The sequence below is a fragment of the Strongylocentrotus purpuratus genome, unplaced genomic scaffold (genome assembly GCF_000002235.5).
Source record: "Strongylocentrotus purpuratus isolate Spur 01 unplaced genomic scaffold, Spur_5.0 spur5_scaffold_20, whole genome shotgun sequence".
NCBI lineage: Eukaryota > Metazoa > Echinodermata > Echinoidea > Camarodonta > Strongylocentrotidae > Strongylocentrotus > Strongylocentrotus purpuratus.
The window spans coordinates 4,702,753-4,817,274 of NW_022145606.1; the positions used below are offsets into that span (position 1 = coordinate 4,702,753).

Here is a 114,522-nt window from a genome sequence, read left to right on the forward strand (position 1 = left end):
TGAAATATGTGTATTTCCCATCTACGTAATACACATGACTCACTCATTGAAATGAGATGTATGGTTCAGCCATTGCGTTGCCATGGTTGCATTAATGCGTTCCTACGTATATAACCACCATCCATGGACATGAATTGCTGTTAGGCGAACGACTCTCATTACATCATCTTTATAAATGATATAGCATTTTAATTTACAAAAGTGGCTTAGGTATCATGTCAGTATTTGCTCCTCGGTCAAAGCACGCAGTGGAATGTCATACGAACGGGTTTCCCACCTTTACATTCAAGGGATATGCACACATGCAGACAACCTATCAACGGGATAATACATCGTGTATATGTGTACAGTAATATAAATAGTGTTCGCTGCCCATACATCACCATGGATTACAGTTGGGGTTCCATAAGCTTAAAGTCATATAATTCAGTTTATTAGTGTAGTTTTGCTAATGTTGATTCGATATTTTCTGGAGTTGAGTGGTGAAAAAACAGCTAATTAGTTTGCATGGTTGAATAATAAGGTAGGCGGTGGGGGGCATATGGAAACGTTTGCTTGGTTTTGTCTCATAAAAGAAGTTGACCACAACACACCGTGTTGAGTGCAGGGGTCACGGGTACAGAACTGTAAAATACGTAGAACGCCCAGGGGCGTACGCAGGGGGGGGGGGGGGGGTTGGGTATTTGGTATTTTTATGTGTGTAAACCCCCCTCCCCCCCCCCCCAAACAAAACTAAAACCCCTCCTTTGTTTTTGTTTTTTTTTTTTTATTATAAAAATAAAAATAAAAAAAAAATTGTACCTTACCCCCCCCCCCCACAAAGAAAAATGTCAAATTTCAATTTCGAGACCAAAAAAAAAAAAGTGTCCGCTTACCCCCCCCCCCCCCCCCCCCCCCCCCCCCCCCCCCCCCTCCCCCCCACTGAGCGACTTTTCGGCCGGCGCGATTTTCAAATTTTTCGGGAGCAAAATATTTTGGGCCCGATTTTAAACCCCCCCCCCCCCCCTTGAAAAAATCCTGCGTACGCCCCTGGCTCATCCCCATTCACATTGCAGAGATCAACGTGTGGCCGTTGAATGTGCACACGCCGCCATTTTGCTTAGTCCTCGATCTTTTCAGCTCACAAATTTAAAGAATTCAAGCCTGGCCTGTCGTTGAGAACAAAGCGGCGAACACAACAGATGACTAACGAAGATGGCGGATATCACCTAATCACGTACGAGCGCTGGCCACATATTTCGAACCACTAGGGACTTTTCGATTTGCACGTCGTAGCAGTCCACTCGACGTGCAAATCGAAAGTCCCTATTATGAGCCTTCTACGTATATTTACAGTTCTATGGTCACGGGCCACTGGTTTCATCGGGCAGGTAGTTCCATTATGTGAATGAGTAAATTCCCCCAAAATATAAAGCCAACCAAAACAAGTTTAATGCCAGAATTTGTGTACAGGAGACTCGTAGCACCAAGGATATAGAGGATGATTGAAGGTTATCATAGGAGGATAATATACGCTTTAGTCATGGGACATATTACAGTAGGGTGCTACGATTTTCATTGATTTAAAATAAGACATTCATTTTCTAAACATACGCATTGATAATGAGAGAAGTATATTATAAGGAATGTAATATACAAGGGTTGCTCAGCTCACGGTAGCTGAAGCATAATTCCCTGTTAGGGGAAAACGTCTACAGATATTTTGTTCTGACTTTGATAGAGCCCTTAAATTAGAAAAAACGTCAAAGATTATCCATTTATTATGGAGGAGCTTTCAATATGAATCGAAATATTGATTTACATTAAAAAAACAAAATAAATTACAGGTTCAGTCTTCTCTTCTCATGCACTTTTGAAAATGTATAGACATTTTATACTTGAATGTTAGTGTGATGTAGTGCAGAAACTATCCTATTTGTTCCAGCACACAAAATTATTAGTGTCACTAATAAATAAAGTATGACTCGGTATATTTTTTTTTCACTTTAGAGGACCTTTAAAGATATATTACTACTCATTGCATGTTTTATGTATTATCCGAACGGAGAAGGCACATTCGATAAAAAACAGAAAATTGTGATATTTTTGTACACGGCGAACGGTGCAGTTATCCATGAATGCTTCAAAATTAATTCACTAAATTGCCCATTTTTATTTCGCATAGCTATAGGGATTTCATAATGTGAATATGCATATATCTCATATTATTGTGCCGATTTGTCTCAACTTTCACCATTCTGTTTCTCTCAATTTATACGTGTTAACAAAATGACCTTTGGAAGGATTGAATTGCCGTTATTAAGGGCAAACATAATTGCTTTGTGGGGTGACCATTACCAAATTCTCGCAAGTGCACAGAACGTGTACAAACTTGGAACCCTTTTTCTAGGCTCGTATTAGCGATATCATTTTGATTTAGTAGCTCGATCAGTGCCCATTTGGACCGATGTTGAAACAGGAATCTTAAAACACCACGCTCTCCATCAACCGTGCAGTCTTTTATAGCTTACCAAACCGAAATCTATTTTGATGATTGCATCCAAGAAAAAAAGAAAGAGGTAACTTTAATTCTCAATAATGCTTGACCGCATTGGAAGGGCAACCGACGAGACTTTTATTTTCTAGCAAAATAGACTAATCTATATGCATAGTTAAAGATGGCGCGCTTCCAATCACTCTCTAGCGCTGGGATAAAGTACATGTAGCTCACTAGCAGACGCTTTCCCTATGCTTGTAACGAAATCGCAGGGCTCCCTTCTGCTTCAATTTCAAACTGAAAATAACATTATGTATTCTTGGCACTTTGGCATCGGTACGTACCTTCTAAGCTCGAATCCCCTGGCCTTGTCGGCCTTGTCGGCCTTGTCGGGTAAGTGTAGTTGCTTTAGGTTTACCCTCCACTTTGCAGACGGAATGAGTAGGGAAGCCTATGAATTTACTTGTGTACTATCAAGAAGTAAATATAATCACTGTCGTGTAGAAAAGGGGCTTATATCAGAATCCACATTTTGCCCATATAAAGAGCAGATAAAGTGATTATCAATTTCAAATAGACTAAAAGGAAGCCCTCCACTATTACGTTAAATTAAGGCCTCGGGAGGTCGTCTGCCGGTGAGCTACAGAACTTTGCCCTAGCATTCGAGAGTGAAGCGCACAATCTCCAACGCACTGTTACTATTTGCATACATTAATAAACCTATCTTTTCGACAACATAGTAGAGCGTCACCTCTTGGCGAGACATTTTTAACCATTCTCCTGATTATATCTTTTAAATCTATTCCAACTTCAATTAATGCTATTTTTTCTTTCTTTTTGTGACAAATACTTTTCCTAATTTTACAATTCATACTACAAGAGTGACCAATAAATAGGGCCTACTGATAAGTGGTCTTATTTCATTCTTCAATTTAATTGATTGAGCTGATGAAATAAAAAGCCGGGCTGGCATAATGTTTTTGAAAATGTAACATAACAAATTAAACATGTCTATAAAACTACTTTTCAGATACCAGAATGAGAATGAACAAATTATACATTTCCTTGAAGGTAAAGACCAGAATTGGAAACGCCCCAATTTCAAAAATGAAATGGAAGCTCTCATTACCAATCATGTGAAAGAATATGTTTTGACTAATACATGATGATAACAAAATTGCCGGGAAACCGCCTACTAATTCATATATTTGGTAAATTTGTTTCTCTCATGGACTGTGAGAGATATAAGGTAGTCCCATATACATCTTTCTGTGTATAGTGCTTGTAAATTTACGAAGAATGGGCCAAATTTCTTATCATTTTGATGATTCCAGAACCTTGCAGATGCTAGATGCTAGATGATCAACCTTTTCTGATCGATTCCAAAACGTTTCTTTCACAATGCAATCGCATGACCATAACTGGTCTTTACCTTTAAAACTACTCTTCAGATAAAAGAATGAAAATGAACAAAATAAACATTACTACAAAATACTCTACTTTAAATTTTTGACAGGGTTATGTTTTGGACTAAATAAACACAATAATATTTAGATAATATAAAACATTATTCTTTATCTGACAGAGTAAACAAAAATAATTATACATAAAGGCATATCAGTAAAACATGTTATTTATGCAGTCTCCTTTTTATCATCATAATGTATAGCAAATGTTTGTTGTATTTTAAGCCCAATGTTTTTTTTAGTTTTTGTTTTAATTTCATTATGAAGGTGGCCTAGGAATGGAACATAGAACTAAGTAAACACACTTGTATAAAAGCTTACTGTTCAGAATGTCGTAGTATCATTGTTTCATATCCCACGGAATCAGATTCTATTTTTCTATTTAAATGGTGTTTATCTAAAGAAATCATGCATTGCAACATAATGTTGAAATGATGTTATAACATGGACAATCATAATAAAATGACAACGAATACAACAAGGTTATACATTATAAAGAATAATTTACAGAAATGATAGTTCTTGTATAAATCGTATAAAGAATACCATACGTAGAAATGAGGAAAACAAGTTATTGCGAACAACTATGACATATGGTAATGACATAAAAAGACAAGTTTACTTATACATATATATATATATATATATATATATATATTTTTTATTTTTTTTAGGGGGGAGAGAAGACAGAGAGAAGCGGATCAAGAAACAAAGAGAGACAAAGACATGTACATGGTGTGGAGGAAATTAAGTAGGAAAGAAGAAACATAATTATAGAATATCAAATATTTCATTAAATCTTTTCTTTATTAGTCTGTCCTCTACTCCTATTGCTCGTCAGTGCATTATGACCAATACATTCATACTTGTTCAGGCGAATAATGTCACCATGATGTATTATACACTTTGATGATGACGTTGACATTCGTAGTACAGCGCGTCCAGGGGCGTCGCCAAAGGGGGGGGGGGTGTGGGGGGTGCGACACACCCCCCCCCCCACCTGTCAGGATTTTGTCGGTAAAATTGCGCTGCCGTCGGGAAAAAGAAAAGGGGGGGAAGAGGGAAAAAGAGAGGGGAAAAAAAGGGAGGGAAAAAAGAGAGGGAAAAAAAGAGAGGGAAAAAAGAGAGGGAAAGGGAAAGAAAAGAAAAAGAAAAGGAAAAGAAAAGAAAAAAAGAAAAGGAAAAGAAAGAAAGAAAGGAAAAGAAAGGAAAGAAAGGAAAAGAAAGGAAAGAAAAGAGAAGAAAGAAAGAGAAAAAGAAAAAGAGGGAGGAGAGGAAAGAAAGGAAAAGAAAGAAAAGAAAAAAAGGAAAAGAAGAAAAAAGAGTGAAAGGGAAACAAAAAATACGGGGGATGAAAGAGAGGAGAGAGAGGGGAGATAAGAGTCTGAGAGAGGAGGAGTGGGAGTAAAAGAGAGAAGGGGTTGTTGGGTGGAGTCGTCTCGTCGAGGGAGCAAGCAAGACACGGGTAAATATGTTGCTGTGTCGTGTCAGCTGTGTCGGTATTCTTGCTCGATCCTCGTGTACTATATCAATGCAGAAGTTTAAAGTCGGTGAGATGTATATTGTTGGTCGGCCGACAAGTTTTTTTCCCTACGAACTGTGATTTCTAATCCGTTGTGACCATTTCGAGAGTGACTACAACTACAATACTTGTATTTTCTCGAAGTTTCACTTTCCTATAAGTTCAGCTAAAGAAATCAGAGGTTTAACATTTTCGGGGAAACTCAATTCAAACAAGGTTTAAGAATCAAAAACGGTACGACGAATCCTCTTCCTTTCTTTATACTGTGATGGAAGGCAAAAAATTCCGCGCTTCGCGCGGAAGGTGAAACTTCATTTAGACGAGTCGAGAACGGTACAACGAAATCGTCTTCTATCTCTAATAATTTAAGGAAACGTCAAAGCTTCCGCGCTTCGCGCGAAAGTGGGAAACTGAATTCAGACAAATAGGGCTTATTAAAAGTCGAAAACGGTACAACGAATCGTGTTCTTTCTCTAATAATTTGAGGAAACGTCAAGGCTTTCGAGCTTCGCGCGAGAGGGGGAAACTGAATTCAGATGAAAAGGGCTTAATAAGATTCGAAAACGGTACGAGGAATCGTCTTCCTTTCTATATATTGTGATGAAACGCCAAAAATTCCGCGCTTCGCGCGGAAGGGGAAAAACTTCATTTAGACGATTCGAGAACGGAACGACGAATCGTGTTCTTTCTCTTGTAAATTGAGGAAACGTCAAAGCTTTCGCGCTTCGCGCGAAAGGGGGAAACTGAATTCAGATGAATAGGGCTTAATAAGATTAGAAAACGGTACGAGGAATCGTCTTTCTATCTCTATATTGTGATGAAACGCCAAAAATTCCGCGCTTCGCGCGGAAGGGGAAAACTTCATTTAGACGAGTCGAGAACGGTACAACGAATCGCCTTCTTTCTCTAATAATTTAAGGAAACGTCAAAGCGAGAGGGAGAAACTGAATTCAGACAAAATTAATAGGGCTTATTTAGAGTCGAAAACGGTACAACGTATCGTGTTTTTTTCTCTAATAATTTGAGGAAACGTCAAAGTTTTCGCGCTTTGCGCGAGAGGGGGAAACTGAATTGAGATGAATAGGGCTTAATAAGAGTCGAAAACAGTACGATGAATCGTCTTCCTTTCTCTATATTGTGATGAAACGCAAAAATTCCGCGCTTAGCGCGGAAGGGGAAAACTTCATTTAGACAAGTCGAGAACGGTACAACGAATCGTCTTCTTTCTCTAATAATTTAAGGAAACATCAAAGCTTCCGCGCTTCGCGCGAGAGGGGTAAACTGAATTCAGACAAAATTAATAGGGCTTATTCAGAGTCGAAAACGGTACAACGAATCGTGTTCTTTCTCTAATAATTTAAGGAAACGTCAAAGCTTCCGCACTTCGCGCGAGAGGGGAAACTGAATTCAGATGAATAGGCCTTATTAAGAGTCGAAAACGGTATGACGAATCGTCTTCTTTCTCTAATAATTTAATGAAACGTTTAAACTTCCGCGCTTCGCGCGGGAGGGGGAAGCTTCATTCAGATAAGGATTAAGAGTCGAGAACAGTACACCGAATCGTCTGCTTTTTCTCATAATTTAATGAAAGGTCAAAGCTTCCGCGCTTTGCACGGGAGGGGGGGGGGGGGAAACTGAATTCAGAAAAGGATAAACAGTCGAGAACGGTAGAGCAAATCGTCTTCTTTTTTATAATAATTCAATGAAACGCCAAAGCTTTCGCGCGGGAGGGGGGGGGGGAACTTCATTGAGCCAAGGATTATCAGTCGAAAACGGTATTATATTAATCGTCTTCTTTTCCTAATAATTTAAGGAAACGTCTAAGCTTCCGCGCTTCGCGCGGGAGGCCCATCACCCACACCCCCTTAATGAGCGCGCTTTTAAGTGATTCTCTTGCTCACTACTACCCCCCCTCCCTAAAATAAGATCCAGCTCCGCGCCTGCATTAAAATGTCTAGCTATGATGCTGACTAAATTGAAGAAATAATTCGTATATTTATGTCGTCGAGGAAAATGACCATATTGCGCATATGCAAGTACAGAGATAGTCCATAGGAAAAACAATTTAGCCTTCGGCCCCAGGTTTATAGGGTTGAATTTTTCGATATTGGACATTTAATTTTGTCGGTAATTGGTGGCTAGTTTTGTCGGTAATCGTAAGCCTCTACCCCCCCCCCCCCCCCCCCCCCCCCCCCCCCCCCCCCCCCCCCCCACTGAAAAAGGTCTAGCGACGCACCTGAGCGCGTCCTTATCATTGAGTGTCTTGTTTGGAATGCAACCAACAGAGAAGACACCCATTAATTATCTAACGTTCTATGGCTGTGCCTCAAATTTTGTGTACAAATGTTACAAATGAAATATATTACTTACGAGCACTTTGCTGTATTATCCCGTTGGGATGAGGACTTATCCACTATGAGACAACAATGTACTACAGTTTGCATGTACGCAATTGATTGTAAGCGCAGTGTGTGTATATACATGTACAGTGTATGTACTGTGAAACATCGAGTATTTCCAAGAGCAGCTACACGGTACATGATCCACTCATTGGAAACGTACAGTCCAAAGTCCAAAGTCCAAAGTTCAAAGCGTCGTGTTCTCAATTACAGTGGTACGTGTGTACAATATTACAATCTACGTGACATAAAGCGCTCTTAGCCGAGTCACTCTCAGGTTGCATTTGTCAAGTACATTGTCATTTTTAATAGTTTTATAATAACAGGAAATATTGGAACATTAGGATCCTCGATAGAACAGAGTAATATCTCCAAGGTATACACATATTATGGAGCATTTCGAAAGAATGCATGACAGTCTGTATAAATTAAATACTTCAACTTTACGGGTAAGAGAACAAAGAAAGTTTGTATGGAAAAGCGTGTATATTAAATCCAATAAAAGGATATAAACGAAAAGAAAGATGTAAAATATATTTTATTTATTCACGGTTAAAAACAAAAATACAATTGTGCCCGCATTCAGCAAAAGCTGTTTTACAGTGAGGCCGTGGTTACAAAAAATTAGAACATAATATAAAACAATAAAAATATAATTTACAAACAAATATGCAAATTATAATAACTGAACATATTTACAGAAATATAAGTACAAACTATAATCATAGTGCCAAAGTGAGGGGAAAAAGCGATGCATGCTACCACCCACTTAGACAATATGAGTGCACAAATAGAAAGGAAAACAAATAAAATAATAGTTAAGTTACGTGCATGAGAGATTAGTACATTTTTTCTCTATGTTTGGAAAAAAAAGTACTGCAGTATTACCGCAGTAATACGGCAGTGTACAATACAATTCAAACTTCCTATCTGTCACAATACATTCCCGTTTACCGTATCAACCACTGCCAATATCACAACTACCGAGGACCACAAAAAAACCTAACCATACCTCATACATTCATAACTTATCCAAGTACAACATACTGACAAAGTATGTAATCATGTCATGTCTTATGATATGGAGATCAAATTATAGTGATATTCTTTTCATCTACTCAATATGATACAGACCAGCACTATTCACGTTTAGTGTAGGCTCGCAATGGAAATACATATATAAACGGGATTCATACCTCCACATTTCAAGCGATGCATGCTACCACCCATTTAGACAATATGAGTGTACAAATAAAAAAAACTACTACACGGGAACAAATTTTGCCTGCGCCTCTGAAACTGTTTACATAGTAATGAAAGAGAAGTCAAGACTTTGTAAAAGATTAGCTAATGCGAAGAATTGTGTGATGTATATTACATCTCTGCGCTCTTCGAAATCTTTTTGCTTGCATCATACTATAACAAAATTATCTGATGCATTATGAGGAAGACATGTATTCTCAACAAATAATTCAGGTGTATGCTTATAGGCACTATATTATATCCTAGAAGAGAGAGAGAGAGAGAGAGAGAGCTTGAGCGTGGATAGAGCCGGTTGTATTCCACGACAAATTAATTTCTGGAATTTGTATATAATATTGTAAAAAGTTCATCAACCTCGACGATAAAGCGGGGAAAGAGCCTTATATATCTTATTCTTGTTCCTTTTCTATTTCATTCATCTGTGTCATAGGTCAGAACATAATCATAATTGTTAACTTGCTCATTCTCACCTTTGTACTGTTTCTTTTTTATTACTCGCCTCACATCTTATCATCTCTCTCTCTCTCTCTCTCTCTCTCTGTATTCTCTTCTCTGTCCGCCTCTCCAATCACTGTCGCTTAATCTAAATCTACTTCTGCTTTATAACTCTACTTCATAGCCGATTAAAGTTCAGCAGATAATTACTATCGCCCCCTTCCATTGTTTTCCAATGTTATCGAGTGAGTCCTAACGCTACAATATGACAACCACATAGTTTCACACATCACACAATATGAATGAAGCCTGTTATGACCCCAAGAAGTTCTGGTGGTTCGATCCGCTCGCCTCCTCTTGTAATTTCAAGCAAAACAAAATATTTTGTTTTGATTTTGATTGTGACTTTGATTTCAGATTTTGATTTTGACAAACGTAGGCCTATGTCTGTTATGACGAGTAGGCCTACAGTGTAATATATCATTCAGAAGTCTTGAGAAACATGGTTTATGAACTTTGACGGTGCCTTTCAGTTCTACGTTTCCTTTCCCTGCAGCGTACGCTGTTGCGTAGACGGTGTTGTTCAACTTGTTTTGGGGGTGTACCGTAGTGGGCATCTCGTACGAGTAGAAGTGTCTATGAATTGACTTTACTTGTATAGTATCGTGAAATATAACCACTGCTGCGTGGTAAAGGCAGGGGCTTGAATCAGAATCCATTTTGCCCATTTAAAGGGAAATAATGGGCGATTATCAATTTCAAATTTAACCAAAACGAAGTCATGCGATTACGTTACAAACGTTGGGATATCGTCTGCTAGTGAGCTACTTTGTCCGAGCATTCAAGAGTGAAGCGCGCCATCTCCAACTCACTGTTTCTATGCATACATTAGTCAACCTATCTTTTCGACAACACAGCAGAGCGTCATCTCTTGGCGAGACTTTTTGAATCATTTCATAATGGTTGGTATGGGCCGAAAGGGGAATCCCCATTTCGGGAATTTTTCATATGCACGCTGTTCTTACCTCAGTTCGTCTTTTTTAATTATGTTGTCTTTCCTGTATAGATCGACCACAGTAATAACCATTTCGTCTTCACCATGAGGACACAATGTGTTGTTTATAATATAAGGAGTATGCTAACATTACATATCAAGCATTGCAGAAGGATAGAATCAAAGCTTATCATTGCCCATGTCCTTTATGATTTGTACACATGGAAAATGGATGATTATGCATATTATAACTAGCCTCATTTGCTATCTCAAAAGCTTTTGACTTGTCAGTTTCTAATGCAGGTTTACTAAAGTTTTGTTCCCCGTAAACGAAAAGTCCTGTTGTTTTGATCACTACCTGAGCTACTTATAACAATCAACAGGGTTATGATGAATAATCAAGATAATCATGTCTCATTGATGCATTATCTCATGAACAATATTCTTGAACCAACCGTTGTGTTTTGTATAGCTAGCATGTTTTCAGGTCCGGTTCTCGTTTTGGTTCCTTTTTCTAATAATTACTGGTGTCACCCTACTCCTTTACGCCCTTCTCTATCTCTCTCTCTCTCTCTCTCTCTCTTTCTCTTTCTCTCTTTATATCTATCTCTTTCTCACTCTCTCTCTCCTTCCCCCTCTCTCCCTCTTATTCTCTAACTACATTATCCTATTTCTCTCGCTTATATCATTTTATTCCTAAAACGATTCATGCTTGTTTATTTTCTATTTGTAACAAATATTATTTTAATCAATCAATTTTAAAGATCACACCGAAAGAATGGCCCATACTGTTTAAGTATTCTTGTTGAAGTTTCTTTTTTATTTAATCGGGCGGATACAAGGAAAACCCAGATTGCCATGATTTTCTTTGCAAAGGTCACAGTTGATAGAATAATAATACATGTAGATACCAAATTGAAAATGAAAAAAATATACATCACTACCAAACTACTTTGTATATAAGGATTATTTCTTCAAAGCTTAGGAACTACTCTTTTCACTTTGGACAAGATATATTTTGAAATAATTAAAGATATATTTGAATAATAATAAGATGAAGCAATTCCTTTCAATGAAAAAGCATTTAAATTGACATATTCTTTACATTCTAATTTGATATGTTGCCTCTTTGGTAGCTAGAATGTTTAACAAATGTTTGCTATTAAACTGCATTTACAAGCCCAATTTTGTGTTTACATTCTAAAGCCCGTTTAGCCTCATTATGTTAAACTGCTTATATGACTAGGAATAAAACCTAAACAAAGTGAATATAAATGCATACATGATTACTGTAAATAATGTAACATATTTATATCCCACAAAATATAATTCTATTTAACTTAAAATGTTATATATTTCAACGAAATCACGAGTTTTCAAATACATGTAATGTCAGATTGTACGTAATTTCCAATCATAGTAAAAAAAAAAATAGCAACATATTAATGTTGTACATTAAAAAGAATAATTTACAAGGTCACAGGTAATAAAATAACAATAGATTCCAGAATGAAAATGAACAATTTAAACATGACTACCAAACTACTCTTCATAGTAAGGAGTGTTTCGTCAATGCTTAGGAACTACTCTTTGCACTTTTGACAAGTGATACTTTCGACTAAATACATTTGAATAAGATGAAACAATTACTTTGAATGACAAAGCATTACAATTAAAATATTTTTAAAAACCGATTTCCATAACCAGCTCCCTCTTCGCAAGCTACAATATTTAGCAAATGTTTGCACACAGTATTTACAAGCCAGATGCTCTTTGTTGTTATTACATTCTAAAGCCCGTCTAACCTCATATGTTACACTTCTTATATGACTAGAAATGAAATTCTATTATATCAAAACGAAATCATGAGTTTTCAGGTACATGTAATATTGGATTGTGCGTAATTGACAATCATAAGAAAATAACGAGGAAAATATGAAGTTGTACATTAAAAGAAATAGTCAAAATACATGAATATAATTGAATATAACGTTAAATAGCATATCGTATGTAGAAATGAAAGCAAATAAGATATTACGAACAATTATGTAGATACTTCTCACATTAATGATTGCTTGATTTTTCTTTACAATATACATGGCTAGGGACATTGCTAATGTGTGCATAATGATACAAAAGAGGAAGTTTCACTCGTATGTTCAAGTAATTTAGGGAAAATTTAGAAGAGAAAAGTTCAAACCGAAGTGGAGATACCGAAACAATATGTCTTCAGTGTTTTCAGTTTGACGGATTTGGAGATATGTGTATAGCAGTTTGAAACGATGTTTGAACGCGGTATGAAAAGAAATAACGTAACAAAGTTCTAATCTGAGATTCGATATAGATGCAAGAAACTATAAGGTTCACTGAATCGCATGTACATTTATCTGTGTTTAGTACATACATGAACATCAATATATCATGGATTCGCATGCATTCACAATCATTTTGCAATACAAAGTATAAATCAATAATATAAGACAAAGTCAATAGATATGATGTCGACACAACTTTTAACGATTAGGTCATAACCCTCCATGTTCTAGCTACCTTTAAACATCACTGACATTATATTGATAAAAACATGCTTTGAACATGAAACGATTGGGGCAAAGAATGCCCCTCCGAAACCCCAATAGAAATCCCCTGATAACTTTGGACATAGAAGAAATTTCGTCAAATCTTATTCTTATTCTTCACAGAGTGAACCATATAAATGAAATCACTCTTTATCTAACCAAATTCATTAGCTTATAATGAAACAGAATTGAATTTTTCTCATTTCGGTGTTTGCGGCAAGATGATGCCCGTTTTTATCTGACATGAGTTGTTTCGTATCGACAATGTTCGAACTGCTTGACATTTGGCAACCGATCATCCACAGTGGCTGCCCTACATCTAATATGCCACTGATCGTCCACTGTAAATATTATCAATGTCTGTTTTTCTCCTTAAAAGCACCTTATCATTTGGGCGTACTACTGAAAATGTATAATTTAATTAGAATTTGTATTCATATAATTTAAAGCAAATCATTATAGGTCCTCTAAAAAAAAGATCCTCCTGAGTCATACACTTGGACACATATGCGTGTCGTGGGTGTAACTTGAAAGAAGAAAACATGCCGATAATATAGTTTTCAGAATACCGATTTGGAGATATGTAAAGTGTATATGTTAACTTTGGGACTTAAACGAGTAGTTAACATAGAAGTTAATACAGTTTAAGAATACCGTCCCTGAAACTACGAATATATGCAGAATATGTTTCGTTCATATCCGTCGTTAATCCAAGCCTAGATCTACTGATCTAATAATGATCATCAGCACCGTAATGATTACACCATCACACACCGGCACTTACGGCAATGAATACATGTGGTAGGATTTCTCTCTTCCCCTACCTTCCCCCAAAACCCTCCGAACGCTTAGCGCGATAGAATTATCGGGTATTTCTCAACTAACATAATTCATAGTTTGGATTAATCCTCTGTAATTGAAAACTTCTTATTTCTATCCACACCACAGTTATTACAACAAGGGCAACTGAAAAAAAATAATTCAAAATGAAAGGAAAACTTACTTTTGAATTTGTATTATTTTAACACAAGCGAAGCAATATCCACTCCCAATACAGTCACTAAATCCGTAGTAGACAAAAAGGCACTGAATTCAGATGATTGTAAAAACCCAGAGAACGAACCAGTGACTTCTTAGATTGAAAATGAAAGATGTTTTACTTCGCATGAGAAGTAAAAGAGCTAAGTCATAACTCCTGTTGTGTGCTTTAGATAGGTTATCATTTTTTACTTATCGGCATGAGATATTGCGTGATGTATAAATAGTCTTAATATCACTTTATCAATTATTATCATTTTGGTTCGTAACAATAGTGATACTTTGGACACATCAGTTTTAAAGGAAACCGAACCCCAAGTAATAACTTTACTTATTCTGAGAGATTTATTATAATATTGCCCATAAATCTACAAGATTCCACAACAAAGTGTAAGAGAGAGGTACAAAGCAAAAGTATAAAGTACAGTTTCTCAGCACGACATGGGCATCGCCATTTTCTTGATAATAGGGGCTTTTCGTTTGTGTGGACGAGGACGGCGTTCACGTCCTCTAACGATGCAAATTGACGTCAGACACCCGTCCTGTTCACTACCTTATAACCCTTTTCGTTTTAAGTTGACACACGTTCTCTACACGATGACGTAATGGCCCCGCACGCGCTTATTCATTTTCTCCTTCTTTCACTTCTTATTTTGTTCTTCGTTTATTATTTTATTATACTCTCTCTATTTTTCTTATGATATTCTTTGTTTTTCCTTCTTCCATCTTCTCTTCTATCTTTCCATTGTCTATTCTTTATCATTTTCTCTTCCTGTCTTTCCTAATGTTATTGTTGTTGTTATCATTCTATCATTTTTCTTTCTATCTTTCCTCATATTATTCTTTGTTTCTTCCTTCTATCATCTTCTCTTAAGTTATTCTTTGTTTTTATCATTCTATCACTTTCTCTTTTTGTATTTCCTTACGTTATTCTTTGATTTTTCCTTCTTTCACCTTCTCTTTCTGTCTTTCCTTATGTTATTCTTTGTTTTTTCCTTCTTTCACTTTCCCTTCAGTCTTTCCTTATGTTATTCTTTATTTTTTTCCTTCTTTCACCTTCTCTCTCTGTCTTTCCTTATGTTATTCTTTGTTTTTTCCTTCTTTCACCTTCTCTTTCTGTCTTTCCTTATGTTATTCTTTGTTTTTTTCCTTCTTTCACTTTCTCTTCAGTCTTTCCTTATGTTATTCTTTGTTTTTTCCTTCTTTCACTTTCTCTTCAGTCTTTCCTTATGTTATTCTTTGTTTTTTCCCTTCTTTCACCTTCTCTTTCTGTCTTTCCTTATGTTATTCTTTGTTTTTTTCCTTCTTTCACCTTCTCTTTCTGTCTTTCCTTATGTTATTCTTTGTTTTTTACTTCTTTCACCTTCTCTTTCTGTCTTTCCTTATGTTATTCTTTGTTTTTCCTTCTTTCATCTTCTCTTTCTGTCTTTCCTTATGTTATTTTTCGTTTCTTCCTTCTTTCATCTTCTCTAATGTTATTCTTTGTTTTTTCCTTCTGTCACCTTCTCTTTCTGTCTTTCCTTATGTTATTCTTTGTTTTTTCCTTCTTTCACCTTTTCTTTCTGTCTTTCCTTATGTTATTCTTTGTTTTTTTCCTTCCTTCACTTTCTCTTTCTGTCTTTCCTTATGTTATTCTTTGTTTTTCACTTCTTTCACCTTCTCTTTCTGTCTTTCCTTATGTTATTCTTTTTTTTTTTCCTTCTTTCACCTTCTCTTTCTGTCTTTCCTTATGTTATTCTTTGTTTTTTTCCTTTTACCTTCTCTTTCTGTCTTTCCTTATGTTATTCTTTGTTTTTTTCCTTCTTTCACCTTCTCTTTCTGCCTTTCCTTATGTTATTCTTTGTTTTTTCCTTCTTACACTCTCTCTTCAGTCTTTCCTTATGTTATTCTTTGTTCTTTCCCTTCTTTCACCTTCTCTTTCTGTCTTCCCTTATGTTAGCCTTTGTTTTTTCCTTCTATCCCCAATAAACAAAATCACGTGAAAATCACGTCAATATCAAGGTATCGACTTGAGGAGAGTTACGTTCTTCAAACACCGGACATTTACGTAAATGTGTTAATACGTTTATTGCATTAGGTAACTTGAAACACACGTACACTAAATCACGCAATTGTCACTGCAATATCACCATTATAATAACGTGATTATCCCTACCTTGGAGACCATGGTTTGTAAACCTAATACTCCTGTGTTTGTTTGGTTATGAAATTACATCTTTATACACGAAATTATCGCGTCACAGAAACACGTGAAGCGTTAGTGATAGTTTTAGTCAAAATATCTGCGTGAAATTCACGTGAATATTACGAGGCTGACTTGAGATGAATCATGTTCTTCATTCACGTGAAATTTACGTCGAAGAGGAAGTATGTTACTGTAACCCGCGTTCAACCCAATAATTACGCAAATGTTACACAATAAATAAACCAAAATAATGACGTTCTCATCCCGTTTCTGAACATCGTGTCTTGGATCCAGGCGCGCCGGAAGCAGTTTGGGATTAGAGGGGGTTGGGTGGGGGGGGGGGGGGGTGCAAACATCCCAGAAGAGAAAGCTAGTTGCAACTGGTCCAGTTGATGAACTATTTAATGCCAACTGGTAACCCTGGAAATTGAAATGGGCTAAATGATCCAGTTGATCCAGGCCAGTTATAATTCAACTGGTCTAGCTGAGCCATTAGAACCATTTGGTAAAACTTTCAACCAGTTGAACAGCAGCAATACTTCAATACTGGTACGTCTGTATTTCCAATGTAAGGGCATTGGTAATAAGTAGACTTACATAATTGAATTAATCGAAACAATTTCGTATACTTGTACTTTATTGAAATTATTTTAGTTCACAGTTAATGTTTCCCTTATTCATGTTTAACTATTTATACGAAGTAGCGAAATGTCCTAATAACTGGTAATTTATATTTGTAGTATTTTCGAAATGAATTGCATATAACTAAATCATCAGTAATTAAGAAATATGCTGTAAATTCAGATAAATTGTTTAAAAAACATAGATTTGCACGCACCCCATATTCAATATGCAAATGAATTGGTGTCAGCTGGGTCAACTCGAAATATGCCAACGCTCAGTCATCAACTGGTGCAACTGGAAATATGCACACTCCAGTTATCAACTGGTGCAATGAAAATATGCCAACAGTCAGTTATCAACTGGTGAAAATAGAAATATGCCAACAGTCACGGGATTATCACCACGGAACTTAAATGGTAACTGTGAAACCATCAAGACACCCAAGAATAACTCATGTTCACACATGGAAAACACGGAATACCCAGCTTATATTAATAATCCGTTTGAGTCACGCGATCATCACCGCGGAACTGCTGGCAACTTTGACTACGATTTAAATAGGTGTTTTAAGACACCTAGTCATGACTAATTTTTCACACCTAAAAGTCACGTATGACCAGCTTAGATCAATAATCCGTTTGAGTCACGAGATCATCACCGCGGAACTTATGGCAACTTTGACTACCATTTAAAAAGGTGTTTTAAAACACTTAATAATGACTAATTTTCACACCTACATATCACGTTTTCACAGCTTAGATTAGTAATCAGCTTGAGCCACGTGATCATAACCAAGAAATTTATGGTAACTTTGAAACCTTTTAAAGAGGTGTGTAGAATTACTAGTTGAATATAACCAGAGATTCACGGACAGAACAATAAGACGATTAGCCGGTGTAAGTATCGTGATTATTACCATCAACCTTGGATAACCTGTGAAACCAATCAATAAAGGTGCTTACAAGACCAAATAATTACGTATTTATCGCCACCATCGGTTAACTGACAAAAAACTCGTTGCTTGGTCAAGTGGTTATTTGGTGATAAACACTTGATTTACAGAGGTAAGTGGAATCACGTTACTCCAGTCGCGTGATAAACTGGTGGTTTTTAGGTTAGATGAAAACGTGAACAGGAGTACCTTTTTTGTTTAAATGAAGGCACGTGTCGATAACGTTTAAATCTAGTCCAAAAGGCACTATACTTTAAAATCACTTAAAATACACTCCCAAAAGAGGTTACTTTTTGGTGTTCTGTTTATTGGGTCATCTTCTCTTATGTTATTCTTTGTTTTTATCATTCTATCACACTTTTTTCTGTCTTTCCTTATGTTATTCTTTGTTTTTTAATCATTCTATCAATTTCTCTTTCTGTTTTTACTTTCTGATTTACGCTGCGATGTAGCAAGATGACGTCATTCTGACGACGGGTCACTAGTTTTCTGACGAACCTCAAATCATCGATGAACGGGTTCGCAAATGTGGCCTGACGACGCCAGACGACCCGACGCATGCGCAGATCGCGGAAATGACGTCACATATTAGACGTCGACTATGTCAACGTGACAAACGAAAACCCCCTAGTGTGACGTACTATGCGAAGTCGTTTATCAAGTAAAATGTATTCAAATTTATGGATGCTTCTTTCCCAGACGTGTGTGGTGATGAAGCATTTCATTCACCTGCTATTATCCTTTGTACTATAATTGCCAGAACGCAAATTGCATAAATAAGTTAGTCAGGCGCGGATCCAGGATTTCTTAGGGGGGGGGGGGGCCCAAATTTGAAATTATGCGAGAAAAATATTGGTACGTAATGGTGACCAACAGTGACGTAATGCGGGGGGGGGGGGTCGGTGCAGGGAGGGGCGAGTTCCCCCCCCCCCCCCCTCCTCCGCGAACGCGGAAGTTTTGACGTTTCATTAAATTATTAGAGAAAGGAGACGATTCGTTGTACCGTTCTCAAAAATAATTCTCGTCTGAATTTAGTTTTTCCCCTCCTGCGCGAAACGCGGAAAATTTTACGATTTATTAAATTATTACGATTCTTTGGAGAGCTCTCGACACTTAATCCACGTCTGAATTCAGGTTCCCCCCCGCGCTTCGCGCGGAAGCTTTTAAGTTTCCTTTAATCATTAGAGAAAATGTTGTAAACGATTCGTTGTACCGTTTTCGACACTAATCCTCGTCTGAAATCAGTTTCCCCCCTTCCGCGTGAAGCGTGGAAGTTTTTACGATTCATTAAATCATTAGAGAAAGAAGACGATTCGTTATACCGTTCTCGAAAATAATCCTCGTCGGAATTTAGTTCCCCCTACATCCCGCGCGAAGCGCGGAAGGTAACATTAAATCATTAAATATTCGTATTACCGTTCTCGCCTCTGAATCCTCGTCTGAATTCAGGTCCCCTCCCCCCCATCCCGCGCTTCGCGCGGAAGCTTTGACGTTTCACAAGAAAATGTGACGATTTATTAAATTATTACGATTCTTTGGAGAGCTCTCGACTCTTAATCCTCGTCTTAAAATTTAGGTTCCCCCCCCCCCCCCCCCTCTCGCGCGAAGCGCGGAAGCTTTTACGTTTCATTAAATCATTAGAGAAATACACGATTCGTTGTACCGTTCTCGACTCTTAATCCTCGTCTGAATTCAGTCCCCCCCCCCCCCCCCCGCCTCCCGCGCGAAGCGCGGAATCTTTTACGTTTCATTAAATCATTCGAAAGAAGACGATTCGTTGTACAGTTCTCGACTCTTAATCCTCGTCCGAATTCAGGTCCACCCCCCCCCCCTTCCCGCGCGAAGCGCGGAAGCTTTTAAGTTTCATAAGATTATGAGAGAAAGAAGACGATTGGCTGTACAGTTCTCGACTCTTAATCCTGGTCTGAATTCAGTTTCCCCCCTCCCGCGCTAAGCGCGGAAGCTTTTACGTTTCAATAAATCATTCGAAAGAAGACGATTCGTTGTACAGTTCTCGAATCTTAATCCTCGTCCGAATTCAGGTCCCCCCCCCCCCCCCTTCTGCGCGAAGCGCGGAAGCTTTTAAGTTTCATAAGATTATGAGAGAAAGAAGACGATTGGCTGTACAGTTCTCGACTCTTAATCCTCGTCTGAATTCAGTTCCCCCCCCCCCCTCCCGCGCTAAGCGCGGAAGCTTTTACGTTTCAATAAATCATTCGAAAGAAGACGATTCGTTGTACAGTTCTCGAATCTTAATCCTCGTCCGAATTCAGGTCCCCCCCCCCCCTTCCCGCGCGAAGCGCGGAAGCTTTTAAGTTTCATAAGATTATGAGAGAAAGAAGACGGTTGGCTGTACAGTTCTCGACTCTTAATCCTCGTCTGAATTCAGTTCCCCCCCTCCCGCGCTAAGCGCGGAAGCTTTTACGTTTCAATAAATCATTCGAAAGAAGACGATTAGCTGTACAGTTCTCGACTCTTAATCCTCGTCTGAATTCAGGTTCCCCCCTGCCGCGCGAAGCGCTGAAGTTTTTACTTTTCATTAAGTCATTAGAGAAAGAAGACGATTTGTTGTACCGTTCTCGAAAATAATCCTCGTCGGAATTTAGTTTCCCCTCCATCCCGCGCGAAGCTTTTACGTTTCATTAAATCATTAAAGATTCGTATTACCGTTCTCGCCTCTGAATCCTCGTCTGAATTCAGGTTCCCCACTCACGCGCTTCGCGCGGAAGCTTTGACGTTTCACAAGATTATGAGAGAAAGAAGACGATTCGCTGTACCGTTCTCTATACTCTTAATCCTTTTTTCAAAGGTGTTCTTTGTTTGCTCTTTTTTCTTCCTACGTCCTCTTCCGATTTGGGGGACCCCCCCCCCCCTGGCTACGCGCCTGCGGTCAGATAAACACATTTTGATACCTTGTCCGACCCCGCAAGCTAGGGGGTTTAAGGCAATAAATTGCGGTCAGATAAGCATTCAGGGGCCCGCCTTAGGGCCCCTGGTGGGTCGAGGCGGCTGAGCCGGCCCCGGAAGCTCAGGGGTTTTAGGCTTTAATTAAGGTCAGATGAGCATTTTTTTGTATACCTTTTTTATTTTATGACACTGGCAGGTCACTATTTTGCGTGGGTTCCAGGGGGCGGAGCCCCGAAAAATCAGGGGTTTTAGGCATTAAATTACCGTCAGATGAGCATCTAAGGGCCCGCCGTAGGGTCCTAGGTGAAATCCAGGGGCAAAACCCCCGGGAGCTTAGGGGTTTAGGCATTTAATCACGGTCAGATGAGCATATTTAGATGCCTCATTATTTTTTAACTCTGGCAGTTAACTATTCTTTCTTTCTTGCTCTCATTCTATTTTATTTTCCCTTTAATATATTTTTTCAAAAAAGTGGGGGGGGGGGGGAGGGAGCTCGAGGCTCCCAATCCCCGCCCCACCTCGGGCCTGACATGTAGGAATCTCAAGAATCATATTTCTTGCCTGGCTGTAAATTTAGTAATTTGTCATATTAACAAACGTATTTACTAAAAAGTAAGGAAAAATCTCGGAAATTATGTCATTTCTTTCCCTTTCCTTCCTTCTCTCTTATTTTTTTGATTGGGGGGGGGGGGGGGGGTCAACAGCCTGGGAGGCAAGGCCCTTTCGGCCCTTCGATCTCCTTCTTCCCCCTTTTCTTTTTTTCTTCCTCTTCTTTCTTTCCCTTCTCTCCTTTTTCCCTTTCCCTTCTTTTCCTTTCTTCTCTCTTTTTTTTTTTTTTTTTTTTTTTTTTTTTTTGCGGGGGGGGGGGGGGCAAGGCCCGCTCGCCCCCCCCCCCCTGGATCCGCGCCTGAAGTTAGTGCCCTTCTGGGGTGAAGGTTTCTCACAAATGAAATAGATTTGTCAACTGCTATAGTGTAGTATTTATAAATGAATTTTGTTACAATTGTGCCCCTATTATTTATTTTTCACCTTATATAATTTATATCACCTCACTTATTATTTTTTTTATTGAAAAGTAAAGGTTTCGTTATTGATTTAAAAAATTCTTTCCAACTAAAGCTTGGTGCATGATACATGTACAACTTCAACAAGTACGTCACATTTTCAAGAAAATGGCTGCGCCCATATCATGCTGAAGGCATCACATCATGACAGGAATATCTTCATTTATATATATCTTGTACATTTTCGTAAGGAATATTGTACATCAAAGGGCAGGAATACATCTCATTTTTTAGAATACCTACACTTATTCTTTGGGTTTAGGTTTCCTTTAAGAAGGAATCAACCCGACTCAGGCTTCGCATGTCATTGATATATTAATTCCTCAAACCTATCCTGATAGTTTTTACAAAAAATCGCAAAGCTGACAAACATCAAGCATAATATGTCTTTGTTTATTTCTGTGAATTTTTAAAATTACAAGATATTCGGGCAGAGAGGTCTCGGATTGCTCGTAGAGCTTTGACGGTACGGAGTAAATTGAAAATCTCAATAACTTTTCTTGGCTTTGTTAATTTAAAGCAACTGCAAGAGGTGTCTACGGACATTTAACTTTCGCGTTGGATTTTTAGCTTAAAGCAACTGCAAGAGGTGTCTAAAGATATTTAATTTTCGCGTTTGATTTTAGCTCTTAATAAATGTAATTTCCAGTGATATATTGACTTTAAAGACCAATTTATTGTGGACAACAAGGTGGCTGTTTTGTTAAGGAAGACGCCCCATTTCTTTATGACATGTGCAATATTGCATTCTACTTAATCACATAATATGCTTATACTGCTTCAAAAGGCAAATTCAAATACATAAATTATTAATTGTTAACACAAATAGACGCCCTTTTTCAGATAGCGATGTTTACAGAAATATCATAGATCAGCATGAAACTGATAGTGTATATATAGTTGCAAAATAATCAAACAACTATGTGTGTGGGGGGGGGGGGGGGGACAAAGAGAGATATGGGAGAGAATATATGGGTGAGAGAGAGGGAAGAGAGAGTGGGGGAGGAGAGAGGGAGAGAGGGGGAGAGAGGGAGAAGACAGGAGGAGAGATGGAGTTGGATGGGAGAGAGGAGAGGGGAGCTTGAAATGGACGGGTTGGATTTCTAAAATAACCTTCCAGTTCAATACCAAGGAGTACATTTTTAACATTTTTTGTCTAACTTTCCCTACTATTTGTACAATATTGTTTAATTTGTTTATTATAGTGTTGATCAACCTCAACCATACATCTAGGGAGTAGACTGGTTATTGTTATAGATATAATGACTGCTATTAAAAGGATAGTTGTTTATAGGCTCTTGGGGACGTTACATCCCGCTATCACTCCGAGGCGTGCCAAGGGGTGATAGCATTATATAACTTCCTCAAGAGCTTACAGAAACAAATATGCCTCGAACATTAAAGCAGTCTTTATATCTTTTTTTATACCGAATTCACAAAATAATCTATACAAAATTCTTACCTTATCCTTTTCTTGAGTAAAGACTGGTTAAACTTAAAACATCACAGAAAATCTGAGACACTGTCTGTAAATCTTCGCTGGGAAGTTGCCTGAATGTTACAATCATTCGGGAATCGCACACACACTGTACTGTATTTTGTAGCCGCGCTCGCACAAAGAAACTTTTTAAATGTAAACCAATGGGGATCTCACCAAAAATTCAATCATGTCGCCCGTTAACCGGGGCATGCGGGCATCTTTTAAGAGACTATTGACCGGTAGTCGGGCATGGCTAGACCCCCGACTCCAAATTTGACCAATAAGATGGCTAGATTTCTAAAGAGAGGTATATAACAGTTTCTATTTCCTATTCTACTTCCTTTTGCATTGTATTACTCTACTTTATATTCAGAAGATGACAATGTTCAAGTTCTTAATTCACACTTTCCTTCTCTCTCCATTTCATTACCCGCTTACTCTCTTGTACTCCCCTTTCTCTCTCTCTCTCTCTCTCTCTCTCTCTATCCGTCTCTATTCTATGACTACGTACACTCTCATCCTCTTTCGTCAAAAATAATGACAAGGTCAATGCAAACTACAAGGACAACCATTTACCTTTTATTTAGTTTATTTAGTCGACAGGGGAAGATTGCATGGTAGTCCTCTCAATATAGACTATTACGCATGATCTGAATTTCAAATCCAAGTAATCAACCGACGAGTATATGGGGTTGTCTGAAAATGAAGGGTATGAGAAGGATAAGGATGTGCCATCAATTTATGCTGATAGAAGTTTTTTTTATTTACATATCGAAACATGATACATTTTGATGGATAAGTGGACTCATTGAAAAGTTTAATCATTTAAGAAAAAACGTATCCGGACAATAGTGGGACTTTGAACACACCAGTTCATCAAGAAGATGCATGTGACTGCCTAGAGCAGAAAATTGTATTCTTAAAGAATAAAAGGAGAAAAGAGTGATTTGCACTGTCCACAGCTGACTCTAAAGTAAATGAAAGATAAATAGATGTCGAAATGTCTTTCTCAAAATGCACTCCCATTTCTATCTCTCTATGATAGATAGATCAATATGGATCAATCTTTTTCCTTCTTTTATTTTTAAATGCAAATAGGGCCTGCTTGTTTGAACGACGGTAATCTTGATATTTCTATAAACAACGCTCTTTATTAAAAAGAAAGGCCCGATTCGGTTTATCTTTACAATGATTATTCAGGCTTGACGTATTGAAAGATAAATGCTTTTGAAGTGTTGATTTGTTGCTTTGATACATTGCTACTACACACAGAGCATAGGGAAGGGGGGATAACTGTTATAAGCTACTGAAACAAATACCTTCTTCTCCTCCTTCTTCATCTTCTCCTCCTTCTTTCATTTTTCATTCATTCTTTTCAGTCATTCCTTTCACCCATTCACCCTTATGCAGAGATGCCAACCTCTTGACACAAAAAAAACAGACTGAGTATCCTACAAACAAAAAAAAGATTTTCACGAAAACTCAACACTACCACCGGCCTGTCGGCCCCGTGCTAGTAAAATTGCAGAAAAATGTGTTGCTGGTAAGTACGTTCAAATAAAATGTTTGCTCTTTCATTAAAAATAATGAGAAAATTGTATTTAAAGCAAAATTTTGGTTGAGGTTGCGGTGGTTTACTTGTACATGTTTCTATGCAATTTTTTTTTGTTATGGGTTAAAAAAAATAAATGAAAAATCGTATTTTAAGAGGTGATATCGTATGATCGTATTTCACACTTAATATCTTACTAAATACGATTTAATCGTACTGGTTGGCATCTCTGCTTATGTATTCACTCGTTATTTTACTTTCCTTCCCATCACCTACCGCTATCTCGGATATGTCGTTATCTGTCATGTTACCTTTCCTCATTCTTACTTCTCTAAATATTTCTCAACAATACGAGACAATGGATTGGTTTACTAACATATTCAGATGTATGGATGTTTCTTTCCTGGCGACTTACCAACGATTTATTCCATTAACCTGTTATTAATGAACGAACTACAATACTTAAAATCCAGTCTGCTTACATCACATGTTGCTATGTTGGACAAGCCTCAGGCATGTTTGCAGGTTGTCAAGAGCAACCTTTGTATGCACACAATTTGAATACGGTAGTAAACGGGTCCTTTAACAAAGGCCTATGCATTAAATGAAACTTCATTACAAAAATGGCCAATTCATAGTTGTTCAACACTTTTGCGGTAATTAAACAGAGCTCATGTGAACTAGAAAGTACTACACTATACACTACTTAAGACCAAAGAAAAACACTAATAATGTTCTGTTGTAGTATAATGCATATCACATTATGATATAACGCCACTATGCGTTTCTAAAGGACTTTAAGATTTTACTACCCCGACTTGAGCTCTGGTAACCGCAGTGCTCAGTGCATTCAAGGAATGCATCCTACCAAGTACCCACTTACTACACCTGGGTTGAGTGTGGCAAATGCAGATTAATGTCTTGCCAAAGGACATTAGTGCCACGGCAGGATTCAAACCCTGTACCTTGTGGTGTACATTCCGTAGACTCAGGGCCTAATTTATATATCTTGCTTGTCAAGGTAAAAATAGTAGGATAAAAGGAACTGGCAACTATGTCCAGTTCCTTTTATCCTACTATTTTAATAATGAGTAGGAAAATCACTGCAAAAATTAGATATAACAGTGGTCTTTATACAAGAGAGTACAAGGCTCTAATTTGAGATAAGCAGGATAAAGTTCCGGACAAATATTATAGAGGAGAGAAGTGGTAACGTTTTGAATGGGGTTGATCAGGTCGCATACGATTTGCTAACAATTGAGCTAAAGTTCCAAACCAGTAAATTATCACGAGTGGTCCTCTGTCACGCGTTCTATGTCACGCCAATTCCAATGTCAAGTGGCCTCTATACTGATCGCAATGTATCTCTGTTCATATAATAAACCTTTGGAATCCTCTCTTGGACTTCGTGGCACTGATTGCCTTCCATACACCCATCTCATTTGAGATATCAGAAAGCAAGACATACTGTGACAGACCATGAACGCTACGCCATATATAAGTGGTCATTATCATATCCTTTCTCATCTTCGACTACATTTATCCATGTTCTTATCAGCAACCTTTAGAATGCATTCTCTGAATTCTTGGCACTGATCGCCTTCTATACAATCATCTCATCTGGGAGGTCAAAAAGCAAGTACAGGCCAAGAAAGGTGCGCCGGGTATAGGCATACGTGGTCATTATCAAATCCTTTCTCATCTTCATCTACATTTATCTCTGTCCTTATCATAAACCTCTAGAATCCTTTCTCTGACTTGTTGGCACTGATCGCCTTCCATACAGCACGTCACCATCTCGTCTAAGAGGTCAGAAAGCAAGACATACTGTGACAGACCATGAACGATGCGCCTGATATAAGTGGTCATTATCACATCCTTTCTCATGTTCAACTACATGTATCTCTGTTCTTATCATAAACCTCTCGAATGCTTTCTCTGAATTCTTGGCACTGATCGCCTTCTATACAACCATCTTATCTGAGAGGCCAGAAAGCAAGAACAGACCATGAATGCTGCGGATGATATAAGCATCGGTATTCATTATCAGATCCTTTATTATCTTCCACTATCTCTGTTCTTATCATAAACCTCTAGAATCCTTTCTCTGACTTGTTGGCACTGATCGCCTTCCACACAGCTAGTCACCATCTCATCTAAGAGTTCCGAGCCCAGAAGATACTCTGGCACACCATGGACGGTGCGCCCTCTACGATGGTCAGTGATCCTGTCCTGCTGGTAGTTATAGGTTCGGATCTTCTCAGAGCGCCCCCCTGTGCCGACCTGGGAACTGCGGATGGATCGCTCAGAGCTGGTCTGGTCTGCCAGAATGCGGTTGTAGATACGAGTCTGGAGCATCGTCATGGCAATGAAACGATTCTTGTGCTGGGAACGTTCCTGTTGACTTTCAGCTGAGATGCCTGATGCGGGACAAAAAAAAGATTAAAGAAAAAAAAAAAAAAAAAACAATCATTAAACTTGTATTTGTTTTGCTTAATCACTTTTGATTCAACCTCCCCCAGATCAAAAACATAAAAGACCAATGGCTAACTAGATCAGCGACACACAAGACCAACGGCTCACTAGATCAGTGACCCACAACCCATTGTTGATGACTTAGGTCGTCTTGTGGATAGTAATATACAAGTGTAAAGGAGGCGTTATAATACCTGTTGGTAGATGAGTAATTCTGACAGCACTGTCTGTTGTGTTCACATGCTGTCCTCCCGCTCCACTAGCTTTCTTGGTCTCCACCCTCAAATCTTTAGGGTCCAGTTTCAGATCAATCTACAGTGAAAAGAAAATTGTCATTTTAACTGGATTCTTGCAATCTCTATGAAATACATCCCCTTTACTTTTCTATGACTTTACAAGAGTTACAAAGATTCCAAACCAACTTTTTCGAATTTGGGAACTTATAGCACCACTTTATATTAATCTGAACAATGGAGGTAATGAGCATGCATTTGGACAAAACAAAATGTCTCCGCTCTTGTTTTCCCGACATTGGTCTCTGAAGGGATGCACTTAACTTTTTTTCTTACAATGAACTATCAAATATGTTAATTCTGTAGATTTGTGACGTCCCTTGAGAGACCAATGGTGAGAGTAACCAATGGCATGAATTGTCTGCCATAGTTCAAGCCCAACTTAAGTCAATCTTAGTCTTTGTGAAACACCCCGCATGTCACATATGTAATAAGCTATTTTGAATTTTGGAGAATTGAGATATAAGAAGAGAGAAGAAGAGAAAGAAAGGAAGAAAAAGGGATATGGTCAGCAGTTTCCAAAATTTGATGACACAGGACTTGGTGAAAGACCACTAATGGGGATTGAGGTCTTGCACAAGGCGAAATGGAAGTTCCTAAAGAGATATCCCTGTCCTTTTTTCCCCAAGTGATTCTTTGAATAAGGGAAATATATGATGACTTTTCCTTATGGGGTGATTGGTGGAAATTGTAGAGCAATATGTATAACCTGGGGGTGTTTCACAAAGACTTAAATCGACCTTAAGTTGGACCTAGCTATGGAAGGCCACTCATGCCACTGGATGCTCTCACCATAATAATCTTTAGATAATATTTTTTCCTTCAATAATGAACTATCAAAATATAGAAATTGTGTAGATTTGTGACCATGGTTTGTACGTTTCTTGAAAGACCAACGCCAGTAAATGGTGAGAGAAAAGAGTGGCATGAACGGCCTACCATAGTTAAGTCCAACTCAAGGTCGATCTGAGTCTTTTTGAAACACTCCCTTGTTAGTTATAAAAAAGAAGGCTGTACCTAATGATTAATAACATCTAACCTAGGTACAGAAACGGGTGTTGTCAAAATCACTTTGACAGCCGATACTTATTTGTCTTTAACCACTTGACTGCTATTGGCTTAAAACACCCCTGTGCTACAGCATTTTTGTACTGTACAAAAACTTGACAAAAACTGTACACAAAAAAAAGAGCCAGATTTTTTTGGAAGAGCGCCATCTACTCTTCGAAACCTGCATAACATCATTGCAGTGTTAATTACACAGTAGGGCTTGGCATTATGCAGTGATACAGTCTTGAAAGTGCAATGCCTTAAGCACGTACATGTACATGGTACGCACAGGCATGCGAGAGCGAGAACATGTACATGTACGTCGGTAGCAGTCAAGTGGTTAAGCGATTTAAACCGGTACCTCTTTAGGTTGTGGTAGCACCGCTATAGCCATGGTGCTGGTGTGTATACGCCCCTTGCTCTCTGTCCTTGGTACCCTCTGTACTCGGTGCACCCCTGCCTCCTGCCTTAGAAGCAGGTATGCCTGGTCACCGCTCATACTAACACTAGCATGCCTTAAGCCACCTAGGGGAAAAACAGTTATCAGTGGTTTACTCATGTATGCATGACTTAAAACACCTGGGAATAAATAAGGGTATCTTTGTTACTCACATAATTGTGCTGATGATTTAAACCACCTAGGAAAAAAAAAAACAGTTACCTGGGTTACTCATTTAGGCATGCCTTAGAAAAACCGGGGAATTTTTTTATTTTATTGGATACTCGACTCACATTATGCTCATGCATTAAACCACCTAGGACTTTAGTGCCTGCCTGGAATTTGAACCCTCAACCCTGCGACAAGTGAATGTACCATCGTACCACGACGCCATCACCGTATCACGAGTCCTGCAACCACTCACCCATGTCTGTCGTGAAGTACTCTAAGACGCTGAACGTCCATCCTCTGTAAGCTGCGAAACGCTGGTACATTTCAAACATGTCCGCCGCAAACAACATGGCCTCTTGACCTCCGACCCCGGCCGTGAACTCCATGATGACATCGTTATCGTCCGTTTCCTCAGAGGGCAACAGTAGGTCAACCAACTGGGAGAAGAATAGAGAGAGAAGGAGAGAAAAGGTTAATGTATCATATGAATTTGTGTGTACAGACATGGAGAAAATAAATTGTAAAGGCCAAGAATATTACTGTTCATCTTATATCTAGTGTGGGAGGGATATAGCATATATTGACAAGGTACAATTGACGTAGTATGGTATACATTTATAGCAGCATGACGAAAAAACAACTTGTTAGTTTACAATGTTTCATATATACACCCACCAAGACCCTCACACACAATGCACACCCACCCACCATACACATACCCATCCACAAACACCCACACACAAATGCATCAACATTCCCCCACCCCAACAACACACACCCACCCACCATACACATACCCACCCACACACTCACACACACACACCATCACCCACACAACCCACACACATAAACAAACACACCCATACTACAAAAACACACCCACACACATACACAAACAAACCCACAAACCATATGATACAACTTTATTGCAGGTTGGTTTCCTTAAAGGTACTATGTCCCTTTTGCAGCCAACCTCAAATGCTGTAGAACTTTGCAGGAATTATGAATATGTCATGTATGTCCTATCTGTGAAATTTAAACGTTAGCAGTGTCCTCATATTCAAATTATGCAAGGAAACTCGTTTACTTGCTAGACACTGTCAGACACTATTGAGTGACTGACTGGCTTTTTTTCTTCTTTGGTAATAACATACATGAAAAGAGTTGTAAAGGGTACATGAGCATTTGTCTACATCAATAACCCACTTCTTGTGATGGCCAAGATTAAACTGATTGAATCTTTGCGCAGCATAAATCGTCTGACCATTCGGTACAATTGTCTGAAAATCAGGACTATTACTTTTGGGCTCTATAGCCCTAAAGTCGATTTGACAACTAATAGTCATTATTTTCCCACTTGAAGACATTTTCAAGCCCCACCTTTTTTAGGGAAGTTCTAAATTAGTATTATCTTTCAAATGCAGTTGGAATTTAACTTTTTCATTTTTTTGGCCTGCAAATGGGACATAGTACCTTTAATGTGAGATCAAGAAAGTTAGTTAAAAAACCCCATCACAATCTTCTTCAAATTACTGCATATAAAAAAGTAAGCTGCGGATATAATTATGACCGGGCACTACAAAACCAAATTTCTTGGAGTTCTTATCCTTGCACAAACCATTGTGAGTCTGAGTGCTTGAATAGACGACAACATTAAAAAGCCATTTGAAATAAATTAATAATATATTCTGAAAAGACAGGACATTCTGCTCATTTTTTTAATTGGGTTACGAACATATGATTGTGATAAGTAATATATCATCTTAAAGTAACAACAACACACAAATCATATCTGCAGACTTTTGGGTGGTTTTGTGGTGTCTGATCACAATTAACCTTTTGACCTCTGAGGAACCTTAGGCCCTTACCTCTTCTGATATATCAGCAATCTTGGCGTTGAGGTCGTCCTTCTCAGCTGCTGCTAACTCATGCATCTCCTTATCTTGACTGGTATCTGATGGTTCTACAGAAGGAACATAGCAAGGTCAGAACATAGCCTGTCAGAACTAAAACCTAGGCCCCATTTCACAAAACTTGTCATCAGTGACAATTGATAGTTTTTGTTATATGCTACTGAAATCTTTGCTTCTGATTGGTTATCAGCAGATTTGTCACTGACTTTTGTCATTGAAAAAAATGATTTGTGAAACGTTCCCCTGAAGCTGTCATTATGAATGACATTTATTAACATGGAAACCAAACATAAATAAGATGCTGAAGCTCAGATACAAATATCGTCTACTTACGTTGTTATTTGTTTATTGATATTATTTAAAATCATTATAATTCTTCTTCTTTGTCTTCTTCTTCTTATAATTATGCACGATGGTGCAGTGCTCGAGCAGTGGTCTTGTAAATTGGAGGTGTCAGGTTCAAAACCAATCAAGTGGTATCATGGCATTAATCCTCGATCACAAGTCCCTCAGAGAAGACAAAAAGCCATCTATTCCCTGGTTACTTAATTACAAGCATAAGCATGCTTTCTTAGCAGTCTGGTAAAACCAACCAACCAACCAAGCATTATTATTATTATATCATCATTATCATTATTATTATTGTTATTATTATCTTCATTATTACTATCACCATTGTTATTATTATAATTGTTACTATTATCATCATTATTACTATTAAAGCCCGTCTGCACTAGTTTGGCCAGGGGGGAATATACCTCCCTGCAAGGTCACTGACGGGTGGTTATCTCTTTAAAACAGCTCTCAATTAATATAAGAAAAAGGGGATCATGGGGGAACAACAGGCACCGATTAGGCATTGTTTGATATACAGATATAGAGGGCGCAAGGAGCTATAAGTAGTAGAGTGGGGATTTAAATTTATTATAATTATGTCATTACTTTTATTATTATATTACCAATACTATTATTTAGCATTATCATTATTTTTCAGTTGAAGTACCTTCAATAAGACGTTGAAGCTCTGTAATCTCTTCTTCAGCTGACGTTAGCTCCTCCCATTTATCAAGCACAGCTCCCAGCTCCATCATGGATCCTCTTAGCTCCTTCTGCTTGGAGTCTGACATGGGATCCCCTCTCTAACAAACAAACAAACAAACAAACATTTATCAAGTACAGCTCCTAGCTCCATCACGGATCCTCTTAGCTCCTTCTGCTTGGAGTCTGACATGGGATCCCCTCTCTAACAAAAACAAACATTTATATAGCACAGCTCCCGGCTCCATCAAGGATCATCTTAGCTCCTTCCGCTTAGAGTCTGACATGGGATCCCCTCTCTAACAAAAAAACAAACAAACAAACATTTATCAAGCACAGCTCCCAGCTCCATCGAGGATCTTCTTAGCTCCTTCTGCTTAGAGTCTGACATGGGATCCCCTCTCTAACAAACAAAAAAACAAACATTTATCAAGCAAAGCTCCCAGCTCCATCAAGGATCCTCTTAGCTCCTTCTGCTTGGAGTCTGACGTGGGATTCCCTCTCTAAGAAACAAAAAAACAAACAAACATTTATCAAGTACAGCTCCCTACTCCATCAAGGATCCTCTTAGCTCCTTCTGCTTGGAGTCTGACATGGGATCCCCTCTCTAAGAAACAAAAAAACAAACAAAAATTTATCAAGTACAGCTCCCAGCTCCTTCAACGATCCTCCTAGCTCCTTCGGCTTAGAGTCTGACATGGGAACCCCTCTCTAAACAAACAAACAACATGTATCAAGCACAGCTCCCAGCTCCATCACGGATCGTCGTAGCTCCTTCTGCTTGGAGTCTGACATGGGATCCCTGCTCTAACAAACAAACAAACAAATATTTATCAAGCACAGCTCCCAGCTCCATCAAGGATCCTCTTAGCTCCTTCTGCTTGGAGTCTGACATGGGATCCCCTCTCTAAGAAACAAAAAAACAAACAAACATTTATAAAGCACAGCTCCCAGCTCTTTCAAGGATCCTCCTAGCTCCTTCGGCTTAAGAGTCTGACATGGGATCCCCACTGTAACAAACAAACAAACAAACATTTATCAAGTACAGCTCACAGCTCCATCAAGGATCCTCGTAGCTCCTTCTGCCTGGAGTCTGACATGGGATCCCCTCTCTAACAAACAAACAAACAAAGATATCATTAACCTACTTCTGGTGATAAACACAATCAACCAGATACCTAGTTATTCATGTATTTATGTATCAGACAACAGTCTCATGCGGAAATCATCGCTACTATTGTTATTAATGTATCTATTGTATTTCTATTTTCATTTGAAATCCAACATGTTGTTTGTCATAAAGGAATACTACTAATAAAACAAAAACAAGGCCTACTGTTTGTCATATCAATGCATGTACTTGTAACGAGGTATGCATGCAGTCAAATATTTCAACATATTACCCTTCACCTATATCTTGCCATTATGTTGTTTATGCATGCTAAACACTCCATTGCTACTATGTTGCAGTCCTCTTCTTTTCTCTTTCTCCAAGCTCTCTATCCTCTTCTCCTCTTTGCCTATCACTTTCTTCCTTTCTTCCCTTCTTCTATTTATAATGTACTGTATATTGTTTATTTGTGCATTCGGGCGTACCAATTACTAGCTCTGCTTATCGGGTTTCGCCTTCTTCCTTGTAATACAAGTTCTTTATTATATTTATGTTCTTACATACAAATTGTATTGTTTGAACAGATGTTAAATATGTTTTTCAAATTAAATGGAAGAAAATAAATGTTCATTTAAATTGAACATCAGAACCAAAACAGTGATGGGGAAGCTGTGTCTACATCACTGCAACACATGTGCTCCATAATAACCAACCTGAAGTGACTCTGAGATGGCCTGGTGCTCCTTTGTCAGATGATCCATGTAGCATCTGAACTCTGGGCTCTTGGGTGAGAGGGGATCACCAGTCTTGTTTCCAGCACTAGATCCATAGGCCTGCATTCGGTAAAGGGCACTGAGTGGAGACTGGTAATTACTTCTAACATGATCACCTTTCAATGTAGAATACGATGCTCTTGTTGAGAAATGGTGATACATCAGTCTACATTGTGTACTTGCATTTTGATGTGCCAAAGGAGAAAGAATAAGGTTCTTAAGAAAATGATGTGATAGTTGTTTGATTTGTTTCAAATCCATGCGAGAAAAATGTTGTTTAAAAGTTTCTGATGTACTTTGTGAAAATACTGATTTAATCCACACAGTGTGGCAAGTAATTAGCATATTAGGCTCCGCTCCATGTGTCTTTGTACAGGTCCGAAGAAATACCCTGGGCCTTGGCAAATGCTGATGACGGTAGTGTGTTGGAAACACCTGTTGATTAAGGCTACTTGAAGAAACAAGTCTGCATGTGCGTCTGGTGATATGTGTGGTGTGCATACTGCTGTTTAACATCTGTACACGTGAACAAGACATCCTTTTAGGTAGATCTTGGATACACATCCGCCCTGGAGAGAAAGAGGGAGAGAGAGAGGGAGAGAGAGAGAGAGAGAGAGAGAGAGAGAGGGAGAGAGAGAGATTAACTAAAAGATAGACTACTAATAAGGGCCAAAGATGCCCCACCCACTGATCGTGCTTGAGTTGGCCGTTGGGCTGAATCCTAAGAATTAGATCTAGGTCTAGATCCAGTCTATGTAACATTTTTGCACACATCCTGCACTTGTAACAAATAAATGGGAGAACAAAAACAATTATTGTTGAAGCACTTATGACGACCGCTCCCAACCCCTCCCCTCCCCTCCCCTCTCCCCGCCCACGAAACTTGACGCGAATGTTAACATATGGGACTTCACAAAATAAAGGCAGTCTTTCTTTTCACTCTAAAACCATCAAACATAAACAAAATGTATTAAAATGGAAGTAATTCGTGGATAAACTTTGTTTGTTATATCAAAAGCATATATCGGTGGAATATCATATCAGGAATGAACGAAAATATACAAGAAAATGTTCTGGCCTTACCGCAGAGTAGCGCTATGGACGTCGCCATGTTTTCACACGATCACAACTCATCGAGATTGTTCTCAATTCTCGGATACAATAACCCTACCTAGTACCTCAGCAGCAAACCAGATTTGCAAAAAAGAGACACCGGTCTATTAATTTATATCGTTGTTTACTGTATGTCATGTCCGCAGTCCATGATCACCGGGCGTTGAGAAGAGAGATCTCCGGAGCTGAGACAAGCAAGTGACATTCTAATATTTCTTGTGAGAGAGCCTGAGAGAGGCATCCGTCTTTTGGGGCTAGAGTTTATTTCTTCTTTTTCCGATTTAAAGGTAAGACCCTCATGCCTTTGCCAAACAGTTGAACTTGAAGTAATGTTGATAACGTCTTCTCGTGAAATAAACCACTGCCTGGAACTAGCCACTGAACTGGTCATCGAGTGTGTACACACAGCTCAGTGACACACACATTCATAGGCCTACACGCAATTCACAATCAGCCACTACTTCTACTTCTACTTCTATGGTGATACTCATCAACGCCTGTTCAGCATCTAGATGAGGATAAAGCATAGAGTTGTATAATTATACAGCTCTATGCGGTACAGTTCCTGAAAAGGGAACTAAATTGTTTCAAGAGCCACCTTGAACTGCTCCAAGTCCAAAGAGGGCAGTTCAACGATGATTTGAGGTAGCTCGTCCCAGTCCTTAAGTGTCCTGGGGAAATAACTAAATTTGTAAGAGTCCATTGAAGAGCCTAGTCTCATATATCGTTGTTGTTGACTCCTCCTTGTAGTGCGCTGCCACTAGTCTAGGCCTACGTACAAATGAGCAGTGGCTTATTTTACGAGAATATCTATTTACAGGCCTTAAATTTCGTCATTTTTAGGGCAAGGCCAGTTTGGCCTCGAGTTTGGCACGTGCCCCCCCTAAAATTTCCAGGATCGGTTGAAATTTTGTAGACCCCTTTTTTTGACCTCGATCGATTACATGTACGTGCCCCCCCAAACACCAAACTCTGGCTACGCGCCTGCAAACAAGGCGGCGGCCCGCAAGCCTTAGATTTAGCAGCCAGGAGCACTGAGGGGCAATTTTTTTTTTAAGTTGCCCTTTGCCACGGGAATTTACCAGAGCAAGGGGCAATTTTCCAAAAACAGATAGGCCGCTTATCTAATCATAAGTTCAAAGAGAGTCTACAAATGTTAATTTCATAATGTGAATAGATCGAACGATCAATTTAATAACTTTTTAATCTTAACAATATGAACAGGAAATATTGATTAAGAACATCAAACTTGCACATTAAACAGTATTTTAAAGTAACTAAAAATATTGATGAGCAAATGAATAAATAAATTGTCAATTTCACAAACATCGAACGTCAGAAGGACTTAATTGGCAAGTTTACCGGGCCGGGTATTCCAAATCAAAATCGCACCTCACACACAAACCTTCCGCCACTCTCTCGGTAGTAGGAGCAAATTTGAAGAAATTATCTTTTTAACTGTTGTATAGAAAGGTCTACATAGGCCTAACTAATGAAATAAGATGTAAAAATGTCCTTATAGACATTCGACAGCTGAAAGTGACACGCTCAGCTCAGTTGCGTAACGTGCATTCACGAAACCAAAATCGTTCCTCGCACACACACTCTCGCCACTTTTGGTGGGAAGCTGTCGGGCTGGAAGTTTGCCAGCGAAACCGATGCACCCTCGGAATTTTACCGGGACTCGAAACGTTCGTCTTGGGAAGCTGGCGGGGTAGCTTTTTGAAGCGAGGTTGGCTGGTGGCAAAATGAGAGTAACTACGATCGAGAACATCGTAGGTGTTCTTAACTTATTAATAAGATAATTCTAAATTCTATTTGAGATAAAATAATAAACTAGGCCTAGTCTACAAACAAACCTCGACAGATCTCTAACGACTATTTGAATGCTTGTTTATTTCTCCATTTGACGATTTGTTTTCTTGATCCTGGCCTTCGATTTGTTCGTACGTGCGTGCGTCAACAGCATGCACCATATGCACATCATGCGATCGCATAATATGAACGTACGTACGTACGTGCGCTAGCGCATTGCCTATATAATAACAAAGGGCGCATTTTCACGGCACTTGCGCCTTATTAAAGCACTAAATACGAAGCTAGAAGAGAGCTCGTGGGCGGCAAACTGTTCGTGATTCGTGTATTTTTACTGTTCTAATAATTTATGGGCGCATTTTCACGGAAAACACTTGCGCCTTGCCGTCTAGTTTTAGATGATTATGGGCGCAATTGGTGGTTTTATGTGCGCAAATTTAAAATAAAAAGGGCACGTCCAGTTGGAAAAAAGGCACGTCGGCCAGTTGGAAAAAAAGGGCACGGCCTTTTTGGCCGTGAATATATCTTTTTTTGGGAGGGCACCGCGGCCAGTCATAGGGGCATCGACGGCCTGGCCGTCGATGGCCGTCGATTAATTTAAGGCCTGTATTTATGGTATCTACGGTATCTTGAATCATACGTTGAAATTTAGAATTGGATTGGTATTGGTCATTGGTAATTGAGTAGTAGATATGTTGATGATTACCCCGAATTGTCTGTCTCTTTCGTACGTTAGCCTCTGAGTCTGATTTGGGTAGGGTGGGCTCTTCTCTCTTTCCTCTCTTTAGAGAGGAGCCGACCCTACCCAAATCAGAGGCTTACGAACGAAAGAGACAGAAAATTCGGGCTAGTTGATGATGTGATGATGATGATTGAGATACCATAGTACATACATGTAACTTAATTGTAACTAACTTGAATCTGGTAATCAAAATAATATTACAAAAAATTGAGACAAGAGAGCTAGAGAATGAATTGACATGAGAGAAGTGTCTCAGTGAATTGTCATTTATTTGATTAAACAGAAGATCGAGTTCTGGAAAACGTAAAGTATTTGTGAGCTGTTTTATTCATTTGTTTTTAATTGTGGAACACTGGTAAGTAACTACAGTTGTAAGTAAGATTGATTTTCAAGTACCATTCTCAACCCAAACTGTACCTGAGCATTCATGTATAGTAACTGGAAATAGAGGGGGAGTAGTATAATAAGGGTTATTTTGGTTCAGATGGTTGCCAACTTGTCACTGCACTCTTCACTGGGGAAGAGAGTGGCAAATGTAGAGTAATTATATGTCTTGCTAAAGGATAGGATGTGGTGGAACTATATAACCACATAATGTGATCCACTAGACAATGACACAGCTACAGTACAAGGATTTCACCCATACGAGTACACCAGTAATTCATTGACTTATCCAACATACATTTGACATATGTATACAGTAGAGAGCCAATGAATGCCACTTTATCAGTTTGAAGACAAACATAAAGGAATACGATTTACTAATCTCCTCTTTTCCTAACCTGCATGATTTCCGCTGTTTCTCATTTTTGGAGACCCAAAGATAAACTTTACCAGTAAGTTATGTTGAAATAATAGGCATACACTGTATTAGGCAAGGGTGCTGTACTCCTGAAGAATTTTGAATTGAGATATATTTGGCAGCAAGATTCCTAAAGCTACAGTCCCATATACGTCCCGGACCGTCCCGGACCATCCCGGACCCCATCCGGGGTGATCCGGGATTCGGTCCGTGTTGACACCGTGTTGGCACCGGGGTGGTCCTGGATGGTCCTGGATGGTCCTGGATGGTCCTGGGCGGTCCGGGAGTCGACCCCGGATGTTTTTGACGGTCAAAAACTGCCGGGGTGGTCCGGGACAATAGTTTGATCCGGGGTGATCCGTGTAGCCACCGTGCTGGGTCCGGGGTCATCCGTAGTGGCGCCGGGGCGGTCCGTGTTGATCCGTGGCAGTCCGGGAGTGAGTTATTGACCGCCCAGGACCATCCAGGACCATCCAGGACCATCCAGGACCATCCAGGACCACCCCGGTGCCAACACGGTGTCAACACGGACCGAATCCCGGATCACCCCGGATGGGGTCCGGGATGGTCCGGGACGGTCCGGGACGTATATGGGACTGTAGCTTTTAAAGCATCACACTTTTTTTAACAAAACATCCCGGACCATCCCGGATCACCCCAGACCATGGTCCGGGATGGTCCGGAGTGGTCCGTGCTCGTCCGTGCTGGTCCAGCTTTATATGGGACTGGGGCTTAAAGTTTGCCATATTCAGGCAGAAAATGACCGAATATAAATCATATCTTTTCTACTTTTTTTTATACAAAATATAATTTCAAAGGTTTTCCCTCTGTATTAAAATTTATAAGTTACAAATACATCTAGTGTAGGCCTATGATGAGTGTATGATGTTTTTCTTTCATTAAGTGTCTATTTTCTCGCTTGCTTTGCTCGCTCACCAATTCAACAAGCAGGATAATCTCTGGCTGGGCTCTGTAAAAGACGAAAATACAGGTTGAAAATAAAAGAAACGTCATCAATTACATGTACAGTATGAGTTTTTGCCCACAGGGCTTTACCAGTAAATGATTTTGTATATACCGTACATCATCAACATAGCAATGCAAAACAGTGCACTAAAAAGTGTGACACGCAATCCTACATGTATAGCAGTGCAACAAAGCGATTGTAACGTAGGAGAGTGTAGTAAAGAGAAATGAAAGAGAAGAAGGGAAAGAAAAATAGAAAAAAATAGAGAAACAAATGATAGCAGAACAGAAAACAAGAGAAGGAAGAGGGAGAAAGTGAGAATCAAAGAAGCTACAGAAAATGTAAAAGGAGCATGGAGGGATGGGGGGGGGGGGTGGAATAGAGAGAAAGAAAAAGGGAAACAAAAAAGGAAAGAGAGAGAAGAGAAACATAAAGGGAAAAGGGTTTTTAAAAAAAAAGGGAGCAGGTAAAAAGAGGTTAACAAAAAAACAGAGGGGAGGAAGAGAAATGGAGAAAAAGAAGACAAAAAAGAAAGGCAGTTGATTTGATACTGCAAATATCACATGTTTTAGGAAAAGAGTGAGATTAGGAACTTGTGATGTACAGGTGAATACAAAAATTCAGACCCCTGTTATAATGCAAGGACATGTGTATTTTATGAAAATGGTTAAAAAATATACTGGTAGTTCAGTAAAGTATAAGCGATAGTTTTCATTAAAAATACTTTTCAAAGTCGTTATGTGGTTAAATTCATTGAAAAGCATTAGAGTTGGGTATGGAGTACAGGTATGATTATCAAGTTCAAGTTTTCATAAGACTTTATATCTGTTAGGTGCGTGTACATGTTCTAAATATCAACTTAAGTTCTGAGGCCAATTTCACAAAACTTGTCATCAGTGACAAATGACAGTTTTTGATATGTAAGCTACTGAAATCCTTGCTTCTGATTGGTTTTATATCAGCAGATTTGTCACTGATTTGTTGTCATTTGTCATTGAAAAAAAGAATTTGTGAAATGGGTCCAAATTCATGTTTTAATGAAAATGTTATAACAGAATTCTAGTTTTTTCATGTGTACAAAGTCTATGGCAAAACAGAATTTCTGTTTTTCAGCCCATTTGAAACAGAATTCCAGATTTTCTGAAACGGAAAAGATTATTTTTTGAAACGGAAAATCAGTGTCCCTATACAATGTACATGTAGCTTAGACCACAATGTCAGGTCACATTTTGGTGTAGCCCCATATACACAATACTACAGTGCATGTGACTTTTAGCCAGACTGGGCCAATTTCTCATCACTGTGATGATTCTGAACCTCACAGTATATACAATGAAACATGATCAATCTTTTCCAATCACTTCCGCACAGTTTGTGCCACAATGCAATTATTAACCATGATTTTAGGCCCGATATTTGTTCATTGCATAACGAATCACAAAAATAGTGTAAGTGTTACGATTTTCTTCTTGAAAAATGAAAAGTTTCGAGGTACACGTAAAAGGGGTTTTTCGCTATTTTTCCGTTCGAAATTGCATTTTTCGTTTCAAATGGTCATTTCCGTGAATTCTGTCTGTTTTCCGTGATCCCGGAAATCAGTGTCCCTAATCGTACACTCCACACTCTTTAGCTCTTTACTTGTAAATATGAGGGCATTTGAAGAGCTAGCCTACAGGAACTTTCAGGATTGTAAGACGGGTTATCCGCATCATGGAGACAGTGTGGGAAATTACTCTTGGAGAAGCAGGTCATGAAATATTCACTACCGTAGCAACCATAGCGTGCCGAGGGGGTCATTGCAGGATGCAACGTCCCCTTGAGCCTATAAAAACAGCCAGGCCTCTCATAGCAGTTGATATTTATAATATCAATTTCACCAGTGCCTTTGATAGGCACCTACATGTACAGTGTACATGTGCAACATAGTTTTATCGGTGCTCAACAAATTTCAGGTTTGTTTTGGATTGGATTGTAAGACGGGTTATCTGCATCGTGTGTGAACAAGGCTACATGGAGACAGTGTGGGAAATTACACAGGGAAAAACAGGTCATGAAATATTCACTACCGTAGCAACCATAGCGTGCCGAGGGGTCATTGCAGGATGCAACGTCCCCTTGAGCCTATAAAAACAGCCAGGCCTCTCATAGCAGTTGAATATCAATTTCACCAGTGCCTTTGATAGGCATGCACATCTGCAATGTAGTTTTATCTGTGCTCAACAAATTTCAGGTTTGGATGGTAAGACAGGTTATCAGCATCGTGTGTAAATAAGGCTACATGGAGACAGTGAGGGAAATTACACAGGGAGAAAGAAGCTAGGTCATGAAATATTCACAACCTTAGCAATTGTTTTCAAATATTAATCTCACCAGTGCCTTTGATAGGCACCTACATATTGTATGTACAATGTAGTTTTATCGGTGCTCAACAAATTTCATGTTTAGATTGGATTAGATTTTAAGACAGGTAATCAGCACCGCGTGTGAATAAGGCTACATGTACATGGAGACAGTGTGCGAAAATTACTCTGGCACTAGAATCAGGTCATGAAATATTCACAACCGTGGTGATTAATCTGAAAGAGCAACGATTCTCATGAGGATATGCAAGGAAATCATGTACACAATGATTTTAGAGTGTGAACATGTACCCTGTAGGTCGCTAAGCTATGCTGTATGGTGTCTCAGATGTGCACACCAATGCCTGTCTTGATTAGAATTTCAATTTCGAACTGATATGTAACACAATGCTGGTTGCTTTCAATTCCTATCTGCACTAGTCTGGCCATGCTTGATTAGACTTCCCTGCATGGTCACTGACAGGTGGTTATCTCATCAAATCAGCTGTCAATTAACATAACAAAAAGGTGACCATGGAGGATCAACGGGTACTGCTTAGGCATCGTTGGCTATATAGAGGGCGCAAGTAGCTACAAGTAGTGCAGTCCCGCTTAAGGGATGTTTCATAAGAAAAGTCAACCACGATTTAGTTTTGATAGTATACTAATGATGCATGCAAATGAGTTCATTATACGATCTACCACACTTGAGTTGAGGCTGTATGCATTTATCAATAGATGCATACAGCCTCAACAAGAGCTGATAGATGTTGTGATGAGTGGATGAAAACATGCATCATCTACAAAACTTCTAGATCATTGTTATTCAATATTAACAGAAATTAATTTCAAGATTTTGTTGGTGTCATTATGGCTGACAAATAAATCCCAGGGCTTACTAGAAGCATGCACACAGAGATAATAGAGGTTAAAGCGCAGTGCTTGGCGAGTATAGGCTCACACATACTATGTATGTAAGTGCACTTTCATGACCATGTACGTACAAAGTTGCGCTTAACGTCCATGTCCGTGTTTGACCAATAATTTGATTAGGATGTACACCGTAGGCCTACTGTAGGAGTGAGTTGTAATATAAAAGAAAATAAATCTTGAGTTATGCTTGACATGACAGTTTGCAATGCATGACATAAATAGTTGTAAATCATCTACATATGTACATGTATAGGCTTACCGGTAATTTTTTAGTAATGTATGAAATTACTATGTTTTGTTCATTTTGATTTGTAATGTGTGATGAGTCATTTTTCATCAAACATCTACCGGTACAAGGCCTGCTGTACACAATCTTATTACTGAAAATAGAAACGAAGAAGGTCAACGTAATAACATATAGATAAAGGCCATGCATCCAGGCATCATAAGTATACATTTGAGGCATGTGAGAATCCTGCCACCAGTACCTAGCCCGCATACATGCACATGTAAATTTAATTAGATTGCAATCAATAGTGTTAGCGGAGGGTGATCGTAGGTCACTTGAGACCAACGATTTTGCACCCCCCCCCCCCCCCCCCGATCAATTCTGTGCATTTGCTGGAATGGGTATTGGGGATTCTACATTTGCTCCAGTGACGATTGATCATTGCTCGAGGCATTAACCCTTTTGAAACAATTATTCCTCATTTTGTGGCATGATTCAATAGCATTTGAATCAATGCCCTAATAAATTCATGCAGTCCTGAGCGTACAGTGTACATACATGTACAATGTACATGTACATGTACAGTGTATATTACCAATACTGTCTTTTGAATTACCCACTTGTGAAGAATTGCATGCTTCTGTGCTTGTAATTCCCCGTAAATTTGAAAGAGGATGTCATTTAAGACACACTTTTGCAAAGATTTTCTCCCCAAAATGTTTTTCTAAAGACAAATTGATAAAATAATAGACAATTTGGGTTTTGTGTTGTACTCAGAAAACCTTAATGTAACATTCTTTCATCAATGTTCGATTAGATGGGTTTACCCAATCAAATCGAACATTGTCTTAAATGACATCCTCTTTCACATTTTGTTATACTTTAGACAGTTTAGACAGGGAAGTGTCAGTTACCTCCCTGGTTTAGAGAAGCTTTAAAGCTTATCTGCCGTAGTTTACAGGAGGAATTAGACCGCTCTGCAAGGTCACTGGACAGGTGGTTATGTCATCAACTCAGCTCTCAGTTAACATAAGAAAAAGAGGATCATGGGGGACCAATGGTCACCGATTAGGCATTTTTTGTTATATAGAGGGCGCAAGTAACTACCAGTAGTGCAGTGGGCCTTTAAAGATTCTGTTTGTTTGTAGTACATGTACATGTGTATATGTACAGTATAGCAAACTGTGTCTATCTGGGGTAGATGTTGAATTACTAATCCTTATGTATTGAATGTATGCTGTACAAGTCTATATAAATGGACATGTGCTTGCCTCATTGCTTAAACAAAGTCCACCCTCTTAATTAGCCCCCCCCCCCCCCCCCCCAAAAAAAAAGAATAAGTTAGTGAAAGTTTGAGCAATTTCTGATTAAAAATAGAAAAGTAATGCTTTTTTGAAGTCGCCATCAGCGAAACACAAATTGGGAAGACTGATGTATCTTTTTAGGGCTCCTCCAATTTGCTCTGTATACAAAGGTTGATAACATTTAATTTTCTTGGTTATTGATGACGGAATAGATGGATTTCAAACTTCCATACAGAGAATACATGTATAAAAACACAGTTTGATTTAACTACATCATATATTTATGGTTGCATGTACATGTACGTGTACACAGTTTGCTATGTACAACATAATTGTTGAGAAAATACAGAATGTACATGTACAACTCCAAATTATTTAGACATTTGATGTCCTATAAGTTATTCAATATTTTGTTGTTCTGTTTTTACAAATTGACATTGAATGTGTCTATCTACGCTCCTACACCTGCAAGGCCAAATAACAGAAATTATGTGTTTCTCGTCCCCACTCGCCTCCTTTCTGGCTGCCGCCTCCTTCATTTTTAAACTATTTACTAAATTCAACATAAAAAAAAGCCCAAACAAAAAAAGCCTGTGATATATATTTTGTTCAAATTGATCATCATATTTGTTGTCATACATTGCATCAGTATACTCACATAGCACAATATCTGTGAATAAAATAACAATAGGCTTGGCCAGCTAAAATTAGTATGGCAGCCATCTTGGACAAAAATTTAAAAAAAATAAGAAAAATAGTAAATAGTTATGCCCTGCCTGCTCCTTTTATTCAAAAGTCTGGACGAGAAACAAGTTATTTGTCTTATTTGGCCTACATGTAAAGAGCTACTAACTTAAAACCATGATCAGATCTGAGATATGGGTTATCACTTATCACTAACAATGTATGAGGCAAAATAGCTTGAAGGACAGCATTCAATGTGGAGGAGAGACGGGTATGGGGAAGGAAGGAAGAAGGAAGGAAGGAAGGACGGGCATGGAAAATTGGCAATGAAGTAATTCACACAAGGAAGAGATGTTACAATTTAACATTTTTTGAATCATTGAAAATCTTTCATTGTATAAACAAAAGAGTTCAATATATTTTGGGAAACAGAAGGGTTATTCATCGATGAAAGTTAGCATTTCATTTAAGACATACTGATTTTTGTTTTTCAGTCATCAAAGGAAACCTAAAAAATGGGATAGAAAACTGAAATTGGATGACATGAAGAAAAAGAAAAATAGGAACACAAGAATGGGGTCTCTTTGGCTGCCAGAATTATGTGGAAAATAACAGGAATTAAGAGAAGGTCCTAGACACCAAGACTGCGAAAAAAACGTGCTTGTCTCAGTAAAAAGGGATTATTTATTTATTTATTTATTTATTCATGTAAAATGCTTTATTCAATCATTTATGACTAGATAGCAGAATTGCAAATACTTTTACAACCATAATAAATGAAATGGATACATGAATGAATAAGAATAAATTACTATCAGTAAAAAATGCATCATTTTTGACAAATGATGCAATCTAGGCATCAATAAAGGTTTCTCATGATAAAGATGCATTTAGTGGGCCTACAGGTCTACTACTGGCAGCTTTTTCATGACAAATATTGGATATCTAGTACATACAGTACTGTATAGGGTTAACTCCAAGTGCCTCCTCTAAGTATCAAGGAATATTATGTATTATTAATTGTAATGATTATAATATAGGAACTGCATAATGTATAAATTTATGTATTAACTTAAAAGAGGATGTTTTTACATCTACATGTATTGTCAACTAAACTATGCGTCTGACAGATTGAAGAAGATGGAAGCACATGCAGTAGCTCTCTAGAGTGCACAGTAAGATCTTTACATTTTCATACCTAAAGGAAGCAATCTATACGTTTAAATGTCAATGCCTTTGCGTAATAGCAAAGTGTGTCGCCAGCCAGCTAGCGAAACAGTCCAATTGCTCTCACCCCTTGTGTCTGTGTCTGCCTGGCTGTGCGTGGGTGCATGTTCGTGTGTGGGTGAGGGTTTGTGTGTGTGTGTGTGCGTGGGATGATCAGAGCAGAGGCTTCCTCGCCAAGATTTAATGAGCACGCATGTATTGCACACCATCGCATATCAGCACTAGTGAATAGGTCCTGCCTCGTTACTATCAGAGTGCAGTGTGCTCATACATGTGGATGTATTTGGCAGGTGGCTATTTAGAATGGTTATCATACCATCAGTGGTTGGCGGACAGTGTGCTGTAGAGTCTGTGTGCTGGAGCATTGGGCATCTAAATGTTTCCCTGTGAGTTGGAGTGAGGTTCCTGCATGGTGTCTATGTACTTGGTTGTTGGAATACAGTACTCTGCTGACAATTTTTACTGTAGCAGTTTGGAATAGAGGATTTATTTTAGTTTGAGGATATGGAGCATGTTTCTCAACTTTGAAGTTTTTTGTGAGATCTGTGCCAAATACAATTTTAAAAGGATACGTTTAAAAGGATTACTCATGGCAGGAGGGATTCTATTCTTGGAACAAGGGAGCCCAAGCTAGCTACTTGACATGTTTTGAGTGAATTAAACATGAAATAAACTGTGCATTTCATTTTTCATAAGGATATCTTACACGTTTAGAAGGGTAAGAATAAATGTTTCCTCCTCATGTTCAGAAATGATGAGGGTTGAATGATTTCCCGATTCCCTTCCTTGGTTGTTTTGTTTTCTTTACACCGAGTAATGCCCAGTATGAATTGAGAGTCATGTATCAAGCAATGTCGTTTGTTTTTATTAAACACACTTTGACTTAATCAGATTTACCTGATAGTGAAGCTTATTTTTCAGATGTGAATTATATGTACATGTACATACTCCAAATTAGTATAAAGAAATCTGTAAATTTCAAATAAATGGCCTTTAAATTTGTCTCTCCTCTCCCAAGTGAACAATTCAATTTTGTTATCATTCTTTATATCTACATTTTTGTTTTTCACTGCGTTAACATCTTCATTAGATAACATGTGGGCGAAACTGTAGGCAGTGTGTACACTGTTTGTTCATTCATTCATTCATTCATTCAAAATAAATGGAGAAAAAAAATAGTTTGTTTTTAGAGCCCATTTGATACCTGTTTTTATGCAAAAAGGGGTTATATTTTGTTGACAATTTTATTACAATTAATATAAAAACAAATCGGCCATAGGATTTCAGAAACCTCACTGATTCCTTATAAAGCATACCCAAATTTACTGTAAAAATTGCCCAATCCTTTGTCGCTCAGTGCACTCGCGTCTCAAAAATCTCCCTGATTACAAAAACCAAATGTTGGCAGCTATGCTAGAGTGCCATTCCCTTTTTTTTTCCCTGTAAAAAAACATCCTTCCACGATTACAGCTTGTCTGATTCCTGACCTGAACATGTGTTAGATAGACTACCGTAATGAAATTCTTCCAGTTGGAAATGTATGCAACTCTGATGGTTAAACCCTCTGGCTCTTTTAAGTTCCAACTGTGTCGGGGCAATCAAAATATGTGTAAGATGATGCATAGTTAGGATATAGATGCACCGTCGCGTGGGCTCTCGTGGGAAATTTGACACCATTCGGGAGTTTAGTGTTTACCCAATATTACATGTAGGTGTTGTCAATCACCAGGATTAGCCTTCAGTTTTTTGACGGACAAGTTTTGCTTTGCATTTTCTACCATTCACCCTTTATGGACTTTTTTTTGTTGGTATATACATGTATCCCTCATCCGAAAAACCCTCTGAGAAACTACATTGTTGGGGGTATTTCTTGATGGGACTACGGGTTTGCTGTTTGCGAGGTTCATACACCCATCAATGGTATTTTCACCAAGTCTGGTGTCAGCAAATTATGACCTACTGCACATGGCAACTAACGATGTGTCTCCCTTTAAAGGGATCGTTTAACAATGTTAAATCTGAGATGCACGGCACTATGTGGTATCAGTGTCTGTGATATGGTGTTATATTGAAGCCCTAACAAAATTGCGCTTCAAAATGATCAAGAAGTGCCTCCAAAAAGTAAAAACCTTTGAGTGACCGGTTTTACCATATTTTCCCCAATAGACTGTAGTGTTATGTAGCGTTTGCCAAATGCAAAATTTGATTTAGATTTTCAATCATAAATATCTTCCTACCAGTAATCAGACAGGTGATTGACTTGTAAAAGTCATAGGGTTCCTGACCGACCTAAAGGTTTATAATTATCATCGCAGCATGAGCTAAATCAAGGACTTTTTTTAAAGGACCTAAGACAAAGTTACCGGATCCCTTTAAGAAAAATTGAAATTGCGCTCCTCCTTTGCATGACTGATAGTCCGAGGAGGGGCGTTGAAGCAGATAAATTAATGAATCGAGGACGATTTATTTTCACCGTTTTATTGAGTGGCAGTCTAATGGGGCTGTGTGCAGTCTAGTACTGTCCATCTTGCTGTATGCCTGGATTTGTTTACCCATCTGTCTACATCAGCTTCTCTGAATATTTGTGCCAGATATACTTTTTCGCCTGGATTCATTCTTCAATCAAGACTGCTCTCCTTGGGTAGTGGAATTTTGAAATACTCTCCTATTTGACTCACCGTTGCTCAATGCAGAATATGTGCTGCTGGTCATTGCTTTGGAGCTACTAGTTAGCATTTGGTACATGTAGAAGAGAACTCAAATTTCCACTGATCTTTTAAACTGAAGAGGTCCCACTTTGTGTATTTTCTTCACTCTTTTGAAAAGTGTGAAGAAAAGAGTACTTTCACTTGTGTATCATTGAATGCACCATTGAAGCGTTAAAGAAACTTCCACGAGAAAGTAGCCAGTTTAGTCATGGGTTTTAAAATAAATGACCTCTAACTGCTCATGTGCTGATAAACTGGCCTTTCCCTCGGAAACCTCTCTGTGTGAGCTCAATGCAATGACGAATCAATCAATTTATACCCATGGTCCGCATACCTAGAAGCTAGCCACCGGGCTTCTGTGCACACGTGTGGACTGATGAATGCTACTTGTATGAAGCTTGTATTGTCCTGATACAGAATCCAATTGAAACCAAGTTGAATTGTTTCCTAATGTAGTGTTTCTTCCGGATATTTGAAAGATAAAAGATGCAAGGCCAATAAAGCAGAATAAACAATTTTGAAATACCATTGTTTTTTTAAAACTACCTTTTACTTACTAGAAAGAGCCATGCTAGGAAAAAAAAATCCAAAGTTTAACCCTACATGTGAACAAGCTTTAAGGATTAGATACTTTAATATGCAGGATGATTCACTCAAGCTGATTCTCCATAATAAGAGCCTTCAGTGAGCGATGATCGCTGGCTGGATGCAATCTCATTTAGGGCCTCAACTAATCAATATGGACTAATTTCCTGCCTGCATGGGAGCTTAGAGAGGGGGAGGGAGGGATAGATGGAGAGAGTGAGAGGGAGGGAGGGAAGGAGAGGGGAAGGGAGGGAGGGGGGGTTGGAGAGAGAGAAACGAGAAGGAGAGAGAGAATGAGAGTGAAGATAAGGAAGTGAGAGAAAGAAAGGGAGGGAGGGAGGGGAGAGGGAGGACAAAAGAATGGGAGAAAGGGAGAGAGAGAGAGAGGGGAGAGAGAGAGACAACGAGAGAGGGGGGGGGGAGAGAGCCGGAGAGAGAGATATAGAGAGAGGGGGAGAGGGAAGATGAGAGAGCGAGAGAGGAATAGAGAGAAATGGGGAGAGAGAGAGGGAGAGGGGAGACAAAGGGAGAGCAAAAGAGATAATGGCAGAGATGAAGTAAGAAATGGAGAGAGAAAGACAGGACCAGATAGAGAGAAGGGTGGGCACATGAAGTGAAAGAGAAGAGATATATTTTAAGATAGTGTGTATTAATAAAGGATGGGGGAGGAATGTCGAATGGAAACCCACACTTACTCTACCTGTACGCGCGTGTTAAAGTATCCGCTCTGTGTTGTTGAGGAGTATCTGGTGGCGTCTAAATTAGATTACCGCTCCTCCTCCATAATATTGAATCAATATGCCCTTCATGTTGTACGCAACATACTGTATACAGGGCTGAGAAATAGAACAATATTGTATATGTATACGTTCCCCATCTGTACAACTATGAACTAGTGTGGTAATTGCATGTAATTATTGATTAAGATTTCCTGTGTCATTATTGGACATGTGATAGTCAAGCATTAATCAGTTCTAATCTTGATAGGCTCTTTTTAATTAATTCCCTCTCCAGCAGCAAGAGGAGTTTGGGAAAATGAATCTTTACTTTAAAGGGGAATTCTTTTCAATTCAATATTGGTTTTATTTTTTAAAAGGTTCTATATCATTTTACATTGTTTATGCACTGTTCCTACTATGTATTATATCTTGATGTAACACACTGAATTTCATTATCTGTAAACAATTATTTTACATGGTGGATAAATAAAACAAACAAAAACAAATATTACATTATTTTAAGAGGCTAACCATATTTCTGTTTCACAAACAAATAAATCAATCACATGCACATTTTATTATTAATTTAGTTATTTTACTTTACTTTACTTTAATACCTTGCTTGTGTACTTTACAATTTCAGGTTTAATTTGATTAAAGTCAAGTCAATCCTTCAATTCAATTTAGTTTCAATCTACTATGATTAACTTGAATTTGATGTATTTTGATTTGATTTGATTTTAAATTCAATTTAGTTTCCATTTACCTTGATGAACTTGAATTCAATCTATTTTAATTTTGAATGCAATTTCAGGTTTAATTTGATTCAAGTCAAGTCCATACTTCAATTCAATTTAGTTCAAATTCACCTTGATTAACTTGAATTTAATTTAGTTCAAATTTGATCTTATTTTGAAATAAATTTTAGGTTTAATTTAATTTAAATTAATTTAATTCACTTTTTTTTCAATGTTGTTTCTTGTTGCCATAGAGACCATCATGGAGGTGGGGTCGAAGGTGGTAGCCATCTTTGACTTTGAGACGACTGAGCCCGGTGAGTTAGCTCTGAGAGCTGGTGATCAGGTGGACATCACATCATTGATCAACGAGAGCTGGGTCAGTGGGACGTGCAATGGAAAGAGTGGTACATTCCCAGCAAGCTTCGTCAAGCCACTCAACGATGCGGGCTCAAACAGTAAGCTTGATTTGTCTTTTTTTAAGTAGCGGTAAATAAAACTTGTTTCCTTTTTTTTGGTGGTATTCCACTCTTTTCAGATTAAAAGTAAAATGCTTGTGGCAATTTTTTTATGTTCAAAGTAAGTAGATTCCTGTTATTTTACCTGATTTGTTAAATGAATTTGATGACTACCTGTTGTTTACTATAAAGCCGCATTTAGAGATGTCCAGGCTAAATCGCTCACCTCTCCCTTTTTTGTTTTTGTTTTTGTTTATTTTCTTCACTCTTTCTCTCCGCTCTGTCTCCGTGTTTGCTCCAGACTTTTCAACTTAGTACCCCCCCCCCCCCCCACCGTAATACAAAACAGCAATGTACTGATAATGGTGTACATACAGTACATGTTGCATTTCAAAAGATATTCATCGCCTATTATGTATATTTTGTAGCCTTCTCAGGTTCTATTAACTTTAAAATTGCACTTTTAATTTAAGTTTCATTAGAAATTGCAAATACAAGACAAGTTGAGGAGTGTTGTAATGGAAAATATTAGCAATGTACCAAAAATGTGTTACATGTATAAGGATTTAAAATATACAACATGAAGAGAAACCTGACAGAGACAGTGATACAGCTCAGTTTTCACCTCCCAGGCACAGGTGACGCCAATTACTTAATAATTGTAATGATAATAATAATAATAGTAAATATACATCCCAAAGCTGCAATGTATTCTCTTGTAGCCGTGGAAGAATTTGTTAAATTGTTTTTAGTTGCACTTTTAATTCAAATTTCATAAGAAATTATAATTACAAGACAAGGTGAGTCCTTGTAGGTGATTATTATCATTTCAAATTTGGGTAATGAAAAAAGAAAATGTTTTGTAATAGATCGGCTGTAAGACAAGACATAATTCCATATGAATGCCATTTTGAAAGGAACATTCTAAGTGTGTATTCTTCCTTTATCCCCCTTTTGTTCTATCTGTAGCATCAGATAAGAAAGTAGCCTCATATCAAGTCACAGCTATCCAGGATTATGACAGTTCTACAGATGGCGATCTCTGCTTCAAGACAGGTTAGAGCATGGTTACAAATTATGATATTTATGATGATAATAATAACGATACTAAATGTTTGGAAGTGTATATAGAGGCAATCCATTGCTTTGTGATGATTTACATTCACCTGAAATAAATTGAATTATAATAATATAGTTGAGAATTTAGGAATCAATCAGATCAGTTTTTCCAAATTTGTATCATTGATAATGTTCCGTTTTCACTGAAACTTTCAGATTATCTTTAATTGCACATCAAGCATTGAAGTCACTTACTTAGCACCATTTTCTCTCATGTTAACTATGTTACCAAGCCCCTATTTGATTGTGTTTTATTCTGTGGATTTCATCTCTTCGTGGAGTTTGATGATTTTCCTTTTTACTGTTTAAAAATCATCTTCAAGCATATTGCGGGCACTCAAATTCAGGGGGGATCAATGCTAGGCCGGCCCTTTCAGGGTGAAGGAACGGGCTTCGTTAGAAATGTGTAGACATATGGTCCCATTAAAACAAGTTTGATTATATACAGTAGGCTTGCGGTTGCACCATGTGAGAGAGGGAGGATTGGGAAGTCCTGAAAAGGATATCTCGATACTCTTTCGTTCTTGAGTGTGTGTAGTCCTGAAAAGGACTGTTGGTGTAGTCTTGAAAAAGACTGTTGGTTATCTTTCTTAGCTTATAGTTCTAAGGAGAACTATAGCGCAGGTTGGAGAGGATAGGTGGCAGGAATGGCTTGACATTCTAAATAGGTTGACTATCCGTCGTCAGGATTGGGGAATAGCTGGCATGCGTGAGCTTAAGTCACTTTTATTTCATCTCTTTGTGGAGTTTTATTTCATCTCTTTTATTTCATCTCTTTGTGGAGTTTTATAAGTTATATCTCTATTTTGTTTAACATTATTATTTTCTTTGTTGATACAGGGGACATGATAACTGTTTCCAATGAGATTGACGAGCACTGGTTACAGGGCTCTATAGGAGAGAGATCAGGGATATTTCCTGTCAGCTATGTGAATAAGGATGCATCGCTCCAACATAACAATCAGGCTTCAACACATGGTACGTTCATATAACAGCCCTTACTAGTTATCAATCATAATAATTATTGATTAATGATCTAATATATTAATAATGATGAGAATTATGATGGTGATTGTGATAATGATGATGGTAATAGTAGTATTAGTAGTAATACAAATAATAGAAATAATGATTATAACAATATTAACCCTTACTGTACTGGGGGGGGGGGGGGGCCTGGGAGGCCCCCCCCCCTCGACATTTTCAGAGATTGCGCCGCAACCGCTTGAAATTTTGAATTGTCGTTTCATGACTTTTTTCCCTCAAGTCTTACGCACGTTTTGATACCATTTTCGTCGCAATCGGATATACCTATGAGGTGTTACATAACAATTAGTATGCGCATGTCATCAAAAATATGCTATAATTGCATATATTCATGTACAACCAGAAATGTGAATACAGGTTTAGATGTATTCCTTCCTAAGTGGGTGATATGAATTGATATCGAATTGCTTTTATATGTTTCTCAAAGTAACTTGATGTATTCCAGAACAAAAGAATACATAAGAAATAAAAACAATAGATATAATAAGAAATAAAAAAACAATAAAATACATAAGAAAATAAATATTTGAAAATCGCATCAAATTTGCATAAATTATCATTATTAATTACATTAAAATAAATATTTTGTGTTAGAAAAGAAGTTTCATATGAATAATGAGTTTCAACATTCAAAAAGTGGAGTTTGACACATTTTCTGTAAAATGCATAAAATTAGCATTTTGCATAATTAATTAGGCTATAACGACAAAAATTTGCATATTCGCAAAAAAACTAATTACACCATCTTGTTCGTTAGGTAAATATCTACAAACATGCAAATTTTCGTGTTCATCAGACATCCGACGGCCGAGATCATAGGGGGGGGGGGCCTCCCAGGCCCCCCCCCCCCCCCCCCCCCCCCCCCCCCCCCCCCCCCCCCCCCCAGTCAGGAGGTGCTCAAAATAGCCCAGTACAGTAAGGGTTAACAATTGGTAATGATAATGATGACAATACATAAAAATTGATTATTGCATTACCTGTCTGCTAAGAAAGCATGACATGTTTGTTAGTAACGGCTTTAAGTCCTCTCCGATGAACTTGGTTATAAGGATTAATGTCTTCCAAAGGGCACAAGCGCATTGACTAGGTTTCGAGCCTGAGCCCGCTACTCTGCCACTGAGCCATCGCACCTCCTGTGATGACGATGATGACTATGAATATAGTAACAATAATGATGAAAATAATAATAAAACAAACAATCATTATACTTTGATGTGATGCAGCTGCTTTGTAAATATACTTTCCTGCACTTATGCAAGGGTCACTCTGTGGCCTGGACCCACCCTCCTCAGGTCATCACCTTTCTTCACCTGAGCCAATTATTTGTAACCTCAGGGTTTCACCATCACTTCTTGTGCTTTACAAAAAACAAAGGCAAAGCATCACTCTTATCAGCAAATGTGTTAGTCCAGGCTTCACCCTTTGAATTATTTGCATAGGTGATGCTTCACTTTTGTCAGTTTTACATAGGTGAGGCTTCACTTGTGTCAGTTTTCCATAGGTGAGGCTTCACTTTTGTAAGTTTTCGGCCGGTCTGAAGCTTCACCACTGTTTCACCATACTGGCCATTTGCAGGCTTCGACTCGAGCGCACGGCACTGCTGTGGCGTAATACCTTTGTGGAATACGTCAACATTGAAATCTCGCGAAAATATAGGCTAAGTTTTATGCACAGATTTCGTTAATAATCAATCGTAAAACAGGGTCGGAGTAGTACCGTCTCAAAATGATCGGAAAACTCTGAACTTTCTATTTTTTTTCAACTCACCTCGCAAAAACTTGGGGCCAAAACTTGGCACGATCTGCGCTGCGCATGCTGGGTACAATACCGACAGCTCGTAGGCTACTAGTCTCGTTTCCAGACTTGAGGCTGGCCTTTCAGGCACGTATACTGCGAATACTCACGCAACTAGTTATGTGTAGGAGACTAGTAGACTACTCGAAAACGATCTCGTGAAATCTCGAAATCAGTTTCGCTGGAGAAAAGTTCGGTGACCTCAGGACGATCACTCTGCGAGTGCATGAGTGACCGGAATAAAAATTAAATAGTTGTTTTGAAACGCACGATTTCGACATGATTTCGACATATTTTCGACGCGACCGGTAGTGGCTTCGATGTCACATCACCTGAACAAACAAGGCGACCGATTGGATTCGATGTCACATCACCAGAAAAAACAAATTACTCGTCAAAGCTTCACACATTTCATCAATTTGTATAGTAAAGCTTCACCCAATGAAGAAAAACGAACGTTAGGACTTCACTACAACAACAAATAGGTCAGGGTCAGGCTTAGGCGTCGAGTCGACGTCGATATTTGGCGACCTCTGAGGAGGGTGGGTCCAGGCCACAGAGTGACCCTTGCATTAGTTCAGAGTAATTTAGATGTTTTATTAGCCAGGAACGCCAATGAAATGCCTTGGAGAAGGAGAGAACTACATGTACACTGAAGACTATAGCACCACTGCTGTGCTTTTAATGTTGCTATACAATGCATCAACATGACTTTTGCACTGAAAGATCCAGAATTGATAAAAATTAATGAGTATAACAGAAACGTGATTGTGCAGAAGAGTTGCCTGTAAAAACCCTCCTCTTTTTTCCATTTTTTGCTCTTTTCAGATTACCAGGCAAGAGCCACTCAGAAAGTAACAGGACAACTCAGTGAGGAACTAAGCTTCATGGTCGGTGACATCATCACCATCACGGGCAAGGTGGATGATGATTGGTTGAAAGGAACAATAAACGGCCAATCAGGAGTCTTACCAGCAATATGTGTGCAAGCGCTCGATTCAAACTCATTAAATGGACCAAAGACTGGAGGAACAACCCATGATTCTGATTTAAACTTTGATGTATTAGACAAGGCATTCCAAGGGACCAGTACTACGTCGGGCGCAACGGGAGAAAGGCCAAAGGCAAAGACGCTATTTCCGTTCAGTGCGGAGCGAGACTGTGAGCTAAGCTTTATGGATGGTGAGACTATATATCTGAGAGAGCGAGTTGATGAGAACTGGTTTGAAGGGGAGCTTGATGGAAACGTTGGACTCTTTCCTGCAGAGTTTGTTCAAATCGTTGTGGATATTCCTCCTGGGTACGTCCCCCCTGAGACAAAGTCCAAGAGTGTTCCGTTGAAGCAAGGTAAAGCATCCGGTAACCCAGTGCTGTCATCTTCATCAACGCAGGGTGAGGTTGCTGTTGTTAAACCACAATTACTGGATGTTGGGCAGGGTAAAGGGGCCCCTCCTATAAAAGGCAGAAGAGGGAAAGTCCTGTACGACTTTAATCCAGAAACAGAACACGATGTCTCCGCCAAACAGGGTGACATCGTCACCATCATGAGTAAACCAGACAATGAATGGTACGAAGCAAAGAATCCTGCCGGCAAGGTTGGCTTCATCCCAATCGCTTATGTGCAATTATTAGAGAAACCTAGAACTCCTTCATTTAAGAGACCTGCTCCTCAACCGCCACGTGTCAAACCTTCAAAGAAAGGATCTGCCCCGAGTGTTCCTACAACCGCACCTGCGGATAAGAATGCCAATGAATTGTTTTCACTTGGGACACTTGAATCTCAGAACCCCAAGCCTGATTCTGGAGGTGGTGGTGGTTTGGATGATCTACTGTTCTTTGACCCTCTTGTTGGGGGTTCTGATCCTCCCCTCGCTCCAACAAAACCAGCTACCCATGCCTCAGATCCTTCTCTTCCTCATGCTTTCAAAGCAGGCGGCAGTACCTTCAAGCCAGTGTCGTTTGCAGGAAAGAGTTCTGCCAACACTGCAACCGTCGCTCCCATGACTGCAGAAACCCAAAGCTCAACTCCCACGCCACCTCCTCAACCTACAAGGGGGAATTCCCTTCTTGACATGAGTCCTGTTGACTCACCGATGTCTCCCATAATGATGCCAATGTCCGCAGTAGATGTGAGCAACGCATCATCGGACCCCAGACCTACCATGACCAAACAAGAGTCCCTAGACAGTCTTTCCAAGTTTGATATCCTAGCTGCAAGGCCGTTCAATCCCACTAGCTCTAAGCAGATCAGAAGCGTGCAGCGTCCAGTGAATAGGGGAAGCAGTATAGACGCAAGTGCCGCCGTTCAGGCCACCGCTGCACCGTCCGGAGGCTCAGAGCCTGTGGGCCAGGATCCAGAACTCTTGACGATATCGCAAGTCAATCAGGACTTGGATCGTGCATTACTTGAAGGAAGTTCCCCTAACACCAGTGCAGGGTCGGGACTTCTGACCCTCTCACAAGTGAACTCTGACCTGGACAAGGTTATCCAAGATGACGGGCAGGAAATGACACCAAATTTCAATGCAGCGTTCAGCAGCGAAATGGATGCGGTCAGTAACGCTCCGTTTGGCTCTGAGCAGGACGATTTCCGACCGCCCATTCCTCCTCGTCAACCTTCCCCCAATCCATTCGCAGCAGCTGTGGAGGAGCAACAGGCAGAGATCCAACCCACCAAAGCATCCTTTAATCCCTTTTCTGCTGTTACTCCTCCAGGAGAGGGAGACAGTACCTTGGACAATTCCTTTGCTAATTCCTTTGATCCTCTACAGAGCCTCCCAGACGCCAGCCTCCCGCGAGACGACAGCATCCCATCAGACATGTCTGATGATGCCTTTGCCCAGGGTATCAACTTCACCATCAATTCCCCTCTCAGTATTCCCGCAGAGAATCCTCAGACCTCTACCTCCTTTAAGCTTCCCCCTCCCCCGTCTCCTGGTAAGCGTCCCATCGCTCCTCCTAAGCCGCAGAAGTTTGATCCTCGGACCGCTGTGCCCCGCCCAAGACCTAGGTCCAGCGTAGACAACATAGAGGCTGTGTTGCCTGCTCCTCCACTGCCATCGCAGAAACCGGTCCTTCCGCCCAAGCCTGACTTGGATCTCTTGACCGACAACCAGCGTGCTGCCAACCCCGAGCTGGCTAACTTTGAGGCCAGCATTCAGCAGATATTTGACACCTCAAAGTGGGAGACAGAGGAGACGGACGTGTCTGGTCAGCAGGCTCCTGCTCCTCCACCTCCTGTCACCAGAGGTGCATCTCTCCTGGATCAAGATCTCGGTGTCATCAGTCAGGGTAAGTGTAACTCTCTCTCTCTAATATCTTAACAGCTATACGTTCAACATACTCAGGACAGAGGTTTAAAAAGGCCAGAACTGATCAGCTATTCTCTTCTGATTGCCAATGCTGGTTATTGAACAAAAAAAAATCTAACATATTTGATTTTACTTTGGTCTTTTTGTGTTGCTGTTGTTGTTGAGGATTGCATGAAATTTGTTGACCTGTAATGGGCATTAACGCATTTCACATTTCATCCAATGCCTTTCCTATGGTGCAGTTCTTCATTAGAATTCATCAAGCTCAAAAGCACACCCTACACTTGCTACATAACATCCCAGTCACACAAAGATCATAATTATGAGCTAATTATTCCTACGGTTTCAGGAATTCTCCAGAGATTTAACTCTTTCCAATCGATCAGTTCTTTCTCCCCTTGTGCAGTTCTTTAGCAACATTCATCAACCACTAAAGAACTCCCTACATTTTCTACTGTGGGTCATATCCTTGTAGAACTTACATGTACCGGTATGCTTCTTCAACACAGTTTCACAATGATCATAACTATGGGCTAAATATGCCTAAGATCCCTGGGGGGTGTTTCACAAAGATCCTAAGTTGAACTTATCTCTAAGTTGGACTTAACAATTATGGAAAGCTGTTAGCATCTATGAAAATGTTTTGTAAAAGATATTTTAAAAGGCATAAAATGTTGATTCAAATCATTCATGACTTCTATTATCAAGGAGACTTCAGGCTCTTGATGTGAAATTTACAAAAAGTCAAAAATATTTGAATTTTCACTATTTGATATATTTTATTTTAAGGCTACAAATGGCTCTCCATAATTTGTAAGTCCAACTGAGAGATAACTTCAACGTAGGATCTTTGTGAAACACCCCCTGGAGTTGTCCAGAGATCACCTCTTTCCAATTGATTCTATTCTTTCTCCCCTTGCTCAGTTCTTCAGCAGCATTCATCCACCACTAGAGGGCAGCCTTCACAGGCAGCTGTTGGTGATCTCCTGGGAATAGGTGGAGTAGAGGAAACAGCGCCCCCACAGTCCAACAAACCCAGTCGACCAGCTCCCGCAAGACCAGTCATGCCAGGTACGTGTTAACAATGAAGATGCTTGCTCTTCTGCCTGATTTAATAAATTGGCCCTGATTGATTATTCAAAGCCACATTTAAAGCCCCACCACACTAGTTTGGCCAGGAAGGATTAGACCTCCCTGCATGGTCACTGACAGATGGTTATCTCATCAACTCTGCTCTCAATTAACGTATGAAAAAGAGGATCATGGGGGACCAATCGTCACCAATTAGGCATTGTTTGCTATATAGAGGGCGCAAGTATACAGTATGTAAGTAGTGCGGTGGGGCTTTAAAATATGTTGAGGTTTTAATAGATAGTATCTGGACTCTGAATTACCTTGAGGTACAGGGTTCGAATCCCTTTCACACCACTAATGCCCATTGGCAAGACATTTATCTTGACTCTCCCCACTCCACCCATGTGAAGTAAATAGGTACCGGGTAGGAATTAATTACTTGAAATTGACAGATGATAATGATTATTATTTAACAAAACACGCCCAGAAAAACACAATCCAATCCAAAGAGTATACAAAAACAAAAAACAACGACAACTATAGAAACACGTTCTGTATACAAAAAAATGACATGTACTTTGTGCTGTCCATGTTCAATGTTCAATTTCATAAAGATAATGCGTTTTTATCTGTTTAAACACATGCTGTATGAGAATTCTTTAAACAATCTTGATTCCACCAGACATACAAACAAAATATCACACCCTTAGAGAAGCCCTATCTTTTGAATGGGATGGGGTCAATGCACTGAGCAGTGAGGCACTGTACTGGTTTGAAGTGAATCTGCTTCACTGCACGTATACAAAGTCTAATACCAGTCAAGAATGTGAGTGCTTAGTGCTGCATTGTATGTGTACGATGCATATAACTTACTGATAGAGAGGGAGGAATCAGAAAGGAACTCTATGATACACAGTTAAACCTCAACTGACCAGGAATTTGTGGATTACTTAGAGTATATTGCTTGCAGTTGCACAGGTTGTCCTTATTATATATCATTATTCAAGCTGTATATCGAGTAAAGGTAAGGTTTGCTTGTTCAGTACATTGTATTTTCCATATCATATGTACTTTGTTCATGGTATCAAGTATGTTTGCTGTTTGATATACATTTAGAATAAACTGTATCCTTTCAATGGAATGGACCTATTTTTCTTCTGTTTCAGCTTTGTACATGTATATTGAGTGTATGTTATGTTTCAGTCACTGAAAACCGTTTTATCTTGCATTGGAAAAGAATCACACTTATTTTTTCTTTCTCTCCTTTCTATCTCCCTCTCTTTCTCACTTGCATTCCCTTACAACCTCCTCACCCTCTTCTCTCTCTCTTTCACATTCCCCATTCCCCCCCCCCCCTGCCTCTTTCTCTCTCTCTATTTTGATTTGGCATTTATTCATCTCTGCTATCTCTCGTCTTCTCTATCTTTCTCTTCATGTGTCACCCCCCCCCCCCCCCCACCATCTGTTACCGGTCTTACTTTATCTCTTTCTCATCAACCTCTTCCTACTCTTTTCTTACATATTTACTCCTTGTCCCTGATATACAATGTACACCTCTATGTAACTGTTTCACTTTTCCTTCATTCCCTCCCCTCTTTCTTCCCCCTCTTTTCACTATTTTCTCTCCCTCTTTTTTTCTTCTCTTTCTGTCTTCATTTCTCCCTTTCTCCCTCTTTATTTCTCTCCCCCTTTATCTCTCTCCCTCTTCATTTATCTCTATGTATCTCTCTCTGTCTCTCACTCTTTATCTGTCTCCCTCCCCCTCTCTCTCACTCCCTCTCCCTCCTTCTCCCTCCCTCTCTCCCTCTCTCGCTCCCTCTCTCACTCCCTCCCTCCCCCTCTTTCCCTCCATCCCCTCTCCATCTCTCCCTCCCTCCCACCCTCCCTCTCTCTCTCCCTCCTTCCCTCTCTCAATTCCCCTCTTTCCCTCTCTCTCCCTCTCTCTCTCCCTCTTTTTCTCCCTCACAGCTAAGAAGAAGGTACCCCCCGGTAGGCCTGTTGCTCCTAGACTAGGTCCAGACATGAGGAAAGATGAAGATGACTCGTCAGGGCCAGGCGCAGGTGAGACCAAGATCCAGACCCATAAGCCATTTTGAAAATAAGCTTATTTTATTTGATTTGATTTGATTTATTGGTTTCTGCATCTTTTTTTCTTCTTCTTTTTCATCATACATTTTTATGAACATAATACGGTTTGATACAATATTTCAAGTGTATATAATTGTATATACAAACAATATACCAAATTAAGCAAATATATTGAATGAACATACATTAGATGCAGGAGGGCTACAGATTAAGCAAAGTAGCTTGACATGTCCGCAGCCCTCAACCTAGATACAACAATAAAAATAAAAATAAAAACGCAGAAGTGCGACTTGCAGAGAAGACAAGGAAAGGGGAGAGAAGGAGCATTGATTTTCTGTTAATACAAAAGATCCCAAAATATCCCAAATTATACATTATAAATTATACATTGAGAAGTCCCACTTTGTACATTTAAGAATATTTATTTCCAAAGTGATGGAGGTCCTTAATGAGCGCCACTTGAACCATGTGGTAATTTTGCTGGAGATTATGTTGTTCCACCACATATAAAGGAAACTTCACCCAAGAAATATTTTTTCGTCATTCTGAGAGATTTATTGTATTGCCAATTATTCTACAAGATTCTCCCGCAAAGTGTATGAGAGACGTATAGATTACAGTTTCTCAGGACAACATGGGCATCACCATTTCAAGATGAAGTGACGTAGTATGCAAAATTATTTATCAAGTAGATGCATTCAAGTATATAGATGCTTGCTTTAATCTAACAAAGATCTGGGCCCCGTCTTACAAAGAAATGATGTCAATCGCAACTTATTTGCGATTGATAGCAAATTAGCAATCACAATTATGTACATAAGAGATAGGAGACTGCAAACTTGCGATTGATTGGAGGACTTGCGATTGATTTGGATCAATCACAACTCTTTGTAAGACGAGGCCTTGGATGATTGCATATTTGTGTACACCATGGGCAATCTATTATAAAAGTTCCTTGCTTGTTCTTTCTGTAACACAGTGAATGGTGAGGCTCATACTGCGGAGGCTATTGCCGCTTTGGAGAGCGGGATAGCACAACTCAAAGAAGAGATTGAGGTAAGGTATTTTTTTTTCCCTTTTTTTTTACATCTCCCTTGAATAGATTTCCATGTACAAACAGCATTCTTTTATAAATGTAATGCTTCCTGGGAGAAATTTCAATAGTTTAAACATATTTGTGGCTTACACCCAGTAAATAAAAGATTGATTGATCGATCTGTAATTGAAAAACAAGTCAGGAAAAATCTTGGAACCAGGAGGATTTTGTTGATCAAAGTTAATGTGATCTTATAGTAAATAGCTCTTACAGATACTCTGATGTGATTGGTCCACACCTCATCACCTCATATCTATAGTGAGGATTGTAGTTAGCATAATTCACTCCAGGTTATTTTCCGATGTTATATTGCGCAACCAGTCAAATGATTATATCTTTAAGCAACCCTGCACGTAGTACCCCGCACTCATTGTTTGCACTGTCTTAGCAGCAGGCATTTGACGCGGGAGGCTGGACGGCTCAAGAAAAAAAAAGACATGAAATTGTAACCATCAAATGTTGTTTTAAAATTGCACTGTCATCAGGGTACTTTTGCACAAAGCGTATGACACCCCATTGATATTTCTGGTCAGCGCAAAACCCTTCATGCAATTAATAATGTGCAATGTTGCACTTGTTCTATGATGATAACAGGCACAGAGACTGCATAAATCCAACCTAGTGAGGGAGTGTGCGTTTGTTACTGTAGACACAGACAAAGCAGAGCTACAGCTGCAGATCGCTGACGACGAACTAGACATCTTGGACAAAGAGAGACAAATCGAAACTTTACAAGGTAAGTGGATTTTATTCTTTGCACAACAGGCCTTATGGAGAAGGTTGAGTTCTGGAAAGAGGTGAAAAATAATTTGTGAGCATTATCATTGCTAATATGCAAGTGTGGAAGAACTTCAGATAAAAAAATTTCCCTGAAAAGCGTGGCTCTTCAAATGCCTTCATATTCTAAATATAGCATGTATCATCATACAGATTTTTATGCCACAAGTTTGTGTAGTCCCATATACATCATTCTGTGTACAGTGCTTGTAACTTTACCAAGATTGAGCCAAATTTCTTATCATTTTGTTGATTCCAGAACCTTGCAGTACACACCAATACTCATATGCTTGATTCCACAACGTTTCTTTCACAATGCAATCGCATGACCAGAATTCAACTTGTAACATGCAAGAACTTCACTCAACCTCATTTTGAAGACCCATTGGAAGAACTATTGTCCATCTCTTTCATGTAACTTGCAAGTGTACAGGATCGGACAATATTTTCGATTCCCGATACAGCACGAATATCCTTTGGCAAGGCATTAATCTTCATTTGCCACACTCGACCCAAGTGAGGTAAATGGGTACCTGGCATGACTTAATTCCTTGAAATGCTGTAGCGCTGTAATGACAGCTAGGCTAAAGGGGGGGGGGGGGTAATAATTAATGCACCTTGGAATAGAATTTCTAGATAGACGGTGCTATAGAAATGCCTATAATTATTATTACTAACTTTGTTTCAATAGAACAACTCACAGTGCTGATGCCTGAACCTATCCCAGCACCAAAGATGACGCCTGCAGACTTCAGAGAAAAAGTTGTCACAGAACTACTGAAGACTGAGGATGATTATGTACGAGATATCAAGCTGTGCCAGGAAGGGTTCATGACAGTCTTACAGGAGAATCAGGTATGAAACTAATAGGACAGAGAAAGAAAGGTACACAGACAGAGAGACAGAGCTAGAGAGAGAGAGAGAGAGAGAGAGAGAAAGAAAGGTACACAGACAGAGAGATAGAGACAGATAGAGAGAGAGATGAGGAGACAGAGAGAGATGGAGAGTATTTAACAAACTACTGAAGACCGAGGATGATTATGTACAAGATATCAAGCTGTGCCAGGAAGGGTTCATGACAGTCTTACAGGAGAATCAGGTATGATACTAATAGGCCAGAGAAAGAAAGGTAGACAGAGAGAGAGATAGATAAAGAGAGAGAGATAGAGAGATGACACAACAGAGATAGATGGAGAGTCTTCAAAGAACTTCTGAAGACCGAGGATGATTATGTATGAGATATCAAGCTGTGCCAGGAAGGATTCATGACAGTCTTACAGGAGAATCAGGTATGATACTAATAGGACAGAGAGAGAAAGGTAGACAAACAGAGAGAGATAGAGAGAGAGAGAGAGACACAGACATACATAGAGATGACTAGACAGAGAGAGAGATGGAGAGCCTTCAAAGAGCTACTGAAGACTGAAAAGACTGAGATGCACAGACAGACAGACAAATGCATTTAAGCAAATAGATAGATGGACAGTCAGGGAGACAACTTGAGAGAGAGGAAGTAGTTAGAAGTATTGATGAAATAAGAGAGAAAAGGCACTTCAGGGGGAAAAAAGACTTTCAATTGTTAACTATTAAAGTGGCATGCTTTTAAGTGCTGTTTTGTTTTGTTAACTGTCTTTCTAATTGAACAAAATTTGCATGAAAAATGTAATCCATCCTTGTTCATAGAACAGTTGTACACAGTAATGATTATTGATATTTGTATGCTAGAGTTGTGTGTATTATGCATGAAATTGTGCTGCAATCTTTAATATATATGTATACACAAGGAAGAAGCAATCCAGCAATATACACTGTATACATGAGAATGCAAACATTCATGCAGTTTGTAAAATATTGGTGTTAATTTATATGTATAGTCATTTGCATGTTATTTGATTTTGTTTGGCCCTTGTATGAACATGTATAATATATATATTTACATAGATAGAGGTTGATAAAAAGCATGTTGTCCTATGTCTTGCCTATCAATGCAGATGTGTACACCATGTGCAGACCTAGTCCATTATAAAACTCAAAACTCTTGAGTTCGTGAAACTTTGACAAATTGTGCAAGTGCTTCAGATCTTAAAGCCCCTCTAAAGTGTTGGAAGCCCCAACAATTTGATTTGCAAATTTTCATTCAAATGGTATCAGTATGTGAATTTATGTTTCCTGGGTACAATATAAAATCCAAATTAGGTATTCTTTTATCAATTTTTGTCTACAAACACATTTTTGGGGCAAAATCTTTGCAGAAGTGTGTCTTAAATGACATCCTCTGACATTATGATGCAATTTATATGAAATTTTGCCATCCAATTTTGGGGGAATTTAGGGGCTCCCAATACTTAAAGGTTTAAATTCAATGAAATCATTTGAATGAAAAATTACACAAAACTTAATTGTGGCTATGCAGAGGATTCACGTTGCAAAAAAGGTTCTGATACGGCAATCCTGGCAAGAATCCGGTCAAACTTTTGCCAACGTTTGAAACAAAATTGCATGCCCTTCTGGTTATCATCATATGTTTTGTTTAGTGCCCCTAACCACCGTTCCCATCGTTGTGCATTTATTTGCTTGTCTCCCTTTATACCAGATCATAATCAATGAGATATTGGCAAGAATCCGGTCAAACTTTTGCCAATGTTTGAAACAAAATTGCATGCCCATCTGGTTCTCATCATACATTTTGTTTAGTGCCCCTAACCACCGTTCCCACCGTTGTGCGTTTATTTGCTTGTCTCCCTTTATACCAGATCATAATCAATGAGATATTGGCAAGAATCCGGTCAAACTTTTGCCAATGTTTGAAACAAATTGCATGCCCTTCTGGTTGTCAGCATACATTTTGTTTAGTGCCCCTAACCACCGTTCCCATCGTTGTGCATTTATTTGCTTGTCTCCCTTTATACCAGATCATAATCAATGAGATATTGATTGTGAAAGCCGAGGAAGAAATGGAAGAATTGGAACGAGCGGCAGAGAACAAGAAAGCGGTCAGAATTATGCAACTTGATTTGAAAGATGCAGATTAAACTAACCAATCATAACAAGCACTTTGGATTTCAAATCATTACTAACCAATTGGCTTCTTATTTATATGTACTTCAGTTACACTGATAAGATTGGCACCAGGGGGTGTTTCATAAAGGCTAAAAAAAATTGTCTTTAAGTTGGACTTAACTATAGCGGGCCGTTCATGCACCTGTCTGCTCACACCTTTTACTGGCGTTAGTCTTTCAATGGACGTACAAATCATGGTCACAAATCTACAGAAATGACATTTTGGGATAATTCATTATTGAAGGGAAAAACATTATCTAAAAATCATAATGGTGAGAGCAAACAGTGGCATTAACAACCTGCCATAGTTAAGTCCAACTTAAATTCAATGTTAGCCTTTGTGAAACACTCTCCAGAGCAACTTCAGACCAAAGAATCGGTCAAAGATCTGTAGGTTTGAATTTGGTTTGGCATCAGTTTGGGGTCAGTTCAGGGTCACTTTGTCTCGAGTGTGACTAATGTAATGACAAATTTTCCTGTGAATCTAAAAGTTGGGGTCTGCTCGTTATTTATAAGGATCGCTATTCATTTTGTTACACGTTATGGATAGCGGTCCTTATGAATAATGGTCCTTATGAATAGCGGTCCTCATGGATAGCGAGCTTGACCCTAAAAGTGACATCCCAAGGAATATAAGCTGTATAGGGTGATTGCAACATACATGCATATACTATCTTGTGTTTTATTGCCTCAAATGAAATCACAGAGCATCTGTTTGGCGCCAGAAGGGCATTGACTCAAATGCTTAACTCACAGATAACGCCCTTCTAGCTCTGAAAAGTTGACAAATGGTTTTATTTGTTGTGCAGTACGTTCCCCATTAATGCACTTGTAGCTGGAGAGGGATGCATGATCACCTGTAGAAGCCAATCGGTTACCTTTTGATACGTAAATAAGATTTGCAAGTTATACTAACACTGGATGAGCACTGCACTTCAGATTCTCCTTCCCGTCCTTCTCTTTCCTAACACTAAACCTTATTTAATCGTATACAACATTCTGTATGCCGTATAGCTTATAAACCCTTTAAACCATATACACCTCATACAACCTTATACATTTTTCTACCTTATAAACCATATAAACCTTATACAACCTGATACAAAATTTCTTATACATTATAACCCCTTTAAGCCATATAAACCTTATATGACAACCTAACACTTTATGCAGCACAATTGCACATTGTAAACCTTCCACAAACAACCTTATGCAACAACATTATACATCGTAAACCAAATACAAACAACCTTAAACAACAATATACCTTGTAAACCATATAAGCCTTATACAAGAACCTCATACAAAAATCTTAAAGTTCAAATCTAGATCCTACCTTATTAGCAAACCTTGACTATTTGTAAAGTGGTTTGATTCTTAAACAGAGCTTTGTCAGTATATCTGTATGTTACATTGTATTTTAGTATTTTCAAATTATTCAAGGAAGTCTTGTTTCAGCTTGATTTAGATGAATAAACTAAGTTATTAATTTTAAGGGAAAGGGAATCTTGATAACTAACTTCTTTGAATAAAAGGCATGGAAAATCAGAGAAACTAATTGGGTTACTTTTTTCATAATGTCTGCTAAATAAGGAGAAGATTTTGAAAATTCACATTGACCTAAAATGGAATAACTCACCAATTGATCAAACATTTCTGAACTAACTTTGAGTTTACTTGAATGTGCTTTATGATGAATGCACTAACTTTATGAGACGTACATGTATGGCCTGCTACTTGTACAATTGAATGTATGTGATGTATAATTGAATGCATTTGATATGCAATTGAATGCATGTACTGTACAATTGAATACATGTACTGTACAATTGAATGCATTTGATATATGCAATTTTACGTCAACTAACTTTCAATGTACTAACCTAGATATATGATACTTGCACTAATGCTTGTGTGCATGCATATAATATACATTAACTTACTTTGGATTGCATTTTGAAATATTAAATTAATTTTTTTATTGACATTTTCTTTTTCAGTTATTTTAGAAACGAACACATTTTTCTGAGCTGGAGTGAACCACTTGTGAAATATTGTTGTAAAGTTGTAGTTAGCTGTTGAAGTGTGTCACTTTCTCACTTTGTGTGAAATCTGTCAGTATCTACACAAAGTGTCTACTCTTTTCTTCCTCCAAAATTACTAGAGTGTATAATATATCTTGTATTATGTCAGGTCAATCTAATTCTATTTTCATTAAAAATCCAGTTCAAAAACATCCAATTACAAAAGGACATACATTATGGAATACAAACAAATACAAACATAAGAAGAAAAACTTACGACAAAAGGGGAACTAATGATTAAGCACGGTGAACCAGTATGCAAAGGGGGAATTGTAGCAAAGTTCCTTGTCAGGGGTGATCCCAAGAATAATTATAATTTCACATTGTAAACAAAGGAAGGGGTGTGGTCATTGGAGTATTACTATGCTTTCTACATCTATATTTCTTTACTATCTACACATATGTGTTTTTTTTTATTTATAGCAAAGTATAGTAGTGCATATATTTTCTCAATTTGTTGTGTCTATATAGTCTAGAAGTCTAACTAGTACATGTCTGATTTATTTGTATACCAGCAACTACTCTATATTTTCCTTTTTCATTTTGACAGTGTCAATATTTACTTGACAATCTATGTTTGAAGTTGCAAGTTTAAATTTTCAATACTTGTGCAGATATTGTCATCAAATTGGAGTATTTGTCTATGTTGTTTAATGGAATTAGTTGAAAATTTGAAAGTTAAAGAGTCACCGTTTTCCTTACAAATGAGCACATTTGAAACTGTAATACATTGGCACTATTATATTTTCTTCATAAACACTAGCAACTGCAGAATGATATACACAAATACAATTAAAAGAGGAATAATAAGATTTGTTAAATAATTTGTTTGTTTTCTTTTTAATCAGGCCAAAGGGTTAGAGCTGGATGTTCTTTTTGGTAACATGGAGCAAGTCATAGAGGTTGCAGAGAGCTTCCTGCACGACATCGACGCTGCAGCAGAAAAACCTATAGAAGATCAACTCTTTGGTGAGCTAGCATTGGAGTCAGGGTTCAGGCGTGGTTAGGGTAAGGGTTTGGGTTAGGATTAGGGTCATACAAGGTCGCAGAGAGCTTCCTGCACGACATTGACTTGGTTATTAACTTTGGTAATCAGTTGAAGCTATTGGCTTAGTATTTAACCCTGAAGTTAAGACAGCTACCTGGCAGACATAAGCTAATTATTTTTGAGGCTTTGATTGGCAGGCATATGGTTTGTTTTCTACGCAGTCATCATAAGCTACGCAAAGGAGTTCATGTGAAAGATCAATGAAGTGGACAGGTTGAAATTTTTTAAAGAAAGATAAACTTGACTGTAATGTTTTGTATGTTTCTCTACAGGTAAAATCTTCATGGACCATTCCCGTAATCTTCATGAAGCATACGCTCAATACTGCAGGAATCATGATGATGCTTCCGCTCTCCTCGAAAAGGTATCATCATGACATTTTAAATTTTTTTTAAATCTATTTGTTATCCAAATTTTTATAAAAACAATAACGATATCAAGTGCTAATGACATGGTATGATATATATTAACATAATAATAAGATAATAATGACAATGACAAGGACAATGAGAATAGTAAATAAAATAAAGATCTCATATTGAGTTCATAAACATACCATTGCATAAGTCTTATTCGGCAATAACCACATATTCACCTAAATGCATAATCTTATATAACATTAAGCTTCAATATCCAGTTCTTGAAATACAATGCAAAGGTGTGTTCTTCTCTAGTATCCTGTATTCTGTATCCTGTATTCTACATTTTTCTTGACATGAATGCTTTAAAATCTTGATAGGTCTGTTAGAACTTACATCTATCAATATAAAATGTTAAACATGAGAATAACAAGTTGATGAGAGGTGCGTGGCCAGTTGTGACTAACATACAAGTACATTAAACACAAATAATGATTATTTTAAAGAGGATTTAGGCATGGTGTGATCAGGTTTTGTTTTATGTTTGTTTTCCAGTACGAAGAAAATCCAGAAGTGCAGGAGTATATCAACCAAGGACTGGAATTAGTGAGGTAGGTTTAAAAGGCCGGTTATTTGGGAACTCTCTCAGCCAATGGATGGATTCACATTAGCCTCTTCACATCACCTAGAGGATGCTATGTGGTCAATGCCAAACCTTACTCTACTGACACTACATGGAAAGGATATCTGGTTAAGAGCCTTATGAGAAACAGTCCTTATTGTCATCAAGTCCACTGGAAGCGAACTAGTGACCACAGAGAATAAACATGCTGAACTCATCTTGATTTTGGAAGCAGATGACACTTGACCGTATCTGAATCCTCTCTTCTTTCTTATTTTCAGGCAAAGTACCAACTGTTGGGATCTAGCTTCATTTCTCATCAAGCCGGTCCAAAGGATACTCAAATATCATCTCCTCATCGCAGAACTCTACAAGGTAAAGATTTATTTGGTGGTTCTTAATAATAACAATATAATAATATTCTGATTTCATATAGCGCCCAATACATAGATACAATGATGTGTCTAAGCGCTTTACATATATGTTATGAACCAGATCTAGCCACCCCGACCTGTGATGTTTAGCTCTGTAAAGATGTCATGATCTCTTACATATAAACAGTCAAACCTGCTTTAGTGAACACCTACATTTATATAGAAAGACCACATGTTTTATTTTCCCTTGAATATGGTTTTTCATTGAAACATGTACTAAAGGAACCTGCACATAAAGACCACATGCCTATAAAGATCACTTTTCTTGCCTCCCTTTGGTGGTCTTTAAAGACGGGTTTCACTTTTCAATTATTTTTTTATGAAGCGCAAATTAGGTGTCCAACATTAGCCCAGTCACATCACCTAGTAGATGCAATGTGTTCCATGCCAAATCTGAATGAACTGAAACTATGTGAAAAGGATAACTGGTAAAGTGCCTTATGAAAAACGGTCATTATTATCACTATGAACATGACTGACAAAGAAAGCGGACAAAATATACAGTTCCTCAGGTAGACAAAGGAACATCCCTTCACTGCTATTATGTCAAAATGAGTAGAACAGGTGTCACATGCATATTCACCTTTTTACATAATAGCAGTGAAGGGATGTTCCTTTGTCTACCTGAGGAACTGTATATTTTGTCCGCTCTCTTTGTCAGTCATATTCGTGGTGTATGATCAAGTCCACTGACGAGGCTAATGTTGGACACCTATTACAAGTTCAAGCTTTACATATACAAACAGTTATTGCTGATTTGGTTCTCTCAACTCACACCTGTGGGATTCTGCAGGCACCTTTCTGCCATGAGAAAACTTTTTAATTATCCATTTGCAAAAAATGAATTGTCCTGTATGTGCTACTCTCTACCAATAGGAAATTACTCTCTCTCTCTCTCTCTCCCTCTTTCTATCTCTCTCCCCTTTTTTCTCTGTCATGTTCTGTTTCTATTATGTGTATTTGCTCTCTTTCTCTTTGTCTTTTCCTCTCCCTATTCCCCCCCCCTCCCTCCCTTTCATTCTTTCCCTCCCTCCCCCTCTCTGTCTCCCTCTCTCTCCTTCACTCTCTCTTCCCTTCTCTTACCCCTCTCTCTCTTCCCCTCTCTATCCCTATCTCTCCCTCTCTCTCTTCCCCTCTCTATCCCTATCTCCCCCTCTCTCTCCCCTTCCCTCCCTCTCTTTCTCCCTCTCTCTCAATCTCAGTACACTGAGGAAGAGCATCAAGACAGATCAACTCTCAAGCTTGCTCTTTCTACCATGACAGAGGTGGCGACAGACATTAATGAATTCAAGAGGAGAAAAGATTTAGGTAACATCTCAATTCTTCTATTGAGAGTTATTGTAAGAATGAAATTGTCAATTAAAGAGGAGAAAAGATTTAGGTAACGTGTTGGCTATTATACAGTGGGCTTGCGGGTGCACCATGTGAGAGAGAGGGAGGATTGAGGAGTCCTGACAAGGACTCTCGGTAATCTTTCTTGAGGGTTTTTTGTAGTCTATTGTTGGCTATTGATTATTATAAGAATGAAGTCATGAATTAAAGAGGACAATAACATCTCGGCTATCTCGAGTATTATTATAAGAATGAAATAGTGAATTAAAGAGTCAAAAGGATTTAGGTAACATCTCAATACTGACTAAGGTAAGAATAAAATTGTGAATTAAAGAGGAGACAAGATTTAGTCTTAGTTAAAGAATCTCACATGACCATGTCTGACCAATCATTTGATTAGAATCTAGGAGTAATAACCAAGCATTCACGAGAGGAACGTTCAATTATATACAGTTAACAACTAAATTATTCATGACCCTTGTAAAGTTGATTTTATGAAAGATGGACTTGTTCAAGTAGGGTCTTTGTTCAATATTCTTAAATGTAAACTTTGATATGGCACATTATTTAGAAACATAAATTGGACAATTTAATTTTTCATAAACGTAAAATTTACAAAACTTGGTAAGGGTATGAATGATTTAGTTATCTGTCTGTAGTTATCACGTTTTGCCATGGCAACTTTTTGGGGTGTTTTAGAGCTAACCAGTTTTGTATCCACATCTCTTTTTCTTTTTTGTCAGTCTTAAAGTACAGACACCGAGGTCAGGAGGCGATGTCTGATAAGCTTGGAAAGATCAACTTGCATTCACTGCGTAAAAAATCACAGAGAATCAACCAACGATTCACCCAGATGACAGGATTCGGTACACAGGTATGTTACATTTCTCTTTCTTTTCCTCATTCTGCACCTTCTTGAAATAATGGCCCAAGTCACATTTTGAAGATAATAATATTTTTGCCCCAGTCATCTCTTCATGAATGCAGAGATGCCAACTAGTACGGATTTCCCGTAATTTCTACGGGAAATCGGCCGATTACGGGCGGTACGATTTTCATACCATAAATCCCGGATTTTGCCGATTTTGCCGATTTTCAAAATTAGCACTTTAAGGTTTAGCACGTACTTTTGACTATTGCAGCGCAGCCATCCTTGAATCCATGCATAGAAATCCCATAGGGCTTCCGATTGGACAATTTGTTATCTAGCACACCCCTTTCACAGTGCAGGTGCATACATGTGCTTCGCGAGCGGGGGCCGGGTGAAATACCTCTCTTGGCCGCGCGGCCAGCGCCAGGCCTCGCTACGCTAACGCCGTGTACACTGTCGGATTTCTCACAGGCTGTCACAGCGTTCGTCGATTTTCGTCGACAATCTGAACTCATGTTGGTTGGATTTAGATATCAATCATCATGTCTTCCACAACTAAGAAGCGTGGCAAGAAGTTACAGACTTTTAAAGAAGAATACAGTAAGAAATGGAAATGCATCGTGTAACACCAACTAATGAACAGGTATGTTACTTTTATTTAACTTGTTGTGCTATCCCGCTTGCCTGCGGGAGCTGCGCTTGCCAACGTGCAGAAAAATTTGCGTCGCGCAGAAAATTACGGATTTTGTCTCCAAATTACGGATTTTTAGCCTTATGATTACTGATTTGTGCTCTGAAAGGTTGGCATCCCTGTGAATGTGAAAAAAAACCAAAAACGGCCTGAAAAACCCTCCATCCAGCAGGTGGAGGGCGATGACTTGTCAAAAAGAAACAGGTTAATGTCACACTCTTCTTTAGTGGCCAGATGTGACAGATGTTAACAAATTGAATCCGTTTATGATGCAGACACACATAAGGTGGCTATCCACCTTTGTTAAATGGCATATGTGCTAAATTGAACATATTCATGCTGCTTATACCCAGTTAGTATAATGGCCTAAGTGAAGCGTGTGAAAAAAAAAAAAAAAAAATTATATTATTGAGTAAACCCAAAGTAAATGAGTAATCTAATCCTCTAATGAAACAGATTTGATAGACTGCATTATTTGTATTTTAATAGTCATATATCCACAAACTTTCCTGTGTAAAATTATGTTTTGTTCAGTTTTCTCTGTTTTTCTCAAATTTTGAAAATATGACTTAGACCATTATTTTAGGAAGGTGACAATATAGTAATGACAAATTCCAATGTAATCTGTCATTTTGTAGCTACCAAATTAACTGAACACATTGCTTGCCTGCAAGGTGCCGTGATTGTTTTACACATTAGAGATCCTTAAATTTTTTGTTATTATTAACATGGTGGCAACTAGTGTAAAACATATCTTTCTGTTCCTGGCCGCTCTTTGAGGATTAGGTGTTGTAAAAGTGTGATTGCTTGATGCCCCTGTGTGATGACGCTAGAGGGGATTTAAAGCTTTAATGATCTGTTTTCTATGTTATCTTTTATCTCAGACTATTGATGAAGAGTTTGATCGAGCAGAGAGGAGTTTCCATACTCTAGAGAAAACCATCAAGATCTTCGTCAAGGATGTCCATGCGTACCTAGAACAACTCAAGGTAAAGTCTTGCCATTTTTTATAGAATTTATTTATTAATCACATCCGTATGCACATAACTTGCAAAGTACTCAGATGTCCTTTGGCAAGACATTGATCTGCATTTGCCACTCTCCACCCAGGTTTTAAAATCGGTACCTGGTAGGATGCGGAAGTTAATGTGATTAGATGAGCAAGTGTCAAATGTAAAAACAAAAAATGACGCCTGGCTGGAATGCTCCCCAGGGCGTAGAGAATGTGCATACATTGTGTGCGGGTAAGCATGAACACGATGACAGAGTTAATGATATATCTGTAAAGTGCTTTGAGAAGGCATGCGGACCTGAAATGCAACATGAAAGAACAAACTATTATTATTATTACCTTTTTTTCTTCTCTATTGTGTTTGCTACAGGAAGCTACATCAGTAGAAGCAACAGTAGGAAGTGATATCTCTGATTACTATGCCAACCAGTCAAACCTCCATGAGGTAAACAAGTATGAAGCAGTACAGAACCATCTTGCCAATAAACTCTACAAAGATTACGTAAGTTGAAGATGATAATGATGACAGTGATATTGATGATGATGATGGGGATAATGACAGTGATGATGATGATGATGGTGATGATAACTATCATATTCAGAACCATCTGGCCAATAAACTACAAAGATTACGTAAGTTGACGATGATGGTGATGATGATGACGACACTGATGATGATGATTATAACAATGATAAATGACGATGACGATGATAATGACGATGACGATGATGATGATGATAATGATATTGATGAAGGTCTTATACAGCATCGTCTTCGGGACTAAACTCTAACAAGATTATGTAAGTTGAAGATGACGATGATGATGATGATAGTAATGATGATGGTGATGAAGGTCATATACAGAATCATCTTCACCAATAAACTCGACAAAGATTACGTAAGTTGAAGATGATGACGATGATGATGGTGATGAAGATAGGGATAATGTAGATGATAATGATGTACATTGCAATGCCTAAGCCATCAAACATTACATCAATTCAAAGAGAACCACCTGAACGTCTTCACGATCTGTCTTTTGTTTTCTCCGCAGACGTTATTCGTGCAGCAGAGAGTGATGTCTCCTCTCAACAGTCTTCTCAACATGTTCCAGGGCCCGCATAAACTCATCCAGAAGCGCTACGACAAGCTGCTTGATTACGATAGCTATATCAACAAGGCTGAGAAGACCAAGGAGAAGGATAGGACTAAGCAGGTATTTATAAAAGCTTTTAATCCTCAAATTGGCAAAACGTGGCAAGCATTCGCTCTACATGCCTCACTAGGCCTGTCCTCATCACCTTGAGTTTGCCACATAACCCGCTATTTTCAGACTTGGAATATTATTATTATTATGAAGCTCAAAATTGCGTCTTCGCCAGAAGTACAGGACTAAGCAGGTATTTAAAGTCCCACTGCACTACTTATAGCTACTTGCGCCCTCTATAGAGCAAGCAATGCCTAATCGGTGACCATTGGTCCCCCATGGACCCCTTTTTATTATGTTTAAAGCCTCACTGCACTATTTATTGCTACTTGCGCCCTCTATAGAGCAAACAATGCCTAATCGGTGACCAATTGCAAATTAGTCAGTTAATTTGCGTCTTCAACAACCTGCAGTTGCAATTAGTGGTATATTTTGTCGAGAAATCTTGGTCTTGTGTCCGTCTGAGCTAGTTTGTGCTGAGTGTATCGGTTTGGTGAAGACGCAATTTCGAGCTTCGGGATAATATCCCGAAAACTGAAAATAGCGGGTTATTTGGTAAACTCACGCTGATAAAGAAGGGGTCTATTGATATTCACAATTCATCAACATATATCATTCAGGCTTTTAATCCATTAGAGCATTTCATCATGCAACCTTTTACACTCCAATCAATTTGATCATTTAATACCTTTCATGGCAAAGCATATTGACATCTGGGAAGGATCCTTTATTTGTACTGTATTCAATGCTCCCCGTTTCCATGAGGGAAAATGACCTGTCCTGCCACCTTCAAAAGATCCCTTAAAACTCACCTTTTTCCCCAGTGATCTATGTGATCCAGTGGCGGATCCAGGGCCCCCCCCCCCCATGAGAAAAAAAAATCATGTAAAAACACATGATTTTTACCTTTTTTTGGGGTTGGCGCTCAAGGGGGGGGGGATGCAAATTTAAAAATTTCCGTGGACCAAAAAAAAAAAAATGTGCTCACTACCCCCCCCCCCCCCCCCCCTCCCCCCCCCACTCCCCACTGAGCGACTTTTTAGCCAGCGCGATTTTCAAATTTTCGGGAGCAAAAAAAAAAAAATTGGCCCCCTCCCCTACGAAATCCTGGACCTGCGCCTGATGTGATCTACTTCCTGTGAATTTTTTTGGTCCTCTTTCCATATATTTTATTTGTAAGCGCCGTGGTAATTATTGTTTTTAGCGCTACTAAATATTCTATATTATTATTATTATTTGTACTAATAATGAAAGTCAATTGATTTTCTCACCGTATGTATCGTTTCAGTCTTGGGTCTCATTCAGCTATGACAAGGTTTTACCGTGGTGTTTTAAAATTGTTATGATGATGTTGAGTGTGATATGCATCACAGTTCTTTATCTTATAACACAGAGACCAGTGAATATACATGCAGAACCTTTGTTGAGGGCTTTTACTTCTTAGAAAACCACAGCATTTTCTTTTTCGGGGATTAACTGCCTCATATCTAAACGAGCCTTTGGGATTTTTGTTACACCGTTTGTACTACATAATATCAAGGGGTCAATGCTGTACTAGCCAATAAAAGCCTCACTGAGTACTACATGCATACTGCAGTCAAACCTGCTTTAGTGACCACCTGTAAAGAAAAACCACCTGTCTACAAAGACCACATTTCTTGTTTCCCTTGAAAATAGTTTCTCATTGGAGCATGTAATAAAGGAACTTTTACATAAATACCACCTGCATGTGAAGACCACTGTTCTTGTCTCCCTAGGGCAGTCTTTATAGACAGGTTTCACTGTATCTTTATGAAGCCCAACTGCGTATGATACAGTACACAGTTTTCGTAAAATACTGAAGGTTTACGTACAGTATAGAAAACCAACCTTCTTTGTTGCTTGTTATGTTCCCACCATGAAGTATAAATACAAGAAGAAGGAAGGCAGCAGTGAGGAAGACGACGAAACACGCCTTAGCCCACGACGATCGAGCGCTAAAAGGTCAAAGGTCGGATGCAAGCCCTCTAGTGGGTGCTTATCTCTTCACTTCAGTATGCAGTGTTTTCATCATTTTTTTTTCTTTTATTAACCCTCACCATTTTGAAGTGATTGTATTTGAAGCACTGTTTAGACATGATGCTGTAAACAGATTTGGAAAACCACCGGGGTAGATATTTTGGTGTTCCTTAATGACAGGGGCAATATTTTTATGATGGAGATGAAAACATATTACTGGCAGGTATCATAGGCCCCTTCCTTTCACCTCAATTATTTCAATATGGTTTGACTCAATAACCTTTTTTATTTAGAACCCTAAAAGATATATGCCACATTCATGCACTCACTGCATCCATTTTTATCTCATCGCTCTACTGCATTTATTGGCAGGAGTTTTAAAAAGAAAAATAACCTGTAAGATCCTTCAATTGGCAACACTTAGAGAGGTTCAAATTTGTTGTTTTTTGATCAAATTTTTTTTTTTCTTTAACTTTCATAGACATTACATTATATTTAACAATGTAGCTATAAAAAGGCAATATTTATTATTGCCAATTTGAATCCTCTCCTTCAAATCATCAAATTTTTTGGTGGTAGGTTTTTTTCAAGTGGTTTGCAGTGTTGTGTCTAAACTGGGCCCTGTTTCATGAAACTTGTTATCATGTACAAGTTATAGTAGCCATAGTTTGTTATTTAACCTACTGAAATCACTGCTTTTCATTGACTGTACATGATTTTGTCATCAAATGTTGGCACTTGTTTGGCGAAACAGGGACCCTGGCTCTTAGGATTAGTTACACTCTAACCTTTTCAGTAGCTTTCACAATATTAAGTCTGAATTTCAATGGAAAGAGGGACAGTACAGTCATCGACTCTGCACTAAAAAATAAAAGACAAAATATGAAGGAGTATGACCCTCTTCACAAAAGTTCTGCGATTCAAGTTTGAGAATTGATATTTGTCTCTTGTTACTATAAATGTATAATTATGTTTTAATTGGTATCATTGACAAGTTTGTACAATAATGCCCTATTTGTAATAGTTATGCAGTTGTCACAAGAGCAAGTGTCCTGCAACCTCTTTAAGATCAGACTTGTTCAACAGATGCCCCTATGATCCTCTTTTTCTTATGTTAATTGAGAGCTGATTTGATGAGATAACCACCTGTTAGTGACCACGCTGGGAGGTCTGATCCTTCATGGCCAAACTAGTGCAGATAGACTTTAATATGTCTCCCTCATCTAATCTTTCACATCTTTCCAAGCAGTTGTCATAGGAGCAAGTGTCCTACAAAGTTTCCAAGATCAAACTTGCTCAATATCGGAGGATTTCCTTTTTTCAAGACTTTGATTTCTTTAACCAGTGTCTCTCGTCTCATCTTTCTCATCTTTCCTTATCCCTTTCTTTCTGCATCACATCCATCCCTTAGTCTAAGCACAAGAAGAAAGACCTTGACAGTGATGACGATGAGGCTACGACCGTGGGTAGCCCCCGGCGGCTCAAGGAGAAGGTCTCTAAAGAGGTCGGGAAACACAACTTTCAATTTGCATGCCCAAAGTCAATGTTGTGCCCCAATCCATGATGGTTGTCGTTGTAATCTAACTGTTACCCCTCCCCACTCCCCACCTCACTTGCCTTGCTTCAGATTTGTCTTGCATTCCTCAGAGCAAAGATCGTTGTTGTTAAATGTATAGATGTAAAATAAAAGAACAAAAATGTTTGGAGAAGATGAGAATAAGCCTTCGGATGTTGGGAAACACAACTTTAAATTTGCATGGCCAAGATTACTGTTGTGTCCAGAACCCCTTATGACCAATGTTGTCTAACTATTGTCCCCACCCCACCCCCTCTACTACTCTTCCATCCTTCCAACCCTTTACCCCTTTGTTTATGGTATATTTGTACTCACTAGATTGTAATGTATAGTTTGGTTGGTAGAAGTGCCTATTGGAGGTGTAAAATAGAAGGCCAAAATGTTTTTGAAGATAAGAATGAGGGTCATTTATGAAGTAGTTTAATTTGTTCAGAAGTTTTCATAGGTAATATGTGCATGACTTTGATCCAGAGTTGTGATTCAACTGTCTTTCCTCTCCTCTTGTTTCTGGTTCACTTGTATTACACATACCTGATTACTTTGTAGACAGAAATGTGGGAGATGAAAGGCTATTTTTAGATTGGTGTACTTTGTTGTTACACAGACTTCAAAAGAGGTTTTGAAACACAACTTTCAATTTGCATGGCCATGATTTGTTAGTCAAAGTGGTTTAACTGCTGTCTCCCCCTTCCTCCTCTCCACCCTTCCACCCCTCCTGGTTTATTTTGTTGTCGGTTTAGTTTTCAATTTATTGTTGGTAGAAGAAGATGTAAATGGCAAATAGAACAAAAATAGAAGAATAAAGAATGTTTGATGCAGATCGATGAGAATGAGGTTTTATTTGATTGAAGTTGCCCGGACGATTTCAAAGAGGTCAGGAAGCACATTTTTTAATTTGCATGGCCAAGATCCACACTGTATTGCACTCATTTGTGGTGGATGTGTTGTAATTGTTGTCTCCCCCTCCCCCTTGTTTCACGTTATATGTTTAATAGTACTTAACTTTGCATAGATGTTTGTTGTCTAATTGTCGCTAATGCAACTACAGTATTTGGCCATAGAGGGCAGGACCGGCCATGGGTTTATTTGGAAAAGGTACTTCCGGTTCCCATACCGATCCAATGGGTCAGGAACCAAGATTTGGAACCAATTCAATAATTAAAGGTAAAAGATTACTATGGTGCCATCATAGATATCATCAAATCATATGGGGGAGTTCATGAAACCTGAACAATAGTTAAGTAAAATACCGGTAAGGAATTACTTGACTCTGCTGTACATCCTCTATGGAATCCGGAAGAAATATTGTCTTATCGCGTTCCCTAGTATCGTATCTGCGCATGTCCTCTCATCCCCAGTGTGAGAGGAAGGTTGCCATATACTGGCAAACATTGTATTAGCAGTAGGGTCAATTGTAGTGCATGTAGATCAAAAACATAATTAGAACAAAAAAGACATTTGAAGAAGCTTAGCATGAGGTGGATTTAGTGGAAGTTTTAACAGGTTTAAGATGTTTGGTATGTATAGGGTTAGGTTCAAGATAAGTTTAGTGTTAGGGACTGGTTTTAGGTCAGTGGTCAGAGTTTTATTTGGTGATGTGTGAAGCAATTGTGATTTACTGATTGTATACTGGATATATGCACCAACAGGTTAATGCAGGTGTGTATGTGTAATTTCACGTGTGTGAATTTGGATTTGAATCCATCACGGTTCACCGTCTCCGTTTTAATGGCCGTCCTTTTTATTTAATGTTACCGGTATCTGTTAATCACAAATTTAAGGAATAACACAATTTGTGTGCTGTACATGAGCAGAGAAAGAACAAATCACAGAATATGTTAAATCTATTTTCAATGTTGCACATTGTGCCATTCATGCATAAGAATGATTTAATTGTGTGTAATCATTATAGTCTCTAAATTGGCAGTGCAGTGTGAATGTATAATTAATAATTGTGTTTGAAATGGCAGCTTTTTGCAGAATTCAATGATTTTCATCCACATTAGTTGATTCCTTATATATTTTGATGTATTTTTTGAGCTACCGGTATGTAGGAGTGGGAAACAGGAAGAATATGTGCCAATTCGAGGATGAAAAGTGATTTATTTAGGTAGATCGATCTTGAGATCACTGCTATGTCTTTGTAGAAGAAAGATCCTGCCTTTTTTTCATGATTCTATTCCTCTTGCTATATCTCCTTTCACATCAAACCGCCCGTAGTCCAAACATAAGAGACTCACAGACAGTGCTAGCGAAGATGAGGCGACGACCGTAGGGGCGCCCCGACGTCTCAAAGAACGACATCCAAGAGAGGTTTGGGAAATGAGACGCCAAAATTATATCTGCCTGCCCCTCGTCTTGTCTGTGTCAGTGACAATATTTTTTTAAAGAAGAAGAAAACATAGAGAAAGATTGTGGAGTTGAGATGTTCTTGAAAAGAGTGATATAATTTTTAATGAATGAATATTGTATCCTTTGTGTTGATAACCACTACATGGCGCATGCTTTACATTCTTGTCAACAAGTGTTTGCAATAAGTGCCTGAATGATACATTATTAGTTTAAAATTGGACAAATTCTTAATTTAAATGTGTATATTTGTCATGCAAATTCCCCTGCATGATACATGTACTTGTTTATCAAACCAGAAAATCACTCACTTGATCTTGGGTTTGGTAGGAGAGTGTATGTGGGGGGAGGGGTGGCTTAGTTGTGCCAGGATGTGAGTAAGGTTCTTCATGTTGGCATCTTCATCATCATCATCATCATCATCATCATCAACTATTACAGTTAGCACGTTCCCTCTCATAAAGGGTTACTGACTTTCGCGCCATGATGACACTCCCTCCCTCATCTTCTTCTTGTCTTGAGCATCCTCCTCATTTTTCCAAACCTTACTGCTTTCTTTCTTCGCCATATCTTTCCATGAAAATGTCGGCCTTCCCTTCCCTCTTATGCCATCCACTTCCAGATCCCTCACTCATTTCACAGGTTCATCATCTTCCCTTCTCAACACATGACCCATCCATCTCAATCCACTTCTCTTTACCACTTCCACCAGCGTTCCTTCCAGACCCCACCTTTCCATGAGCTCACTTGTGTTCATGCTAGCTCTTTTTGTTTTCCTCAAGATACCTTCTACTACTGTCTTCACATTCCAAGTTTCTGAACCACTGATTCCAGTTTCTGAATTTATTTGTGCAGTAAAGGAACATCATATCATTTAGTTGAAGTGTACACATTTTTTGTTCATGAATGATTACAGATACATGTACTTGCATGGAACATGAAAGGATTGATGATAATCTGTGATTCCTATATTTCCATATTGATCTTGTTTATGACTGAATGATATATGTACCAGTACCTCTGTATTGTCCCTACACTGATTCATTCATTTATTTGCCCTTATTTCATTGTTTGAGAGAGTTTGTTTGATTTAAATGCTTCTCAAGTCCTGCTTCTCCTAATTCAAAGAAAATGAATGTCATTATAATTATGTTTTAAGTTTCTAACTGTATGCCTCTGCCCATCAAAAGCGGTGCAAGAGGCAGTGTTCTACCATCTAATAACAAGGCCTTCATTTGCAAGCTCCATATATCATATATTTCCTATCAATACTGTTTATCATATTAATGCTAATTTATCTTTCTAACATTGTTGTGAAGATTTTGCTTGATATTTGATTATTTGCATCCATTACATTCACATGTACGCTGTGTCATGTACCCGTCTTCCGTTTACAAACATTTTATCTGTTTCACATGTTTATGTCCTAACATTTGGTCCAGAAAACATACTACTGTCATGCTGGTGTAATGCCATGATTTATATATATATATTTTGCAAGGAATGACAAAGTTAAAAACTAAATTATTCATACCCTTAACAATTTTATTGTTAAAGGAGGTGAAAAATTAATTATTCCCCATTCATGTTTCTTGAGAATGTGACATTTTACAGCATACTTGTTAAAAGTATTCAACAAAGGCCCCAAGTTTACCAGTCCACCATTCATTTCTTAAGTCACGAACTACACACAAACATAACTTTTACAAGGGTTATGAATAATTTAGTTGTTAACTCTAATGATAGTGTGTGGTCGAATGAGACACATGAATGTTCTCAACTTATTTCAAAGAGCATGCTGTGTACTGTATATGAACATCTAGTGTATGATTTGGTTTGAGTTTTTATGTTAACCCACATTATATGGAGCCTGTCTCAACTATCCACCAAAAAGAAAAAAGTGATTATGCATTTGCTTCTAACGTATGTGAGAAACATTTTAATTGAAGGCCTACGTGTACAGGTATGTGAAACTGTCCAAAGTATTTCCATCCATTACCAAGTATTATTGAATTGTATCATGGAAATTTGTGAACACAACTTAACATGAAAACATTACTGTTATTTGATGTTTTGTCTGATTCAACCTATAAGTAGAGCAGGGGGCTGTTGCACAAAACTTAACATTGATGGTAACTTTGCCATCAATGGTAACTACCATGGAAACCTTGATTTTGATTGGCTGTTGAGCCCTGTTACCGTGGTAGTTGCCATTGATGGCAAAGTTACCATCGATGGTAAGTTTTATGCAACGGGGCCCATGTATCAGCTTCATATGGTCATCAGATACACGTCCTAGATGTGGTCGATAACAACAAAATTGCTGAATAGATTTTGCGAGTGTGTCTTCTTTCTATTCACCTAACATAAATGGTAATAGTGTGGACCTGTTGTGATGATGTTATATACTAACCCTGTCCCCAATCTTCATCTTCCTGTCCCTCATTCTCTCTCTTTCTCTTTCATTATAAATTTTCTCAACAAAACAGTAAATTTGTTTGTAACTTTGCCCGTTTTTTTAGATTATACTGTTACAACTTTTTGGGACCGAAACTAGATGTTTATGCAGCCTAACTCAAGGGGCTTGTGCCATGCAAACATTGCTTTTTAGAATGCCCCTGCATTTCATTGTGTAAACTTAGCTCAATAATATTCCATTATCATTTCCAGTTTTTCAATTCATTTCTATAATTCCATAATAAAAACAGTTACATCAACATGCAGTAAATATAATAGAAGTACGACTTATACATAATTATTCTATTTCAGTTGCAATATTTTTATTTTGTCTTTTATAAATCTCATGACATTGTTTGATATCAATATTGAATTTCTATCTACCTTGTACATGTTTATGTTCATATCAAAACAGAAATCTATAAATCAAACCAAACCAATTAATTTGTATATTTCTCTTTGGCTCTATCTTCTTAGGTCAAGGATGAGAAGGAGGTTGCAAGAAAGAATTACGAGGCTCTTAACATTCAACTCAAAGACGAGCTACCTAGACTATGCTCCATGTCACTGGCGCTCTTTAAATCCTGCGTCATATCTTTCATAGAGGCTGAGAGAGATCACATTAACTCGACACTCAAGAGGCTTTATCCCTTGATTGAGGTAAAACGTAATTGGAGAAAAGGATATAGAGTACCGAAGCTGTGACATCATAAAAATCTATTTGTCAGAATTTCTCAAATTTTGTTTATTCCCCCGAAACAGCATCAAAAATAATGTCCAAATGTCGAAATCCAATGGGGTGAGATATGACCATCTGAATAAAAAGATTTCCTATAGGAGCTCAGTGTTTTTTCCCTCTGGTTTGTAATGTTATGAACCAGATCAAATAACACTGAGTTTATTAAATATATTTGTGGCTTCCACCCACTAAATAAGATCGATTGATCGATCTGTATCAATAAGGTCGATTGATCGACCTGTATTGAAAAACACAAGTCAGAAAAAAATCTTGGAACCAGCGGGATTTGAACCTGCCATCTACTGCTTGCCAGGCAGCGACTCTACTACCAGGCCATCACTGGTCCATGGCACAGTCACGATGAACTAGAAACAAATACCTAAGCTCTCCTGATTAATTCTGACTCATTAATATTCATTAGTCCGCCATAGGACAGTAACTTTTATAAATGTAATGCTTCCTGGGAGAAATTTCAATTATTAAATATATTTGTGGCTTCCACCCAGTAAAAAGATCGATTGATCGATCTGTATCAATAAGGTCGATTGATCGACCTGTATTGAAAAACACAAGTCAGAAAAAAATCTTGGAACCAGCGGGATTTGAACCTGCCATCTACTGCTTGCCGGGCAGCGACTCTACCACCAGGCCATCACTGGTCTATGGCACAGTCACGATGAACTAGAAACAAATACTTAAGCTCTCCTGATTAATTCTGACTCATTAATATTCATTAGTCTGCCATAGGACAGTAACTTTTATAAATGTAATGCTTCCTGGGAGAAATTTCAATTATTAAATATATTTGTGGCTTCCACCCAGTAAAACAAAAACACTGAGTTTGTATAGAAGTTCAACATGACACACATTATGTTTGATTTTGAGGTAAACATTTAAGAATTCTTATGCAGCAATAAACATGTATATTTACATGTTCAATATGTTTGTATGACAAATAATTGAAAATGACGTACATGAACCATAGTTATAAAAACTTTTCCTCCTTCTTTTATCTTCGTCTCTATCGTCAAATCCACTAACTTTCAGGTGCAAGAGTTCTTTTGCTGCATGCACAGGTACTTTAAAATGTATGTGTATGAAACATAATTGAAAATATCCTACATGCACCATTATTTATAAAAACTTGTTCTTCCTCATTTGATCTTCCTCAAATTGGCAGCTCTCGATCGTCAAATCGACCGACATGACAAACATCATGTCTGACTTTGAGACGAGCCATCAGGACGCATCTGAAGGGATGCTCATCTATTCCTTTGTACCGAGAAACTTTGACCGGAAGGTCGACAAGACGGAGAAGAAATCAAAGAAGCCGTTCACCGAGCCGAAAGTCCCTGCGAGTAAACCGGTAAGATCAGACTCATAACCATTGTCTATATAAAAATTCTTTAAAATTTGACATTATCGGGGGAAAGGCTGTTCCCTCCCTTCCCCCTCCCACAAAAAAGGAAAGGTAGGGAATCAGATGTATATTATACCAAGGTATATAAAAATTAAAAACTAGTTCATTGTTCATTGTGGGTGATAAACGTTTTTGTTCAATACAAGAAGAGATATCTTGTTGCTTGAGATATTTCAAGAAGTATACGTTGAAAGCTCGATGCAAGGTACAATGTCAGAGCAGCTCTTTGCTCTTTCCATGTCACAATTGATAACAAAAAGACTTTTGATAATGATTTTATATATCGATTGCAATCATTCCAATTTTACTCTCCATTGTACAGCAATGGTCTAAGGATCATAGCAAGGCACAACGTCAGAATCACTCGATGTACTTCACGTCTTTGTACAAAACATCACTGATGAGAATGCTTTAATAAGTTCAAATGTCTCTCTTTGTTTCTACAGCCATCGTCGAAAGCTCAGAGCGAGGCGCAGCGTCAGAGCGTCATGACACGCTACCCAACAGGCCGGGTTTACCAAGTGAAGTCCAACTTCATTGCTCAGCAGCCGATGGATATTAGTGTGTACAAGGCTAACATCGTGGGTATCATTAAAGAACAGGATCCGACCGGGAGCTCTGATAGGTGGTACGTCGACAGTGGAGGTAAGAATTAAAGCCACAGCATTTCAATATCATTACAATACCATTGCAAAACCATTACAATACCACTACAAGACCATTACAATACCATTGCAATACCATTACAATACCATTGCAATGCCACTGCAATGCCATTGCAAAATCATTGCAATACCACTACAATACCACTACAAAACCACTACAATACCATTACAATACCATTACAATACCATAACAATACCATTTCAATACCATTACAATACCATTACAATACCATAACAATACCGTACCACAACCATTCCAATACTGTTACAATACCATTACAATACCATTACAATACCATTACAAAACCATTACAATACCATTACAATACCATTACAATACCATAACAATACCATTACAATACCATTACAATACTATTTCAATACCATTACAATACCATTACAATACCATTACAAAACCATTACAATACCATTTCAACAATACCATTTCACAAAACTTGTCATCAATGAAAAATGACAGGTTTTGTTATAAGCTACTGAAATCCTTGCTTCTGATTGATTATAAGCAAATTTGTCGCTGATTTTTGTCACTAATAATTGAAGAAAAAAAAGGCCCAGGGAGGTGTTTCACAAAGATTCTAAGTCTAACTTTACTCTAAGTTGGACTTATGGAGAGCCATTTGTAGCCATAAAATGAAATATATTCAAAAACAAAAATTTAAGTATTTTAGACTTTTCATAAATTCCCCATCAAGAACATGTAATCTCCCATGATATCAGAAAATATGTATGATTTGAATCAACATTTGTATGCCTTTTAGAATAACTTTTACAAAATATTCTCAAAGATGCTAACGGCTTTCCATAATTGTTAAGTCTGTATCTAATAACGAACAGAGGAGCGAGTATGCATAGGACATCCGTAGCACGTAGCCATTTTTATTTTTTGCATGTATACCACTTATGATATTCACGTAACCTTTAAAAAGACATGTTAAACAAACATTTTCCTACATCATTTGTGAACAATCCTGTCAAATACTTTGATTTTGATTCTCTTGACAGCATCCCAAGGGTTTGTACCGATGGGTATCCTAGCAGCATGTAACGAAAGTCACTCAACAAACATCTACTCCAGTGATGATGAGGCCAATAAAGGGCCTTATAGCGACCTCGGGTCACCCCAGGTAAGCCACAAACTTCTTCCAAAATAATGATGAAACATAGAATAACTCGCTGCAAATCATTTATTATTTCTTTTTCAGGTCCTCTAACTTTCAACATGTTAAAACTACAGTCAAACCTGTCTATAGCGACTGCCCAAGGAAAACAGAAAGTGTAATGACATTATTATGCAGTGTATCAATACACTAACTCATACATTACATATCGTAATCTTTTACAACAGTAATATTATGCAGTGTATTCATACATTACATATCGTAATCTTTTACGACAGTATTATTATGCAGTATATTCATACATTGCATATCGTAATATTTTACGACATTACTGTTATGCATTGTATTCATACATTACATATCCCAATCTTTTATGAGAGTATTATTATTCAGTGTATTCATACATTACATATTGTAATCTTTCACAACAGTATCATTATGCAGTGCATTCATACATTACATATCGTAATCTTTTACGACAGTATTATTATGTAGTGTATTCATACATTACGTAACGTAATCTTTTGCGTCAGTATTATAATGCAGTGTATTCTTACACTAATTCATACATTACATATTGTAATCTTTTACGGCAGTATTACTATGCTGAGTGGGGCTTTACGGCGAGCAGTCCGAATGAGCTGAGCCTGACAGAGGGCGGTGTTGTGACGGTCATTGCAGCTCAAGACACAGAAGGCAACTCAGAGTGGTGGTTGGTCGAGAAAGACGGAGAACAGGGTTTCGTCCCAAGCACTTATCTAGCCAAAGTCTAAAACCTCACCATTACTATTAGTAATTCTATTTTTTGTCCCCTGTTTGTTGTCGTTGTGATTAAACTTCTTGATAATGATATTCCCTTCTATTATCATGCTTACCACATTGTGATGTAATGTTCCTATGCAAAGGACTCTGGTTATTAATTTGCGACTTTAGCTCTCAAAACCGTAGCGTTCGTTCGTGTCTCCTTAGACCAAGATTAATGTATCTTTATCTTCGGAGTAGTTGCTACAACCGGCCGTGTCAGACACGTTGCCCTGGGGTGCGAGATAGGACTCTTGTAGCGTGCAATAACAATTAACATTACCACATAAACCGTAGCGCTCAGCGCATTCGAAGAGTAGATCCTACCAGGTACCACCATGTGGAAAATCTAGATTAGATTTAATGTCTTGCCAAAGGTATTTGATGTTGTGGCAGGGATTTGAACCCTGTATCTTTTGGTTCACAGTCTTGAGACTTATCCACTAGACCACAACACCTCTAAACGTAATAGCGGCAGAGACTAGATTATGGCCGGGCTTGCTGGGGTTTTCATGTGAAGTGCACTGTGATCTGGGGCTGTATCCATCTCGTTATGTTGATGGAGAAATCATTATAATTAGCAAATTGGCAACTATATAAACTGAGGTCAAAGGTCATATGTTTTATTTCATGTGATATCTTTTAATGGTAATAGAGAGGTTATTAATTTCAAATGACAAACATGTGAGGTAATGTGTATTAGTATACAGTCTCGGTGTAATAATGGATTTCAACATATCATGAGTATTTATTATGTATAAATAGATTAAGACCCTATGTTTATAACATGCATATACTTTGTGATAGATTACTGGTATTTATTTTTGGTATGAGAGTAGTGTATTTTGTGTAGATCTTTTTTTTCTGCTGAGAAAAGAAATATATTTATTCAACTGTTGTCTGTGGCCCGTTGTGAATGTCTTTCCATTGTTTAGATCTATGAGTGAGTGTTATATTTATTTTGCTTAATTGTGCTTCTAGTATAGTTATATACCAGCTTTTCTTTCATTATTTAGGATGTGGGTAGTTACACTGTTTTTCATCTTACCAAAGTACATGGTTAACTCGACAAAATTTTCAAGTATTTGATTGAAAAAATTGAACTCGTTTGGGTAAGACTGCTGCCATAAACATCCATGCTTGTGCACTTTCACAACTCACATCAACCGGAAATATTTGAGTGATTGATTGGCTCAAAACGGTTCCTTAGGTATAGAGGGTCAATAAGTTTTCACTTGAATTCGACAGAAAATAAAGTACTTAACTTATAATGTTCAGAAGAATATTTCACAGACAGACCCTCTTGTGAACATTTTCACGAGGGTGTTAACAAAAGAAAAGACAAATACTTGATGGGTTTACAAGGTAAATATAGTTTCATAGATTTAGAGGTTTATGACAAGGTTTTTAGTGGTAAGTACTTCAGGGCTTTAGAGGTATGGTGTGGATTTGACAGATAAAAAACAAGTTAAATGTTATGTGTACTTAATTTACACATTACCGTCCATGTACAGTGTACTTACAGTAGCATGCCATTTTTTAAAAACACATTTTCACTTATTGACGAAATTCTCTTATATATTTTAACACTGGAATACCGTACATTAAAAGAAGGAAAAGATAGATAGAAAGTTGCTTGTACATGGGGCTGCAGGGTAGAAGTTTTATTCAGAGGATTGCGGCAAAAGGCTTTAAGAAATCAGGGTCTTTCAAAGTAATTTATAGAAAAGAATTGTTTAATGTGTGCTGTTCATTAACACATTCTTGTGTGCATCCTTTCACAGTTTATTGACCAAAAAACAAACTGCTTACATGAATGATCGTTAAGTGAAACTGCCCCATTTTGTTAATTTCCACATACTCTGTTGCTTAGATTTCCTCATACACCTGCAAAAAAGGACTAGAGCAGGAAGAATATTACGAAGGGGTTAGAAATAGGAATCGGTTTATTTTGCCTCATCTGCATTATTTTATTCATTTGCTGCATATTGTTTTCATCAGCATTAAATAAAGGATGATGGTGCTCTGAATAAATGATTTATTCTCTTGAGCTGCAACTACATGATATGAATCATTGTTTTCATCAGCATTTAATAAGTATTTGCTTTTGCTATCTTGCCAATTATTAATTTGATTCAATTCAATTCAATTGTTTGTGGCTCCTCAAAAAATTTGCAGCTATAGGAATGTTCTTCTTCCGAGCAAAGCTTGTCTACATGGTCTATCGATAGTAGAATCTTTGCAATCTCCAAACAAAACAATGATAAGAAGAAACAATGAAAACAAACCCCACCCCATACCTTTTTTAGGGTGGGGGGGGGGGGCAGGTTTGATTGTTACTCATAGCATACCTTTCAAGCACGCTACAAATTTTGATTTAACTATTAAAGCCACACTGTACTAGTGAATCCCCTCTAGCACCATCTCAGGTCAGTTGTAGCAGTAGGGTCCCATTAATCGCTGCGTTGTTGGTTCTCGCATTGAATCCTCTGTCTGCGAAGCAGAGATTGGGTATTTGGTTACACACTGGTGGCAAGTTGACCAAGAGATGGCGCTGTGCAATAAACAGTATGCTAGGGCAAAAATTTCAGTTGAGTATCACTTTAAACAAATCTCAAGGGCCATTTGACTACCTCTTGATTGAAGACAGTCCCCAGTTCCACTTTTTGTTATGATTAAAAAGTGACAAAGGTGTGAAAGCTCATCTACACCTGTATAATTGGCTAATTTTTCAGTATTTGTTTTTCTTCTCTCAGATATTAGAGTTCTTAAAGCATTGTGATATTCAGTAGGCTTGTGGGTGCACCATGTGAGAGAGAGAGAGAGAGAGAGAGGGGGGGGGGATTGAGGAGTCCTAAAAAAGACTCTGTAATTTTTCTTGAGGGTGTGTAGTCCTGAAAAGGACTGTTTGTGTAGTCTTGAAAAAGACTGTTGGTTATCTTTCTTAGCTTATAGTTCTAAGGAGAACATGGTGCACCCGCAAGCCTGCTGTATATCTACATCACCATGCAAGCCGACACTTACAAGCAGCATTGTGATATTGTTATACATCGTTATGTTTGTTCTTGTTTTTTTCTGGTTTTATTTTGTATTAGACCCAATTGATGTTAATGTAATCAGAAAAAGTTAAAATTTGATATTAACTGTATTTTGATGTTATACACATACAGGAAACATGAATTATTATATTGAGGTTTTAGTGATGTTATGCAAAATGTGAACGATATTATGCAGTTTTTCCTTGCGTGAAATACATGTAGCTTTAGATCTTTGCGTCCAATACCATTCTATGTACAATGTATACTCCTGATCACCCGCTTCGTCCATTTTGTATATCATAGTTTTTTTTATAATAAAAGTGCAAAATGGGGTTGGAAATTCAAAAAAAAAATTGAGCATTGTATTTTTAAATTGGTGGACTGTATGAGGAGTTATTCCTTAGCTGTAAATGTAACAATGACATTGCTAGCAATAAAATGTGTTGTCTGTTTGGAGCTGAAGGGCTTTAACTTGTATTCTTAGAAACAGAGTTAAAGCCCCTATGGCTCTAAACAGACAATGTGTGTGTACATTAATGTATGTATCATTATTTCAATGTTAATCCAAAAACAGATGTATAAGTAGAAATGGTGATTTATTTTTGTGTATGAATGGAAAGTGGTTTTCCTTTTGATATTAAGTATTACTTATTATACATTCTATAAAAGTTTCAAAAAATCAGGTAAAATTGTGTTTTTAAGTGTAAGTCTGAGGTGGTATGCTTGCAATTATTTTATCTCTTATTTTAGGGAAAGTTTTGTAGAATTGTCATTTAAAAGCTTAACCATGATGAGGTGTTGGATCACTAGTGAAGGTAACTATATAGGCCTACATGATACTTTGTATTTCATAGAAATTTCTGTCAAAATTGGAGTTAATGAGAACAATTTCAACTTGTTTCGACAACTGCATATCCTATAGACCACTACAGTAAGAGAGATGATGGAGAGTTATATACAGGAACACAATCATCTCATCACGATTGTGAAAAGAAGACAGCTACAGTGGTTTGAGAAGATGGGAGAATAGCTTGGCAAACACTATCTTGCAAGGCGGAACTGATGAGAGGGGCAGATAAGCTAGGACATGGACTGATAACATCAAGCAGTGGACAGGAATGTTATTTGAGCAGGTAACTAGAACAGCTGGAGACGGGAAGTTATGGAGAACCTGTGTCTCAAGGTCCATTTCATTGGCACCCCAACAGCCTCCAAACAATGGGACATAAATAGATGGATATAGATTTTATAACTGAATCCCTTCACTAAAATAAGATACAGAAATGTTTATCAGCATACCACTTCGTAATGTTATCGTTGATGTTGAGTGAAGTAAATGTACTTCTCTTCTTCAAAATAATTTCTCACTTATACTGAATTGAAGATGTTTTATCAGTCAGAAAGTGTGTATCAATTTGCATGTCTATACAATATAATGTCATCATATTTTCTATGTTTGGTCAATGATAACAGTGTCATGTTGAAGAATAGTACGGCACTTTGTCGATACTTCTGTCCCTTTTGGTTAATAATGTATTATTGATTATTGCGCGTACGAGCCTAGTTTTGCATACTACACTCCAGTTGAATAGACATGGCCATGGTAAATGTGTTACCCCTAGTCAATATTGCTGTTTTATTTTTATGTAGGTGTTATGGGGATGTAGTGAGATGTGTGTAATAGGAACAAAATATATCATATTGAATGGATTAATTATCAGATTTAATTCAATAAAATATATATTCCAACATTAGATCCCAGATATTGGTTTCTGTAATGATCATCTGATTAACGATCACATGCAGTGTGTGACGTTTTCTTCTATCTCTGTCTCTCTCTCTCTCTCTTCCTCTCTTTCTTTCGCTCTGAATTTGTTAGGTCTTCATTTGTTTTATTTTTTTGTTTGTTGCATTGATTTCAATTTAATATATAGATATAATGAAATGGATTGATATATGGAAGTCGAATTTGTAATAATCATGTGTGCAATTAAAATAGATATGAATATATTATATTATAAATGTCCCAAACCATACAGTGGTGTATCCTGGTTCAATTAGAGTGTATTGATAATGAAATGTTAATTGAAATTCATTAGGTATTATAAACAATGGTGAAGAAATGTATTATGACCACCCTCGTATGTACTTAATGTTGATATGTTGTAGTCAGTATTGGTGCTTCAGTCTGTATACATGTAATCACTGTGTATGCATTATACATTCAGGCATTACACAATACAAAAACATCAGGTAATTTAAAGCATTATCAAATTAGGGACATTTTGATATCAGGAGGTATAATAATTGATTTCCAAATAATATTTTAGGTATGATAGATTTTTCCCCTTTTTTTTGTATTCATTTTCCATTTACCTTCTTCATCCCCCTCTCTCTCTCTCTCTCTCTCTCTGTCTCTTTCTCTGCCTCTCTCTCTCTCTCTCTCTCTATGTCTGTCTCTTTCTCTGCTTCTCTCTCTCTGTCTGTCTCTTTCTCTGCCTCTCTCTCTCTCTCTCTCTCTGTCTCTTTCTCTGCCTCTCTCTCTTTCTCTCTCTCTCTCTCTCTCTCTCTGTCTGTCTCTTTCTCTGCCTCTCTCTCTCTCTCTGCCTCTCTCTCTCTCTCTCTCTCTGTTTCTCTCTCCCTCTCTCTCTTTCCATCTCTCAATCAATCCTTTTTGGAGTTGTTCCTGTACAGTATGTTTGCAAAGGGCCCTTTCTTCCTTTCAAAAAAATGGACTGATTTTATGAAAGTGCTATTAGAACTCAAAAGTTGTTACTGCCATAGAGCTTGCACTGTGTAGCTGCAGGTCGTTATGGAATTCTATACTGCTATCATGTAATGCTTTCTATCGATAATAAGTTATAAATAAACAGATGCTTGGAAGATTATACATGTAGTAGTAATATAACATAAAGAAACTCACATTTCGGAATGTTAAGAGGATAGTCTTCGTTTTTATGGAGTCGTGTCCTGTTTAGGCTAAATGAAAATCACAGACCATATTATCTTACTCATATATGTTGAGTGTTGATATACCCAAAATGACTATTATTGTCTGAATATATAGCAACATTCTGTTATATGCAATATTAAAGACATGCAACTGTGTACATGTATGTAACCTCTGTGAAAGGCTGGTCAGATATGGATGATAAAAATAACAATGATGATGACAAGTATTTCCCATCCTGCCTCTTACAGGGGTGTTAGTGTGTATTATAATGTGGGTAATTTGAAAATAGATGCTCTACATCGGTAGGTCGTACCTCAGTAATTAATGATATGTCTCCCTCAACAATGTTATAGACTTGATGGGAGTGCCTGTTGTGTGATTATGTTATGACAGGCCACTTTTACATGGTAACAATTATGCAATTAGTCTCTGGACGGCTATTTTGTAATTTTAAAGAACCGCAAACCAAAACATTTAATTTATTCAATTCCAGTATAGGCATATGCACTCACAAGTTATTACATGATAACAATCTGATAAACAGAAAAACAGAGCAGATGCAAATAATTTCAAATGGAATCAAAATGTGCCATAAAAAACCAAGGCTGTATAATCGTCAAGACAGCCCCTCTTATGTAGTAAAGTAGAAAGTGCTCGAACGCAGGAAGAATGGAATTTTTCTTCTGATTGTGAAGAAAGAACTAATTTTCGAGTTGCATCACCGATCAGATGAGCTTCTTCAGTCGCTTGTTATCATAACCATCATCCATGCAAACATTTCACTGTATATTCAAATCTGACTGCCCTTTGGAATCTATTACCATTCCTCATATAGTATGTGTGTATTTTATGAATTATTCAGTGTGAAAAAAGAAATCTGTCTGATCTCTTTCGAGTTACGACTGTGTGATGAGCATGTTCTTATTGTTTGTCTTTTTTCAAGAAAGCGTGATTATGAATATTTATATATCTGTAGTGTGAGTTTTGTATATGGCTTCTGTTTGATATATATCATATATTGTGAACCCAATTCTATATTAGTACTTTGTGCCCATTCTTATCTATATACATTGTATCTCCATGAAATTCCTGTGAATAAATATTTGTGCAAATATTTGTGAAAAAAGAAGAGTGTCACTTGCTTGTTTTTAATGTTTATGAGTGTTCTGGATGAATGTTTCCAAGTTGCTTGAAACTCGAAAGTATCTATAAAAGGGGAAGTCCACCTTGGTATTATCTTGGTTATAAAAGTAGATCAGTGAAAATTTGAGCAATATTTGATTAAAAATAGTAAAGTAAAGATTTAGTGAAGTTGCAATAAATAAAAAACAAATGGGCAACACTGTGAATATCTTGCGAGCTCCTCTCCAATTTGCTTTGTATCAAATAATTTCATTGACTTTCATTTTTCTTAGTTATTAGTGACAGAAGAGACTGGTGTCATACAGGAGTTGTATAAAAACGTGCAATAATTATATTAAGGGTGAAGGTACGATGGAAACATTTCTGAAGTTTCTTCAATTGTTGAAGTTTTTAGTACAGGAAAAAATGGGAGGAGACCTCGTAAGATGCGTCAGAGAATTGCCAATTCATGTTTGATTGAATGCGCCTTCAAATGTTCATAACTTTCTTATTTTTAATCATTATTTGCTCAAGCTTTTATTGACCTGATTCTGTTGAAAAACAACTTGATGTCGGAGTAGCCTTCCTCTTTTAAACAAAATCACATTCTGTTAAAGCACTCAGATCGATGGTGGCAAATACATTTTAGTGTCTTCTTATTTAAAGGCATATAAACCCACAGATTGGACTAGAACCAAAATTTTATCAAAAGAACACCAATGACATCTCTTAACAGAAGTCCATTGAAGAGGGAGCACCGTCCCCTTCAAATGCCAAAAAATACAATTCTGTCGTTCTATTAGATAACACTTTATGTGCAAACACTCTACTTCTCTCTATCTTTCTCTATTCCCCTGTCCCACTCTCTCTCTCTCTCTCCTTCATGCCACACCCCTCTATCTATATAGCTTTCTCCGCCGCCCCCTTCTCTCTCTCTCTCTTTTTCTGTCTCTTCTCTCCATCTTTCCCCTCTTTCTTTCTCTCTCCCTCTCTTTCTCTCTCCCCTCCCCCTCTCTCTCTCTCTCTCTACCACTTTGTCTTTAAAAAAAAAAAAAAAAAATGACATTTGCAATTGATTGTGATTCATTCAGATCAATCGTCACTCTTTGGTGACTTCAATTAACTACATTTGAAACGATACAATGATACAAGCACACAGCACTGCATTTAGATTCTTTGTTCATTTCACAATTCCACTTTATGTAAAGCACAAATAATACTTTACAAATGCTACTTACACATAATATTGCTATAATTGTGAATAATGTCCAAAAGGAAAACACAAAGATTAATGACAAAGTTAAAACACATAATAAATAGAACAGCAAATGTGTATAAATAACAACATCAACAAAAAGACAACCCCAAAATGGTTTATATATCGTTTTGATACAAATACCCTCCACTGAGATAATGTGTGGGACTAAGAAAAATAAAGGAGAAAACTCCATCACCAACATTTACATTCTAAACCAAACAATAAAATGTATTATATTCCACATATCGGTAGTAAGAATCTTGCTCTACGATTGGTCAAAAGTAAATCATGTGATGAAAGATAGATCGCCCATCATTGATGGGAGAAAAGAAGTTTGTTACACTGTGTAGATAGTACTACTATCTTCAATGAAAGTGCGTTGCACTTGGTAGATAGTAGTACTATCTACACAGTGCAACGCACTTTAATTGTATACGCTGCGTATTGCTCTCCTCTGTAAGCGCTTTTAGTGTTAGTACGCGAATTATGGTCACACCACCATACTGCATGCACTGTACGTATCGTACACCGTTTGCTAGCTGTTAATTGATGACTTGCTGCTCTAAAATGACGGAAGAAGTGAAATGTTTCCGATCTTTAAAAGGATAAACAGGAATATAGAGTGAACATAATTAACCAGAATAGTAAGCCATTGGAATAGGAAGATAAATAAGTTAGAAAATTTCATTTGACAGCCATACATCAGCCATAAATTAACATTTCTTTGTCAAGTTTTGGACAAATGCAGCAATTCTTCCCATGAGTTTATGCAGTAAATGAATTCAACAGCTATAAAATGATGTTATCAAGTTTGGACTAATCTCCTAGGTATGTAGTACATGATTACAATAGCACTGTAGTGGGTAGGAAGGGTAGTACTGATTTCTTGAAAAGAAACATTTTGTGGATACAGGTACACATGAGAGGCATATAACCCTGTCAATACAATCATTCCACATTTTGTGGTTTGGCAAATGACGTTAGGGACTTTTAGATTGAGTGGACAAGAACACGACGAACGCCGACTGATCATGCGTGTCAACGTACTTAACTGCCCATGTTGACTACAATTAGAAATCTTTTAGATTGCACTCGACGATATACATGCATGCAGGAAGTAACATTATGAACATCACGGACAAAGAAAGAGGACAAAATATACAGTTCCTCATTCTACCCTCAACAAAAGAACATCCATTCACTGCTATTATGTAAAAATGTGTAGAACAGGTGAATATGCATGTGACACTTGTTCTACACATTTTTACATAATAGCAGGGAAGGGATGTTCCTTTGTCTACCCGAGGCAATGTATATTTTATGCGCACGCGGCATGCGGTACCTTGAGCATGTAAAGGCGCTATACCAATATGTATGTATGTATGTACTAGATTTAGGAAAATCAAGGTTGACGCATTCTCGATAGCCGACTGAGACGACGTAACGCATGCGCAGTGCCTTAAAATGACGTCACACGTTGCAGTCAAAGCTGTCGACGTGCAAATCTAAAAGTCCCTATTTATTTGTAATCTTGAACATTCAGTGTAAGATTTGATTCAGAACCCTAAACATATGCATGAGGGGAAAGGGAAAACATTCCAGCACACACCACAACCATTTCTGCTTTCTGGACTATATTGTTTTTTATGCCAAGAAGTTTTCAAAAGGAAAATAGGCTCAACAATCCTTAAGTTGAAAACATGTCTAGATATTCAAAATTATTGTTTTTCTATTAAAATTGGCAATTTGTTCTACTTGTTGACAACATTCTTGTCTATGCATATTATTTGCAGAGTCGTTACATTTTATCTTGCCAATGTAGTGATAAAATAAAACAAATCATTGTTGGCAATTTAGAGAAATAAGTGTGATGAATTTAGCCCTACAAATAAAAGCTGTCCAGAAATGACTGATAGTACTCTAAGATATAAGTATACAACCTCTAACACTTACTTTATGAATATTGCACACATAATTATCTTGAAATGAAACTTGCACAAAGTAGGATATTTGACATGGGTACTGCAGATATGCCAAAATAAATCCTTGTTTTCATACAGAATACAGAGGGAAGATTTAAGTTACAGTTTGTAAGCTTTCAGTGTAAAATATTTCATTTACATAATAGTAAAAGGGTTGTCTGATAATATATCAGCCTATGTGTTTCTTTAAATACATGAACACTTTAAATCAACACATAAAATTGCGGATTTACATTACGGAATGAATACGATTTCAGACTTTACATGTATGTATAAGGAGCTATATCTACGTTATATTAATGATTATCATAAACGGCATCATTCAGGTTCTGGCTAGTACATACATGTATTACAAATTAATGTCTATGCTTTTAGAGCACTACTATTCGCATGTCAGTCCCCAAAAATGGGAGTTTTTTCAAAATATACCAAATTAAAGGAACAGATTTTACATTATAAATAAATAAAAACATGGGCTGATGGGGGGGTTTACATAAATAAAAATACCGAAGGGGGGGGGGGGGGGGTTTTAACACCCCAAACATCCCCCCTGTGTACGCGCCTGTGTACGCGCCTGTATACATGTATGTCTGGCAAAAGAAAGGGGGGAAATTGTACTATTTGATAATAATGCTCATGGTAATGCCCATATATACCTGGGAAAATGAAATCACCAACAAGCGGTTTAAGAGCTTGAAAGCTAACTAGCACTAGAAGACAACAACAAAATAAAAGGGAGAAAAACTTGGCAATTTCCACAAACACACCAGTAAAAAAACCACAATCACTAAATATTCATAAATAACACAAACTATTTACAATAAGAATGAATATCTATAATACACATGTATGAACGTTTAAATCTAACATGATATATTACAAATCGATAAATAATCATGAATGATTAATATATTAACAGGAAGATTATTGATATTGAAAGTACTTGTGCAACGATTCTTACTAAGGAAAACAAATTCAACATCTACTGTGCCATTTGGTAAATGAATAATCATCAAAACAAACCGTTACTGTTAAAATCAAAAGTTGTTTATACTTAAATTAATTTCTACATTTGGCATAAAATATCTTCAATGGAAACCCATGTAGCTGTATCTGCTTCTAGTACCAAAAAGAAAAAAGAAAAAAAGCTACATCTACCGGTAGTGTGATGTACTCATGACTGCGTTTGTGGTCTATGGGTACAGTACTGTACAACAATCTTGGGCAGGATGTGACCCCTGAAGAAAGGAAGAAGTAAATATTAATGATATTAATAATAGTGGGGTCTTCTATAGCAGAGACTCATATCTGTCAGACTTGACACTCCTGGCACTCCACTATTATTACCTCGGCCACGTAACTGAGCAGGGATGCACACAAATAGCCTAATTTTCTAGTTCAAGTCTATTTAAGGCTTGTTCAGATATGGCGCAAGTAAACCACAAACAAAGAAAATCAGCAGCGTTGTTTTGTTTATGTGTACATGAATGGCAAATGCACGCAACAAAGGACTTGCACGTTAAACTGCGGTCTGTGTTATAAGATACAAAGATGTGAAGCACATACACTTTACATATCATTTTAATTAGCGGGTGATTTTCTGCATCATATCTGAACAAGCCTTTAACCACTTGACTGCTACCCACGTACATGTATGTACGTGCTTAGGGCATTGCACTTTCAAGACCGTAGCACTGCATAATGCCACGCCCTACTGTTTAATTAGCACTGCAATGATGTTATACAGGTCTTGAACAGTAGATGGCGCTCTTCCAAAAAGAATCCGGCTTTTTTGTGTACAGTGGACAGTTTTTGTCAGGTTTTTGTACAGCACAGGGGGTATGAACGCATTTTAAGCCAATAGCAGTCAAGTGGTTAAGCTGATGTTTTGTATCCTTGATTGCATGGTGGCAGCGGTGGGATAGCTTATGAAGCACCAGGGCCCTGTTTTCATCAAGCTTGTTATCAAACTCAAATGCTAAAATTCTACAACAAATTTACACTCAGCCAATCAAATGGCGTGATTTCAATAGCTTATGACAGGTATTGTAACTTGTTACTGCTAACACGTTTCATGAAACAGGGCCCAGAACAATCAAATGAGTTGGTATAGATGCAATCATCTGCAATTTCATTACACTTGGTGCACAACGAGTGAATAAGGTCTTGCAAAAGGAGTGAATAAGGTCTTGCAAAAGCAGTGAATAAGGTCATGCAAAATCCAGTAGAGTGGTTTTACTAGAAACTTTCAAGACTTGAAACTTTTGCAAATAGGAGCCAGCACCCACTTATACGAATCTGAACTCTGATTTGTTTGCGCTTGATGAGATTGAAATTTGAAATGTGCCCTCTACTTTCAAAGCAAAGCTGGAACATTTAAATTAAGACAAAAACAAAAAAAATTTGGGGGCCATTACTTTCTGGCTTGTGTCTGCACTGGGGAGAAATTCAAGCCAGGGCTCAAGCACATGCCCATCTTCATTGCAGATGTGTCAATATTCTTCAATACCTACTTTGTATGTTTAAAAGTCATTTCGAAAACTAGAGATTAAATTAAAGTATAGACTCAAAGTCATTAAGACTTATCCCCATACAAACCCATGGTATATACACATTAAATATTGTACATACACGTACTATGTACAATAAAAATAATTTAACATGGCATCATTTGTTGGTTAAGATTCAATACAAAAAGACAAATCATCCTTCGATTCGCGATCCGTCTGCAGCAGCGTCGCCTCCTTTAACATTCCTTCGTCTAAGAGTGTCTGACGTCAGAACGTCTTCTACTCCTATGTTCTCAACCTCCGACTCATCATCGCTATCGACATCCCCGTCATCATCGTCGTCATCATCATGGTAATCGTCCGCCTCCACGTCCACAATGTTCATCTTGTTCGGCCGTCTTCTCTCGACATCGTCGTCCATATCATCCTTTGTTGTGCTCACATCGTTTTCCTCATCGGAGCTCCCACAGGGATCCATGCTGTCGCCGATGATGAGGTCTTCCTCATCGCTCAGGTTGTCAACGTCAATGTCAAGCAGGTCATCATCCTCGATGTCGTGGTCGTTGACCTCCTTGGGTTCACTGAAGCCCGGAAGCAGGGTGGGTGATCCAGACTTATCGTTTGCTGCAGATATTCAAATATAATATAAATACAGTCAAACTATTTTCTATCACTTAATACTGGTAAGGTATAGAGACATTAAAAATAATTTGTCCGCATAGAATTTCTTCATATTCATTCATGTATTTGTCTCTGGAATATCTGTCCGTTTGATACAGTTTTATTGCTGCTTGGTCTACAACCAGTTGGTCTATTTTGCCCATGGTCTACTATGCACATAGTCTAATGATCATTTTGTAAACATATCATTTGGTCTAATGACCATTTAGGCTAAAGTAATTTGGGTTTAATTCCATTTTGGTCTAATGTCCAATAAATATATTACCCATTTCGTCTATTGCTCATTTTGTCTTATTTCCAGTTTGTCTGGTGCTTATTTTGTATACTATCCATACGGTCTAATGATCATCAAATCATAATTAATAATAATAATGAGTGCAGACCATATGGATATAGACCATTCGGGTTGTGGACCAAATGGCGATTCCCTGCTGATACTCACAAAGATGATGAGAGACTTGGCTCATAGCCACACCCATTGAGTTCATCATGTCCATCATACGCTGCATCGTCTTCTCTGTCTCCTCCAGGCGCTTCTTCAACATATCAACTTCTTCAGTCGATCCTGCAAAAAAGAAATAAATTCAATTTCATTCAATTTCACTCAATGACATTTAATTTCGTTCAATGACATTCAATTACATTCAATGTCATTCTATTCAAACATTCAATTAAATTACATTCAAATTCATTTAATCTCATTCAATTCAAACATCCAATTACATTCAATTTCACTCAATGACATTTAATTTTGTTCAATGACATTCAATAATCTCATTCAATTCAAACATTCAATTACATTCAATGTCATTTTATTCAAACATATTTAATTAAATTACATTCGATTTCATTCAATCTCATTCAATTCAAACATTCAATTACATTCAATTTCACTCAATGACATTTAATTTTGTTCAATGACATTCAATAATCTCATTCAATTCAACCATTCAATTACATTCAATGTCATTCTATTCAAACATTTAATTAAATTACATTCGATTTCATTCAATCTCATTCGATTCAAACATTCAATTTCAATCTCATTTGATTCAAACATTCAATTAAATAACATTAAATTTCATTCAATCTCATTCAAATCAAATATTCAATTCAATACATTCAATTTCCTTTAATCTCATTCAATCTCATTTGATTCAAACATTAAATTCAATTTCATTCAATCTCATTCGATTCAAACATTCAATTAAATTACATTCGATTAACGCTAATACCCACCACCTTTGTTTTAACTTACTTTTCCTTTTCCCCCAAACATTTATGTTGTTGCTTTCTAATTCTTGGGCCCACCAACCTGTCAATCCTCAATAGGCTTTAAATGATGGTCCCTTTTATTCTGTATGATGTAGTGTAAACAATATTCACCAGGAGAGTGTTTCACAAAGATCCCAAGTCAAACCTAACTTTAAGTTGGACTTGAACATTATGAAGAGCCATTTTGTAGCCTTAAAATAAAATATATTCAAAAGCAAAAATGCAAGTATTTTAGACTTTTCATAAATTCCACATTAAGAACATGAAATCTCTGATGATAATAGAAAATATGAATGATTAAATCAACATGTTATGCCTTTTGAAATAACTTTTACAAAATATTTTCATAGATGCAAACGGCTTTCAATACTTCCTAAGTCCAAATGAGAGATAAGTTCAACTTAGGATCTTTGTGAAACACCCCCCTGGATTCAACCCCTTTCCCCCCGCTACTCACCTGCCGGTGCCGAGTTGGAGCTATCCCCAGTGGCGGCAACAGTAGCAGCAGCGACAGTAGCGGCGACCTCAGCAGCTCTCTTATCACTCTTTTTCAATTCAGGATAGTTAGCTGCTTTGAGTTCTGCTGCTAGCTTCCGCTGTAGACTCTCTTGCTGTTGTCTCTGGAGGGTTGGTCCTTCTTGCTGAGCCACGTTGTCTGGGAAGCCCCAGGTTGGTCTGGTGGAGGGTGTGGAGGGTTTGTCACGCAGGAAAACCTGATGGTGAAGATTTATGAAACATCAACAATTATTAAAGAAGAAACAGGGAGAAACAACAATGAAAGTTTATAGAAGACAATCAACTGAAGTCTAAGAAGCCCCAGGTCGGTCTGGTGGAGTGCGTCGAGGGTTTGTCACGCAGGTAAACCTAATGGGGAAGATTTATGAAAGATCAACTATTATTAAAGAAGAAACAACACAGTGAAAGAAATCAACTGAAGTCTAGGAAGTTTGCTGTCTCTGGAGGGTTGGCCGTTCTTGTTGAGCCACGTCGTCCGGGAAGCCCCAGGTCGGTCGGGTGGATGGCGTCGAGGGTTTGTCACGCAGGAAAACCAAATGGTGAAGATTTATGAAACATCAACAATTATCAAAGAAGAAATCAGGAGAAACAACACAATAAAAGTTGAGGACAATCAACTGAAGTCTAAGAAGCCCCAGGTCGGTCTGGTGGAGGGTGTCATTGGTTTGTCCCGCAGGAAAACCTAATGGTGAAGATTTATAAAACCTCAACTTTTATTACAGAAGACATTGACAATGATTCTACATTGGTCTTCATGAAATCAGAAGGAGATACAACACAGTGAAGTTTGAGGACAATCAACTGAAGTCTAAGAAAGTTGTTGTCTCTGGAGGGTTGACCGCTCTTGTTGAGTGATTTCATCTGGGTAGAGGGTGTCAATGGTTTGTCACACTGGAAAACCAAATTGTGGGAAACAAGGATTGATTAACAAAATTAAATTGTAATTTCAGCTTCTGCTAATAAACTGTAAACTTTACTAGTAAGTAGTCGACAAGCTTTTGGAAAGTAGGTAGTTCGTCAGTTTCCATGTGCAGAAGGCCATAGTTAGCTGACACCAGACTTGGTGGAAATACCATTAATGGATGCACCAGTCTGCACACAGCAAACTTAGAGGGAGTCCTATAAAAAAAATACCCCTAATCTCTCGGAAAGTCTTTGGGTGAGGAAAAAGCAATGCATTACTTAAGGTATATTGAAGGCTAAGATACAGAAATGTGAAGCATATCATAATTTGACCTCATCATAAACTAGATGGAATTTTGACTGCGCGCAGTCGAAAATGATGCCTCCGCCATACAGCAATTTAAACAAGTTTGGAGTTTAAATCTCCAGTGGTTCTTGAGATATCATGATAACAATCTCAATGTATGGAATTTCATAAGTTGACCTCTGTGACCCTTGACCTTTGACCTACGTGCTCCAAAATCTAATCAGATTGTCTTCCTATGGTGATACACACTATCATTAAGTTTGAAGTTTAAATCTCCAGTGGTTCTTGAGATATTATGATATGGTGATACATACTATCATTAAGTTTGAAGTGAAAATTCTCCAGTGGTTCTTGAGATATCGCGATAACGATCTCAATGTATGGAATTTCATAAGTTGACCTCTGTGACCCTTGACCTTTGACCTACGTGCTCCAAAATCTAATCAGATTGTCTTCCTATGGTGATACACACTATCATTAAGTTTGAAGTTTAAATCTCCAGTGGTTCTTGAGATATTATGATAACAATCTCAATGTATGGAATTTCATAAGTTGACCTCTGTGACCCTTGACCTTTGACCTACGTGCTCCAAAATCTAATCAGATCGTCTTCCTATGGTGATACATACTATCCTTAAGTTTGAAGTTTTTACATCTCCAGTGGTTCTTGAGATATCATGATAACAATCTCAATGTATGGAATTTCATAAGTTGACCTCTATGACCCTTGACCTTTGGCCTACGTGTTCCAAAACGTAATCAGATTGTTTTCCTATAGTGATACACACTATCACTAAGTTTGAAGTTTAAATCTCCAGTGGTTCTTGAGATATCATGATAACAATCTCAATGTATGGAATTTCATAAGTTGACCTCTGTGACCCTTGACCTTTGACATACGTGCTCCAAAATCTAATCAGATCGTCTTCCTATGGTGATACATACTATCCTTAAGTTTGAAGTTTAAATCTCAAATGGTTCTTGAGATATCGCGCTAACAAACTCAATACAAGGAATTTCATAAGTTGACCTCTGTGACCTGTGACCTTTGACCTACGTACTCCAAAATCTAATCAGATTGTCTTCCTATGGTGATAAATACTATTCCCGAGTCTTAAGTTTAAATCTTAAATGGTTCTTGAGATATTGTGATAACGGTCAAACGGGACGGACGTACGGACGTACGGACGGACGTACGGACGGACGTACGGACGTACGGACGGACAACCCGAAAACATGATGCCTCCGGCACCACCTTCGGTGGCGGAGGCATAAAAATGACACAGCGGGTTTGCCACATCATATCTGAACAAGCCTTTAGGAGGTCAGTTGGAATTGACCATTGAACAATTGTCTAATATACATGTTATCACTATTAACATGACGGACAAAGAAAGCGGACAAAATATACAGTTCCTCAGGTAGACAAAGGAACATCCCTTCACTGCTATTATGTAAAAATGTGTAAAACAGGTGAATTTGCATGTGACACCTGTTCTACACATTTTTACATAATAGCAGTGAAGAGATGTTCCTTGATGTCTACCTGAGGAACTGTATATTTTGTCCGCTTTCTTTGTCCGTCATATTCATAGTGTCTATCCTTACCTTATAGATCACATAGCCGAAGTAGATGAAGATTCCCACGGCATAGACAGGAAGTACAGTTCCCATCATGCCTCTGCCTTTGGATTCCTGAGCCTGTTGACCCATGAAAGACGATGGATCGACCCCACCTTCAAACAAAAGTAATATTTATTAGTAACAACATCATGGGCCATTCTGTGTTCATGCAGTGCGAATTTGTTTACATTTTCTAACCTACTTACTGTATTGATAAATCACAATATCTGAAATGTATTTCATTTAAATTCAATACATTTTATCTGGAAAATAAGCACATTTTACTAAATTACGCATACCTACATATACCTACATGTAAGTGGAAAATTGAATCGCTCAGATTTAAGTATCTTGAGAAAGTTACATACTAAAGCTTACACAATGTACATCTAAAAGTATTCAACAAAACACGCCAAAGCATCACTGAGCTTTAATTCAGTCTGTGATGTTTCAGCGCAATTGTAACAGTAGGGCAAAACAACAACAAACAACAAACAATCTAATGAGGTATTTGACAGTATAAATGTGCCTAGTGATTGATTTCCCCATGACTCATGAGAGCGACTTTAAAACACCTGAGGGTGTTTCACAAAGATTAAGATCGACTTTAGGTTGGACTTAACTATTCATACCTCTGTTTGCTCTCACCATTTATTGGCATTGGTCTCTCAAGGGACGTACAAGTCATGGACACAAATATACAGGATTTATATTTTTTGATAGTTCATTATTGATCATAATTGAGAGACCAATGGTGATATTTAAGTCCAATGTAAAGTCTTTGTGAAACACCCCCCAGTAATGTACCTGAACTGCCGCCTGCTGCTCCCCCTCCTCCTGGCATAGATGGCTTGCCTGGGTTGGGTCTCAGCCTCCCTGCACCCCCCCCCCCCCCCCCCCTGTAATGATATGAGAGCATACCTGAACTGCCCCCTGCTCCCCCTCCTCCTCCAGACATAGAGGGCTTGCCTGGGTTGGGTCTCAGCCTCCCTGCCGCACCTCCACGCACACCAGCATTAGGCCTCATGTGAGGGGGGTAATCTGTCAGACAAACATACAATCATTATAATCGTAATCTGCATTTACATCTACCATACACCTCAGTGTATAAGACGCACTTATTTTCCGCCGGAAAAATTCAAAAGTCGGGGTTGGATATTTTGAGTCCTCAAAAAAGACACTTTTTAGTGGTTTTCAAAAATTTGTGTCTCAACATGAATTACACAATGCGAATAAATAATGGAACAAATTGAAGTAGAACCAAGTTCCTAATTTGAAGAGAAGAGAGTTTTTGTTTGTTTTTTTGTCTTGGTCCTAAAATTAGGGTGCATCTTACATGTATACACCTGAGATTTACGGTACATGTAGTGCTTGTTGAAGTGAAAGTCCACTCTCATATTAAAGTTGGTTTCAAAAGAAGCAGAAAAAATGAGAGGAACAGGTCATTGAAAGTTTGAGCAAAGTCTGATTTAAAATTACGTCTGCATTTTCTTATTTTTTAGGATGCATTTTGTCCCTGTTCATATGAGGATATCCTTGTTATGTTTCATACCCGTTTCATGTCGTTTCTTGTTGATTATCTTATCTCTTTTGGAGCATTTTTCCTAATAAAAGAAGACATTATAATATAGACTTTCTCACAGGTTTCACAGCAAACCGCTGCACAATTACAATACAATTGCATGTTGTTACCGTAACCGTTACGGTACCAAATGTCACGCATTAGGCATGACGTCACGCATTTTGAAGGTCTGAAAATGCTCTCAAGCACGGCGCGCACGCTAGGTTTAGAAAAAACGCTATACATGTACCTTATACGTGTGTTATACCCTCGCCCGCACGCCGAATCATGAAAATGTCACGCATTGCTGATCTTTGAACTTGGCGTCTCTGGTAACGCATACCGACAACTCGACGAAGGGGTGCAGGTGCACACGTGTCCATGAATAAAGTTAGATTATTACTACGGTCACTAACTTCACGCATGCATACCTGCCCACACTACCCAAGGCCGTTCATCGGTACGCGTACACACGGTATGCAATTGTATTGTAATTGTGCAGCAGTCCGATGTGGAACCTGTGAGAAAGTCTATAGACCCTATCTATAATGCCTTCTTTTGTAGGAAAAATACTTCAAAAGAAATAATAAAATTGACACTAGATCTAACCACTAAACCAGATGAGAACTGAGAAACAAAACGACTTTTAAATCATGACCATTAGACCTATTTGAACAATTGATGAAGATTTACTTGATTTTTGGTATGTTTTGGTCGGGTATCTCCACGCCGGAGTTACGGGTAAAAAATGGATACGAAGTACATGAGCGCCCGATCCTCAATGATCCTCTTTCTCAGAGTCAGACCGGCCAGCTCCCCTATGGCCTATCGTTTACACAGGCAAATGGATGCCAATTAATTAAGGCTAGAATCTAGGTCATATCAATATCATATCTGGTATTAATCATCTAGCTATGTTGAGCAGTATTATTTCAGATTCAGACTATGAAATCTTTCTTCTTTTAATCCTCAAAATCAGCATCGCATTCACACACTGCCTACACTTCATGTTCACTCAGCTCAATGCACAAAGCGCCGCCGTCCATCGTACCCGGCTACTGCAAAACCGAGGTGCTGCAGCGCATCCACAATCCAGCCAGGCCAGGAATGGCAAACAACATTGTCTCTTGACACTGAATTAAAACGAGATAATTCACAACAAAATATCAATCTTACCCGGAACTGATTCCTTCTCTGGCTTCGGAGGTGCTTCGCCGAACCAACGCCGGAAAATTGAGCTGAATATAGTGGGATATAAGATGGCATTGCAGACAACCATAACAGTGATCACAAAGCAAGCAGTATGATAAAACGCCATTTTGGATTTTACAGGTCCGGATATCCGGTTAACCGGTCCTTTCACTTTTACTAATATTTAGTGATGCGAGTACCGAAGATGGTATTACATTTTAACTTTACCTCCTTATTAGCAATCTTTTCCTTCTCTATCCCTCTCTCTTCTTTCTCACTCTCTCTCTCTCTCTCTCTCTCTCTCTCTATATATATATATCTCCCCCCCCCCCCCCCCGCTCTCCGTCTCTCTCTCTTTCTCTATCTCTCCTCCTCCTCCTCCTCCTCCTCCTCCTCCTCCTCCTCCTCTCGATCAGCATTGTTTATACACGCAGATATTATGTATACGTTTATAAAATATGTACATAATTATAGACTGGACCAAAAAATAAATATACAGGTACAATAAAACGATAGTAAAGCAGGAGGTGAACACAAACCCCAGGCCTCCTTCTCTGACCTGAACAGCAACACAATTTTATTGCAGATTGTGTTATGTTATGCACTTATGTTGCAGTTATGTTTTGCAGTTATTTGTGATGGCTTTTAAATGCAATGTGGATGCAAAACGAAATTGAAAACTATTTGTTAAATACAGTACATCCTCTTTGCATATATATTATGTAAACCGATCCTTTGTGGTTTCAGCTCCAGCCCTTGAAGATCAGGAATACATCTTCCCTTCAAACGCACGTTTTCTTAGTACAGTAGGCCTATAGTGTAATAATTCTTGTATGAAAGTGTTGGTGTGCATATATTGGTGTTATTTGTTCTCTTATATATGTTGATGTAGATTGTAAAGCGCTCAGAGAATTATTTGTTAATTATTATGTGCTAAATCAATAAATATTTATCACAAGTAAATATTTGTTATGATGTAAAATGTAATACATGTCTGTATCTTTAAAACACAGGGTTCAGTGAATACAACGAAGACCTTAGTTAGTAGTTGCATAAAAAAAAATGTGGCAGTTTACCACTTCACATATATACAATATACATCATACAAACAAAAAGGGCAACATAATAGTTCATAAAATATATAGTCTGAAGCCCATATTGGACAAGCTATGAACTAAATCCTATCAGATTTGAAAAGAAATACAGACAAACCTGCTTTAGTGACCACCTGTCTACAAAGACCACCTGTCTACAAAGGCCACATTTGTTGTTTCCCTTGAAAATGGTTTCTCATTGAATCATGTACTAAAGGAACTTGTCTACAAAGACCACCTGTCTACAAAGGCCACTTTTTGTGTTTCCCTTGGGCGGTCGCTATAGACAGGTTTGACTGTACGAGATCGCACTAAATGGGGAAAGCTTTTAAAAAAGTAATGAATAGATCACCACAGAGTGATATGTAATTGGTTCCGGCCATAAAAGTCATCAGGCTGATTTTAAAGCTAAATAGGTGATAAATCATATATGTACCATGCCATTGGTTTAAAGGTAAAGACCAGTTATGATCATGCGATTGCATTGTGAAAGAAACGTTGTGGGATCGATCAGAAAAGGTTGATCATCTAGCATCTAGCATCTGCAAGGTTCTGGATCGAATCATCAAAATGATAAGAAATTTGGCCCATTCTTCGTTAAGTTACAAGCACTATACACAGAAAGATGTATATGGGACTAACCTATATCTCTCACAGACCATGAGAGAAACAAATTTACCAAATATATGAATTAGTAGGCGGTTTCCCGGCAAATTTTTTATCATCATGTATTAGTCAAAACATATTCTTTCACATGATTGGTAATGAGAGCTTCCATTTCATTTTTTGAAATTGGGGCGTTTCCAATACTGGTCTTTACCTTTAATAGACATCACTACATTTGTATCCAAATAGGGTTTTACTCCGACAATTAAGGAAGCTTGTACTAGCTACCTCAACGTACAGTTTCAGTTTCATTCATAAGACTATGAAAAAAAAATCTTGTTTCACTGTTCATATTGATATTGCAAATTTCTTCCCCACACAAAATCTAATATTGGATTTCAGTCAAATGTAAGGGTATATAAGAGACACAGCAACACAGCTAAGAGAGCACGCCAGCGTTTCACAAAAATGTCAAAAGTACAAGTTCGCTGACATCTCGTTGAAACTTTTTAGTAAAATGAACATGAACTTGTACCATAACTTTCTCACATGCCAGGATCATACATAAAGCGGCCTTAAACTGCAACACATTACAATACAAGATACAGCCCAACATGTAGGAAGCCAATACAAATCAGTTTCAATGCAATGCCTTCTGTTGAGATCACTGATGAAGCAATACTGGTAAAAAAAACTTAGTTAATGAATAAATTAATAAATTAATGAATAAATGAATTAATAAATGAATTAATAAATGAATAAATTAATGAATAAATGAATTAATAAATGAATAAATGAATTAATAAATTAATAAATAAATTAATAAAAACATTAATAAAAAAATTAATAAATGAATACATATTTAATAAATTAATTAATAAATAATGATAAATTAAAGAATGAATTAAAAAAGAATAAATAATGAATAAACAATTAAATGAATGAATAAATGCTGTCCTGAAATGCGCTATATAAGGACGAACTATTATTATTATTATTATTATTATTATTATTATTATTATTATTATAAATAACATGTAAATGAATAAAGCAACAAATAGGAACAACTACAGGAACACAGTGCGGGGTAGGCTCACATATATTGTTTTATTCATTTCTCAATAGTTCTTGACTGAGAATGCAAATTACTTCATACATACATTGTTTGTATATAAGGTCATTGAAGCCCAGTCAACAACATCAACATGCATTTAATAAAGTCCTTTGTTATCCATTCACAACATGTAAACTGTCAGTTGGTTGGTATCAAAAAGTTTGTTTTCCTTCTAACTATACTTCCGTCATGTTCATGAGGCTTTATCTAACTGCCCACATCACATACAAAGTGAGTTATAAAAACCTGCCCCGTAATGGCGTCCTTTCACGGAAAATCAGCGAAAAGTAGCCAAGCAGTGGCGAGTAAATGAATGAACCATTAAATCAAACCGGTTCTGATTCTCTGCGTTAGGCAAAGTGGGCAAAAGAACATGCGTGAATCAAACGACAACAACAACAAATGCAAGAGAGAGAAGAAAAGACTCCCATGACCCTTGACCTTTGAACTATTTCAATTGATTTTCAATCCCTGTAATGGCGTCCTTTCACCGAAAATCAGCGAAAAGTAGCCAATTATTGGCGAGTAAATGAATGAACCCATTAGGTCAAACTGGATCCGACAACAAATGCAAGAGAGAGAAGAACAGACTCCCCTTGACCTTTGACCTATTTCAATTGAATTTTCAATCCCTGCCGGATGGTAGGAACACAAAATACAAAGGTTTCCTTTTATGCTCGTACACTGTACAACAAAAATTAAAAATACCGGTAAGCAAAATAAAATATAACACATCGTGATGGATGGGAAAGTAAGGTTATAATACACATGTAGTTAAGTGAGATAAAAATACAAGGAAATGGCACAATAATATAAGTATACGGTATCTGAAAAATAGTGTATTTGCAAAACGTACGAATAATGAAGTGTTTATTTTGGTCAGGATAAGTATAAGGGCTCACATATCTTTCTTTCTTATCGTTTGATTTTACATTTGTCTAAATTTTGATTACAGAACAATGTTTTGAATTTGTGCCATTCTAGGGATATATATACACAAAGTAAGTTTGTTGCAATTGACGAATCTATGGATAAATCTTCTTCTCTACTATTAGG

General features: G+C 38.0%; 3 protein-coding genes across 7 annotated transcripts; 1 reads left to right on the forward strand and 2 right to left on the reverse strand.

Moving 5' to 3' along the window:
* Positions 1-26,971: 26,971 nt before the first annotated feature.
* Positions 26,972-35,381, reverse strand: LOC589052 (peptide chain release factor 1-like, mitochondrial). The gene is made up of 8 exons (XM_788709.4): positions 35,283-35,381; positions 34,140-34,768; positions 32,281-32,520; positions 31,233-31,327; positions 29,618-29,801; positions 29,116-29,279; positions 27,606-27,723; positions 26,972-27,356 (listed from the first exon to the last, which is right to left on the reverse strand). The coding sequence occupies exons 3-8, from the start codon at positions 32,402-32,404 to the stop codon at positions 26,995-26,997; spliced, it is 1,047 nt and encodes a 348-aa protein (XP_793802.2). The 5' UTR covers positions 32,405-32,520; positions 34,140-34,768; positions 35,283-35,381; the 3' UTR covers positions 26,972-26,994.
* Positions 35,382-35,499: 118 nt separating this feature from the next.
* LOC587953 (dynamin-binding protein) lies at positions 35,500-92,436 on the forward strand. 5 transcript variants are annotated; one of them, XM_030992648.1, is made up of 27 exons: positions 35,500-35,599; positions 51,358-51,561; positions 52,531-52,617; positions 53,521-53,658; positions 56,350-58,812; positions 59,757-59,903; positions 61,875-61,967; positions 62,974-63,050; positions 63,685-63,826; positions 64,559-64,722; positions 66,780-66,860; positions 69,860-69,980; positions 70,332-70,423; positions 70,974-71,029; positions 71,322-71,415; positions 72,677-72,782; positions 73,550-73,680; positions 75,253-75,357; positions 75,751-75,882; positions 76,436-76,597; positions 79,998-80,090; positions 82,383-82,475; positions 85,446-85,628; positions 86,888-87,073; positions 87,574-87,772; positions 88,816-88,937; positions 89,528-92,436. In XM_030992648.1, the coding sequence occupies exons 2-27, from the start codon at positions 51,366-51,368 to the stop codon at positions 89,702-89,704; spliced, it is 5,640 nt and encodes a 1,879-aa protein (XP_030848508.1). In that variant the 5' UTR covers positions 35,500-35,599; positions 51,358-51,365; the 3' UTR covers positions 89,705-92,436. The 5 variants fall into 5 exon arrangements, with proteins under 5 accessions (XP_030848508.1, XP_030848511.1, XP_030848510.1 ...); XM_030992651.1 differs by lacking the exons at positions 79,998-80,090; positions 82,383-82,475 and adding an exon at positions 78,492-78,578; XM_030992650.1 differs by lacking the exon at positions 82,383-82,475.
* An 8,696-nt stretch (positions 92,437-101,132) lies between these two features.
* Positions 101,133-110,804, reverse strand: LOC591780 (resistance to inhibitors of cholinesterase protein 3). The gene is made up of 6 exons (XM_795579.4): positions 110,638-110,804; positions 108,822-108,941; positions 107,886-108,013; positions 105,009-105,264; positions 103,719-103,841; positions 101,133-103,219 (listed from the first exon to the last, which is right to left on the reverse strand). Exons 1-6 carry the CDS (start codon positions 110,777-110,779, stop codon positions 102,789-102,791), a joined length of 1,200 nt encoding a protein of 399 aa, XP_800672.3. The 5' UTR covers positions 110,780-110,804; the 3' UTR covers positions 101,133-102,788.
* Positions 110,805-114,522: the final 3,718 nt, after the last annotated feature.

What these genes read in the sequence shown, in the direction of transcription:
- LOC589052 (XM_788709.4), bottom strand. Translation starts at nt 32,404, where the DNA reads ATGTCAGACTCCAAGCAGAAGGAGCTAAGAGGATCCATGATGGAGCTG. An exon ending in GCTTCAACGTCTTATTGAAG is followed by an intron (nt 31,328 to 32,280) that starts GTACTTCAACTG and finishes TTCCTTCTGTAG; the next exon opens with AACCATCAGATACCAGTCAA. An exon ending in GTACTTCACGACAGACATGG is followed by an intron (nt 29,280 to 29,617) that starts GTGAGTGGTTGC and finishes TTTTTCCCCTAG; the next exon opens with GTGGCTTAAGGCATGCTAGT.
- LOC587953 (XM_030992648.1), top strand. Translation starts at nt 51,366, where the DNA reads ATGGAGGTGGGGTCGAAGGTGGTAGCCATCTTTGACTTTGAGACGACT. An exon ending in CAGTCTTACAGGAGAATCAG is followed by an intron (nt 64,723 to 66,779) that starts GTATGAAACTAA and finishes CCTTTATACCAG; the next exon opens with ATCATAATCAATGAGATATT. An exon ending in CAAGGACTGGAATTAGTGAG is followed by an intron (nt 71,030 to 71,321) that starts GTAGGTTTAAAA and finishes TCTTATTTTCAG; the next exon opens with GCAAAGTACCAACTGTTGGG.
- LOC591780 (XM_795579.4), bottom strand. Translation starts at nt 110,779, where the DNA reads ATGGCGTTTTATCATACTGCTTGCTTTGTGATCACTGTTATGGTTGTC. An exon ending in AGAGAAGGAATCAGTTCCGG is followed by an intron (nt 108,942 to 110,637) that starts GTAAGATTGATA and finishes TTTGTCTGACAG; the next exon opens with ATTACCCCCCTCACATGAGG. An exon ending in CCAAGTCTCTCATCATCTTT is followed by an intron (nt 103,220 to 103,718) that starts GTGAGTATCAGC and finishes GAATATCTGCAG; the next exon opens with CAAACGATAAGTCTGGATCA.